This window comes from Phoenix dactylifera, chromosome 5 (genome assembly GCF_051530095.1).
Source record: "Phoenix dactylifera cultivar Ajwa chromosome 5, Ajwa_hap1_PhDact_Kaust_v1.1, whole genome shotgun sequence".
NCBI classification, from domain to species: Eukaryota; Viridiplantae; Streptophyta; class Magnoliopsida; order Arecales; family Arecaceae; genus Phoenix; species Phoenix dactylifera.
Genome location: NC_143194.1, coordinates 34427696 through 34546996, shown reverse-complemented (window position 1 = coordinate 34546996; position 119301 = coordinate 34427696). Strand labels below are relative to the sequence as shown.

At 38.2% G+C, this 119301-nt stretch overlaps 9 protein-coding genes across 24 annotated transcripts; 4 read left to right on the top strand and 5 right to left on the bottom strand.

Moving 5' to 3' along the window:
* Positions 1-13485: 13485 nt before the first annotated feature.
* Positions 13486-26074, bottom strand: LOC148703578 (uncharacterized). 5 transcript variants are annotated; one of them, XM_088722555.1, is made up of 7 exons: positions 21969-26074; positions 21742-21875; positions 21546-21641; positions 20475-21336; positions 19394-19509; positions 17275-17346; positions 13486-17183 (listed from the first exon to the last, which is right to left on the bottom strand). In XM_088722555.1, the coding sequence occupies exons 4-7, from the start codon at positions 20509-20511 to the stop codon at positions 16872-16874; spliced, it is 537 nt and encodes a 178-aa protein (XP_088578681.1). In that variant the 5' UTR covers positions 20512-21336; positions 21546-21641; positions 21742-21875; positions 21969-26074; the 3' UTR covers positions 13486-16871. The 5 variants fall into 5 exon arrangements, with proteins under 5 accessions (XP_088578681.1, XP_088578682.1, XP_088578680.1 ...); XM_088722556.1 differs by having other exon boundaries at positions 20431-20613; XM_088722554.1 differs by having other exon boundaries at positions 20475-20613.
* On the bottom strand, positions 21429-24386 carry LOC120111735 (serine/threonine-protein kinase 12-like). Its single transcript, XM_088723022.1, has 4 exons — positions 24067-24386; positions 21892-21928; positions 21546-21641; positions 21429-21434 (listed from the first exon to the last, which is right to left on the bottom strand). The coding sequence occupies exons 1-4, from the start codon at positions 24384-24386 to the stop codon at positions 21429-21431; spliced, it is 459 nt and encodes a 152-aa protein (XP_088579148.1).
* Positions 26075-26083: 9 nt separating the features above from the next.
* Positions 26084-29406, bottom strand: LOC103708674 (E3 ubiquitin-protein ligase CCNB1IP1 homolog). Of its 3 annotated transcripts, XM_088722553.1 has the most exons (9): positions 29093-29406; positions 28185-28310; positions 27996-28068; positions 27709-27754; positions 27590-27620; positions 27075-27330; positions 26792-26955; positions 26296-26563; positions 26084-26222 (listed from the first exon to the last, which is right to left on the bottom strand). In XM_088722553.1, the coding sequence occupies exons 2-9, from the start codon at positions 28252-28254 to the stop codon at positions 26219-26221; spliced, it is 912 nt and encodes a 303-aa protein (XP_088578679.1). In that variant the 5' UTR covers positions 28255-28310; positions 29093-29406; the 3' UTR covers positions 26084-26218. The 3 variants fall into 3 exon arrangements, with proteins under 3 accessions (XP_088578679.1, XP_088578678.1, XP_017699075.1); XM_088722552.1 differs by lacking the exon at positions 26084-26222 and having other exon boundaries at positions 26292-26563; XM_017843586.4 differs by lacking the exon at positions 26084-26222 and having other exon boundaries at positions 26292-26533.
* A 1747-nt stretch (positions 29407-31153) lies between these two features.
* On the top strand, positions 31154-47459 carry PP5.2 (protein phosphatase 5.2). The gene is made up of 13 exons (XM_008793771.5): positions 31154-31494; positions 33539-33683; positions 34666-34835; positions 34915-34986; positions 35924-36074; positions 37048-37156; positions 37261-37378; positions 39755-39902; positions 41237-41485; positions 42245-42370; positions 42459-42559; positions 46416-46490; positions 47031-47459. The coding sequence occupies exons 2-13, from the start codon at positions 33602-33604 to the stop codon at positions 47088-47090; spliced, it is 1461 nt and encodes a 486-aa protein (XP_008791993.1). The 5' UTR covers positions 31154-31494; positions 33539-33601; the 3' UTR covers positions 47091-47459.
* A 265-nt stretch (positions 47460-47724) lies between these two features.
* LOC103708701 (protein VERNALIZATION 3-like) lies at positions 47725-49552 on the bottom strand. Its single transcript, XM_008793761.5, has 4 exons — positions 49302-49552; positions 49092-49153; positions 48903-48943; positions 47725-48091 (listed from the first exon to the last, which is right to left on the bottom strand). Exons 1-4 carry the CDS (start codon positions 49491-49493, stop codon positions 47865-47867), a joined length of 522 nt encoding a protein of 173 aa, XP_008791983.1. The 5' UTR covers positions 49494-49552; the 3' UTR covers positions 47725-47864.
* A 15169-nt stretch (positions 49553-64721) lies between these two features.
* Positions 64722-70080, top strand: LOC103708722 (ras-related protein RABB1c-like). Its single transcript, XM_008793781.5, has 6 exons — positions 64722-64988; positions 67486-67625; positions 68220-68302; positions 68440-68644; positions 68740-68808; positions 69747-70080. Exons 1-6 carry the CDS (start codon positions 64943-64945, stop codon positions 69837-69839), a joined length of 636 nt encoding a protein of 211 aa, XP_008792003.1. The 5' UTR covers positions 64722-64942; the 3' UTR covers positions 69840-70080.
* A 410-nt stretch (positions 70081-70490) lies between these two features.
* On the top strand, positions 70491-74815 carry UREF (urease accessory protein F). Of its 8 annotated transcripts, none has more exons than XM_039129213.3 (3): positions 70491-70960; positions 72257-72400; positions 72772-73881. In XM_039129213.3, the coding sequence occupies exons 2-3, from the start codon at positions 72345-72347 to the stop codon at positions 73526-73528; spliced, it is 813 nt and encodes a 270-aa protein (XP_038985141.1). In that variant the 5' UTR covers positions 70491-70960; positions 72257-72344; the 3' UTR covers positions 73529-73881. The 8 variants fall into 8 exon arrangements, 6 of the variants coding, with proteins under 6 accessions (XP_038985141.1, XP_038985143.1, XP_038985144.1 ...); XR_015987430.2 differs by lacking the exons at positions 70491-70960; positions 72257-72400 and adding exons at positions 74423-74468; positions 74559-74812 and having other exon boundaries at positions 72407-73540; XR_015987429.2 differs by lacking the exons at positions 70491-70960; positions 72257-72400 and adding exons at positions 74423-74468; positions 74546-74812 and having other exon boundaries at positions 72407-73540.
* Positions 74816-75999: 1184 nt separating this feature from the next.
* On the top strand, positions 76000-99668 carry COQ3 (coenzyme Q 3). Of its 3 annotated transcripts, XR_015987428.2 has the most exons (10): positions 76000-76466; positions 78807-78896; positions 82356-82434; positions 86407-86484; positions 89868-89916; positions 91070-91119; positions 96987-97136; positions 98818-98898; positions 99010-99205; positions 99286-99668. XR_015987428.2 is itself a non-coding variant. In XM_088722550.2 (9 exons), the coding sequence occupies exons 1-9, from the start codon at positions 76189-76191 to the stop codon at positions 99124-99126; spliced, it is 966 nt and encodes a 321-aa protein (XP_088578676.1). In that variant the 5' UTR covers positions 76000-76188; the 3' UTR covers positions 99127-99668. The 3 variants fall into 3 exon arrangements, 2 of the variants coding, with proteins under 2 accessions (XP_088578676.1, XP_038985137.1); XM_088722550.2 differs by having other exon boundaries at positions 99016-99668; XM_039129209.3 differs by having other exon boundaries at positions 99010-99668.
* Positions 99669-106692: 7024 nt separating this feature from the next.
* Positions 106693-109392, bottom strand: LOC103707376 (aquaporin NIP1-1-like). Its single transcript, XM_008791831.6, has 5 exons — positions 108955-109392; positions 108088-108309; positions 107787-107984; positions 107290-107351; positions 106693-107111 (listed from the first exon to the last, which is right to left on the bottom strand). Exons 1-5 carry the CDS (start codon positions 109120-109122, stop codon positions 106892-106894), a joined length of 870 nt encoding a protein of 289 aa, XP_008790053.2. The 5' UTR covers positions 109123-109392; the 3' UTR covers positions 106693-106891.
* Between the last annotated feature and the right edge of the window lie 9909 nt (positions 109393-119301).

The following is a 119301-nucleotide window of genomic DNA, read 5'->3' as shown; positions in this document are numbered from 1 at the left end:
GTGAACGCTTGGCTTCCAAGGACTCGCTGCGCCCCCGATTCAAAAGGGCCGGGCCCCAGCCTTTGATGGCACGTGATTGGGCACCAGATCTCGTACCGTGGACGGCTTGGCCTCCGGATGCCACTTCGGGGGCGACTAAGTAAACGAGTGGACGTGAACGAGTGTCGGTTTTCGGAAAGTCGGCAACGTACTCAACTATAATAGAGAGATAGGACTGAGTCGGGGGTGTTATTAGATTGGATGGGTTTTTACCTCTCATTTTTTCTTTTTTTTTATCTACTTTGTTTTTATGGAAAATGAATGAGAGAGGAGACTGGAGCCATAAATAAAAGTAGGCGATAGGAGCCCCTTGCGTCACCTCGATCACCTCTCCACTATTTTTTCTTATTCTTGATATTAAAATGTTAGAAAGGGACATCTATCAAGTTTCAAGAGAACTAACAAAAATTCTGATATGGAGTCGGGTGGAAACCGTGGTTAGAGCAGCTGGATTTGGAACGCATAATTAAGTTTGAAGTTATCAGCGAAGAAAACTGGAAGGAACCCTTTTTGGCCTTTTTATTTTTTTTTTTGGGCATTGAAAGAAGCCTTGAGAGAACAAAAAGAAACATAGTTTGGGCTGCAGCTCTTTGTGCGAGAGAAGATCGATTGGAGTTACGTGGACTAAACACAGGTTGGTTCAAAGTGAATGAGCGTGCTTGTTGTTGTATGTTTGGGCGTGGAGCAGGGGATCTCTTTCTTTCTACAAGCATGTGAAGTGGACGGGAATAAGTACGTGTTTGAGGGGGTTATCTCGAGATGGCAATGATGCAGCTGCTGTGTGTTGTCATTATGAGCAGAACTGGAACACGCTTGGCTATTCATTACCGGTTTGAGTCACCAGGTTTCACATAGAAAGGGGAAAAAAAGGGCATGTTTTAATAAAGAAAATATTTTTTTATATTTTTTATAAAAAGTCTCCAGCTTGACACCATCTACCACTTCAAAGTATAATTTAGAAGATAAGAAAATTTGAGCTTTGAGGTAAATAATTATGGTTGAGGATCTCTTTGTTGCTTCGACCTATTAGCTTATGCTTTCTAACAGGAGCAGATCTGATGACCTTCTCAATGAGCTTACAGGCATCTCCTTATATTAATACCTCTAGTTCAAATGTTAGTCTCACGCACTGCATCCAAACACAGTTTAAGAAGCTCTTTTTATGTAACATTCTCGTCCATTGATTTCTTTCTGGTGAGTAGGAACGAAGAGAGAAGAATTAATCTATCTGTGTGCATAAGAAAAGAGGAGGGGGAGTACGTACGTAAAGTTTTTTTTTTTGGGTTAAGAAAGTGCGGTTGGAGGAGATTCTCTCTGTTCTCCTGATTCCTCTTGTTGCCCACTAGAGAAAAGGCGTAAAGTTTCAGAAAAGCCTAGATATCCTCGATCGACGGATGCCGTTCCATTCCGTTGGATAAGTTTTACGGAAAGAGCGACCGTTGCTTGCCCAATTTAGCCCCCAGTTTTTGGGGGCAAACAATAATGGCTGCCACAGTGGCCATTTCTAATAGAAAGTGATGAAATAACGAGTGAAAGTAAAAAATAACAGTTTCATTTGAATATAAAAGAACAAAAAGCTTGAAGATTCGGTAATTTAAGTAGATAGAATTTTCTTTTTACACCCTTAGTCTTTGGTACTTAAATTATACGAAAGAAACTTAATTTCTGATTTCTCAATTTCAAAAGTAACCCCAATTAGATTTCTCTTTTTAAAATATCCCTATAAAAATCCTAATTTGATTTCTCTCTTTAAATTGTCAAAACATGCTAGATTCCTATAAGAGAAAGGATTCTAGTATTTCCGCAGACTCATTCGTACTCCTCCAACTCAACAGGAAGAAAATCTAATTTAGTAAGAAATAAAGTTAATTGCAAGTTATTTACTTTCATCTCCTCTTAAAATTTGGTTTTAAGTAAATTATCCCAAATCTAAAATACTTAGTAGGATGTGCACCTGCATATGCATTATAATGACAATGGTGAAAATGCTAGATTTGAGACCATACTAGGATGCTAATTTTTTATTTATTTTTTATTTATTGAACTTTTAATGGTTTTATCCTAAATTAGTATATGATTGAGTAATAATATTTGAGGTAATGATGGGTGTATCATGCTTAACCTAACTAGATCGTCTGGCGCATGTGCTCGTTCTCCTCTCCCTTCCTCTCTCTCTCTCTCTCTCTCTCTCTCTCTCTCTCTCTACTTGTTTGGTTCGCAGAAAAAAAGAAGACAAAGTGGGGTCAACGGAAAAATGGAGAGATACCTCGTGTTTGGTTAGAGTTTTTAAAATAGACAGATGGAAAAGTAGCTCTTCTATGAGAATAAAATTTGCATATTTTGTGAAGAAAAAAAAACCATTTGGGATACAAAAAAAAATCAATTTCCATCGGCTGAGAATTAGAGTATTTTATTCAAAAAGTATCCTTAAGCTTTCATATAGAATGGGGTAAGGTCTTTTCTTTTATTAAGGACATAATAGATATTTTATATATCTTTTTCAGAAAAATAGATACTCAACCAAACATAAGCTACTCTGTAATATATCATTGTCTCATAGTCAATTAAACATGCAAAAACCATCTCTCCAGGCATCAGCTTTTCAGAAAAAATATTAGTGACAAAAATTCTTTCCACAAATCAAACGAGTCCTTTATGTTCTCTCTTATCCCTCTCTCTCCCCCTCTACTCATAGAGCATGCCCCCCACTACTATTTCTTCTTTTTTTATTTTAGAATCAAGCAACTCAATTAGATTGCTCTTGATGCTGTCTAAATCGATCATGGTATCAAAGAGATGGAGCAAAATGTCCTAATTCATTAATGAATTGGTGTTGCGTAGGTGCCTCAAACCCTGGTTTATGGTACTTTAACTGCCTTTCTATATCAAGATCGAAATTCTTGATTTAAAGTGCTTGGTGTTATAGCTAGCTTTTAAAGTGCCATGGACTTTTCAAAATATTCCATTTCACATCAACAATGTTTATCTTAAGTCAATGTATCACCATTTCGGGTAGTTCATTCATTTTTAGGATTTTAAGGAATGATAAACTTATTCTTTCAACAAGTTTATATTAGGTGGTTCTATGAAAACACTCAACTTTCCTAATAAGCCTATACACATAAAAGATAGGAGTGAGGATATAGTTTTTCCTCCTTTTTATTATTTCTCCTACATATTCTTATAGCTTTAGACATATCACATAACCTAGTCTCTTTATTCACTTTTCCGGGTTTTTAAGGAAAGGTGATGTGTCCCAATTCCTCCCCTTCCATGCCAACTCCTTATATTTGCATCTTCACAATAATTCTTTCTCTAGTTTTTAGCTTAGATTTAGTTTAATGAACCCAAAATAATCTGATGTCTTCATTATTTTCTATTAGGCACATTTGAAACCTCTAGGCTATGCATGTCCTTTTCCAACAAAGGTTGATCCTAGATCAAATATTTTCCCTGGAAGTAATCAGGTATCTTAGTAGTCAAACTAAGAGCATTGGGTGATCCCCACAAGAAGTCCGTGCATAGCGGTGGAATCCTGAAAGTAGACTAGCTATATCATACATGCTAACAACCTTTTATTGAGGAGTGAAAAGTGACCCAACTAGATCCTACAGACTAACTTATAAGGAGAGAATGTCAAGAAACCATTTCTCATTGGAACTTTATCTTCATGACCACATTCTTGTGACTCCAAAAATAAATTGAAAACCAAATAAACAAACAAAAAAACAATTTTCTTTATAGACAGTAGATGGATGGATGGATGGATAATCAAATTACATTGATATATGCAAGAATTAAAAGTTAGTTTGGGATTATATATTAGATCTGAATTGTAATTGATGGATGACACTCAATTTTCAGCATGTTTTATATACATAAAATTGTTGGTGAAATTTAGTTACGAATGCTTGTATCTTTGCCCCATCTAAAAAAAAAGGAATGCTTCTATCTTTGAGCCTACATAATATAAGACCAGGAATATAATCTGGTTCACATAAAGTGTACCTAGTACTTGTCTAGTCTACACACCAACAAGATTGGGGTCAATCAATAATTGTTAGTTACCTAGTTGACACCTATCTTTTCATAGCAGGGGTTTAATGTTCGAACCCAAATGGTAGCTTATAACGGCCATATTTCTCACAAAAAAAGAATAAGAGGAAGAAAAAGGATTGGGGTGCATTAGTTGGCAACACCCCTCCCGAGTGATCACACCATGGACATTGGATAGGTTTACATGTTCGAGCCTTAGTGGCATTTCTATTATATTTCTCAAAGTTTAAAAAAATTAGTTATTGTATTGTCAAATAGTTTAACTCAGCATCACACACACACATATGGACACGCACATGCACAAATGTGCGCACACACGCACTACCCAGAAGGATCATCAGACATGCTGTAAATCACTTTCGCTACTACGGATAGGGCTAGATAGGCTCCATGACAGAGATCCACCACATAAAGTTGAATTACGCGGCTATAACTTGATCCTACAACGTCCCATTGAGATTATTTTTCTTAACTCTGTTAACTTTTCGAGATTTTTGATGTGGCGCCACCCTAAAGGCGGGGGCTGCGTAGCTAGAAATCAGGCCCAAAGTCTGTCATACAGAAAAAAAAAAAAAAAAATTATTTGACCGAACGTATCTTCCAATCTGAAAAGAATTAGATGAAGAAACAGAAGGTAAAATTTATGTAGGAATTGATATCTCTCTTATGTAGAATTTTTAGATTTTTTTTATTTATTTCTACTTAACATATCTATTTTCGGAAAACTAGTTCTATTTGAACTAAAAGAGAAATTTGACTCAAATTTTGTAAGAACGGACTTCATTATTATAAATAAGAGCTATGTACCTCAATTTTTGAATAATCAATTAAAAAAAGTGAATCTAAATTCTATATTCATCAATTTTTCACCTTTTTTTCTAAATTTTTTTGAGAGATTCAAGTTGAACTGGTTGAAAAAATTCTTTCTTCTTCCCGATCGGATCACATATTACACACACATATATAGATGGCATTCCTATCATATTTCTCAAATAAATAATATTCTCAGCCCAAATTGAGATTTCATCTACTTAATGAAATCTAGGTACGCTGCTTCCCTCCTTTTTCTGAAAAAACAAATCTTTCCCAGACATGCATACTAGTATCTCTCTCTCTCACACACACACACACACACACACATATTGAACTGATGTAGCAAATGCAGTCAACATGACAAAATTGTGTTGGAAACGTCATATAAAATCAGAAATAGTTGAAACTTTGACCCATATATTTCTAGGTTATGATTGAAATCGAGTGAATTTTTTGGTTATATTAGAATTTCAAACATTGGATATGAACAATTGGCAGCATATAGTTTAAGTTTCTAACCATGAGCAAGGTTTGCATGATTAGAGTATAATTAGATGATGCGAAGAATGCAACCATGATTGAGATCAAAGTTTTATCATCGAAATTTCAACTTACACATTGCATAAGGACTTTAATGTATCAAATTGCAATTAGAAGAATCTCACTAAGTGTCGGAAGTTAAATCTATGATTAGATTAAGTGTTAGATTTGTCTAAAAATTAAAAGATGGCAAATAATAATGATGATGATGATGATGATGATGATGCTGATTGTTTAGAAAAATTATAGCAATATGGTTTTTGACCACGGCTTGTCCTGGATCACAACTATCTTCTGGCAACCAGGAATTCTTAGTTCTATTCTGATTAACCTGGTTGGATGCTCTTTTTATCACCGAACTGCATCGGATCATTTTTGCCTGGTGTGAAGAAGTCTCCTGGTTTGGCTTTAATTAGAGGAGCTGGCATGGAGTCCAAGACAAGCATAAGCAGGAATGATGTCATCATGAGAAATATTATAAGATCAGGGTAATGATAGTAGAAACTCTCACTGGATTATGTCCAAATTACCTCCCAATTATATAACTAATTTAATGTGATAATTATTATGGCTAAGTACACCAAATGATCTACCAGATTATATCTTTTGGACTTTGAAATGATATTCAATAAATTCAGGAGAAGCTTTACGTCATGTAATTCTTTTCTATAGTGTTGTAAAGTCAAATTCCAATATAAATCAACTATGAAACTTGAATTGAAACTTGTATATAATGTAGCAAGAAGATATATATATATATATATGAAGTGCGGTCTTTAAAAAAAAAAAAAAAGAACAAGTTGAGATGATCAGCGAGACTAACACATTCTAATGAGCAATGCGGATACTGCCGTTCTCCGAGGAAGAGAATACCAGTATTGCATATATGTACCATCCAAGATGTGCCGGCACTCATGATAACGTCTAGAGCACAGAAGATAATGGGCTTTGTGTTTCTTCTAAATGAAACCAAATCAAATATAATTTAATTCTGGTCTGTCAAGTAGAAAATTAACCATCACTATTGCTATTCCAAAACTTCTGATATTTGTGTATTGAAATTGTAAAACCTAACTTTTGTTTATTTTTGAAATTCTCAACCAGCATAAGAAGACTTTTCAGCTTATCTCCCTCCTCCATTCAAGTTGTTATCATTTCATCTTTTACTTCTATAGCGAGGAAAGCAACAGCTTGACCATGCCAAGAGCTAACATCAAACTCTAACAAAAACATGGTAAGGGATGCGATGGTAAAGTACTATCTTTGACAAGCCAGAAGCTATGCTCCAATCAAGGCTTGCAGTTTGTTTCTTTGATTAGTAGTATACAGATTGTGCATCAACCTGAATAACTTTTATTGAGGCCTTAAACCTATAAGCACGAATTCACTGAATTTTAAATTAGAACCACAAACTAAAATTTATCTTCTTTTGTTGAAATCACAACTATATTTCAAGGCATGGGATTTTTATCACACTTGTAAAAAAAAAAAAGTGAAGGTGTTTTGGGAAAATGTTTTACTTTGTGGCCCATTCGATAGCTACAGTTGGTCGTTTGGCTGTGTTACTTAATGCAAAAATTGGTGGTTAACCTAGAACAGCCCTAAGGACTGATTTATGTAAGTTTTTTGACTCTATGGAGGTGTCATCTTTGAGGGAGGCTGATTGGATATTGGAAAGTCGGAGCATGGTAGAGGACAAAGTCCACCAAGAGATAGAGCTGCTTTTCTTCCTTTGAAAAAGAGCGATGCGAGATTGACTGGAGTTTAGGGTGACGCAGATAGCTTCCTATGGTAGGAACTGGGAAGCCACTTAAAGAGCGAGCGAGAGAGAGAGAGAGAGAGAATAAAATGATGACGAAGTGGAGGAAGCTGAAGTGGCATTTCATCTTGTGCAGTGAAGAAGAGAACTAGAAAACCAAACGAAAAAGTTAAAACCGTCATGTGGGCCAAACAGTTTGCAGGGGTATCTAGGTCCCTACGACCAAAGAAGGCGCACCAAACGCATTTTTTTTTATTAAATGCTCCGAAAGCTTTAAAATCTTTACGAAAATATAACAGAAAGCCTATAAGAAATTAAAAAATATTAATTTAGAAGAATTACTAAATTTGATATAAATCATTTTAGCTACTATGAAGAAAACTGTACACGGTCTAGGAGCAAAATTTGTTATATTGAAAAGCTCAATCGTATGCCAAATTTCTAAAAGTTCTAACTTGCCCGCACAACATCCAATTAGGATGCTCTCTTCTTTTTTTTTGAAATCGAGAAACTTTTCTAGCTCTATAATGTGGCGCCACCTATTTAGAATGCAATTTACCAAGCGATCAGGACTAAATTTCATCGTATAGGAACAAAAAAAATAGTCAGAAAAAAATACTTTTTAGAAAATACTTTGACTGGATTATTCTCCCAATCTAGGAAGAATTGGGCAAAGCGGATGAAATGTGCATGTAGGAGTTGAAATGTACATCCTGCAAGATTTTAGCTTTTCATAACTATTTCGGAAACCTGCATCTTATTTCAACTACAACAAAAATTCAACCAAAATTGTGCAAGGATGGACCTTACTAGTATGAGTAGAAGCTATGTAACTCAGTTTTAGAATTCATTAATGAAAGAAAAGAGGGGCTTAGATCATACTTGTCCAAATTTTTCCAAATTTTTGTTATTTTTTTTTAAAAAATCGAGTTGAACAGATTGAAGGAAGTAATTCTGATGGGGAAAATATTGAACATCTGAACCTCGGATGGAACCGACCTCTTTGACTTCGGCCATAACCGAGGTAAATAACTTCGAAATAGACCGAGGTGCCATTTTGCTCAAAGCGATAAAGATTAGCAGTTGTGACGACACTGCAATTAATGCATGATCGGCATGATTGTCGTCATATATTGCTCGTGCAAAATGGTTACCATGTTGTTAATATGCGGCCGACCATTACCACATAGTTAAAGTATATCAATCAAGTAATAGATGTGTATTTTACCCTATATAAAGAGGTAACTCGGAGATCCTTATGTAACTCGGAGGCCTCAGTGTGAGCCAGTTTCTATTCACCTCAGTCTCATCTAATCTAACTTCTCTTTGGTTCTCACCGACCTTAGAGTACACCGAGTGACAACAGACCACGGCTCAATATTTAGTAGCAACAAATTCCTTTCTCCTCGACCGGATCAATTGTTCACAAGCAAGTTTGCATGTTTGCGTAATTACAAACTTGAAAATCCTTGAGCAAATGGGTTGATGTCCAGGATAAAGAAAAGACTAAGACAAAGATGATTGATTAAGAAGTTCTCAAGATGAATCTTGGATATTAATGATCAAGTAATCCCACATTCCTCCTCGATTTGTAAATTTATATAACTTCACCATCTTGTAGATTCTTCTTTCCCAGATATCCCTTCAACAAGAATTCAAATGCTTAGATATAAATCTGAAGCGAGTGTTTGGATTAACTATGGATCATTAACAGAAAAGTTGTTAACTAGTTATAACTTTGAAATAATTATTGGATAGGATAGGAAAATGGACGGGAAGGAAGAGGAATTTATTGGTTTTTAAAGATAGAGTATTGTGTATGGTGTGAAATGGTTGACAAGGGAAAATGTTTGGATATGTGAAGGCGAAATGGCATTTGTTACCTACAATAACACTTTGGAAGTTGAGAATGGGAATTGCATAATTAAAACCTTAATATCCTGTAAAACTACCTGTCAATAAATTGAAAGGAAGTCATAACCAAATAAGAACACCAAAGTCTCATCCCGTATAACCATGTTGTAGTTCCTAGTCTTTTTATTTGAGAATAAGGGTGGTAGTTCCAGGTCTAAATCAAGGAAAATGCCAGGTTTTCAACAAGCAACTTTGGTATAAAAGGGGACCTGCCTTAGAAGGTTAGTTGGCAATAAAAAACTAAACTAATACCTTGTTTAATCTCGGGAAGCCATATAGCAACCTTCAAAGATTCTCGTAAACTTACAAAAGTTTTAGCCAAAGAGCAGAAAAATGAAAATATAGAAAAAATTAAAGCATCCAACTCTTCTGTTAGGGTGTCGCAAATTGAAAGTGTCAAATAAAGAGAAGAAGTATGATTTTATAGCTGGATATTTATGATATATACTGAGGAAGACCATTCTATCATAAAGTCATAAAGAAACGTTATTACGAAAGATAAAGAAATGCCGTGGTTCACCATGAGATAAGCCTTCTCTATTTATGGGATAAATCTATAAGTGGTCCAAATTAAATTTGCAATCTAAATATTCAAAAAAAAAAATCTGTTTAATTTGGTAACATTACTAACTTCAGAAAATAATGCACAAAGAAGAGAGAGAGAGAGAGAGAGAGAGAGAGAGAGAGAGAGAGAGAGAGAGAGAGAGAGCAAGAGTGCTGCATATGAAACTTGTCATTCAACCAAGAATTGTGAAAGAAAAATTATGCGAAATAAGAATTTTTTTAATTTTCCTCCTCAAGTCACTATTATGCAATGATCATCAACCTCAACACATCCGCTCATCTTCTAGACTCATTGCATCACATCTTTCATACATCTAAGAGATCCACAAATAAAGGTCTTGGATACATCCCTCCCGTGAGTTAATCACGACACTAAGATCATCATTATACTACTAGTAAGTGATGACTAACAAAGACTTTTCCCAAAAACATTTGTTTGCAACAGCTACATTAAGATACACCATCTTAACAATAAGCAGATCAAATATGATACCTTTGGCTCATATTTGCATTGATGGAATCTTGAAAAGAATTGATAAACATGGTTTGAACATGCAAGGATCGTGTTCAAATTTTCAAAAAGTTGTCATAATTTGTATGAGAGACCTTGGTTCTAGTTCCACCTCTGTTGCTTATTAAAGTGAGTATTTTCCACCAGGTAGTCCAAAATCACTTACCATGCACCAAGAAATAATGTTAGATCGATGATTTTTATTTTTAACTATTTATCTCAAGAGTTTATGATGACGAATATGAATTCCCTGGAAACAATGTATTTGAGGCTCCTGAAAAAGATTCCAAGCCCTAAATGAGATATGCTTGACATTCTCATACTAGATACCAGTAAGAGACATTAGAAAATTGTTGTAATGTTAGGTGCTTTATTACTCGTCTCTCATCTTAGTCATTTGAGCACATAATGCGCTCACCCTCTAATTCTAAGATGAATTTTCCTTTTGTGGAAACACTGAAGTTGGATGAAGCTTCAGCATAGAAGCATCTTATCGCTGCTCCAGTGCAAAGTTAACTAAAGAAATGTTGCTCAAACCTGAGCTTGTAGCCGCAAAAAAAATGGCCATCCGGTTGCAGAAGTAGTTGAAGCAAAGTTGATCAAAGTCAAACCTATTCTTGCCATCTTTAAAATGATCGACTACAAAAGACTGCATCACTCCTTCTTGATCCTAATCTAATTACAGAGAGTGGGGAGGAGAGATGGGAGAAAAGAAAAACATGGAAATGCACCCAGAAGTCCGCATCTACTGTGTTAAAAAACAAAAGAGTGGTCACAGAACCATCCAAAATGCACGGTATGACTCTTCTACCTTTCTTCTCATCCTCTTTCTCTCTCTCTCTCTCTCTCTCTCTCTCTCTCTCTCTCTCTCTCTTCTTTTTTTGCCTTTTTTTGAGAGACTTTTATCTATCTTTCTACCCTATTATGTCCATCCATCAGAGCTGACTCTGACCGGAAAAGGCGATACCAGCCAAGCAAGCGTTTCAATTTCAATTTCATCCACCTCGCCTCCTACCACCCGTTAGAACTTGACGCACACGCAAGAACTCCCTATCCTACTATTTTCCGAGTCAAGTCGGCCGTAGAGCTCCCATCCACAAACTTCTATTTGATAAGGAAATTACATGGAACAAATCCCAATGAAATCATCCGTGACCAGCGGCATCTCACAGTCTGTGATGCTCCCCGAGTCCCAATGAAATCATCCGTGACCTGCATGCAATGTGGCACCGGTTCTTTTGGTAGGGCCCTGCCTAAAGTCTAAAGATCGTACGTAGTAGGGCCACGCCTAAAGTTCGTAATAGAATTAGTCACGACAGCCCAAAGTGGAAGGCGCTTTTCCCATAGCTAAATTTTTTTTGAGACTAGCTGCTAGATGCCATCGCTGGGCGCACTGACAACCAGGGACTAAGAGAAACATGCGAGCCAACTCACTTCTGAGGTATCACCTGACCCGCATTAGCTCGCAGCAGCAGCACCAGAATGGTGCGCCACTGAGGGACATGACACGACTGCAGAGCGAACAAGCGGAGAGTCACAGGCCAAGGAATGATTGAATCCGTTGTACTAAAAGAGAAAAGATTAAAAAAAAAAAAAAAAAACCGAGGAGGATTGAATCCCCCTGCTGCTGCAGCTCTATAGTCACAAAGATCCCCTCAAAATCCAATGACACAAGAGTGATTGCTTCTTGCCAGGCATTGAAATCGGGGCCGCATCTATTACATATTGGCCTGTCCGTGGTTTTAGGACATTTAGCTGTTACTACTAATGGGTCGTATGGTGAAAATTTCGACAGGGGCACTTGATTGGAGCCAGTCTCAAATCATTTGGGCTTACATTCGAATTCGTCAGTTCTTGAAGACATAAATTTATTTTTCTCCATAAAAGCATATTATAGATGCTTATGGGAAAGGAATTTAGGCATACCCACTAAAGTCGATTAGTTGGATTCAAAGAAGATGTGAACAATCACAACCACCAGATATTGCTTTTGAGTCATGGGAAATCATGACAGGTTCTCATTCACAGGATGCTCGAGTATAAAGGCCTTCATGATGCTTTGTGCTGGGTTACAAGGTTACAAGGATGATGTCTCTGGGGCTGAACCTTATACATGGGGCTCTCTTGCTTATACATGGGCTTTTTAAGATTCGGTGCTTCTCAAACAAACAACGTCAAACAAACCTAGTTGACATATAATGATATTGTTCCGAGAGCTTGAATAAAAAGATTTTTCTCATCTGTTTGAAGTACAAATGATATCAAGTTTCTAGGTTCTTGGCATGCAATCCATGCTTGGCAGCACAAATCAGTGGTAACAGCTTGATATAATTGACAAAGATAAATTGAGTTAAAGCATTTAATAAGCAGTTTATAAGTTAAAGGTCAAATTCTGATCAAGTCAATGTATAACCTTGATTAACAAAAACAAATAATGAAGGCTTTATTAATTCTAAGTAAGGGATCATCGAGAGGACTTAATTCATAATTTCAAGAATTGGCATCACTAAATAGCCTTGCCCAGGTTATTAACAAAATTAGTGTAAGACCATATTGAACCAAAGAATTGGGGGGAAAAAAACGTCATTGCTATATCACAAGTACATCTTCAATTAGACAACATAAAAGAACAATTCTCAAGCTACAATCACAATGTCATGATTCTTCTTTCCTTGCTCAGTTCATGAGTCTATTCTCATTAATTTGAAATTATCTAGTTATATAAAACCATTGTGGTTGTTAAAGCTATAATTGTTTTACTAAAGATTTTAAGAGAGATTTGTTTCAATCTTTCCAATGAGTCCCAAAAGGACTCAAATTCAGTAACTCGTGGGTCAAGTTTAGGACTCCTCTATAGAGAGGATCAAGCAAAAGACAATAGTGCTCATTTTCTTGTGAAATGAAGTGAAAGTTGGAGGCCAAAGTTCATGCACCCACCCACTCAAAAAAAAAAAAAAAAAAAAAAACTCTAACTCCGATTCTTTTCTTGTCCGGCATCAACTACTTACCAATTGCCAGGCAAGCATGAACGAAGGATATCTTGGTAATTCAGCCATTAAGACTAATTTCTCTAGTGTGATAAATAAAGTAGATATTCACCTAATTTATGAAGATGAATTCCTATTTCCCTTCATTTTGCTCTTTTACTATCTCAGTTATTTCTCCCTTGTATCCCGGCCCTTTTGTTTTCTGTTTGTTTTTATTCAAATCTCTTCCACTGAAAAAATACTTGACCTGATTTTAGCAACTTAGAGAACACAGAATGGCATATTGAACATCCACCAAGATATCAAAGAGAAGTCAACATTGTATTATAATATGTTACATGTGCTGAAAAAAAATATTATTCAAGAAAATGGACAAACTCTTTAATCAAATAAAAGGAGGCTAATCAAATAAATATGCTTTGGGAACTTCGATGTCTCGTGTAGTGGAACATGGTGGAGACCCTCCAATCATCTGGATAAAACAGTCTACAAAGAATCAAATGTTAATGAACTATATTTCAGCAGCCTTTGCCATGCAGGTCAACATTGATGCTGTTAAGCAAATAAATATATCTCAGCATTGTCTTAAGCAAGTAGTTTAATTCAATAGAAGAACATAACCCCCGAACTTGCTGAAGTTTCTCTCAGGGTAATTGAGCATTTCAACCCCCACAGATCTTACACTCAACTATTGCATCAAAATTTTCAGCCACATGAATCACATTTCCTATTTCTATGGAGGTTTCTTTTCTTTTCCACACACTACTCTTTTAAGAACTTAAGCCTAGGTACAGAGGAAAAGAAGAGGAATTGAAATCAGCGAACGCCACAATTGAAGTACCTTGATGTACATTTCAGATCAAATAACAAGAGAAAAAACACCCTCGATCATTACCATCCAAGTCCTTTCCGACCAAATATGAGGTTGTAGAGGGGAAATTACAGTTCTGTGCTGCATTCTATTTCCTCCACAGATAAAATTTGCAAGAAAAGACTCATACAAAACTTTGAAAATTCAACATAAATTGCCACTGAACTTTTAGCAGCTATTCATATTTACACGATCATTTCAAAGATCCTTCAGTGCCAAGTTTATCAGCCATCACCCTTCCTGGCCTAAAATAATAAAGGAATCATGACATCTACCGCAGATCATCACAATATGTAACTAAAGTATAAAAAGCCCTAGAGGAATATATGTTTAAACAGGTTGCTTTTGCAAGATTTAAACCCCAGACTCAAAAATCTTTACATGCTACACACAAGTAGGTTTGGCACAATCCAAAATGATCCATACTTAAATTGGGTCAAAATTCACTTCCACTCTGATCGGATTTCATCAAGTTTTATGATTTATTTTATTAGTGTATCGGTTTTTCAGATCAGATCAGGTTAATAATAATCCAAACACAATTACAATAAATATATATTGGCAATGTTAACAAATTGTATCCTAAAGATTCTATGCAAGAAAGCAACAATTAAGACAATATGAATGCATTATCAACAAACCATTTAGCATAAAAACAATTAACTACATGTATATTATCATTAACACCAGAAATTGGTGATTTGAGCACAAGCTTGCTGTCAACAAATGAACTCTATGTTAAACAAGAAGTGCCAATTCAACTGTGCGCCACCCAGAACTCTAGTACGATTTTTTTAGATAGACAAGATTATGCACATATTTCATCGTAAATGCAACCATCTCTGCAGAATGCATATATAAACATGTATGGAGGCATATGAACCAACATGAACATGAAAAATGGTAACTCAAGGGCATCAAATTTGAGACTATTGCACCTCATATAACTTGAACCCTTTGATTCACTATGAAGCACCCACCCCCCACACTTAAACATGGATAGGCACTAGGGTAAGGATCCATTAGAGGAAATTCTTAACGAAGGATCGGATGCTAAGACATGCACCCCCTCATGATGCTCATGTCTGAGTTGGTATAACATAGGTTGCCTGTACCTCGCAATATGGCCTAAAACTCCGCAGATACGAAGTATTACATTCAACACATCCATCTTGCTTGTCAATGAGTATTTACTACATGAGTACTGAATAAATCTAATGAATGATGTGCATTTACAGAGGACAACACCAAGGAAAAGCAGAAGAGCAATCAGTAGAGCTCATCTATCTACTTGAAGATGGCATCTTTTCCTGTTGCAATAATATATACCAAATGATATTACAATAACAAAAATGTCTAGTACCTATTTAGGTACAAATTAACACAAGTGCCTGGTATACTTATGCACACTTAACATCTTTATCTGCATTATTTTCTAATTGATTGGTACAAAGAAAAATACACTGGTTGGTTTTGACAACAAGGAAGTTCACATTTGGGAAGTTTTTTCCACTAGTTAATAGCAAAGGGCATCCCAGTCACGAGGCTCCCGCCACTACAGGATCTAAAGAAGGTCAGATATATGCAAGCTTACCCCCTAGTGAACAACAATTTGAATTTTTTATTAAGTTAAAGACATTTCATTCTTATGTTATTATTCATGGGCATGCCCACAAATAAATTAGTTTGTTCTCTTGAGATAAACGAGCAGCTAGAAAGTTGCAGGGCAACCATTCTCCTATATCAGTATTGCTGAAATTACCGTGCTAAATATGTTTATAGACTTGCAAGCTTTTAGAAAGCATACCTCCTGAAAGATAAAAAAAAAATGAAAAGACATCCACTTTTATACCATATTCTCCATTTGGAAGACTTCTGGAGCCACATACCTGCCTGCTCAAAAAGTTTATAGTTTTACATATACATTGCTGAGTTTAGAGGCGAGGGCTTAAAACAGCATGATCAAGCTAGAAGCACAAAGAAAAAAGAATATTGTAGAAATGGGATGAGACATGACAGCTTTTGGTTGGTATATTAGGTTATTCATAAGAGTAACCACACAGATTCATATAACAAAGCATTTGAAAAAACTAATCAATTAATTGCACTACTGAGTACTGACCATGTCGAGTTTCATCCCATCAATCTAAGTAAGCATTGGATATCTTTGTCAACCAGTCCTATTAAGGGTCTCTTTGTAGTAAAGGACTTAATGTCCTTTCTCATCAATTCTATACAGGTGTTCTTAGCACCTATTCTTCTTCGCAAGCCTAGTGCTGCAAGACACATTGAGTGCCACCTTAAGGGGTCTCTCTAACATCTTGGTTGCACATACAATCTTGATCAGTTTCATATCTTATCCACCATAATCTTTGACTATTCCTTTGTAACTCCAAAATACATCAATCTAAACATGATCATAACCCTTGTGCTCGTCAAATGCGCATGCACCCTATGGAAGCACAAAGTCTCTTAAACCACAACATCATATCTTGTTTGTAGAGTCTCTCCACCCATTCCTTCCTTTTTTTAAGTGAACTTGTAAGCGGCCATCACATAGCACTCAATCTAATGTCCACCTTATTAGCCGAGATATAGGGGAAAAAAAAGAAAAGTAAAGAAAACATTTATGGGCATCTTAACCTGGACTGAAGCCCCACCTTCATGTATTACCATCAAGTCTTTATTCAACATAACATAAGCCACACTAGCATAACTAACCTGACCCCCTACAAAATATATTAAGCTAGACTTAGGTATTGGTTCCTTCCAATAATCATCTGAGTCAAGAAATCTGCTAATGTTTTACCAATCAATCTACATTTCTGTTATGACTCTATCCACATTACAAATCTCGGAATCTACAAATTCACAGAAGCAGTGGATCAGCCAACTTGTAGAATTCAATTGTGGGGCCTTCCCATGCTTGATAATCTCAACACCCACTAGGCATCTGCAAGAATCACTGTGGTATCTAACATCTGCTGATGAGTTTCTGGCAATGGGCTCCACCTTTACACTCTCCACACATGGCTCATAAATTCCTGGTCCACGAATGGCTAATAAATTTCTGGCATGTGGACTGCTTCCATTGTCAACAATGATCCAGCTAACCCTCAAAAATTGCTCCTGAAAAGGAATAATCCATCATGAACTATAAAATGTCGCCTTCGTTATTGCACAAAGGGAAAAAGACAAAGAAAATCCATGCAACACTAACCTCCTTCATTTCCTTCGTAATTCTAGAATATTTTTGATGGTCTGACCCAAAAAAAGATGTCTCCCCTTTATCCTGATGCAAGTTTCTCACTTATATGATATGCTGTTATTATAGATGATCTACATGCAATTACCAAAACTGATCAAACAGAATTTAAAATATCTGCTATTCTTTAAGACAATTTTTAACCTAAAGACTTTAACCTCTGGATTTCTTCTAACTCTGATACTTAAAAATGTCTTTCATTTGATGCTTTACTTCATATAGTGAACAAATCAAGTACATGTTGACTAATCTATTTCACTTCATATTGCTTTCAGAAGTTATATAGGTGGGGCAAGTGAAAGCTGAACGATTCTTGTAATCAAGCGGTCTGTCCTCACAGACAGTTTCACTACCTTCAGCAGCTTGCTGACATCAAAATTTGCAACTTACAAATGTTTAGCATTATCTAACAATATGATTCTGTAATCTTACTCATAATAAGCAAAGCAAACACGTCCAAAAAGCTTCAAGCTATTCAAAGAGTACTAGGTAGTAAAATCGAATCCATATACGAGATATAAAGAAATAAGAGCACAAACATAATCATTTATGACACATGCAAAAAATTCATTCCTCTGGCAAAATTTGACCCATAGGTTAATACTTGCATTTGCAATGCTTGAAAATTAAAGATGATGGGAAAACAAAATTCCATAAGTATTTTAGGAAGTGTTAGAAACTCATGTCTAACTTGATTCTCACTAGTAACTACTCATTAGCAGGTTTCTTTGAGAAAATGGAAGGCAAAAACTAACTTAACAACCTTGCTATATCAAGTGCAAATTGAACTGCCATTGATGGATTTATTGCTCCTTTCTGGTATAGATCACCTTGCACCCAAGAATGAAGTAAACTAAGACATCATGCAATATATAGACCAGGCTGCCCTTCCATTTGGTATAGTTTGTTTGACATCACTCTGAAATCTGAACCAGTACAAGAGTCAAACTGGAGATTCAGACCAAAGAATACCAGTTCATTTCTCTTAATCAGCTCTTATTCAATCAAATCACATAGCTAACATGTCGTATTACACAGTCTAAAACCAAAAGAAGTAATACTGACATATATTGGAAATTTTAGACAGACAAATGCTATATTGAATTGATCTTAGAAGATGGATCTCTTTATTGAACATTTTTTCTCGAACCACCATGGCTTATCTTTGACAGTGATGTATAACAATACAAGTAAATAAAACATGTTTATGAAAATTCCAATGGGAACTTAACAATCAGCCTTTGTTTGACCGCCATTTTATGTTTAGCCTTTAAATAGTTGGCATTTTTACATTCTTCTTCTATAGTCAGGCAGTATTTTTCAGTTATGCCTGTTTCTACACAGAGTTCTCTGTTTTATACACACTTATGCATAAGTACATATGGGGACAGGGATTAAACATAAAATGGCCATCAATATCAAGGGTGCAATAAAACTTTTCAGTCAACAGGGACTAAATGTCAGATGGCAGTCAATGCAGGGGGCAGATGCCAATTATCTCAATTTCAAAAGCAAACTTGAGGTTCACCCAGTGGTGAATTGGGGATGTACTGTAATATTCTAAATTGTTGATATCAATTAAAATTTATAGGTTAGGAGTTTGTGCTTTCAATTTTATTAATCTGGTTTCCTTTTAGTGCCTTAATCCCAGAACATAAATACAATTACATACCCAAACAGCTTGATGCCAAAGACATTACAGTTTAAACTTTAAAGTTTTATAAAAGATGATAAATATGCATGACTATTATAAGTTGCAGTTATTAGTCCTAACTCCATTAAAATAACAATTCATATAATAATGGACAATTGGGAAGACCACTTTATAACTATTTACATCTTACATTGTTGTTCATGAAAAAAAAAAATCCTTGCATTACTGAGCTGATATTGGCCCAACCCAGAAGAAAACATGATAAGGCGAGACCTGGTTAGATTGGTTAATATCATGATTGGAAAAAGGAAGGAATATGTAAGATCGGATGAACAACAAATGCCAAAAATACACAGATAGGTTTAGTTTTCACAGCTCAAAAAAAAAGAAAATGGAAGCTCAGAAAATCAGCAAACAAACCTTTGGCAGATATTCCATAACTGCCATCATTCGATTACTTTGTAGCGCCCAAAAATTGGACAATATTTGAATGCTGTATTTGCTGAAGCAATGAAAGCCCGTGTCTAAGTTCCCTTCTGCAAAAAATCAAAGATAAAACAGAATGACTAAGAAGCTGACCAGGTAGAAAAGAGGTGCGACATTATAGAATCAGTTAGAAATTAAAATAATAAGAAACAAACATCAAAATACTATACATCTATATACTGAGATCAACCCACATTTTATCCTTATCAGTAATAACATCTTCATTAAACATTTTAACAGCAACCTCTATTCCTAGCCATGTTGCAAAATGCTCCCTGAAATGGTCTTAAATGAGGGAAAAACAGATTTGACTGTCTGTGAAATATCATGTGCATTGATTTGTTCATAGAATAGTAACTATGCAAATCAAATACAAATGTTGGGGAAATGCCTCATCAAAGTAGACTCCAAATGTTTTCTGCACTAGGCATGTACACTGAAGTCGTTTTTACAAAGAAAGGAAATGCACGTAAAAAAACCTAGAAATCCTGTGATTCAGGAATCCACAATTTAGTATGCCTAACATGAAATAACAAAATTCTTTCAAAATGAGCAAAAGCCAAAGCAATATTATAGCTAGAAAAAGGCACTAAAACTACTTTAATTTTGACAACGAGATGATTTGGCCACTCTAATTCCCCTCTTATAGTTTCTTCTGATCTAACTAAACTCTTTAACCATTGCTCGATTGCTATACTGATTAATTACAATGACTCCTACAAGTCAGATCCATTTCATAAGAAGTGAAAGAAATTTAAGAGGAACAAAAAATTGGATTGAAGATGTTCATGCAGTTCTCATCCCATTGTAACTTTTCCATTCAGAAACTAAAGCTTTGAAACATTGATCAATGGCCACCTCAAAATGCTGTATAATGTTGCAATTGTTTGTCAGATATAAAAATATGAAAACCATAGAATCTGGCAATGCACCAGGGAAGGTTAAGAAAAATGGTGGTAGTCAAATCCTACCTCTCAATGGCAATTTTAGAGACATGTTGGTGTTAGAATCTTGCCTTCACTATTGTGGAGGCCCATCCTCTTCAAATCCATCTTCTAGAAATTTCTTGGAAGTTAATAATGCAATCTCAGCAGCCCTCCTCATCTTTAGCATCAAATTTGTTGGACATGCATATCAAAGATAAGTCACCATGCCTGTGGAGGGTTGAAGGTTTTAGGGATTGACAGGCCATTTCGACTTCTAAAATTCATTTGAAAAATTTACCTGTAAGCTACTATTATTCGGAACATCTTCAAATAAACATCTTCAAAGAGCTTCATCATAGGGTGGGCTGTGGTTCTTGACAAGGGTTTAGAAGAGATGGTATTATAAGCCTCCCTTTCATCTAGATTACTTCAGCAGTTTTTTCATCCTTTAGAAAAAGAATACGGAAGGTTTTTTTTTTTTTTGAAGAAAAAGTCAAATACTATGGTGAAATATTCGAGGTAAAAACTTTTCAAAATTCAAACTTGAAATGGGCAATGTTTGTTCAAAAAAAACCCCAGAACTCTCTGAAAATATGTTCATCTGTTTATGATGTAAAAACAGCTCTCCCATATCAACCACACAATGAAAAGAATAGAAGTTTACAGAATTCTCCAAAATACATCTAGTGGAACAACATATGCAAGAGATCATAATTACTTAACAGACTTCAACATGTATGAATGGTAAAATAAATAATTCTGCCAGACCAATTATGACCATTATATGACTTGACATCCATCAAAGTCACATCTAGGTAGTCATTCTTTTACGGATACATCTCAGTGAAACAAGATTGCAGTGATATAATAACCTATATTCTGGTTTATGAAGTTCTGACCTTGGTTAAAAGTGACTGGAGCTCAAAAGCAATGGTGATTGGTGAACTATATCTGATTCAGCATTTAAACATAGACACTTTATTGCCCATGCGAGTCTGAGCTAAAGCTTATCAAAAGGAATGCTTTAGGAAAAAGTGGCAAAACTATGCCTAAAAATATAAACTTAAAAAATAACAGTTCATCCTATTAAAAACACACCAGGGAAAAAACGATAAACCATAATAATATTGAAGAATACCATCTCATAAGGAATAACTAACCTTGGTTATTTCAACACTGTTTGTGAAATCAAGTTCACTTGGATGAAACCCATAGTCTGGAACTTTACGTGCCATTTTCACATGCATAGAAGCAATCTACATAACATACAGTTCAACGAAAAAATAATTGCAGCAGACTATGAAGGCCAAATAGTCTTATGCAATTCACATTCAAGCATTAACTTGCAAAACATACCTGAGCTTAGCACCAAATTTCTCCAAAAGCTTGATCACATCATGATTCTTGTATTATATTGCATTTCCAAGTGGCTATTCAGACAACAGTAGTAGGAAAATCAGTCTGAAGTTCTGATGATAAAATTTAGTTAACTGCAAATGTACATACGATGTGCTCAACTTCAAATCTTAGCAGGGAAGTGTTCCTAAACATTAAAAAAAACAAAAAACAAAAAAAGTATTAACCATTTGACTAAGAGAATACATATGTCGATGAATTCCTGAAAATTCCTCTTTTCTCTGCAGGTTACTACTACAAGCATCGAATATGGTTGAAAGAATCATTTAAACTGCAGACTCCAAGACCAGATGCAAATAGATCCAGATGAGATTTGAACTTTTGAGGTTCAGCATATCAAGAAGAGACCTGAACCAATAAAATTTCATAGAAGAAAATCTGCAGTCAATAGTTTTTTTTTTTTTTTGAATTCAACAATGTTATGCAATCCTTTGCAACAAAGAAGCAGCAACAGTTAATATGCATGAACAAAGCCTGACAGTAGGTGTTAGAGTATTCCAATGGACATTAAAAAAACTTCAAAGGATATAGTGCAAAGTCAATAAAAAAATGAGGTTTATAAGGTTGCATTGTCCTAAACTTGGTTTTTGAATCATTTTAACAAAGAATAGAAAACAAAAAAACAAAAGGAAAAAAAGAACAAAACATAAGAGAAAACTTTGATGAGATGAGCTTTGACACAATGATTATATGAACTTGTTGGAATGCAAATTAGTTGTAGATTTTCTTCTTTGTCCTTTTCATATTTACTGTATACATACATTCTTGATGACCTCACCATCTTAGTACCACATAAACTGGTTAATACCTAATTAGCGAATAGTATTCATCAAAACCATCTTGAATTGAATTGTGCCATAAACTATTTGATGATTGGGCGGTGTGGGTACAGAGAAGCAAGTAACATATAGTCTTAAGGAAGCTCTCAGGAAATGGGTGCAGGTTCAAGATTCCAAAAGATACCAAATTAAATTTATGGAAAGAACTCTTCTTTCATTAAGTTCGGATCATGGTTCTAAATTAAATATAGAAAAAAGGAGTCTTCCTAAAGTTCAGAACTTTGGGGGTTATGTTTACATGTCAGTTTCTTTTTGCATTGTATAATTGATGACGTATGTGCTTTTCAACATGCTTGTCTTTTAGCTTCGTGAATCACTAATTACTTGATTAAAATATTAAACAAATCATACCAATAGTTCAACTGTGATTATTCTTTTTATATCATTTATCATTTCCCCAGTTCTTATGAAACTAATTTCAGTTTGACTACTTGTCTTATAATATGTACTGCAAGGATAAATGAAATTCCCTGGATGAAACCTTGTCATATCCCTCTTTATCTATCCTCTTTCCAACCCTCCTGAAACATTGGAGGGCTAATCCCTAATTTGATGAGCTTAGAGTATGATCAATAAGGTCAATCCCTGTACCCACATTGCCGAGCCCCTCTCTTGCCTAAAACTGCCTTGAACAAGAACTAAACATCAATTCTTAAATGACCATAATTCATACATTTCTCCAGGATTATAGATAAGAGCCTTCTCAGCTAAAGAGCTTGATTCTACGACTGCTACCATTATGATGCAGAAAGGATTAGATGGTGATGACAATAATCGAGCCCCATCATTCCTTCTATCTTTTTAAACTTCTATTATATTAAACTGTCAGTCTTGTTTTGTTCCAGTGGAACTTTCATGTATCTACGTGAATATTATTTAAACATTTTTTCATGACACCTTTCCCTTTCATGACTAGACGAACATTGTCTAATCATGGGATGTTCATCCATTGCTTGATACTGCAGCAACTGACTTTCTTTAAAATCTGACATGGAAAGAAGAAATCCACCATACATTGCTGATCTATTTCATTGGTGAATGTTTCAGCTCCATGCAAACAACGAAAAGAACTTGGAACAACACAAAGATGCTGAACATTGTCTTTGTTTACAGCTAAGAGAATTACCATCTAACATCATGAAATGAAATGCTACCAACACTCAACTAATCAAACCCAAAAAAATATTAATTAAATATAACAAGATCCACACGCATAGATAACCCCAAGAGCAAACAAAGGATCATCCTTCTCGGCTACATTCTTATTGCTTCAATTCTTGGCTGCATTCAAGAACTTCAAGAAAGCAAACAACCAAGAACAAGAAGAAACCAGAAGAAAAAGAACTACAAGAAACGCTAGAATTAAGAACAAGAAGAAGACCGATAATATTAGCAATCGAGGAAGCAGCGTACCGCGCTGCCTCACCGGTGCCTGGGATCCACCACGGCGCCGCTGAGGAGCAGCAAATCGACGACATCGAGGCGGCCCTGGAACGCGGTGACGTGCAGAGCCGTCCTCCCGTCGATGCCCTTGAAGTTGACGACGATGTCGGACTCCAAGAGGCCTCGGATGCCTCCCCCATCGCCCTTGCCGGCGAGGTACATGAGATCGACCGTAGATTCAATCTCCGTCGGGGAATACTCCGCACGATGGGGTGGTCCGCCGGGCCGCAGCGCGAGGGAGGACTGCTGGAACCCCCCGAAGCTCGAGGGTTCCCTCGTGGAACGCCGACGGGGTTGACGCATTCTAGACGACCACGGGCCCGGGGCCCAGGAAAGGGGGTGCCTCCCCAACCTAGATACAAGGGGTCGGGTCTTCCTGGGGATCGATCGGATCTTGGAACGTAACGGGACGAGTTACAAATTTCAAAAGCAACGCCCAAGATTAGCAAGTTCCTCGCTTAATTAATGCCATAGAACAATGGGATGGGGGTTGTATCTTTTGCGCTTAATGCCACGGAACAAGGATGCACCTTGGATCGTTCAATAATTGCTTTAAAGGCTGTGCAAATGGATGGATAAATAAGTTTGAGATGGTTCGAGATTTGTGCAAAATGCAATCCAATTGTGGATGTGGCGAGACAATATTAATCATTCATTCGTGATCAAGATGCACCGCGAACACGGAACAATGTTTCTTACCAAAATCATTATTTCGTGCTTAAGATGCAACACAAACTCGGAACAATGTGAATTACCAAACGTCAGACTGATGAGACATGCAGTGGAGCCAGGGAACTTCAATCATGCATGCACAAATGAACATTAATAAAAACATCGATACTGAAGAAGCAAAAGCAGCAGGTTGCAAGGGATCATCAAAAAATTTCCAGTCATGATACTCACAGAACCGAGCCCTGCATCAAAGATTTAACTGTTGAATTTGCCTACAGAATTATGGAAGTTAATTAATTGGAATTTTCCATTAAAATGCATTCTAAGTAATTAGGCCTTAACCTGTGAGGCTGTGACTTGTTTAAAACCCACATTCAGAAGGCACCAGGTAACGCCATCATATCCTAACTCTGCTTTTCTACTGCATTGACCTGTGACTGTAAATATCAGTAGTATCGATCAAGTCTCGGATCACTGGAGAGAGTCGTAACCAGATAATATCAGCGAAGAACAAATATTGCTATGTCAAGTCTTGCCAAGGAACTTGGGCAGTTACTCAAAGTTTGCAGGGCAACTAAAAATATTAAACAGCATCAAAGATCCAAGAAAATTTGTGATGGAAAATAAATAATTATTTAGATGTCATAAGATTCCTAGCAAGGTTGGGGGAAAATAGAGATGATGTTTTCGGCTTGAAAGGTTCAAATCATGGCTCTCAAGAACCTGTACCACATAGTATTATGCAATGCACCACACATCAACATCAAACAGCAGAAAAGAGTCTTCAGCTTACCAGCAGAGATAAACAAGAATGTTAGAATAATGGGACAATCCTGGTTGAACTCATGTTCCGGATCTATGCTTCGACATGCATATTAGGTTCAGGAGAGGTATATAAACAATTGCTTGAAGCTTCATGAAAGTACCAAGCTTCATTGGTGCACTAGAACTCCTTTCATGTCTATAATCTGATACACCCTCCCCATCCCCCAATTTGTGATTTTTATACAACTTACGTTAGTGTTGCCAGCACAGACATCATTTTTCAAAGCTTCATCTCATGTACCACAAGGAGAATTCTGTCCCTACATCAATTAAAATGCAAAGCAATAAAAAAAAGAAACACTACGAGTATCCTTGTATCAATTCCCTTTCTGAAACAAAATGATCTCTCTTCTCAAAATTATTGTCGATATCAGCTAGACTCGTTCTATGATGTCACTGAGTCTCAAAGATAGTTACTTTAATTTGCAGGGAGAGAGAAGAGGCTGACGTGGCAATGACTGCACAGCAACATTCTGAGCTCTCTCCTATTTTACAACCTGAAACATCAGCTTGATCGGTCAGGCAAAAAATTTCTAGCAACATTAAAGGGGACCATGTTGATATATTGCTCATTTTCATTGAGATATCAACCAGCTACCGACATCCCTACTGGGACAGTTTCAACCTCAGAGAAGGTATCACCTGCTTGATATGAATGTGTTACTGGAATAGTATCCCAACAGCTTATAAAAACTAGCCAGAGAATGAACCTTACGTGAACAAGTGTGGGTGGGTACGTGATAGCTGAGGCTGCTTCATGGGTGAGATTATTAGATTACGCAAAGTAGCAGCAGGATTGCTCGCACCAGGTCCAAATAAAGCGTGTGGCTGTCTCCTGGTTCCAGCATCTACAGGAACTGGAGCAGTCTGTGCTGGTGAGCCCCCAGAAAGATTATAGGCACCCGAGTTGGAATTTTTCTGTCTGGCTGAAGGCCATATCTCCTCTCTCTGCCCTGGAGTTTCAGGAGTAAGAACAGAAGAATCTGGGACAAATAAATCAACTGGTATTTTTGGGAGAGCCTAAGGAAAGAATTATTTAGCTCTCTGATAGATTGGAAATAGAAATGGGACAACATCATTAAGTTTGATACAAAACTAGTATAGCCAATCATTCAAATTTGAAACTTGAAAAATCTTCTAAACATATTAATTGTGTACATCCATAAATTGAGCTAAAAATGTTTCTTTAGATTAATTTTGTAACTAATTACCTTGTCTGAGGCGGTCTCTGCTATCCATCATGTCACCCATGCCGGAGAACAAGTCTGGTTCAGTTCTTGAAAAGAAGTTGCCTGCAGGTTGGATTGCTGAACGCTTAACAGACTCATACCCACTCCTCAGCTGATCATACATCTCATCTAGCTTCCTCTTCTGCCTGGATCCCAGAGAAGTTTTCAAAATTAGATACGCATATGGACAGAGAAATAAAAGGGGAGGGAGTCAAATATGAATATCATCTCTTTTAATACTTCAAATGAGCAGCAAAAGATCGACCTGGATTTCTCAGCATATTTTTCTTGTAGTTCTTGCTTATCTTTTGATAAGCTTTCAATCTCTTGTTCCATCATCTGGCACCTCTTGGCCATTTTCTGGTATGCAGCATGCACTTGCTCCAATTTTTCCATAATTTTTTCTTGCATGACCTCACATTTCTGCTGGCATTGCCCAGCGATCTTGTTCAATTTGTATTGCATCTCTAATTCCTTTTGTCCAATGTAAAACATCACGCCTCGATATGCAGTCTTCATGACTGATTTTTAGGTGTCAAAGGCAGACAGAGGAGAAATGCTCTTTTATAAACCTTTAGCTTGATGATTGCTAAGATTTTTCTGTTTACTTATCACAATGAGATGGAGTTTGTACTTTTTTATGGGAGAAAACAGTCTGAAGCCCTCAATTACTTACAAAATGGATAAGCTTTAGTTGATTGGAGCTTTTGTTACAAATCTCCAGAGACAAATGCACTTCTAAGGTCTGAGAAATTACTAAAAAAATTGCAAATAGGATACGAATTTGCGGGGGCACTCCAGCCATCGCCATCTGCAATGGATACTATAATGAGAAAAAAAAATTAAAAGGAACTAAAAATACAAACGTTATAGGTTTAGTTTATCTGAGTGCTTCTTACATTTATCCAGTGATCACCAGGATTTATATCAATTGGTCTCATGTGGCTGAAAGGCAAACATTTATGATGTTTCACCAAAATAATAATGAAAAAAAAAAAACAAATGAGGCATCAAAAGAAAGGGATAGTAAGTTACACTATGCTTTCCCCTTGCAGGAAAAGCATCTATTTGGCTCAAGGAGCATTCAAAACATAGATGTGAAAAAAATCGTTTAGAGAATTCCTGGAGATTGATAATAATCATTAAATCTACATTATCCAGACTCTGAAGAATAAAAGATGAAAACCTTTTGGAGAGCGCTTGATCACAAACTGGGCATGCAGAATCGTTGCTGAGTATCTTGCTTGCATCTTCAGTGCCTTTTTCATGTGTTAAAGAGAATCAAACATGCAATATTCACATATACATTTGGTCACATAAATAGAAGCGTGTGGATGGCTGTAATTTCATCATATATAAATGTTTTTTTGGATACACAGGAGGTGGCCACAGGTGGTTGATATGGCTTTCCCATCCAATTCCCGCCAGCAAGCATTGCACCTCATTTCACGTCTTGACTTCTAATTCCATGGCTCCTGATAATTTTCAAGACCTGCCGTGCCTGTAAAATTGTAACTAATTATTAAAAAAGAACAAAAACCTTTCCCCGTCCATTATCGCTGCTCAATAGAGAAAACATAGAGGGATGAAGACAAAAGAGATCCTTTCAATGTTAATCATCCATATGAACTCCAGTAAAAGGCCAAAGTGAGAACTTGAGCAATTAGGGTTTAAGATCATTCATTTCGTAAAGAAAATAGATGATTAATGCTGGAATAACAGGTATCGATCGTGCAATGCTTAGATAGAGGGAACCAACCAGTTAAACAGCATTCTAGGAGCACCACGAATCACCTGATTAGCCCGTTATATTCTTGGCTCGCAAAAATTCACCGAAATCCTTCGGACGAGTGCATCATGTATAAATTCAATGGAATTAAGAAATCTTTAAGAACTTCTTGAATACCCATACAAATATCTGTTGAAAACCTAGGTTAAAAACTCAAAATTTAGGGCAAATATAAAATGGACACCACATGCCTGCATCTGAGATTTTATAAAGACAACAGGGAAAAAGGGGGAAAAATCGGATTTGTTACCGTCAAAAACTATCAAGTACAAAATATTTTTCGAAGTTAAAAGCCCAGAGAAGGATAATAATCCGCCACTCCTTAGAACATCACTAGGAAAACTAGAAATTACTCTTTTATGCTCGGTTCTTGGCGGGAATCACAGGGGGGTAAAAAAAGGAATTTGCGACCTTTTTATCGAGGAAAAGAAATCCGCACTTGGGTTTGAGATTGGAAAGTACTAAGCAAAAAGATAATAGGATCAAGGTAATACCACTGCGAATCGGTAGAGAGATCGGCGAATTTAGATTCCGAGCTTGATTCGTAGAGAACTCGAGGAGAAAGCGTCTCGACGCACTAGGAACTCGTACCAAAAAAAAAAACCTAGATAAGTGACATCGCCTTCTCGAGCTGAGTGGGAGAGGCAATCGGGAGAGAAGCATTTAAAAAACGGAAACGGCAGCATTCGGTCTTTTATAAGCGGACATGGGCGATGCCCGAGATGCCCACGTGACAAGTGGCTACTGGGCTTGGAAGGCGGGCTGGGAATTTCGAATACTTTCTGGCTGTTACTTTCATCTACATTCTACAAGCTCCCGTTCTTCCTGTCCAATCATACACCCTCCATTTCAGGTGGGTCCCCTTGAATTAGAAATGGGTACTGATATCTGATGGAGCCGGACGTACTTGATTTCAGAGCAAATCTCACCTGTACACCCAGTGATCACACCAGCGACACCAACATCAGTGGATGGTGATGGGTGATTTGAGTAGTGTACCTACATTGCTTAGCAAATTTGCAAGAGATAATTTCTTGATCACAATCCTCGTTAGCCCACCACCCAGAATAATTCATTTGGGGCAAGACGGAAGTGCATAAATGCCCAGTCTTTTTATTATATTCTTTTTCTTTTATTTTATTGGTTGTACCATGCCAGACTTGCATAAAAAAAAAAAAAAAAAAAAGGTTACCAGGCATAAATCACACGATATTAAGCCCTAACCAATAATATCCCGTCTATAGAAGATATACTTAGTAGAGGATTTTATACCATGCAAGCTCCCACCAGAAAGTCAAAAAAAGTGGTTATCAGGCATAAATCACACGATATTAAGCCCTGACCAATAATATCCCGTCTATAAAAGATATACTTGTAGGGGATTTTATGCCATGCAAGCTCCCACCAGAAAAGTCATGATCCTCAATGGAATTTTATACCATGCAAGCATACACATTGTGTATCAGAATACGTGGTGTTACCTCTCCTGCTCATATAGTCCATATAGTCACCGCGGACTTGGTGACACTTAGAAGTTCTCATATGCTATCTCGAGGTTTCCAACGCAAATTATACCACCTAAATTTAGTTTGAATGATCCCTAGCTAGGAAAGAAAAGGATTGGCAAATGAGCAAGTTGTTTGCGAGCTAGCTCAAGTTTGGATTGCTTGGTTAAAAAACACGCCAAATTAAAACTATGATTAGCTCATTTTAGCTCGGCTCGTAGTCTCAAATTATCTCAAAATACTAACATATAAATATTATTATTATATATCAATAATTATTTTATAGTTTTGAATTATAGGTTGATATCCAATACGATAGGTTGTATTTTAACCATAAGAATGAAATATGATCAAAATTGTTACTCTAGATTATGTAAATGAAAGTCTTAATTAATCTCAAGCTCTTATTTGATCTTTTAAACAAGTTGTTTGTGTACATCTTGAGTTTGGCTTGAAATTAAATACCTAGCTCTAACTTGACTCGATTATTAAACATGTCTGACTAAGGCTAGGTCTAATTTAGCTAATGTTAGACCCATATACATCAACTCCTATATAAAGCAAAGTATGATGGTTCAATTTTGCATGATGTTAACCATGATTTTGGTCCTTGTCATTCAGCAAAAAAATATCAGGTTTGGGCCTAACCCATCTCTCAAGTTTATTAAAAAAATATCTTTCTATATATACACTATATTATCCAATACTTCATTTTATATTCCATTTATCAGATTTTGTAGCTAGAATTTTTTTAGTTTTTTATTGATAAATATTTAAGAAAATATGATTACCATGCTGTTATTTATTTCACTATCTTTAAACTCTCTATCACCCCAAACTAGTAGGAATTTATTTTTGAGGAAAAAAAATACTCTATCCATCCATTTCTAATCCCTAATTTTTAGCGTATTGAACTTCTCTAAAATTTAATTTTTTAATATAATTTATATATTTTATCATTTTCATCCTTATTTTTTTGAACGTTTTTCGGATTGCACGTATCGGTTACCATTATACGTATATATAAACTCCGTTTCTTAAACATCCTCCATTGCCCGGTTTGGGGGCGGAGTGCGGGTCCGCTGTGTGCCGTCGGATCTTTTTAGATCCAGTCAAGCGGCGACTTGTAAATGTGAGGCAAAGATCGACGCGACCCGCACCACAATTCTTCTGGTTCTCAATCTCCGTGCACCACTCCCTATTCCCCTCTGTCCCCGGAACCCTAAACCCTAAGAATTCCGCTCCACGGTGGTCTCGTCCTCGCCGAAACCCTCGATCCTTCTGGCAAACCAGAAGAACCCTAGACTCCTCTACATCGAAAAATCGTATTGGCGCGCATTCTTTACAGTGCGGGCTAGCTGCCACCGCTGAAGCCCGCACGACTCTGAGAGGTTAATCTTTTTCTCTTCTCCCGCCGCGTGTTTTAGATAAAGGATTGAAACCCTAGATCCTACTTTCTTTGATCGTTTTTCTCGTGTTTCCAATTCTAGCCAATGTTTGATCTTTATTATGTCATGTTTCACTGGGATTTTAGCGCTTACCGAGGTTAGAATTTGTGATCGTAAGGTTCTTGATACCTGTTTCTTTTGGCTTCTTGAGATGTCTGGAGAGAAGGTTAAAAAAAGGAGGGAAGTTGGTGTGCATCTTCATCTTCAATTGATTGAGTTTGTTTTCTTGATTACTGAAGTAACCTTACAATCTGATGTTGAGTAAGCGTCCTCTTTGAGTAAACTTGGTGTGTTCTTACTAGTAATTATCTGATTCTCAATAAGTTGCAGCTTTTTCCTGTTCCCATTGCCTCTCGATGAAATGCTTTATTCCAAGAATAATTAAACAATGCCATCTATTAAGAATCCCTTATATTCCAGTATGCATTTCGACAGCAATGTAATACCATGAATATACAACACCATCTTTTATACTCACCAGCGATCAACACCAGCAGGATCAACTTAAAAAAGTTCGAAGCTTTTATCCTCAACCATAAAAGTGATTCTTTTTCAGAAATTAATGTCAGGTGCTTTGCATGATTATCAAGCCAGCAATATCTAAAATCTTGATACAAGGAATCAGGGACCTTAATCCAGGTCCTCTTTTTTTTTTCTTTCAATTTTTCATCTTCTAGGTATTTATTGTATGCATTAATAGCTACCAAGAGGCAATTAAGGCTAACATTGAGGAACGTGTCTGAAAAAATTTTGAAATTGTTTGCACCATTCAAGCCTTAGCACGGTTGGCCTCAAATTGTTGTAATAAAACTTGCTGGGTAATTGATGAAGAAGCTGTGTCAATCTAATGTTATTTCTTTGGTGCTCAAACAGCTCTAAGATATAAATCTTTTTGATGCATAGCAAGTTTAATGTTTGGTGTCTAAAGGGCAAAACCTAGGATAATCAACTGCTCCAGGATCATGCTCATGCCCTTACACTGCATCTCATATCGAGTAACTTATTACTGCTGTTGTTGTTAGTGTTATCTGAGTTCTTATAGCATTTATCTGGAATGCAGAAATCAAAATAGCATCTCCCTATAAGTTTATAGTATTCTACATTATTGTAGACGAACACTTCCTAGCCTTTCAAAGCCTAATTTTTTTTGAGCTCTCTGTTTCTATGTCTTTCCCAATTCAGCACTGCCAGTAGCTAACCTCTATTATTTGAGCATTCTTTTTTTTTTTGTGTGTTTGTGTGTGTGTGTGTGTGTTTGTGTGTGTGCATGCGCACGCATGCATGCTGAATGCTACTTATTTTTGTGCAGTGCTAATTTCTTTTGCTTTTTGATCGTTTTCTTTCTTTTTCCATTGCCCAGCTGTAATATCTATCCACCAGTACTTTTGCTTCTGTTTGTAGTATTAACCAAGCCCATGATCGGTCGCATTAGCCTTTTGCCTTGCTTTACTGGATTATATAAAATGGCTAATACCAACCCACTTCTTAATTATATTTTCTACTCACAGTCAATACTCCAAGTATCAAGATGAGTTATTCTCAGTTTCGTGGCACATATTATGTCCATTGAGGTGTTGGAATTGTTGCTGGACAGGCTGCTTTCATCTTGTCACCTACCAAACCCTTGCTTATTGCTATTAGTTCTTGATCCTTCAATACTTGTAGTCATTCTAGGGATTGCTTTTAGCATTTTCATATCTGGAACATAATTAGCTGGAAATAAGTAAAGCGACGAGCTTCCTGACCCTGCTATTTAGTGTTATCTTCCTATGGGTTTGAGCATATCAAGATTAACAATGGCTTTGATAATCTTCAATATGATTTTTATGTGGGCTGTTCTGTCTCCTAGGATTATAAATATCCTTCTTCATTGCGTGCTTCTATGTTAAATAATTTACATTTACTTGTGCCTTTTTCCTGCTGTAAGTGTACTTGTTTTTTTTCCTGATTTAGCTCATTAAATGTGATCCCCAATATATTCTAACAGGTGAAGTTGTCTATGAAACTTGTTATTTGATATATTGAAGTCTTAGAAGAAGCATAATTCCAGATGACCAGTATGGTTGAAAATGCAAATCCAAATATTGAACGAGCAGAAGAAATCAAGCTCTTAGCTAACGACGCATTCAAAGGTAATTGTGAGTACTGATGTTGTTGTCATATTATGGGCTTTGTAATGGAGGTTTGGATTTTAGATATCATCAGAGATACATCATTTTCCTGGCAATATCATGAGCATCTTCTAAACTTTGAGCTGTAAATGTGTGCGTGTATGTGTGCAGGTGAGTGGGTGGGTGTTGTGCATGCTTGTGTTGTTTGTGTGCACGATATGTGTGCTTTCTAGTTGTGAGCACTTTTTATCTGGTCTCTATGCTCTAACACTCTAATTGCTAGATTATTTTGCCAATGCATCTCTCCATGTATGTTGGGGGCAAAGATGTGTATCAAACCTTTAGATAAGGTCTACTTTAATATCATTCGTTTGACTATACTCAACTATGTGATTATGTAAAATAATTTAATAAATTGTAATATGGGGTTATTAAGGGTGAGCATTGGCGGAATGGCAATGTTGCTTCATTGTGACCTAGGTATCACGAGTTGGAACCATGGAAACAACTTCTTTGCATGCGGGGATAAGACTGGATACATCCGACCCTCCTAAGACCCCACAATGGTGGGACTCTGTGTACTAGACTGCCTTGGGTATGGGGACATTAATTCGATTATAAATGTTCTAGAATATAAATTGACCATGTTTATGATGTTTTGCAGACATCATTCATTGAGGTAAAACTTTTAGGCCTTTAGCTGGTGGTAATTAAGTGGAAATAAAAAGTTCTTGGTATTAATAAAATATATCAAGATTGAGGGTTGTTGTAATAGTGAAGTAGGGAGCAGTGCATGGAGAAGATCGATGCATGAAGAGGAAAGAAAAACATATATTTTACTAGAGAGTTGTCTTTATTTGTTGCTATCTACATATAATTCTGGATATTGGAAACATCAACATATCCTGTGCATCTTTTTTTTTGGTGTGATAATTGAAAGGTGTTTTACCAGCAATCCCAGCATTATTACCTTATGATCTATCTCCCTTGTTCCTTCATTCAGCCAACAAGTTCTCCCAAGCCATAGAGTTGTATAGTCAAGCTATCGAATTAAATGGTCTCAATGCGGTATATTGGGCAAATCGTGCATTTGCACACACCAAACGTGAGGAATATGGTAGCGCTATCCAGGATGCAACAAAAGCAATTGAGCTTGATCCTAAATATTCAAAGGTAAGGAAATCATAAAGTTCTATATTTTATATACTTATGTATGGACTCTCAAATGGGTAACTTGAAAATTTATTGACAGGGTTATTATAGACGGGGTGCAGCATATCTCGCCATGGGGAAGTTCAAGGAAGCTTTGAAAGATTTTCAACAGGCATGTTTAAGCCTGATTCATTTCATTATAGGATGAATCTGATAACCTTATATGCTTGATGTTTAGAAGTATGGATGGATAGACAAACACACACACATGCAGAACAGACATCTAAGCAATTAAAAATGTTTGGTTTTTTCCACATTGTTCCTATATTGTAGTCTCTGACCTATATTTAAGCTGTCAAATGGACATCTCGTGATGTTGTGTATGCATGAGACTGAAGGTCATTCAATTCACATGTTTGAATAAATCCAGGCCAAGTTCAGAAAATTAATGGTTAGAGAAAAAAAGATTGATGAATGCTCCAATCTTAGCTGGACTGCATATGCTATAAATGTATCTAATGTACTGACAGAAGTGGTCCTTAAATATCCAGTTTGCCTATGCAGAGATATTGGAATTGATTGATGGGGCACTAAAATATCATCTCAAGTAGGTTGCAGTGAGTAGTACATAATTTTAAGTGACAAGAAGTGCAAATTACCTTTTTCCTCTCTCATTTCCCCCTTACCGATCTTATTTATTCTTGTGAATGTGCCAACAAAGGATTCCTATGATTTTTTACGGATTTTGTAATTTAAATAACATTGGAAGTTGGCATATTAGTAACTATACATGCCAATTTCATGTGTTTGTCTTTCATATCTGTTTATTGGTTAAGCTTAGAATCTTCTACTGTTGAAGATCAAGTTTATGTAATTAACTCAGCTATATCCTTAATTGCCCATATGCAACCTCTTGACCGCACATTATCCAGAAGCATCATTATATGTGACACGACTTTTGATTTCTTATGCTAATAAATGCTTGGTCATTTTATGCTATATAAATTTAGATCGTCATTTCTTATTTTTTTAATTGTACAAAGATTTGTATTTCTTCATTTTATTGAATGTACTAGAAGCATTTTTCTTAACATTTCTAGTTGTCTTAGGTGAAAAAAATTTGTCCAAGTGATCCGGATGCTTCAAAGAAGTTGAAAGAATGTGAAAAGGCTGTCCAGAAGCTTCGATTTGAAGAAGCAATTGCTGTCCATGAGTCCGCGAGACGCTCTGTTGCAGAATCTATAGATTTTCGTTGTATAGGTATTATCTGTACTAATCATGTTGTTGTCAGATGCCTGCCTGGCTTTTATATACGAATTTTTGGCTTTGCATATTCCTGCTTACATTCCCTTTCTGTTTTTACATGCCTTTGTTGGAAACCTGTCCACCACTTTTTTTTTTCTCTTTTATAGCGGAAAAATAGGTAAATTATATATGAAATTTTGGAATACTTTGTTTTTAAACTAATATAAATATTCTCAGTTGAAATAGCCTTTTGGAATAGATTCTTTTTAGGAAAAAATCCTTTGTTTGAATGTTTGTAATTTAATCCATAAAAAAGGGCCTTTGGCCTCACTGCTGTGCAGTGAAATCCTTAGACAATACAAATTTGTTTCTTGTTAGAACAGAGTCCAAGATAGTCTTTGCGATTTGATATATCTTTCTCCATCGGCCATAATAAAATTTGGATGGTAAGATGGTGCATTTTGGTATTTATATTACTGCGATCGTAAAGGATGGGAGGCGTTGTGTTAGGAGTGTTTGAAGAAACTTCAAGCAATTGTTTGTGCCTACGCATTTGAGAATTTATATTCCTGGAGAAATCTTATGGGTAAGCTTAGGTAGGCTTATTAGATATACGGCAGGTCTAACATATTGTCATTTTTTTTTGCCAAACTTGTCAATTTGTACTTTTTGATGGAAGAAACTCTAGGTGTTTTGTTAGTTTTATATGGTGCTATCCTTTTGTACTTATCTTGCACAGGCTTGCGTGCTTGTGTGTGGATATGTGTGCTTGTATCGGTATGCATGTCTCTCAGTCAGTTTATTGTTGAAATTGTGTGTTGATTAAGAACTGTGCAGCAGTAGGCACCATAAAACATAATAATCTCTTGCCCAAAATAGTAATAAATGATAACATCAACCTAAAAGCAGTTTTAAAATGGATAATATCTTTTTTAAAGTCATTCTGACATGCTTTCACATGATGTATGGAAATGTTATCTATTAACAGATGTGGAGCCACACTATACTGGAGCAAGAATAGAGGGCGAAGTGGTAACTTTGGATTTTGTGAAGAAGATGATGGAAGATTTTAGGAACCAGAAATGCTTACACAAAAGGTTCTTGCTCATAGTAATAGTACTTATGTACTAAGCTATCAATTTCTTTTCCTTCCATTCTTTAGTTCTTCTATTTAAATCAATTAATTGCATCTATTGTTTAGGTATGCATATCAGATTGTCTTACAAGCCAGGGAGATGTTGGGGGCTATGCCGGCTCTTGTTGATATCACTGTTCCAGATGGTCATCATTTCACAGTTTGTGGTGATGTGCATGGCCAGGTAGCTATGTAACATTTCTCCATTTTAAACAGTTCAACTCAGCCATTTTATTATCTTTTTTTTTTTGGTGAGAAAGGGAAGGAGATCGACCTGTACTATAATAGCCATACCTAAATACTTGGGAATGCACCAGCTAAGGCTGCAACCCACAACCTTTGGTTGCTAAACAAAGGAATGTGACCACCGGGACAAGCTGCCATTCACCAGCTATTTTATGTTCTTATCTGAACAATTTTGGTTCCTTTTATTTGGAAAATCATGCTACTCCATGTAATATGTTGAGCCCTCTTTTCCTCCCCCCGCCCCCAATCAGATTGTTCCAGTATTTCCATTCATGCTTTATGGAGGTATTTGTATTATCAGATATCAGCATTTGTGCCTTTTAAGTAAAAAAAGGGAAAAAATCACTTGCATTCAGAACGGAACAACTACTAATCTGCGAATCTTGAGCTTTTTGCTGTTGTACTCACTTGAGCCCACTGATAGCACATTGGGCTCCAATTATTTGGCTTCTTGTTTCCATCATCAAACCAGATATATTGAATCTTCGAATGCCATAGGCCATACTTTTTCTTTTCTCCAAACACTCAGGTCTGAAATTATCTGTTTAAGCACCTGTAGTTTAAGCATGTTCCTTTTTAATTTTGAGGAGGAGATTATGTTCATACATTTGGACTAGAATATGGGATTAAAACTATGGGAAACTCCAATTGTGAAAAGCACTATTGACTATACCAGTGAATTCCCAAGGATCTTAACTGATGACTTTGAGTTTTAGATCCTAAGTATCTCGTGTAATAGTTGTTGCATTTTTATGAATGCAAGGATGTCCAGTTACTCCAGCGCAGATTAACACATTCTTTACTAGATAGATCACTCACCAACTATTGTAGCTTTGTTGGGGATAACCTTGTAGCATGGAAGATTAAGGAGAGCCTCGTCAGAGGATTTCGTGCAGAAGCTGAATATTGGGTTCTTTCAGATAATTGAATTAGCCTGGTCAAAAGAACTGCTCGTCGAGATGGATTTCACTAGCAAAGGTTCTAGGAATTTGTATTATGATGATAAAGGGGGTATGACACAGCCTTCCATTTTGTGTCATAAAAGTATTAAGCGTGTCAAATCAGGTGGCCATTTTATTTATGAAAAGTTGAGGTTAAGATAGTTGTTCATTTGCCAAACAAAGGAACAAGTCGCTGACATGTTCATTGATACTCCTGGGAAGGCAAGTCTACTTTTGTCATAGTATATACCACTTTACATGCTCCTGCTTGAAAGGTTACCTTAAATTTGTTGATTTCGATCTTTTCTTTATTAAGTATGAAGTAAACGGTCATAAATGCTGCAAGGCATTTGATCAACAAAGCTGCCATGTTGAAAGCCAAGATATGATCACATTCAGATCCCCAAGTCCCTGTATCAAACTATATCCACACGGACCATTTGGTCAACATTTGTTAGCCTAGTTCTCTGCCAAATTTTTAACTCGTTTTATCATGTTTCTTCATTTTGAGAGTTTTCTTAGGTTGATTTATATGCAACTTTGCTGCTGATTGTTATTGTTATTTAATAGTTTCAAACCTAACTTGTAGTACCAACTTATCACATTTCACTATCTGTTGTAGGCTGACCTTTCTAGGGGCATGGTTGCCAGTTTATAATTAGGAGTGTAGCTTTATTAAGTGGTCATGATAGACTGCTCAATTTCTTCATGTTCCCGCTTATGTGACCTTACCTATAGTCTCATACTCTCATTATATTTTGTCAGTTGATAGCAAGGGGGCAATGCTCTAGCTTAAATAATAAAAGGAGGGGCATTCAGGTTGCTCACTAAGTCTGCATGCCTTTCCTCTTATATCTTCATGCTAACTTAATGCTCTCCTCTCTTTTTTTTTAATTGTTATCTCGAATCCTTCACTTATTTTCTTCTCCCTAATCCTTGAGATGCATCACAACATATGCTTGCAATGCAATAAATCAGTTCTGATCATCTCACTGGTTGATTTTGTTGAAAGGCATTGCCACTAAGGCATTCAGACGTGGTTTCAGGAATGGGTATAGGACTCTATAAGCCTGGACACATCCTTTTCCAGGTAGATGCTTCAGCAGCATTGGAGCTAGAGGCATCACCTTTGATCCTTGAGTAGCCTGCACCTATTCAATGATCACTGGACAAAATAATTTGTCTGTATCGTAGCCTCAATTTCTATGGCGAACCTCAAGTTGTGCGCCTGAGTCTTTGTGGATCTCTTCCATTTGCGTAGCTGACTTGACAGTCTTATACTATCAAGAACTTTGCTTGTTTCTTTTATTGTTCGATTTGCAATATTATGCTTGTTTCAAACATCTAAAGTTCTCTATTCTAAATGTTTGCAGTATTTTGATCTCCTAAATATTTTTGAGCTCAATGGACTTCCCTCGGAGGAAAACCCTTACCTTTTCAATGGGGACTTTGTGGACAGAGGATCATTCTCTGTTGAAGTTATTCTCACACTGTTTGCATTCAAGTGCATGTGTCCCACAGGTATTCCTTTCTGTTTTATTAAACAGTTTGTCTTGTTTTTGGTTTTCATGATATGACCCGTACCTGCGAGAATTTTAAGTGCTATTTTATGCAAAAGAAGGTTAGACGGTCATAACGTGCATTCGAATGCAGAAGTTTAAGAAACCAGTGCAGTTGAAGATTACATGCTGATGCTACAAAAGAGTTTTTACATATTGACATGCAAATACTGCATCGTTCTGTTCCTGTTCTATCTGTTGCGTTCCTTATCATATAGTTTGTCTAGATTGTGACCACTTCTTTTCCCACTGGCAATCAGCAGACTGATGAAAAATCATTAGGATGGTGGCTGAGATCTGATGTAAAATGGTTGATGCACAATAAGTATGTATAATTTTGGGTTTATGACTTGATTTAACTCATCGGAGGTTACTCCAAGTAGGCCTGAACTTTCATACCAAGGATTCATGTCCCAGCGTGTCCTGGTGCATCCTGCGGGTACCATACCTTTCCAACTTCGAGTAAGCTTAAGTGAGTTGCATGAACCAATAGCTGAAACAGAGATTCAAATATTGCAGAAACAAGGATTAAGCACCAGGATGTGCACGCTCTCTTGCCACCTTTTGTTCTAACTCCTCCCACTGAATTTTAAGCCTATTTCTATTAAGTGACTAGTTTTTTAAATTCTCAGGTGTGAAACTGGCTGTTCATAATAAAATTACTAAATTTATGAAGGTAGATATCTTGTATGTGTGTTGCATATATTTGAACACAGTTCTGTAAGTTATGTATACTTTTCATGTTTTTTTTCTTTGTAAAAATATGTTACTGTCTATATGTTATGAAACATGGTAGCATAATTTAGTGATTTTGTTTATGTTTTGGTGGTTGTTTGGACACTAGTTGTACTTGGGTAGTTAGATGCCACCGTAGACATAAACCTTTATGTTTAGGTTGCTTCTAATTCTAATACCTAGTTTGATTAGCGGCACTTAAAATTTGTTGTATCATAAAAATTTTATCCTTTTTTGACATTTATGAGATGCAAATTGCTACTGTTGTAAGTCAGTGTTGTTTTCCATAATATGTTTTCATTTCTGAGTCACCATTATGGTGCTGATATTTCTTTATTTAAGGTTATTAGCATCTGAAACTGTAATAGCATTGTTCTCATATGATAATTTTCTGCATCTTTGTTAATCTCCAAGGTTATCATCATTTTTTCTTAATTTGCTTCATGGTAGTTTGGCACTTAACTTTTATTAGATGTTGAACACAACGAGACATTTTTAGTTTCTATATGCAAGTTACCTTTATGGTTAGTCTTCATAATTGGCTTTTTGAAAATTTTACAGCTATGTATCTTTCGAGAGGAAACCATGAAAGTAAGAGTATGAACAAGATTTATGGTTTTGAGGGAGAGGTCAGGTCAAAGTTGAGTGAAACATTTGTTGAACTCTTCGCAGAAGTATTTTGTTGTTTACCTTTGGCTCATGTCATAAATGGCAAGATCTTTGTAGTTCATGGAGGATTATTTAGTGTTGATGGTGTGAAGCTCTCTGATATACGAGCAATTGATCGTTTCTGTGAGCCTCCTGAAGAAGGTATTTTGCAAGTATTTCTTGTTTAAAACATCCAATTCTTAATAATTAATGGGTGAAATACTTACAAGTCTGTACTTTCACTGTTTCATGCTTAACCGGTAAAAAGCTACTATTTTCTTGTTACTCGGTCTTTTTTACATGGTTCGAAAAAAATTCATGTATGTGGTGATTTTTCCACTATATTGTCATATATCAGGCCATTTTTTGGATTTTGTTCCTTTTATGCTCTCCCCTTTGCCTACCATGAAATTGATTTACTTGACAATTGCGTAACAAAAAATCTACAGTTCCTGTTTTTTGTGCTGAGACATACCATATTATTTTAAGACAGAGGTCCTTATGTCCGAAAATGATAATCTTTCAATAGCATGGCTATGTATTTAGCTTTTAGAAATCTTTGGTTGTATTTCGATATTAGACATCACAGTGACCGTAAGTGACAGTCCTTATTATCCACCTCATTTGTGTGGAATGCTTTGTATATGGCCATGCCAAATGCAAGCTTTCTCAAGTTTTCTGTCCACCACCACTTCACTCATCTAGTAGTAAATTGCCTCTAGTTGAGTTTAATTTGATGATACCAAGAAAGAAGATCATTCATGCTGCAATTATGCAGAGTTATGTATTTTGCTACACCACTTCCTTGATTTGACAATGTAGATTCAGCTTCCCTTTCTTAAAGACCTATATGTCATTTTGTATCTGTTAATCATGACTTTTGTTACCGTTTAATGACATTTATGGTGATTTCCTTATCAGGTATTATGTGTGAATTGCTTTGGAGCGACCCGCAGCCTCAACTAGGTAGAGGCCCCAGCAAGCGAGGTGTGGGTCTTTCCTTTGGTGCAGATGTGACAAAGAAATTCATAGAAGAAAATAATCTTGGTAAGTCGCCCTCCAATATTCTTAAAACATCTTTTGGCAGATCTTTTTGATAAACATCTTTTTTATATTCTTAAAACTCTTTTGGCAGATCTTGTTGTTCGATCCCATGAAGTTAAGGATGAGGGTTATGAGATCGAACATGACGGGAAGCTTATAACAGTATTTTCTGCTCCAAATTATTGTGATCAGGTGATTAGAATGTCATCCTTATGCTTACTTTATATCAGCTTCGGGTTTTTATTTGAGATAGATAGTCTGTTTCTAATGTAGGTCTTTAAGATTTCTCGTAATGTGTTAGAATCCTAAGATTTCATATATGAGGTCTTCCCGAAGATAGAAACAATTAGGTGTTGCTTAATTCTCCATAGACAGGAGGATTCTTGCTCATTGATTCTTTGACCTTTTTTTAGGAAAACACTCTTTTATGAAAGAAATGTACATTTTAAGCTGTCAAAGTTAATGGATCTTGGACTTAAGTTTACATCAATTTCCAATGTCTAATAGAAAGGTAGTCCTTTCTATGATTGTTCAAAACCTTAGTTACTGGCCTTGTCTCGACATTGTGGTAACCTTAGTTACGTGCCTTGCCCCAACATTATGGGTTTGAATCTCAAGTTGAAGCTATAAAATGTCAAGTTATTAGAAAGATTTGCAACCGGTTCTCAAAATGGCTGCTGAAAACCTAGCATATTTTGACAATTAAAAAGTTCTTTAGCAAATAGTCATGATTTAACAATTTCATCATGCATAAAGGTTTCAATCTTGATTGCGGCCTATCCCGTTCTGAGGCTGGGTCCTTATGATACCAGTGTGGTCCATGTTTGGTCCTAAACAACCATTGAAAACAAGAACATAGAGGGGGAAAAAATTAAAAATTGGTGTCCTGGAATGCCAGATCGCCCCAAGTGTCTTGATGCAATGATCTTGATCTAGATTGACCAGGGGTCTTAGATGCTTTAGGATTCGGTCTCTCTCTGGTCTGGTACAGTATTGTTAACATGGACTAGGTCCTTACTCCTTGATCATACATGTGCATATTGGTTGAATTTAATTATTCGAGCGTCATTCATCTCATGCCTTAGGGCAAGTCCTTATGAATCATTGTGAAGCATATGACTAAGAGGCTATATGAAGTGACATGTACATATTGTAGATAGAGACCTATTTGGGACATGCAACTTGGGCATTATTTATGCTGTATATTGTTTCATTTTTTAATGTGATTTTGAGTGGGGCTTAGGTATTTCTAGGTATGTTACAGTACACCATAAGCATTACGTGAACATTGTGACATAATGAGTTGTGAATCTGAACAAGCCATTTGTTGAGATGCTTTGAAATTGTGCATACTTGGAATAAGCATACTGAGGGCAGACCTTGACACAATGGTAAGGTTGCTCCATCTTGACCTAGATGTCACAAGTTCGAAACATGGAGACAGCCTCTCCTTGCGCGGATTAAGATTGGGTACATTTGACCCTCCCTAGACCCTGCAATAGGCAAGCATGTTGGATTAGAATTCAATATGGAGGGCCCAAGATAAATTCATACGTCTCGTTCTAATTTCAGTATAATTTTCTTTTTTTTTTATTGTCACCCTTCTAGAAAGATAATATATGAATTCTGCAAGTTATGTATTTCCCTTATACAAATGGATGAGCATGTTTTGACTAAATGTTTGTCTATGGTTACAATTTGCATAACTTAGAACAACCAGCAATTAGCTAACACTAGTGTAACTGCTAAGGGTTGATATTTCTAACCATTTTTTCCTATAAAGAGATGCCATTCTTGCCGATGAATTTTCTACCAATCCTCTTGAGGTAAGCTTGCATTTTTCAAATCCACATTTTTGAATTTTGATGGAAATCGAAGCCTCGGCATTTGTACTGCCGCTTAAAGTGCTTCTTTGCCACTCAAGTAACCTTCTTGCTTCCTTAGCAGACTTGGTTGGCTTTGGCACGCTGTTCATAGCCCATATTATTCTATAACTTTTTTAAGGAGGTAGGCACCAACGCATCTCCCCCACACCTGAAAAAAAAAACAAGAAAAAAAGGAAGAGAGAGAGAGAGAGAGAGAGAGAGAGAGAGAGAGAGAGAGAGAGAGCATGCATACACGCAGTCCCACAGAAGAGATTCTACATTGCATCAAATGTGCTGTATGAATTGATCACCTGATTTTGGTAATGCACCATCAATATGAAACATGCAAGAAGATGGGTGCTTCAGACTGACCAGTGGAGTTAGTTAATGCTGATTGGAGAAGCATTTAATTTGTCTCATTTATAGCAGACTCGAGTAACTAATGGTTATGATGGAGAGTAAACATGTTAGTTGTTAGAAATCAGACTAGTCTTAACTATTTCGATATTTTGAAAGATAAATTCTGTGTGTAATTTTTTGAAATTAACATATAATAGTGGATTAGCATTTTGGAAAGGAACAAGCAGTTCATTTCCAGTTCTTGCGTTTTCATTTCCAAAAAAAATAAAATGCAAAAATACGCAAATTGCATATTGTTGAATCTTTGAACAATATCCATTAGGAAGGGTTTCATTATGATATATACACTGCATAGAATTAAGATCCTAAATGAATCGAGAACCTCGTTCTCTCCCTGAAAATACACTTTCAGCAACCTGTTTGTCTTTCTCATTATCTTTGGCCAGTGTCCAATTAATTTTGTGTCCCTTATTTGATGCTAATCTTCAATTAGCCTCTTGCTTTCTTATCTTAGGGAAGTACATATTTGGAAACTAGGTTGGTAAGGTGTTCAGTAGAGTACTAAAGGGAATTAGGGTGCACTAGTGAGGACAGTGGTGAAGGAATGGATCTAACCATAAGGGATGATGATTAACAATTAAAGAACAAGAGGGGATGAAGCACTTCAAAATTAAAAGTAAATATTTTGATTGGACATACAATTTTGTTCTGTTTGGGGAAAGTTTTGTGGACCATAAGCTGAATAAAAACCGTAGGTTAGCATAATCTTAGTACTTATCCTTAGTGCTTTTGCTTAAAGAAAGAGTACAGAATTAGGAGTCAAGGCACCTTGAATTGAAAACTCAAGTTGCCGTGGCAGTATGTTATTTTATTTTATTTTATTTTTTTAAGAAAGCCATAGCAGGAAGGAAAAGTCATCATCCAACCAGAGTAAGAGGTTGGTTTGTTAGGTTTGGGTATTCAAGCTTGATGCTGAAAGAAACTCTGATATGGATATCATTTGAAAGAGTTCGTCATGGGGGTAAGACCCCCGGAAATTGGTAGAATTGGTACTGCCATGGCAGAAGGTTAAGCTTCTGGATAGAGAGGGATGAAAGAATATTGCTTGAAAAGTGGTGGAAGCTTTTGATATGCTGTGCAAGGACACATACGTCTCAGAAGTTTTTACCATATTGAAACCTCCATGAACTTGATGTTTGGATGGTGTTTTAAATCAAAAAAAAAAAAAAATTATGCTGTACATCGAACATCGCACCCTAAAACAATTCCATTGCATTAATTGTACTTCTCCATGCCTCTCCACAGTCCACTAAAACATTGTTTGCTAGAAATAAGCTTAACATGTTCTCTGATAGAGTGCTATGGATGAATTGATGCTTCCATGAACGTGTTAAAATGACCAGTTCTTGCTAAAGAAGCTTTCATGTGACAGTGAAAAACTGTTCTTCTGTTCTTAAAAAAATTCTTTTTATCGAACTTCCTAACATGCTTAAGACCAACAGCTGGCCAATGTAGTAGTTGCATTTTGCATCTTTTTGTGAGGGTATAATTGATTGTTGTTGTTTGTGTTCATGTCTTAGCTGGTCATCTTCTTTGAGGTTCTATGAATTAAATCATTCAGGAACTTCAGAAACGTCTATGATATCTCCACTTCTTGCAACAAGTGGGCTTCAATGAACTTTGGGTTTTACTACTTCTCTAATCTTTATTTTTGTAGTAATTTTTGTCTAAACTGTTGTCTGTGTTTTGACATCTTAACTTCCCTATCTTGTGACTAGTTATTTTTAATTTAGATATGAAGATCATTTTCTACCTTGATACAGATGGGCAACAAAGGTGCATTCATACGCTTCGCAGCCCCAGAACTGAAGCCAGATATTGTTTCTTTTTCAGCAGTGGTAGGTTTTAACTATATTCTGAAGGCTGTTTCTTTCAACTATAAATTACTAATGCTTGTTGCTTTATGGAGCCAAAAATTTCATTGTTCTATGCCCCTTCTTCGTGCACACTGAAACTATTTCTCTTCAATGCACACACACTGGTACAGTCATATGCAAGCACAGGTAAGTGTGGCTAAAAATTGACACCGTAGACCATGCAAGTTGCAGCACAGGACACATTCATATTTGCAAGTTACATCCAGGCCTTAAACCCTGTTGGGCGCATAGCCTCCATATCTGCCAAAAGGATTTTGTCTGTCGCTGTAGTATCACTGCATGGTCGCATTGCACATGAATTTTAACTCGTTTGAACTAACATGCAGCGTTTGTTTTGTGGCCCATAGCTGATTTTGGTCAGGTGGTGTTTTTACTGTTGTAGCTGTTCAAATGTTTTTCAAACATGTGCATCCGTGCAAGCTGTCTCAATTCTGCTCCTTTTTTTTCCTTTTGTCATATTGCTTACATGTATGCTGATGACCATTTTGTCAAAATTTGCAGCCGCACCCGGATGTGAAGCCAATGGCATATGCAAGCAATTTTCTCCGGTTATTCTCATAATTTATCAGGTGAATGCAACCCTAAAGGTATTCTGGTATTTTCTCACCCTTTTGAACATACACTGCATGTAAACAGCTATTGCAGAGGTCAGAAGCAGATCCCTGCCTTCTCCTTGGTAACTGATGTGCCATTGACAGATGTGATGATAATTCTGCCACACTCAGCCCCAGTAGGGCGTTTTTTTTCTTTGTTCTATGATGACTTTATTTTTCGACCGACAAGTCTAGTTCAAGGAGGTGCTCATTCATTTTGTTGGCAGTGTCATTTGCAATTATGTGTTTATTATGTGAAATTTGCCTTTCGATCCATCGCATCAGACAGCCAAGCTACTTGGCTTGATGGTTTATTGATTGTATATTTTCTGGAATCCATCTTGGATGTTGGTCTGCTAGATTCGCCTCAATTCAGCGTGCCTAATTTATGCTATTAGAGCATGCGTCAGCTAATCTTGTGAATTTTTTTTTGGGTGATTCTGGATATTTCGCCCTATTTCAGCTTATACTTTTTTCGCGGACAACTTTTATGTGCCGCCACAACCAAGTTTTGAATTACTCAGTTTTCATTTCTTTTTTCTTGAATTGGATTTTTTTTTTTTTTTTCCACTTCGATGCAGCATACTCCAGGTTCTGTTTGGGCCTTGACGCTTAAATAAGCAGCCAGATACACTAGCTCGGGATATTTATTTGATGTTTGCTTGATAGGTTGCATCCAATACATAGACGGCAGGATTTTTAGTTAACTAATCTATAACATGGCTCCATGACATCATTATTCTCATCTGAATCTTCTACCGCCGGAGCCAGATTCCCTCTGGCAATTATAGTAGACAGCAGCAACCGGTGGCCCCAGATAGTGTTCCCCTGCAAAGCTCCTGGTGTTGAAGTTTTGCCGCGTCGCGGGAGCAAACACACTTTCTCTGCCTAACTGTTGGAATAGAACGAACACAATCCGGTGGATCCCTGACACCGGTCTTGGGCTTTCATAACCTATGAGCTCCCGGCCTGATAAAATCGAAACACAGAGTCAATTTAGCAACAATTCATCGGCAGCTCTATGGTCGACAAAGATCGAGATTGGTGTTTGGTCTAGGTTGCTTTAGCCTTATCTAGATGTGAATTCTGGGCGCGGGTTTGGCACCAAGTTCTAATGCTAATTTGAGCGGACGTGGCTGGGTTGGAATTGGGTTCTGCTAGTGCTAGCTCATTAAGGGAGCAACAAAACTGAGCTTGGTTTTGGAATTATTTTTTAACCTGGAAATTAAACTCGATTAGCTTACCACTACTTCATTCTTAATCTCCAAGTGAGCCGAACCTGAGCCTTTTCATCTGGCACGGTAATCCCAAGTTGAGTTGAAATCAGTTGCTTGATTGAATCTTTCTTTATAGTTTGAGCTCAAACATGGTTCAAGCCTAAATCAACATTTTAATTGATTTCAAGAATAAATAAAATATATCAATTAAATTAGATCCTTTATCAAATAATATATCATAAAATAGATTATTTTATTTTCTCCCGGCGCCTAGTTCATGTTTCTTCTCGGATTTTCGAGTACAGGAACAGAAAATGAAACTGAAAGCAAAGGCAAAGGGGTACCGTAGATTAAAAACTGATCTCGAGCCGTGTTAGGCGATAGGGAAGAAGCTACCACCCAAACACACCATGTATGAGCATCACTCGAGCATCATATATTTTAGCGTAGTCTCGGTGGTTTTTCCGGAGTCATAAAAGAAAAACTCGTTCGCAGCCCTACTTTCTTTAAAACCAAAGATACGTCCTTAGCCCAAAAAAAACCAAAGAGCCGTACGTACTCACCGAAAGTGGAATCAGTTGTCCCGGGGATGTCCGTAACCATCCTATAAAACCATCAGCTCAGATTAGTTATAGTACCAGAGAATACTGCACGCGTGTGCATAGCCGTTGGGCTTCCCCACGTAATTTTACGTTCAAAGTAAGAACAGTTTGGGCGGCTCATCAGCCAGCATGTAAACGGTCGGAGCTCACCAGTGCAAGTGCTCTCTTGACGTCGGATTGCTTGGATTTGGGGCATCTGGATCCACCATTATCTTGCAACGAAGAAGTTCCAACACAACAACAGCATCAGCAACGACAACAAAAAGAATCATGAGAGAGCGAGCAAGCAAGCGAGAGAGAAATAACATGGTGTCTATATATGAAACATTTAGGTAGGATGGACGCATGGTAAGAACTTACAAGCGTGTAAAATACCCGGAGCTCGTCTCCTCCAACCTCGACCCTGGGTTTGTTAACGACGGCAGAGGGTTTTAGCTCGGCGCCGTTCAGCACCTGCCTGTTGTTGTAGAATATTTTCAGGGACACGGACTTGACGAACGGGTCCAGCACATCCCCCACTACGTGACCCAAAACCAAAGGATCCCCGGACATTGCAATATAGCCTTGGGATTTGGGAAGAGGATGAGGACGGAGGAGAGAGCATGGGGAAGCGGAGGAGATGAGTGGTGTTAATATAGAAGTCTGTCCAGTCGTCAGATTCTCGCCCTTTTGTCTCATGTTAATAAAAAGTAGAGGTCCTGCGGCCGGCAACTCATTTTCTTTTCCCTTCTTATGAAGTGAGAACTACTGTCGAGCCTCACTAACCTGCGGTTAGGAGGCAGCAGAGGTTTTTCGTACTTCTTAGACCTCCCTTCCTCCATGTCCAATTAAGGTCCTTGTCAATGAGACTAATCGAGGTCACTTCCAAACTTTCAGGTGTTTTGATGAATGTTCGATCTTCTTCTTCTTCTTCTTCGTTTTTTTTTTGTGAAAGAAAAACTTACGGTGTTGCATGCATTTTCAGTTTGAGTTGTATGTTAGAATAATTTCAAAATATGGGCTTACACTGATTGCGTATTTTTGTTTTATAAAATGGGTTAGACGTATGGCTCAGAATGGTACTATGATTAAGCCCAATATGATGTGTGATCATTTTGTTTTATGGGCTTTGGTGCACCTTGGATGTATAGGATTGAGTCCTATTTATTGTGGTACTTTTGGTATGTAGGCCAGGAAACCCAATTAGGGTTTTGGAGCCTTTAATGGGAAGGCTCCTCTATGTTTCCTATATATAGGCTAGGTCCCCCTCTCCTCTCCATATGGTTGATAGCTTGCCCCATTGACGGCTATCTTTTGTGAGGAGCAAGGAAGGGAAGATCCAGCCGCTATTATTCCAGGTGATTGAGGAACGTATTCAATATGTCTTCCGCAGGTATATCTCTTAAACTTGAATACGGTATTATTTGTGATTCTAAATCTTAGCATGTTATAATTTATTACTAACAATTGGTATCAGAGCCTCCATGCTAGGATTAGAATCCTTCGTATACAATTATTATTTTATCTGGATTTATGGATTTTATGCATTGCTGAATGGATCTTCTGCATAAATGGATCTTCCATTGATAATCAAGTATCTGGTTTGATTTTAATAATGATTTGAATGAAATATGATTGAATATAATTTTCGGATTAAAAAAAAAAAAAGGAAAAAAAAAAAAAAAAAAAAGGGAAAAGGTTCACTGTTCATCTTTTTCCTTTTTCCTTCCCGTAAGCTTCACTGTTCATCTTCCATGGAAGATGTTCTCAAAAAAAAAAAAAAAAAAAGGGGATGAAGGGGAGGCAAGGCCTCCCTGGACTCGCGTCCGGCGTCCCCGGGAGGCGGACGGCATGGTCCCGCGGCTGTGAAGCCGGGGGCGCGTCCCAAGCCACCCCACGGCCGGCCGCAGGCCGTGGGGGCCTCTCGGCGTCGGGGGGCTTTCTTTCGGCCACCCCACGGCCGGCCGCAGGCCGAGGGGCCTCGCGGCTTCGGGGGCCTTCTCCCGGCTACCCCACAGCCGGCCGCGCAGCGGCCCGGGGAGCCTCGCCGGCCGCTCGCAGTGGCAGGCGTGGGTGGCAGCCATGGGTGGCAGCCGCGGGCTGCCACCATGGGGCAGCCATGGGTAGCAGCCACGGGCTGCTTCCCAAACAAGGGAACAGCGGCGGCCAGGAAGAAGATAGGCCAAAAAAAAAAAAAAAAAAAAAAAAAAAAAAAAAAGGGTTTTAGGGTTTTTGCCCTTTGATTGGGCTTGGGCCTACTAAGCCCAACCTGAATGGGTCCATGGTTGCAGGTTGGGCTCTTTTATATAACCAACCCAATTTTATTTAATGGACCATAATGGGTTTTTAGACCTGGGGCTAAGAGTTAGTAACCTATTTAATTATTATTTAAATATTGAATAAGCTGAATCAAGGCCCTCATGCATATTAATTATTGAGGTGTTAAATTAATAAATTATTAAATTTTGGACATCTCTTGCTGCCATATATGTCTTTTGTAATTAACATTTTTTGTTTAATCAATCACATATGTTGTTTTTGATTATTTTTGTAGCATGTTTAATGGTTATGATTTTGTCACATAACTATCATTTTGTGATTGAAATTGTTGGGCATAAAGACTATCCTTATTTTCCTATTTGAGAATATTTTGAAATTGAAGTGGGTGGTAGCCGCCAAAGTGGCACACTCACTGATATTTATCTGATTTTCTCAAAAAAAAAAAAAAAAAAAAAAAAAAAAGGTAGCATTGCATTTTGCCAGATCATTGAATGCAATATCTTGCCCGAAGGTGTTATTGTGTATAATGATTTGGAAAAATGACATGAAGTGATTAATGGGATTACATTAGCCTAGAATCATTCTTCTGCCCAAAGGTGATGGTGTTTTTGACAGCTGATGTGATTTTGTTAATTGGCTTCATGATATGTCTTAAGAGGACCTTATAGCGTGTTGTATTGTTAGCCCAAAGGTGACTTTACAATGATGCACCAAGGCTCTTACCGTAATTAGACTTATATGTTTTTCAAGTTTGATTACGGACTATCTAATTAATAGCCCAAGTTGATTAGATAGATATGTTATCATCCATTGATTGCATGCATCACTTTTGGATGATATTAAATAAAATATGTTGTTTCCGCTTTTTTTTTTTTTTTTTTTTTTTTTTTTTTTTTTTTTTTTTTTTTTTTGAATGCCTGTTCCCTATCAAGCCAAATGTCTGTCGTTGAAACCTTGACTGGAAATAATATGTGAGATGGAAACGAGGCATAGAAATAGCACTGAGTTTTCTTGGGTTTAGATTTTGCTTTAGAGGAGCAGCACCGAGCTACGACCTCTCTAATGCACTAGTAATTTCAGCACCTCTTCACTAATCTGCAGATCCTCTCAAGTCATGAGCTAGGCTTCGGTTCAATTTTGATAGTCAAGTAATGGTTTAAGTTTTATGTAGGCAAACAGATAGATCCCAAGCTCATCTACTAGGTTTTATTGGGGAATTAAGAATGTGTCGATAAGCATTAGGCTTTTCTAGGCAGAAGTTAATGAGGGTTTTCAAGATAAAAAAAAAAAAAAAATAAATAAATAAATAAATGATGATGGGTTTCTGGAATCAAACAACAGTTGAACTGATATGGACAACAAATCGCCCGCTGATCACAGATCCATACTTAGCAGCAATGGATGGAGTGATGTGAGCAACAGACCAACTTGCTAATCAAAAATCTGCACTTAGTAGTAGACTGGTCACGGTTAGTAGACAATTAAGAGCTGAGTATTGAGACAGCATGTTTGTAGACAATTAAGAGATTGATTTGAGCATCGGAAAGGGACTATAAGGGGCTGCTTTAAGAGCAGACCGAGCTAGTATAATCAAATCTGAGCTAAGTCGGACCAGAAACCCTTATTCAAGCTGGTGGCTACTTCTGATAGTTGAGGTTATATGCATGTAGAACTTGAAGCAGATTTAGGCTGGTTGGGTGCAGAAAAGGGAAAAGAATAGAAAATATTCTGAAGAAAGAAGACTTGCTCCAGACTCCCCATCTTGGTCAAGCCTTTTACTGAAACAATAAAGCCCCTAAGTTGGTTCAAACTTGAAATTAATTTTTAAGGAATCGAAACATTAGAGAAAGTAATATGTGACCTTTTCATAACCAATACAAAGGTCAACTCATCTCAACATTTTTGTCGAGATTCATCCAACATCTTTAATATGTCCTGAAATCATGGCAGACTCCATGAGGACTACTACAGCTAATTGATATGTCCTAAATATGTGGTAGACTCCACAAGTCCTACTACAGTTTATTGGCATGCCCTATCTCCTTTGGCAACCATGACATTCAATATGAACCTGCTAGCATGGTCGTTTTATGGTCCAATTTCATGATATAGTCACCTGCAATAAGGCATGTACTATACCTACTATTAAAGGCAAAATGCAATTTCCCCAATTGCTTGGAACAAAAGATTTGGTCATCGAGCCTCTGTTGGTTTTGATGCAACTGACATATTTTAAGCCATCAATAAACATCCATTTTCTGTGTTGTGGCATAAGCATTTATGCCACATTTCAAAGGAGCGAATGGAAAGATTGATGAAAGCTGACATTCTGCCCTCTCTGAATTTTTCAGATATTTACACTTACGTAGATTGTATTAGGAAAAAGCTGACTAAAACTATAAGGAAGAGATCCACTAGGAGCGATGGTTCTTTTGGATCTTATTCACATCGATATTAGTGGACCGTTACTTTCTACTATATGTGGGAACAAATATTTCATAACCTTCATTGATGATTTCCCGCATTATAGTTATGTTTACTTGAGTAATGATAAATCTCTCGCTCTTGAGAAATTCAAGATATTTAAAATGGAAGTTGAAAAACAATGTGGGAAAAGTATCAAAGTTGTGAGATCTGACCGTGGTGGTGAATACTATGGTAAGTATGACGAGTCTGGTCAGAACATGGGTGATTTTGCAAGATTTTTACAGCAAAGTGGGATAGTCCCTCAATACACAATGCCAGGAACACCTGAGCAAAATGGTGTTTCTGAAAGGCATGATCGGACTCTGAAGGATAAGGTTAGCAGTATGATTAGTAAAACAAATTTGTCAGAATTCTTATGGGGTGAAGCATTGAAATCTATCGTATACATTCTGAAAAATGTTCCTAGTAAAGATGTTGAGAAAACTTCTTTTGAATTGTAGACATGACGTGAACCCAATTTAGCCCATTTTAGAGTTTGGGGCTGCCCAGTTGAGGTTAAGATTTATAATCCTACTGAAAAGAAATTAGACCCCAAATCTACACCAGAATTTATAGATCAAAGGGCTATAAGTTCTATAGTCCTAATCATGGCACCAAAATTATTGAGTTCATTATGGAGAAATTTCTTTCTTGTACTTGGTACTAGTGGGAGTTCTGTATTAAAGAAAACTTTTACAGAACCGAGTCAAGTTGTGGTTTCAATTTTCGTTGTACAAGAAAGAGTTATTTTTCAGCTGATTGCCACAGTTCATGAAGAACGTAAGCATCAAGAAGAGCCTCACGTTCCTCCTCAAACAGTGGTTGAGTTAGTTTTTTGAACCACAGGTTAGGAGACCACAAAAAAAAAAAAAGAAAGAATGTCTGCCCTGCCTAATGACTATATTTTCTATTTACTAGCGAGTGATTTTAATATTGGGCGTAACATTAATTCCGTCCCTTTTAAAGAAGCATTAACAAGACCTGACTCAAATAAATAGCTGAATGCCATAGAAGATGAAATATTTTCTATGAAGAGAAATAGAGTTTGGAAACTTGTTGGGCTTCTACCACATGTTAACACCATAGGTTGCAAATAGGTTTACAAATTCAAGTTAGACTTAAAAGGAAAATTTGGTGTGTAAGTTGAACAAATCTATATATGGGCTCAAGCAAACATTCCGACAATGATATTTGAAATTTGATGAAGTTGTGACTTCTTTTGGTTTTATTGAAAATACAGTGGACCAATGCATTTATCTCAAGATCAGTGGGAGAAAATTCATTTTTTCTCGTTTTGTATGTGGATGATATTTTACTTGCTAGTAGTGACTTAGGGTTACTTCATGAGACAAGGAAAATATCATTGCTAATTTTGAAAAGAAAGATCTTGGGGAAGCTTCTTTTGTACTATAAATTGAGATACATCGTGATAGAGATCATGGCTTGTTGGGACTTTCGCAAAAGATATACATACGACGCATCCTAGAGAGGTTCAATATGCAAAACTGTGCACCTGGTGATGTACCTATAGTAAAAGGGGATAAGTTCAGCAAAGCCCAGTGTCCAAGAAATAAACTTGAAAGAGAATCTTTGAAGAACATACTCTATGCAAGAGCTGTAGGGAGCCTGATGTATGCTCAAGTTTGCACTAGAGCAGACATAGCCTATGCAGTGAGTGTCTTTTGTAGATTTTAATCGAATCCAGGACAAGAGCATTAGAAAGCAACTAAGAAAGTTTTGAGATTATTGAAAACGACTGAAGGTTATATGCTTACCTTTCAGCGTACAGATCATCTTGAGGTGGTAGGCTACTCAGATTTTGATTTTGTAGGATGTCAAGATAATCTGAAGTCAACTTCAGGTTATATTTTTATAATGACTAGTGGTGCTATTTTTGGGAAAGGTATTAAGCAAACTCTAGTGGCTTCTTCTAACATGCAGGCTGAATTTGTGGCATGTTATGGAGCTACAGTCCAAGCCATTTGGTTGAGAAATTTTATTTCAGGACGAAAAGTTGTTGATTCCATCTCGAGACCAATTACCATCTATTGTGATAATAGTGTAGCGGTATTCTTTTCAAAGAATAACAAGAGTTCTGGTGGCTCTAAGCATATAGACATCAAGTACTTGGTGGTCAAAGATAAAGTTAAAGAAGGGCAGACAAAAAAAAATAGAGCATATAAATACAAAAGCAATGATTGCAGATCCATTAACTAAGGGACTCGCAACGAAAGTCTTTAAGACACATATTGCTAATATGGGCATTGTGGAAACCTTTGATGTTTTTGGTTAGTGGGAGTTATTTATGTAAGAGAACTATATTTTGGCTTGATCCTTTTTACAGGGTATGTAGGCAACCCATATGCTTCGGGTACAGCCTCTTCCAATTATAAAAAAAAAAAAAAAATTTATCTTCCTATTTATAATTCTGTATTTTGTGCACAGAAATTATAATTATGTTTGAGCATGCATTGCACATATGTCTTTTATTATGATATCATTTTGATCTCGAGATATAATGCATAAAGACATGATGTGAGTCTCTTTTGAGACATGTGGCTTCTTTTGAAGCATTTATGAGGACCAATATGAATTAGCACACCTTTGATCACATTTTGGTGCTAAGTTCATACTACATACTACCACATTGGTTGGAGGATGGGGATCCATGTCGATAAGGATGTTAGCATTTGTAGCTGTGGAGTGGTCTTACATCGATTAAATGGTGTAACGACTTCCATGTTCAATGTTGATGTTCTTGTTGGACCGGATCATGTATCCAAGGTGATTATCATTTGAGCTATATGTGTGGCCACTTTTGTAGTCTAACCCGAGAGTCGTTTTCAAAACAAAGTTTTTAAATTAATATGACAATCCGTGTTCGCCCAAGTGGGAGAATGTTAGAATAATTTCAAAATATGGGCTTACACTGATTGCGTATTTTTGTTTTATAAAATGGGTTAGACGTATGGCTCAGAATGGTACTATGATTAAGCCCAATATGATGTGTGATCATTTTGTTTTATGGGCTTTGGTGCACCTTGGATGTATAGGATTGAGTCCTATTTATTGTGGTACTTTTGGTATGTAGGCCAGGAAACCCAATTAGGGTTTTGGAGCCTTTAATGGGAAGGCTCCTCTATGTTTCCTATATATAGGCTAGGTCCCCCTCTCCTCTCCATATGGTTGATAGCTTGCCCCATTGACGGCTATCTTTTGTGAGGAGCAAGGAAGGGAAGATCCAGCCGCTATTATTCCAGGTGATTGAGGAACGTATTCAATATGTCTTCCGCAGGTATATCTCTTAAACTTGAATACGGTATTATTTGTGATTCTAAATCTTAGCATGTTATAATTTATTACTAACATTGTAAAGTTGAGGGAGAGAGTAGATGTATGCATGCATGCATGCAGAGGCGTACAGAATTATATGCACTACCATATGTAAACCTATTTAATTAGTGATGGCTTTCATTGTCCTCCCGCGTTATCTTGGATAATCAAATCTATATCCATTTTAAATTATATAGTACAGTGCAAATCCGAGGCAAACTAGTTTCGTATTTAATTCGGAACACCTCTTATTTTTTTCTCCTTGGTGCAAACCAGTAGTGGCACTAAATGCTGCAATATGATCAACCGGGGCCTTCTCGTCTCCAAATGAGCGCAATTCACAAGAGTGTGTTAATACAATTCTAGTTCAATTGCATATATGACCAAAAAGAAAACATAGAAAGGTTCACGAGCGTAGGGTAATTTCGCGGAAAGCTTTACATATTCTAAAACAGTTTCAATTCATAGACATGACTGCTTTTTTTTTCAAAAAAAAGTAAAAATAAAAAAGTAAGAAAAGAAAAATGAAGCCTCTGAAAGGAATATATATCTAACTTACCACATCCGGAGTAAGGTACTTAAGAAACAAGAGCATGGACTCAAGTTTAGTGCAATGGTGTTTGCTTTCTTGGTTAATTTGCATCAGTCCATGAAAGATTGGTTGCATGCATGACATGCTGGGGGTCACAATTTGAGACTTTTTCAAATAAGTTAACCAAAGCACACTTTGTAGCTGGGAGTAGTAGAAACTGGGCAATGAAAGAAAAGTAGAGGTGGGACATAAGAGTCTGTGATTTGTTTGCTCCAGGAGAGCAGAGGTGGCATGAGACCCTCGTTAGGCGGATGTTTGGGGAGTAGCTCGCTGAGCGGATCCTATCTTTGCAGATCCCTGTAGGAGAGATAGTGGACAGGAGAGTCTGGAGTATGACCGGAAGGTCTGTGGTACGAGCCCGAGATTTATGTCAAGGACCTCCGCAAGCGGCGCCGCCAGGACGCCAAGCCGTGAGAGGACCATGCGCCAATCGGAGGCCAAAGTGCCAATTGATGTGCCTTGTGGCCGGCTGACCCTTAGCCGACCAAGAGGATCATCGACGACATCAGCATCGCGTGCGATCAGCCCGCACGCCAGACCTCCCCAACCCAACAGGCGCTCGACCGAGAGGATCAAGCCGCACGGATAGCCGCGCACATAGGACCGCGCGCATGGCACTGCCAAGGCGGGTGCAACACCAGCGCACCCGCCCAGCAGCATGCCCACACACGCGCGGGCTGCAGGCGGGCGGCCTGCGTGCCCACACACGCGCGGGCTGCAGGCGGGCGGCCTGCGTGCCCACACACACCCGCGCGCGCAGGGCCGTGTGTGCCCGGCGGACCGCGCACGCCCATGCGCACAGGCAACTGGCGGGCACCCGCGCCCAGCCCAGTCCCACCCGGATTGGGACTCTTCCAGCCAGGTCGCACGACCCGATCAACCGGGACACGCATCCCGTGCATTCGGGATGCGCGTCCTATGCAGACGCGAGAGGAAGACTTGGAGGTATTCTAGGACTCCTCCAAGCCGTTGATCTCATACAAATCAAGGGTGGAGAAGCCTTGCACACGGCTACATCAACAAGGATCTATGGGGAGGTTTTTTTTCATGTTTATCTTAGCCTTTTGTTTAGGAATTCAAGTTTATCTTGGTCTTTCATTGTAACTAGAAGTCCTAGGGTTTTGAGTCTATAAAAGGGGTTGTAGGGAGCCATTGTGGGCATCCCAGATTTGAGTTGATTTTAGTTCTCTTGTGAAGGAGTCGACCGAAAGGCTTGGCAGTATTGTGCCGATTTTGGTTCTTAGATCTTGTATTCTAGGACTTGGGCTAGTGGTTGATATATCAATCTTCACTAGATTGGGCTAGGAAGAAATTCTCTCGATCCTTTGCTAGATTTCTTTTGTTTGCTTATGATTATTCTTGTTTGTTCTTCAATTAGAGTGGAATAAAATTCAGTTTAGTTTTATTGTTGATCTTTATATTAAGTTGTTCTACCGGCGTTACCTACAATCGGTCTATAATCAACGGCTTCTTCAAGGGCGCATGCTAAGGAGCAAGGCTAAGGGGCTTGGTGCAGGGCTTTGGACCGTGAGCCCCCATCACGGTCCTATCTTTGCAGCTCGCTGAGCGGGTCCCGTCTTTGCAGATCCCCGTAGGAGAGACAATGGATATGAGAGTTTGGAGTATGATCAGGAGGTCTGTGGTGCAAGCCTGGAACTTATCTGTGATGGTCGGAAGGCCTCTGGCTTGGCAAATTAATGGAGGATGGATTTGGAGGATGCACATCCATCCCCGTGTAGCCCTGTTCCTCTGAAAGGTGGCTTTGGGGTGTTTGCTTACTAGAAGTGTATTGGTGCGGCGGGGAGTGAGGATCCCTTTAGTCTGTGCAGTCTACACGGATGTGGAGGAGTCTATCTACCATGTTCTCATCGAGTGTCCGTGGGTCAGTCAAATTTGGAGGTGTGCCTTGGCCCACCTCGACCCGCGGCAGGAGTGGACGTCCATTGAGGACTCCTTGTGCTTCCTGGGGACCTCGGTGTGGGAGCTCGGGCTTGAGAAGGGGGGGACACATACTGCCTACCTGGCCTACCACTGTTGGTTGGATAGGAATGCCCAGGTCTTCGAAGATGGTAGCTCTCATCTGAGGTGTGGTGGCGGATAGTGCTTTACTGCATGCAACGAAGATTCTCGGTATTACTGAGACATCGCTTGTTGGGTTGGTTAGAAAAATCTAGGGCTCTCATTCTGCTCTTGCAGCGTTCAAAATTGTGCTTGTTTCCTAGGTGCCCCCACCTCCTGGCTTTCTCAAGGTGAACTTTGACGATAGTGTGGGCGAGGGAGAGAACTGCGGAGGTGTGAGATTCGTTATCAAAGACCACGACACCAAACTGATGGCGGTGGGGGGTCGGTAGATCTTCGACACGTCTATTGTTTGCGCTGAGCTTAGAGCTACATAGAAGGGTATTATCTATGTGAGGCTAGTGCTGGGCGCGGATCGCATCCTCCTCGAAGGGGACTCGGCCATGGTGATCAAGTGAATTCGGAATTGGGGATACGCTGCTGGGGGAGGCTACTGCTCCACGACATTCGCAGACTTCTGAAAGAGTGCGGCTCTCATCAGGCTACATATATATACAGGAAGGTAAACGGTGCCATAGACGGGTTGCCTCCTTTGTAGCTCACCACTTTGGAGGTTTTATTTGGGCAAACCACACATCATTGCCTAAGCCTTTATGTAGTCTTTTGTTCTTTGATTGCATGTAAGCCGTTGTACCAAAAAAAATTTTTAAAGAAAACAACAAGAGAAATAAGGGAAAAAAGTATAGGATTAGACGAAAAGGAATCTCTCAAGGAGATGACGAGGAATAAAGAAAGAAAGTATACTTTCCACATTCCTCAAAAAAAAAAAAAAGGTATACCTTCCACATATGTTATATTCCTGACTTCTAGCCAGTTCACTAATTTTAGCTTCGTACCTGCTCCTTTCTAGCCATACCTCCATATATTCTTCTAAGAGAAAGTTGGGCAACGTCGACATGGTGCATAGTAAAATACCTAGAAATATACCCCTCGATCGTCATTGGTCATGTCCGGGATAAAAATCATATGGCCGGTGGATTTCAGAATTTTTGCACAGGATTTCACGAGCATGTTTCCACAACTTGAAGAATCATTTTTCACTCACATTTCTTTTTTAAAAGGAATGAAATGGTCCCACGACCGTGGTGTATGGAGAACATACTAAATCTCATCCACCATCTCAATTCATCAGAGTAGGGGAAGAGAGTGAGAGTGAGAGTGAGAAGGAGAGGGACAAGGAGGGAGGGGGTGTTCTACTTGTACAGAATTCTCCGGTCACCATCCGAATACATGTCAATGTCAGGTATTAATGAATTTCATTACTGATATATTCTCCAAAAATAACCTAAAAAACCTAATAGCTAATATATGTAGTTTTTACCGACTTATGGTGGAGAGTGCCCATGTGCAGGCGACAGAGCTCAGTCACATCTTATCTGTCGAAGAGACCTTGATAGCTAAGGACGTCTAGGGTTCTCATTCTGCTTCGACAGCATCCCGTATGGTATTTTTCACCTGAGAGTCCCCTCCTCCGAATTTCCTTAAAGTCAACTTTGATGAGTCTGTCTGGAACGGAGGTATGAAAGGCGGCGCGAATTTTGTTATTGGGGACCTGTCGGCCAAGGTCGTGGCTGCAGGAGGCAGTCAACTCTTCGACATATCGGTTCCGGAAGCAGAGCTGAGGGCCGCTTGGGCGGGCCTTTGTCATGCCCGGTATGTTTTACGGGCCAGTTCCATTATCCTGGAAGGGGATTCGGCCACGATTATCAGTTGGGTCCGTGGAAGCCTAAGAGGTAATGGTTGCGTCCATCCTTTGCTCCGAGATATCTGGACAATGGTGGGGGCTGGAGGGGCCTTCCAGGCCAAGCATGTTTTCCGTGAAGCTAATGGGGCTGCGGACTGGGTGACTGCTTATGTAGCCAGTCACTCTGGTAGTACCCTATGGGCTGAAGATGGGGAGTTGCCTCTGGCACTTCTAGTATTTTGTTTTTCGATTTTATTAGATGTATCCGTATTTGTCAGATACGATCCATCCGCCTTAAAAAAAAAAAGAAAAAACATATGTAGTTTTTTTGTTATTTATATCTACATCAGTTTTGTTGCGCATGAGTAAAAAATAGCAATCGAGTTTCCTAAGGATTATGTAGAAAATGATCTAATGATGGATTGTAGTTAGCATAAAATTTTTTATAGGAGGCTAGGAGTGGCAATCGACTAGACATAGCCATTCAAGGCATTGACATAGCCATTCAAGGAATCGACTCGTCCATATTAGATAAAGGATTAAGAATAGGGTAGTATGTTCACATAGGGTGAGTGTTATCTTTTCTTGTATACTCAATCGGATGGTTTGGACTCGAGGATTAAAAAAGTTGTACCCCAGGCATCACGTAGGTTATAAGCTTGTTATTGTCTGAAACACATGTACTAGCCCATGCCCATGCAAGGGATGCAAGTAATTACGACTTTAATTTTTTCTTTTCTTTTTCAAAATAATTTCTTAATGCCAATACTAACCAAGATCCAAGATGAAAACCTTGCTTTGGAAGTAGGATATTTATTCTAACAAGTAGTTACATTGTCTAAGTAATGCTAGCAAGGAGTATCGATTATACATTAGTTCATATTGTTTTTCTTATCAAAGTTATAATTGTAATACAAAAATAAATTTCTTGCTTAGTTTTAATATAATATACATGGGCAAGGGGTGAAACATGTAAAAATCAGGGGAAAGAGCAGGGAAGCTAAAAAATCTTGGGCAAATCTTGCAGTATAACTTACCACCCTTAAATTAATGGATCTAATTGCCAAATCAGCTACAAATATTTTGAATTAATGACTTTTAATGTAAGATTTTTTTTTTTTATCTAAATTGAATTTAAGCATTGACAGGAGAGTACACTAGCATTTCACAAGTGGAGATGAATTTTGGGAAAGCCAAGCAATTATGAATTTTGGGAAAGCCAAGCAATTAAAGAGTCATATTCCTTCTTTCTAACATATCTTTGTTTGATAATCCTGAATTAGGATGGAGATAAGATTTAACTATTTATTCTTGTTATTCCTTCTTTCTAATAAATACCTTCTAATTACTTTGTTGAATTGTGGATTTAATCAGACTTCAGAATTCTAGGATCGACTGATATTTAAAAGTATAGTCTTGTAAGCTTATAAAGAGTAACTTTTATTCAATATCACTAAAATACACATAAAAAATTCATATAATATATGGTAAAATATTTTCTTCAATGTGACAAAGTAATAAGACTAGATTTTTCATCATTTCAATTTAGATAGTTATATTTATTATACATATTATGCCCTCCTCCCTCCTCCATCCCAACAAAATATCTTTGCTCCACCCCAGTGGATGGGCTTCATAAATTAGAAGAAATTATTTTGTTACTAAAAAATATTTGTAACATCATCACCTACCTACGTGACATCTGTTCTACTACATAACACGACTTTCATGGTGTACATGGAGCATGTCTGTTCTTCTACATTTCTTTTTCATGCTTTTTCTTGCCTCATACATTCCCTCGCCTCTTCCCTACTTTACATTCTATCCACAAGAATAAAGAAAAGAATCCTTCATCTAATATTTATTTATGTATTTTTTATTAAAAACAAAATTTTAAAAAAATCAATGTTTCAAAATCCTTGTTTTAGTATTTATTTAATTATTCATTTGTATCAAATTTATTTTAATCAAAAATAAAATAATAACTGCATATGCCATATTCTAGTAATAATACTCAAACTCCAAAGGGCTCCTTGCAGCATGGGTTGACGAGAGGGATACTGATCTTGGTGCTCTATCCAAGCTATTTATACAAATTCAAACATGAAGGTCTAGAACTATCTTGGTAAATTAGTAAGATAATTGAATAAAAAGTCAATTTTTCCTAATCCTAAGGCCAAAAGCAGATGAGATACCAATATATCCATATATGTACTTATTTTATTTGATGAATACAAATATAGATATAGATGTTAATCAGATACAAAATTTATATTGATATTTATTTTAAACGAATATGGATACATATCTGATCCTAGAAGTATTGACAAAAATATAGATATAAGTTGTATAATTAAACTTTGTGATCACATAATCAAAAAAATTACTAAATAGCAGATAAATCATGCTAATAGCATGTTCATATGATCATTTATTGTTCTTGAAAATTTATGAGTGCTATATAAAATTAAATAGGATTATAAATAAAATCGGATATTCGAATATGTAGTTGTCTATCGTTATCCATATCTATATTTTTTTGCTGAATATGGATACAAATATGGATATTAATCGAATACTTAAAGTTTTATCCATATCCGGATAGATTCGAATGCAAAAATAGATTTTAATGGATATTATCTGGTCCATTTTCATTCTTACTGGATACCCTGCTATGCATAGAAGATATGAAGGTATAAAGTGTAGAAGACAAAATATTGTCCTTCTCAAATAAAGTCTGATAGATAAGCAAGACGCGATAATATGCAAATCCTTAGAACATGTTTGGATAGCGTGAACAGAAGAGGAAAGTGTGGTTAATAGAAAAATGAATAAATGTCACGTGAATAAAGAAGAAAGATGAGAAAGTAACTTTTTTATAGGAATAAGATCTGATAAGGAAAAAATCAATTGCCACCCACTAGGAGTAACTTTTTTTTAAAAATATTCTTAAGCTTTTAGATAGAATATATTTTTTATTATTAAGAACATAATAAATATTTTATATATTTTTTTAAAAAATAAATACCTAATCAAATATAAACTAAAATGTGCCTCTCTTTTTTTCAATCAACCATGCAAAAATTATTATTTTATATATCATGTTTTCAAATATCAATTTTATATATATATATATATATATATATATATATATATATATATATAAATAAAAAAAATTCACAAACCAAAGGAGCCCTCGTTCTTTGTATTGATAATTTGAAAACCTATCCATATGCCCTAAAAAAGTTCTGAACCATCTGCTGTGACCTTCTCTTGGGTAAAGACAATAGTTTAATAGTAATACAATATCTTTAGCTACGGAAGAAGCCTCCTTTTAAGGCCGGCAACTAATTAATAAGGATAGCCAAAGGTTAAGCAGTAAACAAATAATAAAAAATTAAGGAAGCAGCGCCTTCCCCAAACCTCGGCTACGATCTTGTAGTCTCCGTGGCGACGACGCACGCCTTCTCCACCGTCTTCATCTCGTTGGAGGTCTTGGTTCTCTGAGAGACTGAGAGCGAGCCCAGCTCTTCGAGATCCGAGGAGAAGGAAGAGGAGGCGGAGGAGAGCCTCGAGATCTGAGGAAGGATGTCGTACGCTTACCTCTTTAAGTACATCATAATCGGAGATACGGGTATTCTTTTGATTCTGATCTCTAGGTTTCGCTTTGCGATTTGACGGGTTGTGGGTGTTGGGCACCGAATTATGATTAAATTGAATGGAATGGAGGTTTCTAGGGTTGATCTGTTTGGAGTTTGGGAAAGGGGATTGGATTTTAAGTAGGGATTGATTGCTCTGATTTATTTATATGTTGAATTATTTGCAGTTTACTCATCTTTTTGATTTTTAGGGAATTGCTTTGTCACGTTTCTTTATGAGTTAATTGGAAAACGATGAGAATCTGGATGTGTTGGATGATTTTTTTTTTTATTTGTTTCTTTTGATTCTTAATGAAACTTGGAATGCATCTGATTTCCATTAATCACTTGTTAACTCGAAAAAAGATTTCTATTAATCATATGACCTTGGACCCGTTTTCTTGGGGAGATCTTGATTGGATTCCTGGGTTTGGGCTTTTACGAGAATAATCAGTGTTTGTTCTTTTGCTGCATTGGTGATTACTGATATAGCGTGGATAATAAAAAAATTATTATTATTTGGATCTGTACAAGTTCTTGTTCTGGTTCATGTTCCTGTTGCTTCTCCGTCTGATGTTCTTTGCTTCTCCCTCTGATGTTATTTTATTCTCCTTCTTGTCCTTTCCATTTTATTCTCCTTCTTGTCCTTTCCGTCTGTTTTCTTTTGATTTCTAAGTAATTAAACACGCTGTTTTGTATTTTCTTTGTCTTTTTGCACTTCAAATTTTGGTGATTGATGTGCTAAATATGGTCTTCATTTACAAATCTTTAAGTAATGCCATGTTTTTCTTACTTTCTTCTTGTCTTCTTTTGGAATTTGGCAAGTTTAATTTGGAAGTAATTAGTTAGGCATCGTTATTAACAGCATGATAACAATAAAAGGACCTGGAGGCAATTAAAAGAAACAGAAAAGAAGTAAAAGGGTGTCTGAAATAGTATGCCACCACAGACAAGACCCGGATTGATGTGTCTGCACCCATTCTTCATCCAGTTGCCTTTTGTTGAAGATGTTTCTCTTTTCCTAAATTTCCCACCCATTGGCAATGCCTGGGTCCCAGGATATTGTCACTGAACCTACACCATAAAATTCAAAAGATAGCACATTGGAGCAGCAGATGTGGGACTCTTCCTCCACACAGCACAAAGCGGCTTTTCTATAGAACTTGCAACCCCTATGGGGATGGTTCTCCCTAGTTGGACCGGACAGTAGACAATTATCCCAAAAAAAGCTTCTTTGTCCATAAAGAATTACATTAAATATATTAAGCTCTTTCAGATTATGAAATACTTAAATATTAATTGGACTTATATACAAGAACCCGATTGCTTTAAGTTGCCTGAAAATAGAAGCCTTCTTCCATCTGTTCTTATCCATGCCAAAGAGTTCGTACAAAAATTTACCTTTAACCATAATATATTTTCAAAACAGATAAGGGGGAAATTGGATTTCACTAGTTATAATAACTGTGACAAACTAGGACGAATTGTCATAAATTTGATGTGGATCTGATTTCACATCTCTGAAATCCTTCAACTCATTCTCTTCCTCTTCTTAGACCTTTTTGTCTGAAAATCTCTAGCAATTAAAAAGAAGGGGTGAACTGGGGCATCTTCACTGAAAATCTTTGGAATTTAAAAATATTTAAGAGTTCCATTATCTCACGATGAAAAACCTCGTTATCAATGTCAGTTAGAGACTCAAAGATAAAGGAGAAGAAATTTAATTTACCAGATTACAAAGATTATTTTCAGAAAACAGCAAAATACCATTGAACATTTTGCAGAAGTATTTTATTGATTCCTGATTTACATAAGATCTGAATCTTCATTTGAGCCTCCCTCATTTCTTGTCTTAACATGGCGAATATCTTCACCCTAAGTAAACATAAGGCTGATATGGGGTTTGCTTGGAGAAGACTTTGGATGAATCAGAAGTCATTTATTAGGTCAATGGACTAAGACGAAGAAATTCACTATCTTGATACGGCAGTTTTGTATCAAAATAATCCTTTTTTTTGCACTATATATTATAGAAGATGTAGTTCAAATTGCTCCATCCTTTGCCTCTTCAATGTCTGCTTCATACAAGTTACAAGTACTTCCTGTACCATTTATGATTCTTACTCTGGCACCTTCACACCTTATGTTGTTTTTGTAACATTGGGATCTCCTTGATAGAAAAGTCTTGGATTGAGGCGATGATCTGCACTATTGAGGTTGTTTGATTGCCTGGACTTTATGAATGGTTTCAAGTTTTACTAAAAGGCAGGATTCTATATTTCACAGACTTTTCCAAATTGATTATATGGAACCACTTTGTAGTATTCTTGTGAATCCTATTTATTGTTATGTTTTGCCATTTGCTATATTAATTTCTTGTCCTATAACATTGAGTTCTCTAGAGTATTCTTTTTGTTATTTTTTATAGCAAATTTATGTTTATTGATCTTTATGATGTGCTTTTGCTATGTTTGCACTTTGCTTTTCATGCAGGGGTTGGAAAATCATGCCTGCTATTGCAGTTCACTGACAAGCGCTTCCAACCTGTGCACGACTTGACGATTGGTGTTGAGTTTGGAGCCAGGATGATTACAATTGACAACAAGCCCATAAAGTTGCAGATATGGGATACGGTTGGTTTTTATGTTCTTGCTGTGCTCAAGTGCCTTTATTAGGGATATGGATTAAATTTTTTTATAGTATTAACTGTTTTAGTATAGTTATTGTTTATGAATGACTGTTTATTTAATTGTCTTTTCTTGATATGTTTGATAGGAAATTTTTAGTAGAAATGCTGTTTATTTCAGAAAAATTATTTAAAGCAACCTTTTTTTTCTTTCCCGCATGTTACCCAACTTATGCTGACTTGCCATGGACTCTGGTGCTTTATTATGCTTCTGTGCTTCCATCGTTTTAATATAATAGTACAATAACTTAAATAACCTAAATGATATGTAGAATTGGTGAAACTAATATCTTAGCTTTCAAGATGTGCGAAATATCAAATATAGTCTGATAACAGCCAAGATCAAATGGAATATGATGTTTAAATAAAAGACTAGGTTTATATAACTAGGCTTGCAATAGCTTCAATTTCAGTTATGTATTCTATAATCCTCTTCTCTTTCTTCATCTTCTTCTCCTTGTATGTTGTTACACTATTGTTTCAAATACTCAATTTCAACCATTGCTCATGAATCTCATAACAAAAATCTATCATGTTACAGGCAGGCCAAGAATCCTTCAGATCAATTACAAGGTCCTACTATAGGGGGGCTGCTGGTGCACTGCTAGTTTATGACATTACCAGGTGTTTCTGCTGTTCAAGTTTCTCTAAAATGGGTGACTTTGGTGCAAATCGAATATTTCTTTCTTGTTCTTTTTTTTTTCTTTCCTGATTTAAGGAGTTCAAGTAGGTCCTTAACTTTTTCCCAATATTAATTTCAGGAGGGAAACATTTAATCATCTTGCAAACTGGCTGGAAGATGCAAGGCAACATGCAAATGCTAATATGACAATAATGCTTATTGGGAACAAATGTGATCTGTCTCACAGAAGAGCTGTCAGCACGGAGGAAGGGGAGCAGTTTGCCAAGGAGCATGGATTGGTCTTTATGGAAGCCTCTGCAAAAACTGCACAAAATGTTGAGGAGGTTTGGCACATTGTTACAAATTTTATGCCAAATCATGTGCAGTATTATTATCTTGTTTTGACTTTCTAACCCTTCTGATACCTAAAACCATCCAGGCATTTATTAGCACAGCAGCAACAATCTACAAGAAAATCCAGGATGGGGTCTTTGATGTATCAAATGAGGTTGGCTTTCTTCCTTCTATCTTTTGAATTTTCTGCTTGAACTGGATCATCATATCATAAGTCATGACAACAATTTTTTGAACTTATATGAACGAGAAAGGAAATAAACTTATTTTACAGACAGTTTTGTTTTTTGAAATGTTATACATATGGTAGTATTACCACGTGAAACTAACTGGATCCAAGAAAAGAAATGATTGCACGTATTGCCAACAAAAAGACCTTGTCTTCCTATGTGGTCATTGGCTTGAGAATCGCCAAACATCGACATTTTTCCTAAGTACATGGTTAATGAAAGTTGGACCACCTAAAACAACACGGTGAATCCTTAAAAAATGGAGCCTAGCCTTTTGCAGACCAAGTTTCCAAGGAGGCGTTCAACATTTCTTGTCGCATGTTTGTTGTGGACCTTAGGAGTTCGGCATTCAATTGTCAGCCACATCCTCTATCAGAATAATTACCCAAGTCCTCTTTTAACCATGATATTTATTCAGCCTCCATGTTACAGAGTCAAAAAAAAAAAAAGAGTTTCATGTTATAAGCTATACACAATCATATAGATTAACTAAATATATGGTTCCCAGTTCCAATATTATTATGCTTATAAAGCATTGACTTCATATGTATTTTATCTTACTTTAAATATATTTCTTTTTTCAATTTTAATAAAGATCTGTATGCCCCTCCTCCAAAAAAAAAACAAAAAACAAAAAACAAACTAACTCCCCAATAGTTTTGTTGGTATGTCAGAGAAGACATCCTTGGTACAATGTCATTTATTTTCCATTAATTTTTTGAGAAATTTTGCATGTACCTGATGGTCATGGTTTTCTGTGGTTTATACATCTAGAATTTTACATTTCTCCTCCGTGAAGCATGTTCATTTAATTTACTGCTTCTTTGTGTAACCATTGACCTTTTTGTCATACTTATTCCAGTCCTATGGTATCAAAGTTGGATATGGTGGAATTCCTGGCCCATCAGGAGGGAGAGATGGCACCTCTTCTCAAGCTGGTGGCTGCTGCAGTTGAACACCTGCCCCAGAATAAGATCCCATTACTAAAAAGGATCCTCTTCTGTGGCTGTCTGGATTCAGTCTCTTTGTGGTCTCCTGCTGTTCCATTTACATTTGTAACCTGGACTTCTGTAATGTGCATGAGCAAAATGAAAAATGTTGTATAGTCTCCTCTCTCCTATCACTTTTGTACATCCATTTGCAACTGTTCAAATATCATTCAGTCATCCATATGTAATTGAGAGGCATTTTGATTAGATTTGACCGGCATAGCTTGTGTTTTGTCTACCGTTCTCTTTCTCCTATCTTCAAGACAGATGTCTGCTTCGGATGATCGATTAATTTTTCATGGCAGATTGTAGGAAGGCGACTTACGACACTAGCATGCTATAATATGCATGGAAAGTGGAATTGCCAAGGGTCCTCCTGAAAGTCTTGCAGAAGAACAGGTTTGGCAGAAGAATGGAGTTTGTAGCTCGATCAACGCCACCTATATTTTTAGCGGGTTGACCCTAGCAGCAAAGGAACGAGATTGGGACCTAAAGTCTCTTCCTCACCAGAATAGAGATTGGGATCTAAAATATTTGGCTCAGATTAAAACTGGGTGTAGTTTGGGCCGGTGCTTCGTGACCCCTTTTGCTCGATATTCTTTACTACGTATGCATATCAGATATTTGTATTTCCTTACATTTCTATTCTATCTGCATTTTAGTATTCATTATTGTCCTCCTTAAAAACTTGTCATCGCGCTTTGCAGGATTTAGGTCGTCATCATTAGAAAAAATTTACGTTGTTGTCTCTAAAATTTTTGCATCATTGGCTATCAAATTGATAAGAGAAAGCACATTATAATCTCTCAAATGGAAGAGAGAGACAGCAAATCCTATTCCATTGCTCCTAACCTGAAGCCATTCCAATCTCGGGCCATCCAGAAGGGTTTCTCATATAACTTTCTTCCCTTTTTATCCCAAATCTTTCCCTTAAAGTCGTTCTGGAGGGATTCTTTGTTTTCTCCGGTTGGAAATTGGTTGCCTGTTGATTTCGTGCGACCAATGACCAACTTCGGAATGGCTGCAACAGAAAGTTCAGAGAGGGAGAGAGAGAGAGAGGGAGCGAGGGAACACAGAAAAATTAAAGGTTTATTCTCTTATCCTACGTCTCCTTGTCGATTCCGTGCAAGATCTTGCTCCATAACCAACAGATTTACGCATTTCATATTGTCAAACTAAATCATATCATGCCATATAGCACAAAATTTCTCAACATGCCCCCCCCCCTTTTTTTTTGGAACAGCATGATCAGAAAGTAATTCAGAGATGAGTATATCATATGCTTTTGATGTTCTGTTAACTGTAATATCCGCATAGATGGGGTCTGAATAATTTGCTCCGCTGCATACTTTTGATGTTCTGTTAACTGTATCCTCTCGTCGCCAAGTAGCTGATTGATTTTAGGCCTTTCTAAGCTGTTTTATTTCGGGGGTGTGTGCTGATCTATCTTGGAATTCATTATGTCATTTAGTAGATTATTTGGAATTCATTATGTCATTTGGTAGATTATTTGGTAAGAAGCTGCCATCTTCGTATTGAATATTACGATGACCTCGGTTTCGATCTTGTGGTCTCCGTGGCGACGACGCACGTCTTCTCCACCGTCTTCGTCTTGTTGGAGGTCTGGGTCTCTGAGAGCGAGCCCAGCTCTTCGAGATCCGAGCACGAGGGAGAGGAGGTGGAGGAGAGCCACGAGATCTGAAGAAGGATGTCGTACGCTTACCTCTTTAAGTACATCATAATCGGAGATACGGGTTTTCTTTTGATTCTGCTCTCTAGGTTTCTCTTTACGATTTGACTGGTTGTGGGTGTTGGGCACCGAAATTATGATTGAATTGAAGGGAATGAAGGTTTCTAGGGTCGATCTGTTTGGAGTTTGGGAAAGGGGGTAGGATTTTAAGTAGGGATTGATTGCTCTGATTTATTTATATGCTGAATTATTTGCAGTTTACTCATCTTTTTGATTTTTAGGGAATTGCTTTGTCATGCTTTTTTATGTGTTAATTGGAAAAAGATGAGAATCTGGATGAGAACTGGTAGCTACTTTTTTTCTCATGAATTCATTGGATTTGGGGTTTGACATAATCTCAATGGATGCCTATACTTCTAATGGTAATGCGAAAAACGAACACTTCTTACATTTTTTTCTATAAAAAAAAACAGAAGAAGGTATATAATTGGACTTTGTTTCAAGACCTTGGTTCTATTTATCAGAAGGCATTTCCTTCACGACCCAAGCAGACTGTACGCATGCTTGTATGGTCCAAGTACAAGTACATTGACATTTTCTTGTTTTGATTCATTGATGTGATCGTGCAAATGTTTTTTGTTGTTTGATATGCTGCATCTTTTTCTTTTTTCTTGTTTTTTTATGGTCCGGAAGTGAACTTATAATGCTGATCATGGTGGGCAAGATGATATTTCTCAAAAATTGTGGTTAAGATGATGGTAGAGCATCGTTGGCAACAATCATGAGTGAATTGTTTACAAAGAACTGTGAAAGTGATCAAGCCGTTCCCTTCACGAGGTTCATTTAATATGCTCTTATCATGGATTCTTAAGTCTGCCTATTTTATATTCAAATATATCTTTTTTGAAGATTTTGTTTGGGTTTGATGTAAAATGTCAAGTGAGCTATGGCCTCCGAGCCCTGACAATGATCCTATGCGAGTTTCTTACCACCTTAACTCTATTTTCTTCTTTTTTTTTTCAATAAAGATCTTGCTGTCAGATATGTCGAGTCCTCCATGTTATGCACCCCACAAAAATATAGCAAAATTCATTTAAACATGATATGCCCAGCTCATTCAGTAAACTTGTCACGATCTCACAAGAATATTGTGCTTGCATGTCTATTTTGCTTATAAATCTGATGCTTCATTTATATGTTTTTAATAGTGAACAAACCCAGAATTGTCTAATGGACTGCGATATGGAGGAAATGAGTGCAGATAATGTGAAAACTTCACCTGCAGACCACCTCCAACAATGGAGCCAGTGGCAACTACTAGATTCCATTCTTCCTACAGGCGGTTTTGCTCATTCTTCTGGTCTTGAGGCTGCTGTCCAAGCTCGCTTTGTAGTGGGCCCTGAAGATTTGAAGTTCTACATTATCCAAGTCTTGGAGAACACCGGCAGCCTACTTCTTCCATATGTATATTGTGCAAGCAAGTTTCCTGACGTTGAATCCTGGTTTAAACTAGATAGATTGCTTGAGGCAACACTGACTAATGAAGTTAGTAGAAAAGCATCAGCATCTCAAGGATCAGCACTTTTGAGAGTGGCTGCATCTATATATGTGGAGATTCCATCTCTTAAACAGATGCGGGATACTTACCTGGGTTCAGGGGCGGCTTCTTTCCACCATGCACCGATTTTTGGGCTCATATGTGGTCTTCTTGGTTTTGATAGCAGTACTTCGCAGCGGGCCTACATGTTCATAACAATGAGAGATGTTGTTTCTGCTGCAACAAGGTTGAATCTGATAGGGCCCCTTGGTGCATCAGTATTGCAGCACCAAATTGCTCATGTTGCGGAACAGATGACGAAGAAATGGATGGATCGCCCGGTTGAGGAAGCAAGCCAGACTTCTCCTTTGGTTGATATTGTGCAGGGCTGCCATGGATACCTGTTTTCAAGATTATTCTGCTCTTGATAAGTTGGCACGGTTGTCTATTTGTGTTTTGTTCATTCATAAAGGCTTTCCCTGCTTTCTTTTTATTACCTTACTTTTCTTCTAAGGTGGGAAGTTTTCATGTAAGCCCAGCTAGGGTTGTGTGTTTTCTGGAACATGGTAAATTTTATTAGTTTCCATGAGGCATATTAAGATGCATTCATCTTGCTGAGGGAGCAAATCTGATACTTGGCTCCATCCAAATGTTCTAGGCTAAACAAAGATGACTTGATTCATATGCTTATCATATTTGAATACCTTAAAGTGGGTCAATGCAAAACCACATATAATTCTAAAGACAATGATTTAGTTAATGCATTTATTTCTCATCAAAATTTGGCCTCCTAAGTTGCACTTATTGCATTATTTTGCTTGTTCCGTATCATGCAATGACAGATGATTCTTTTCCTTGGAAAATTAATAGAATTTATTTGCAAATGCTGACAATGAGAGTTATTTGCTAACTTTTAAGTACGAGGACACAGGCTTTAGTACCATATCAATGCATATGAAGTCTTGAGATAAACTTGTCCTATGATAGATATGGATGAATTTGCTAGATATGGAAGAAAACAACACACGTCTGTTGAGGCATTCCTAGATATTTCGGTTGGTTCAGTGTCTATTCATCTTGCGTCTACGGTCCTCTTGAATTCTATGATGACTTTCGGGCCAGAAATCTCTTTAATGACTGTTAAAAAGCTGACTTGCTGTGAAATTTCCTAACTGCTGCACTTTGTGTTTTATCAAGAATACATTATAATCTAATGGTGACATGAATTTTTGTTATGTTTGTCCTAGCTATGGTTTAAAGTTCGTGTCTGCCGATATAACTAATGCACAAACACATTGTTTTTGAAGCTCTCTCCTTTGCAGGTTACTAAGCATCATGGAGTATTTGGTCAAGAAGAGAGATGATTTGGTAAGTTGTTTCACATTTAAGTGCAATGCTAAACAGCTCTACCAACAGATTGTAATTGTACATTTTATCCCTTTTAGTACTTACTTTCAGATGCTGGAAGGGTCACTTTGCTGCCTGTTACACATTGGCTTCTTTGAAGCCCAAAAGAAATGTTTTACTATGCTGTTGGAAATAGTAATTGAAATTTGGATTCGGATGTTTAAGTGTTAGTTTTGTGTTTGTTTGAGTTCAGCGAGTAATGGACGGTAGACTCTTGTAATGGGTACCGGATAAGCAGCATAAGAATGAAGTATAGCTAGTATATTGGTCCACTTGGAAGTCTTTAGAAGAGCTCGAATTTGAGAGGGGGAAAAAAAGAACTCAGCTGTAAGGCAGCGACGTTGATACCTGTGGTAGAGACTGGTGAGAGGTTGTATCTCTGGCCACTACAGTAGAGACCGATGGGAGGTTGTATATCTTATCCACTGCAACATTATGAGAAATAGGGTTGGTATGATTATAAGTATGAACGAGCCCAGGCTCGGTATCAGTGGCGCCGAAAGAATATAGGCTAATTTTTTTTAGGTAGAAGTACCGTCCAAGACTCGTGAAAATGCCATTGTATACACCTAGCTGTCAAGTGTCATGAGAATAGAAAATTAAGGTTGTAAACATATAGATTTTTAAAAAATATGATGCAGATGTTGCCCACATCAAAGTTTGATTTCTCCAATGCAGAAAAAAATGCCAATAAATTGATCTTAGGTTGGTTGATCAGATTTCAAATATACAGCTTCAATATTCTAGGCAACACATTTATTGTCTAATATATATCAAAAATATGCGATGGCTGTTTAAATGCCTAGATTTCTTATCTCCAGATAACATGTGCATGCACATCAAACAAACCTGAAATATTAGGATTCTCTATCACTTCTAAAATATGATTTTTACTATCTTCCTTTAGGTAAGTGCTCTTGAGCCCTCTTATATTCTTATGCTGCCATTTGATACTTTCATAATATCTCCGTTGTTTTTTGGGAGTATGTCTGATCTAGATATTGAAGGATCTTTTGTTGAATCCTCTTCGACAAGAGACTTTCTTATCTTTATTATTTCAAGTCGGATTGTGAGCACATCTCTTCTTTTTAGCATCATCTTAAGAGCAACTAAAATTGGAGCCATCGCCACCCGAGCATAGTGACTACCATATCATCAGCCCAGTCTTAGCAATCGATTGTTCGAGCATTTTAATAGCTAGGTGAACTCAACATTTTGATTTGGGCTAATTCCCAAAGGTAACATAAATGATTTTTAAAATATAGCAATTTGAGAGATGGAAGGTCTCCCAATCAAGAAAAAAACACTCTCAACCCTGCTTAACTATTGTATCTAATACATGCAAAAGGCCTATTTGGAAGTGCGGATAAATTACTCAAAATAAACGTCTCATGAAGGGCAGCGCCAAATGAGAAAAGTCTTAAATAACCAAGGGAGAAGCATTCCATTATGGTTAAAATATATCTTATTGACCGATAATATTCTCCGGCATCCGAACAGAGGGCTTGGCATGCTTTATGCATGACTTGTGAGTCCAGCTCATTTACGGCATGGAAGCGTATTCCGGAGTCGAGGTTTAAAACCCGCGCCCACGGATCCAAGGTCAAGCCCTTATTCTTGCCCTATCTTTCGTCGGAATCGTTCGCCTTCTCGTCTTTCTTAGCCTGTTTCTTGGGAAGAGATGGCCTGGAGATCGCTCCATCTCTTTCGAGATCTTTATAGGAGCCGTGATGCCTTCCCTAAACCCTTCCTCCAAAGCCCTATCGCTACCCTTCTCCACCCAGCGCTCTCTTCAGCTCTTCTTCAGAGGAGATCTCACGCGGATGCGGCTCCTCCACCGTCTGCGGTTCAAAACCCCAAGGCGAGCAACGCCAGTGGAGACGAAAACAAATCGCCTCCCTTCCGTTCCTCCTTGAATGAAGCCGAGGTTGCTAAGTTTGCCGCCATTGCTGAAACCTGGTCATCTCTCTTTCTCTCTCTCGTCTTTCAGTTGGAAAATACATGTGGTTTTCGATTAGTTTGAGAAATTTGAAGATTTCTTGAAACATGTAATTTGAAATCGGATCAAGATTGTCTCTGTCATGCCTTTGGCTAAGTTTGCAGCACGTTTTCTTGATTAAAGATTGATTTCAGTTCCAGTAATGCCAAAAAGAAGACTTATAATGAAAAAACAAAGACAGTCAGGCTGCTGGATGTGGAGATTACAAGAATTCGTTAAAAGAAACTCCAAATCACATCTTTACTTTCCTTTTTCTTCCAAGAATCTCCCTTGATAAAGTATACGATGCAAAGGGAGATTTTTAATTCTTTTTTAGGCTAGTTCTGCGTCATCTCATGTTTATATTAGTGTAACAAATGAAATTAAGCGTAGGCAAGTTTACAGGTTTTTATGTTGGAACCATCCTATTGAACTATGAAGGAAATTTGACGTATTTGCACTCATTAATGAAGGACATTGTAGATTCCATGAAGCTGTATTGGATGATTATTGTAGAAAAACTAATTAATTCTATGAAAGTACCAAAAGAACATTGCTAGTTCAACTGGGTTTTGCCAGTGTAGGAAAGGAAGGTGGATAATACTCTACGAGAGATGAGAAAACCATGATTACCACTTGGTCAAAGGACTGAAAGGCCATTTCAAAGAAAAAAAATGTTAAGAGGTTTCTTTAAGTAAATACCTCTTTTATCTTCACTGCTGCTACCTTTTTTTTTAAAAAAAAAATCTTTCTGTGCTACTTAATTACACGGTCCTACTCTCCTGCCTGTACAAGATGGAGAACTATTTCTATAGCATTACCATCTTTTAAGTTGCAAATAGACAGACAGTTCCTTTTGTTGTTTCAGAATGATTGTCACATATGCATGCTACTCAAAAGGTACCTATTAAATTTCACTGAATATTGAATAATCATTTACAACTTGCTAATAGAATAAAGAAATAAACACTCTTTTCATCTAGACATAGTACAGTGATTGTATGACATTTTATTGTTTTGTGTATGCAATTGCACAATGACTTATGTGTTGTTATTGTAACTGCTATTCAAATTTGTTAAGTTCATGTGCCTAGTTTTTCAATAAAAGGTTCTTTGATGAAATTTCTTCAACTTTGGCCTGGGTTTTTAAATTGTAATTCCATTGCCCAATGAACCCTCTTCTTTATTTTGTATTGCTGACTTTCATTCTGGACATTAGTATACTCCAAATCTGAATCTGCTTTAAATTCTCACTGTCAAACATTTCAGTTTTAAATATCAAGAAGCACTAGACATTTGAGGAAGTCACAGGAAGTCATTGTCACTAGGATTTGATAATAAGAGAATTTAGAGTGGGCATGCTACATGCATGCACAATACATGATCATAGATACAATTACTGCGTGCATTTTACAATATCACTTGCCTCACACTCTCTAAATTTTGTGCATGATAAGAATTCTTTGTCTATATAAAAATGTGCATGTGTACGTACATTTGTGCATATGTGCATGTCTGTGCATATACACTCATTTATAATTAGAAAGTTAAACATCTCATGTTTTACTGAATGTTGTTTGTCACTCTTGCATATTATTTTTCTAAATGATTCTTATTTACATCTTAAGCATCCTTTTGTCTATAAGATCATGTTATATTGACCTCCCTTTTCTCAATGATTTTGTGCAAATGGATAACTCAAACATCTTTTTCTTGCTTTTTATTCATTTTTAACTGCTTTCTTGCTTCCACATTTGAAATTGCTACCACTTATATACCTAGTTGTGCAGCTGAGCTTTGTGATCCATACCAGCTAATTAGCTTATGGTTAAATCTTCTTTCAGTCATTATCTTGTCTTCTTTTTTTCTCTGGATTTTTTTTCTTTGTAGTCATACTTATAGTAATCAGAGAACCAACTAAATGGTTCTCTGATAACATAGAATTTAACTATAGGGTTGGGGTCAGGTTTCAGAGCATAGCATGTGAGTATTTCAATGCGCTCATAGCATGTGTATATTTCAATGCACTACCTCTCTACTGTATGCTAATGAAAGATCAGTCACTCGCAACTTTGTGATGTTTTTCTTAATCTGCTTTTCTTTAATATGCATGTTGAAACCTGTCTTAGAGATGTCTGACATTGTTAATTTAAATGTAAGCAAGCCTAGTTGTGTTGCTGACTCAGACTATTTTGTGTTATATGTTATAGGAAACTTGATTTTTTGGTGATGGATATTAGATTCAAGAGTTTATGATAAAGCTTCATATATCATGCTTTTAGATGCATACTGACTGGAATTTATGCACATGGAATATGCAGGTGGGACTTTGAAGGTCCCTTCAAACCATTGCATTTGATGAATCCTACTCGAGTATCATTCATTCGCTCCACACTTTGCCGACATTTTAAGTATGTTGCATACATACTTTTATTTCCAAATGTTACTATATAAGTTTTAGCATTTGAAAATGCTTATGCCTTGGATAAGATCTTTATTACTTCTTGTCTAAACAAATTACCTATGATGTGTTTTATGAATTTTAACTAGAGTTTCATACTTTGGTAATATCTGTCAATTAGAAACCTGTGTTATTGAAAGAGTCTTTACTTCTTATTGTTGTGAATGCTAATGGAGAATTTATATCTTAATTCATAGGCAAAATAACCGTGTAACATTATTAACTATGATGAATTAGAATAAAACTTATTTCTAATTCTACTAACATTTTACCTCTTTTCTCATAGCTGTGACTCCATGCTACTTCATTGGGTCTGTCATCTGTGTCACCATCTTTGTCATGGATTATTGAGTGTTATTGTTGGAGATGTGAAAAGGGATTTAAGCTATGTGATGCTGCTGACTAAAGAACTCATGCTATCAGACATTATAATTTTATCGAGTTTAACATGCGGCCTTTCATTGTAAATCACATTAGAAAATATTAATTCAAATAGGATATGGGGACTGGGATGATACTGTGACTCAACTCAACTAAGACTTAATCCCAAACTAGTTGGGTTTGGCGTGGGGGAGATGGAGGCAATAAATAAATTCGATTATTTGCTATTTGCTATCATATAGGATGAGTTTAATATAATTGTGGTCTACATCAATGAACTCGGGATGTGTTATCATTGCAAAGTAAGCAGATGATTTTGGAGCACCAGCTTACATGGTGTTTTTTCTTACACTAAATTGAGTATACCAGGATTCTGTAGGTACTAAACTAAATTTGGGGCTTGCTCAAATTTATTTTGAGTTCTAAAGAATTTATAGTTTCTTGTTGACAATTTTTATAAATGTGATTAGTCTCCTTTTGCTCTCCAACTATCTTAGCTAGTAACTCTTCTGTACATCAAATGTCTTAGTTTAGTTTTTTTAGCTCAAGCTTCTCATTGGTATATATTGCTTGTATAACACTCTATTGCATCTCTACCTTATCAGCCATATTAAATGACACCAGATTTCTTAACTTTTCGATATTTGTGGTCTAACTGTTCTCTTGTTTTCTTTGGTACTTACTGATCATCTAGCAGTGCATATGATATTTACATATTTAGCTCTGCAAAGGCATTTAATGGCATTATAAATCTCTCTGCTTCTTCTATAGTAACAGTTCCAATATCTGAAAACAAAGATGGAGGTTGATATTTGACCAACAACTAATTGTAGAAAAGAGGTCAAATCCTAAAATTAATTTCAATTCATTTTTTGGACATGAAGAAAACCAATGAAAAAAAATGTAACTAATATTTAGAGCTAAAAGTTGAATTACTATAGACCAGAAACTATACTAATTAAAAGATTTTGCTCCTACATTTGTCTCATACAATATCTTTTTTGAGTTTGTGCTTCATTGTGTTGATTGTCCATGCTTGCCAACTTCAGCAATATTTTAAATCTCAATACATGTCTATGATATATGAGTGATGAATGGATGTATGTGTGCATGTGTGCATGTGTGCGGAATCTCAGAGAGAACACAATAGGCTTCTTAGTTTTGCATACTAGGACCAAATCTAGGGACTTCAAATGTGGCATTCAAGAATGTGGCATGTAGGCCTGGTCGGGCCTGACCAACACCTTTCCTGAGCCTAGCCCAAAATCGTTTTCATGGAGTCCAGCCTGAAGCCCAAATGGACCCAAATCCATCCTAGCCTGATCTAGCCTGAATGGATTAAGGGCTTTCCTTTTCATTTTTGATGGCCAAAGCCCCTTAGGTCAGCCCAAGCTCATTTCCAGCCCTAGCAGTAGGTAAATATATGACTTCAGTTCTAGTAGATACTAGTTTCACTAACTGGGAAGAATTCATGTAGATGGCTTATTGCATGCACGGTGCAAGAAACAAACCTTTTCTTGTAAGACTCTTTATAGCTAGGCACAGCTCTAAAGCCACAAATATCAACTGCATTAGAGGAGCCTCATTGAAGTAGTCACTTACGAGATCAGCAGGTGAAAAGGCAAAAAGCCCCTAGGCTCCATGAATGCACACATTGGATTAACTTATACTCCCTAGGAGGAGAAAAGGCAAAAAAATTATTGTGGCATGTTCATAGATTGTTGGCTAAAGCCTAGACACATTGAGGAGCATATGAATGCAGCTTCGGCAAAAAGAAAAACTCGAAGAAAAAGAGAATGTGCTTATTGGGTAGATCTAGGTATTTGCTGTGAGAGATAGGGAAAAGTAGGCAAAGGAGAAGGATGGGGGTGTATGCTAGTCTTTATCGTGAAAACTGAAAGTAATAGTGCCTTATGCTTGGACATCTTTTAAACAAACCAACAACCTTCTCAACCTTGTTCATTATTTGCTTCTTGTTTTGGTAAGGATGTGTATCCCTCGACTCAGATGAAGAATTTACCAAGTTGCAAAGAGTGCTGGTCCACTTAGACCTTGTTGCTTGCTTAAGAGCAAAAACCCCTGCATTGCTTGATGGATCTAGTTCTTCGAAAACATTTTAGTGCTTAGACTTTACAGGATACATCAACAATTTCAGTTCGTAAGTCTGGATCCAATTTCAAATACATACAGCCAGTGTTAGTCAGTCACTTATTATATAGCTATCAAATTGTCTATTTACTGACTTTGCCTGCAAAATGTGTCTGGTGGGGGCTGTCGAAAATTCCTCAGATGCAGAAGGATCATGCTTAAAGATAATTACCTTATATTTATGTCGTGCAGAACAGTTCCGATCCATATTGTTGGCAAAAGCTGTAGTTTGATAGTGTTTCTCTTCCAAAATTGCAGAAATGCAGACAATATTGTGGACCTTAGTTTTTTGGAATCATGTGCTGCATGTCTTTCCTTCTGTCTGCTCTTTACGTACTTTGCCTTTTGTGTTTCTTTTCCTTTTCTTTTCCCTTCCGTAGATGTTGCATAATGCTCCTACTCACCTCACACCACGCTTTTCCGCCCCACCCGACCTCACCTCAAAGAATGGTAAATATTTATCAGTGTGGGAGAATAAGGGTGCTGAAGGTCCAAGATTACAGGAGCATGTTTATCAGATGGATGTGATGAAAAACAAAGGGATAGTTCTGTTGAAGATCCCATCAATTTGGGCAATCAATAGGAAAGCATGATAGTCAAAGATCCTCAAATGGAAATTCCTTGGTTTTGGACTGTTGAGGGGCATTTAACTTTATCATTCAAGTTGGCCTTTCTTGCTTGGAGTTGCATAAACAACTTTTTTGAGGATAGTTGCATAAACAACTTTACTTTCTGATTTATGCAATTAGAATTTCATAAGCATGCATGTTATTCAGGTGATGATAATTTACTGTTATTTGAGATTAGGGGTTGGTTGGTCAAAGCTATTGACATGCTCATGATGTTGTTTTTATTTTTTGCATGCTACCATTCTTTGTAGGAAAGATCCATATTGCGCTAGGCCTTTTCAAGGATTACAAATTATTGACGTTGGATGTGGAGGTGGCATTCTCTCGGAGGTATTATCTGATTGAAACAGGACAAACTTCTTAATTTTTATTTGTGAAGTAAAACCCTATCTTTCTTTGCTGCATAGTGTCGAAAATTTCTTTGTCATATTTGATAGAAGGTACAAACAGCTGGAGTCATTTAATTCAACAGGGTCATGGACCTCTGAAGTGTCTTCTAGTTTCTTGCAATGATGTTCCTTTTTAGATGCGCTTTCTTGTCATTTTATTTATTTATATTTGTAGTTTCTTCTACTAATTAGGTCTCTTTTCTAGAAGTGTTTCCATGTCACTTGACTTAGATCACCTCTAACTTGCATTGTCTTAGGATCATGGAGTGCCTCTTCACTATAGAGTGGATCAACTTGTTGTATGAATGGTTATGCATTACTTAAAAAAAAGTTATCGGTGCCAGCCAAACAAAAAAAAGTTAAGCACTTCATGAAGATTGATGGTTTCCTTAGGGGCAGTAAAGAGCAGCCACGAGCATTCACAAATAAAATAGTATTATTGATTTAAGCCAATGTGAACTTTTAATCATATTGCTGCATGTCATGTTGGACAATCAATTTTCCTTCTGTTAGAAAGAGGCCTAGGCAGCAGGCTAAAACATGGGTAGCCTTACCCAGATACTCCTGACCTCAAAAACCCTAGTGAAGGCGGAATCTAACTACAGCTCTTTGTACAACCACAAGAGACTTTAACAGCAAAGTTAGTTGGCAACCTGTGTCCTATTAGAAAATTCTGTTAGGTCACCAATTGAGAGTTAGGTAACAACAGTCAGGAACATCCTCGTCCTAAGAGGCTTGCCTTTTGACATGATATTCAGAATGAGAATATTTGTGTAATAATTTCAACCAAGGTATGCCGGACTAGTATTGGGCTCATACCGGCTGGTGACTGATTCGGTATTATACGGGTTCGTGTCATGCTATGCAGGGGTGTACTAAAACAGGGAGAGGGAGGGGGAGAGGGAGGGGGAGAGGGAAGGCGGGAGGGAGTGGGAGAGAGAGAGAGAGAGAGGGAGGGGGAGAGAAAGGGGGAGGTTTATTGGTGACAACGTCATGATGCTGAAGGGGGGGCAGTGTGCGGCATTCGGTGGAGAGAGAAAGTGGGATGGGGAGAGAGGGGGGAGGCTTAGTGGTGACGGCTTCGTGGCGACGGCTTCGCAACATCGAAGAGGGGGGAGAGAGTGAGCATTTGACGGAGAGAGAGAGGGGGGAGGCTTACTGGCGATGACCTTACAACATTGAAGAGAGGGAGTGAGCAATGTCCCACAGAGTGGGAGAGTGGAGGAGAGAGCCCCCGAAGGCTCTTGAATCATCAAACTAGGAAGGAGGAGGGATTTTATAACTGAACTAACCTGATCTACCGAATTGTCTCAATTTGGCATTGATTCGATTCAATACGGGCCGAATTGGCAGTTCAGATGGATTGGGCAATCGTTGATTTCAACTACCTCTATTATTCTGAAGTTGCTTCTTAAAAATGCTTAAATCAACTTACTATTCCCCTCAAATCCCAGGTGAAAAATAAAGCTTTTTCTAGCTAGTTATGCAAAAGCACTTTCTATCAGACAAAAATTTCACCAATATCTAAACATAATAAAAAAAGACTGACATGGATGTAGAGATGGGCCGTTCCCTACCATTTCCGGTGTCGTGAAAGGCAAAAGGATATGTGCGTGTGGGAATGGTAGGGAGTATACTATGGTGCCTTTTGATTTCTAGAGTTCTTGCGCATATACAGGAATTGTTTCCAAGTACAAGCTTAGAAGTCAAGGCTAGAACTATGTAGGGATTTACTAAGAGGACTTACCATTTGGTTGATATCCAAAGTCAGTTGTTTTTCTAAAAAATTTCTTAACCTAGGAGGAAGCACCAATATGCTTTCTTGATTTATCCTTCTATGATTCAAATGATGAAACTTAACACTAGCATATCATCTTTAATCCAACTTTTAAACAACCTCATACTCATACTTTAAAATAATATTGTGTTTTCTATGGACAAAATCTTCTTATCCATTGTATAGTCATTATGTGGTATTTTTTTTCCATTCTGCATCTTCAAGTTTTATATATTGATGATGTTGTTGGTGATGAATTTTTATTTCTTGTTGATCAATTTGTTTGATAACAAGCTGCTGTTATAGTGAGGAAGCATGTACCCTGCATTTTCTTGAGTCTCATGTGGAGCCTGCATTTTCTTGAGTCTCATGTGACTGTCTATCTTCAAATTCTCTCCAAGAAGCCCATAATATAGAGGAAAAGTGTATTGGCTATATTGTAAGTATTGCTAATGGGTTTTGTTGCTGGAAATTGGACCCGGGGGCCACCGTGAAGCCGGGGAAGGAGGAGCTCCGCTGCTGCAGGGGGCGGACGGCGGTGCGCCGGCTGGCTGCGTCCTCCGCTGCGGGGGGGTGTGCAAGTCCTGCAAAGAAAACCGGTGGCCGGACTCCCCGGCGCCGGCCCTCCGATGCCTAAGTCAGAGGGGGCAAGTATGTGGAGAGAGCAGGGGAGAGAGTATGTGGAGAAGACAAAGAGAATCTCGTGTTCAATTGTGTCTGTGCTGTTTTCTTCCTTTTTTCCCCGGTCTAGGAGGGTTCTCTCCAGCTCCGGATTTTTTCTCTGGTTTTTGGTCCTCTCTCCCTTTTCCCTCCAGGTTTCCTTTTATAGGAGGATTTTTGTTACCTGGGAGGTGACAGGAGGTTTGTCCTGTTTTGTAATAATTGGGCACGATTCGGCCCATTAATGGCGTAATGGAGAACGGGACCGGATCAGACCGGAATCAGGGAGTTGTCACGGTCGATCGGACCTGTTGGAGTGGTTGAACCGCCGGCTGTGGTGGGCCTGGGGTCCGTGGATGGTAAGTGCATTTATTACCGAATGAACCGGCGGTCAGGGAGAGCCATACGTTCTGATGGTTCAGTGATCCGGAGATCGTCTTGGGCCGTGTTCATTAAATGCCTGAGTGCATCGGAGACTTGAGGGAGTCTCATGCATTAATGGCAGGTCGTGCCGAACGCCTGAGGAGATCTTATGCCTTGATGGCTTGGAGATAGTGGCAGGTCGCAAGCCGTAGGAGTTGTCAAGTCCCTTGGACTTTAGGCGGAGGTTGAACATTTGGTTAAGGCATCGGCTCGGCAAGGGTGCCGAGCCGAGCTAATCGCCCAATGGGGCGCCCTGTGGCGGGGCTGCTTTGAGTACTCCTGGTCGGCGCCCTTTAGGCGAGCACCTTCTAACAGAGCGCCTCGGCGCTGTCTTTGGTCGGCACTTTCTAACCGAGCAGCTTATTTTGGTTGGGCACCTCTTGGCGCGCACTCTGGTCGGCGCCTTCTAGTCGAGCGCCTTCCTGGTCGGCGCCTTCTAGCCGAGCAGCTTTCTGGTCGGCGATCTTTGGCCGAGCAGCTCTCCGTTCGACACTCTTTGGCCGAGCAACTTTCCGGCTGGCGCTCTTCGGCCGAGCAGCTCTCTGGTCGGCACTCTCTGACCGAGCAGCTTTCCGGTCGGCGCTCTTTGGCTGAGCGCCTCCGTGGATGTATGACTTGGGGTTTTTCCCCCAACAGGTTTAAACTTGGGAAGGAAAGACTGTGCATGTAGATTGCCAACTTGCACTCTTTCATGTTATCATTGGCTGATGAGAAAGGACATATTCTGGCACAGACCCTTTGGTCAACGGGAAAAATCTGAGGTATTACATATAAAATTATGAAGAAACTTGTCTGCTGTAAATGAAACAATTAGGTGTGTTTTTCTTTTGATGACTCCTGAGATTTAAATGAATTATCGATAGGTTTCTGATTAGGTCTTTTTGATTCATTGATGCAAGTGTAGTATTTCATTTTATGGTAGAATACAGTGATTCATGTCAGTTCATGTCTCTTATTATAAGAGATTTTACTTGAGCAGAAAATTTTTATGCATCATTTCTTATATACCATGTGCAATGCATCATGCTCATGTTTTCTTTTCTTTATCAACAGCCGCTTGCTCGGATGGGAGCTACTGTTACAGGCATTGATGCTGTGGAAAAGAATATCAAGATTGCTCGCATTCATGCTGTATGGTCAATCTCGCCTTACAACAAAAATGTATTTTGTATTTATAAATCAACCATTCAAGCCATATCTTTAGTCAAATTATCATTTGTGACATCTTCTGTTGGTAATAAGTTCAAGGAATTTCTATCAAGCATTTGAAAATTTTGTGCCTGTATACATTTTTTGTATGGGCATTATTCAAACTTTATACACATTATACTTTCTGATTTCTACTTATGTGAATCATAATAATAAATATTCATGTTTAGCGAACTCAGAACAAACATGAGATGCAACAAATAATGTTTGCAAAACTTTTGCAATCCTGTATCTGCTGCATACACTAGGGCTTGGACAAATCCAAGGTTGTGTGAACCTGATTTCTTGACATCATAGCCAGCCTGTCAGTTTGAGTAACATAGTCCTGTAAAATATCAAGACATCACATACTTTTGATGTCCAAATTGGAAAATAAGCACAGATATATTTCTCAACCCCAGGTTTAGTAAAGCAATCAGCTAGTTGATCCTTGTCTAACCTTGTGAGGTTATGAGAGCAGTGTAAAGAATTGTGTAAACAAGATAGAGACAGTAGTGGCCTTGTAAAAGAGATTTATAAATTGACACCATGGTTCTCATAGGCAGCCACCTAAGCACCTAGGGCGACCTTCCTTGGTGCTTGGACAACCCAAATGCCTAGGCACTTGGAACTTTCAAGCCTTTAGGCGAGGAGGCCATCAATCACCTAGGTAGGCACTTGGCTGCCCAGGAGCTGCCTTTGTCTTAGGTAGGCACCTAGTTTGTTGATTTATTGAAGGTTTTTTTTTTTTAACTAATCCTTTCTTCAACTAAAAAATATTTACTTCAAGAGAAAACTCTATGTTTAGTCCATTTATGATTTCTCTTAGAAATTAATTGATGCTTGAACATCAAAACATCTTATGTTTCTTAGAAGCTTTAATCAATCAATTAATTAATTAATAAATAAAAAATATGAAATAAAACTAAAATAATTAAATCAAAGATTTTAATATTGCATAACTTATGTAGTTGGCAACCTTATTGTTTATCAGTATGATGGCCTTTGATGTGCTTTTTATGAACTGTAATGATTCCATATATGAAAACATACAATTTCGTTGTTTTCTAGGATGGGAGAGTCTCTTTAGGGCTTGCTGATTTCTTTTAGGTATATGGTCAAATTGAGGGTTGGATACATGCTGTAGAAGAGATAAAGGATGAGGAAGTAAAAAAAATAGAAAAATGTACTGCGTCCAAGATCAGAACGAGCTTGCCGGCGGACCACTGCCGTCCCATTCTTTAGTGAGCTGGAGCGCAGCCATCTCCCTTCGCATGCTTCTAAGGCCCATCTCTTCGATTGCTTTCTAGCTTGCTTGACTCTCCATCCCCTCTTTGCTTTCTGGCATATTCTACTGAGCTACCCCTTTCCACTCTGGATAAGGAAAGGCTTTCGGGTCAGCACATTTAGTGTACTTAGTCTTTCACCTCACGGAATTTCATCAAGCTATTCGCCTACCCCTCTGACTTCTGGTGCCGTCAGCAGATACAGACCTAGCCTATAGCGGACACCAACGCCTTCTAGCTCGTAGCAGCAATAATGCTCCTATTTATTCCTCTTCTGCTTTAGAAAGAGGGTTAGCCCTGGCTAAAGCTTAGCGGAATTGACTTCTCACTGAAAAAAAAGGATAATCATCAACTTCTAATACCCCAAGAAAATGAAAGAGGCAGATAGAAAGGAAAAAGAAGAGGAGAGATAGTAAGAACAGATAGAGGGAAGGACAAAAGGTTTGTATTAAACTTATATTTATCTTCCAACTGAGCTTTTGTGTTCCAATAACCACCGACCTTTCCCATTAATTCTTAGAAGAAAGTCATAATTTCAATGCTGGATTCCCAATAATAATTCTAAAGACATTTCAGAAGAAAGACTTCTGTTGGAAGTATGCCCGTATTTTGAACTTGCAGCATTCTTATTATCTACAAAGAGAGAAGTTTCAGTGGCCAGCTAGTGGTTGTTGCTATATAATCTCATTAAACTAACCCAATCCACATCATGTGACATTGTTCCTTGTAGTCACAAATGATATGAACCTTGTAGTCACAAACATGTCCAAGACTGATCAAATGAATCCCGTCTTATTGTAAACTTTTGCACTAGTTGCATCATTTGCTTCTGTTTTGCATAGCTGATACCTGAATTGAATAACACGATCGTTCTGTTTTCACTCATCCTTGATATGGTCCTGTAATTTCTTCTTGATGGGAATTTGTCTTCATGAAAGTCAAAGATGAAGATTAAAATACTAGGTGCTGCACTTATATCAATCATGCGCTAGCATGGTATGGAACTGTACCATGCCATGTTATGCCTGTCATGTGCATGGTCTTGTGCCAAGGCACATAGTGCAAAAAAAGGAGATATGTGCAGGTTCACATCGACAGATCGAGACGTGTGATATTAGGGCAGATGCCTCATACTCATACATTACAAGCACTCTACAATCTACATACTATTCCATATCGCAGCATGGACCAGCATGTTGTAGCACTAAGTCATCAGATGAAAGTAGCTGAAGGAGTACAAGTTTTAAATCAAAAGTTTGCACTTGGCATGCTTGAGTTGACTTCTCTCTATGCTTCATCAGATGAATCATATGATCTCTGACTTACATGGTGTGTCTCTTTCTTGAATTTATTCTATTGCTTTATGATTGCGTATCCTTCTAAATAAACTAATTGCAACCTGGGGTAGCATCACATTCTAACAAGCACCTTTGTGTGAGCCTTGCATTGCTGTCTTATCTAGCCATTTGACTAAATATTTGGTTCATATTTTATCTAAAGTAAATTTCGATGAGATGATATTTAGTGAACTATTACATCGAAATAATGATATTCCTCTGCATGGGTAACAGTGGCATTGATTATGTTCAGGAACTCAATCGATTACATTTGAAAATTCAGTGTTTCTCCCTTTGTAACACTCTGTAACAATGTTTTTGATTTTTTGATCTTTTCAAATATGCGACTGTTTTATGCAATATTGATATTGTCATCCTCATAAGGCATTCTAGTAAAGCAGGCATTGACATATAGCTACATGTTCTTATTTTGGGGCTTTCTTCTATTTTTTTTTGTATATGTTGAGTTATCTTGCTCCCCTATTATCACCCATGTATCATCAAAACAGGAGTAACTAGAAAATACCTTTTATGTATAAGTTTTGTATTATTTGATCAGATAAAGGATTCTAAATATTATGTTTGTTGTTTGTTTTCATCAATATTTTTGTGGAACACTTGATAAGCTAAGAAGTCGTCTAAAGTGTAAAGGATACATGATTTGTTTTGACTTATTTCATTGATTGCATTTTTGCTTGCACAGGCATCGGATCCTGTAACTTCATCTATTGAATATTGTTGCACGACAGCTGGTAAATTCTCTTTCTTTGATCATACTCATTAACTATATTATCAGTCATAATGTGCCATTTCAAGAGTCTTTTCTGAGCCATGTTTGAGTTGTCACATCTATCCACTGTGGATATTGTCAATCCCTCTTGTTCACTTCACTGTAAAATTATGATGTTTGTGGAGGTGGTAAAGAAATTTTGCTGCACTATATTTTATAAGATTGACATTTTCTGTTGCTGATTGAAGATCTGTGATTTGGGAAACTTGTTGGCTTATTACTTATCATTTCCCTTAATCTTATCTAGGGTAAATCATGTTCTATGCTTACTTCTAGAATTGATTGTGTTGATGTCTCAATCCATGTCATGTCAAGCAAGTATTATCATTCTTGCTTTGAATTGCTAGTCTGTGTTCCATAAATTTCATGCTAGCTAGATCCCTGTGTATAAAGGGCATTATGCAGGCTGTCAAGTCTCTGCCTGATTCATTTTTGTATAATTATATTCCTACCATAGCTGGATACCAACAAGTACATGGTCAGGGTACATAGCTGGATACCAGCAAGTACATGCTCTCTAATATTATATAGATAAAAAATATCCACTCCCCAAAAAAGTACTTTGTTATAGTTGTATTATGAATCATGTTGAATCTTATTATTTTGCACTCATAAATTACAAAAAGTATGTAAAATTTAAGAACTTCCTGATATTAAATTTCTAACTTCACATGCCTTAGACTTTTACCTGCAGCCTCAATCAACCTATTAGTCTCCTTACAATATATTTTACACATTTCTGAAAGTGGTGTTGACAAAAATAGAAAATAGAAGTTATGCTTTTTTTTGGGTCAAACCATTGAGAATTTAGTATTTTGTCCATTTTTTGTTTTCTAATTTGAGTCTATCTGATTACATACTGAATTTCATCATCCAATCTCAGCCCATTGTTTATTCAAGATCATATTTTTTTCAATATAATTTACACTAAATTCTATCATTCCAATATGAGCTTAGTTTGATGTTTTCATGAGTAGATTTGCTTAGCTTTGATCAAACCGCATTGTTTTAATAATTATTGAACTATTTCATTTTCAAGATGTAGATTGCTGCAATTTTTGTTGTATTTCATGCATATGATACAAAAGGTTACATGAATACTTAATGTGTCTCAGAGGAACTGGTTAAAGTGAATAAGAAGTTTGATGCTGTGATTGCCCTTGAGGTATGTTGTTGGTAGGGTAAGCAACTTATCTTGAGTCTTTAAGTTCATAAGCAAGACCTTAACTTTGATCAATTTCCATAAAGTCTGTACATCTTTTGTTTCTGTTAAAGCATATCGAGTAAATATGTTGTCACTGTACGAGTAATTAGTGAGTGTAACTTGAAGAGCAAGTGCTGGAAAGCTACAGTAGTCTAATGAAATTACTATACCACTTACAGTAATGCAGCTTTTTTTCCTAAATCAAACTGTTGAATCAGGTCAGCATGATACCAATGGGGGAAGGTAGGGTGCACCAGATGTCAGAGTACAAGCGATCTGGTCATAGTTTAGTTAAAAATACTAATCTGTTCATTAGGAAAACTATTTCTTTAGGAAGGTTTAGTATCAGCAATCTTTTTTTTTTTGGTTTGAAGGTTCCCAGGGGTAATTTTTTTTGGTTCTTTCCTACAATTTCTCTTTTTCCATTTTTATAATGTCATGTGAAGTGGAAACAGGGAAGCATGCAAACCTAGCTGGTTGGTGCATGTTGTCCTTTTCAAACTAGAAGTCATTCCAGTGAACTTTTAGTTAATAGACATTTTGGGGGCTTCTCCTAAAATAATTTAGGAGTCCTGCTCAATAGGTGTTTTATGTTTTATCAATGACTAGAGTCCCATTTTAATCAAATCGATGTTAAAATTCCAGACCTTTTCATATTTGGGGCTGTATAGGTTAGGCTGAGTCATTGACCTATACAGGTTAGTCATAAAAATAAAAGATAAAAAATCAAAAAAATCCCTATGCCTCGGTCCTTTTTTTCCCCATCTCTCCTTTATGTCTTGCTTGCTTAGGGAAGATATTATTTGCCATCTGCAAGACACGTAAGTTTTGATGAATCTCGGACAAGCTGTCATAGGAGGTGACTTGTAGCCAAAAGAGGTGATTCATGGGTGAGCCTATAAGGGAGGCAATCTAAAAGATTCCACAGGAGGTATGATGGCGAGTCCTTTGGTGGATGCAATCCACAAGGTTTGATAGAGACTGGAGGCTGCTGTCGTTACATAAGGAGATCCTCATGTTTGGCAAGGTGAAGCAAGGTTAATGGTGAAAAGGAAGTCATACTGCTACCAATGGAGAGAAAAAGCAAAATCGAGGTTGTTGAACATGGGATGGTAAAACTTGAGTCGTACTCAAGGCAAATAAGTTGTATCACAACCATCAAGGATTTAAATCACGTGGGATGGGGCCATCCTGATTTTTCCGTGGAACAGGATGTGCTGTCATCCTGCTCATACTGAACTAAGCCCCTCTCGATATGAGGGTACACAATGATATTAGACAATTGAGACCCCATTGATTAATGTAAATTGATTTTATATAGTAGAATAGCTAGAACAATTTTAAAATGAACACAACAAGCCATCTTTAATAGTTGCATCATTATCAATAATAAGATAATAGTCTATCATTTGCCACTGATTATTGTAAATTACAAAGTTTCTCTCTTTGTTCATTGTTCAAATGATTAGTGCTATTTCTAGACTTCTGTCAGATACATTAATCCACTAGTATTAATTGTTGGTAGCGCTTCGTATACTGAATCTATGATTTTTAGAAACCTAATTGCTTTTCAAATGGTGATCTTAACATCTGTATGTTTTACATGCATTTTAAAGTCGAAGTTCTATGACTTAGGTTAAATATGTATGTTTCTTATTGCAGCATGCACAAGAAACTATGGCTATACTTGCACTTGCGAAAGCATAACACTAAGGAAAAAACATGATCAAGGATATGAAACCAGAATTTGGAAGCCCCAAAATGACGTTCTAGGGTGTTCGCGGTGTATTTATGCATACATATTGATACCTTTGTCAACACAATTATTGATATGCCATGTGCTATGTCCACAGTCTCTATAGGGGTTCGATCTCTGGTATTTTGAACTTTGCCATCAAGCCATGACCGTAGCACCGTAGTAAGTTTCAAGAAATTACAGCAAAGAGATTTAAATTATGTTTAAGTTTATTGACTATCCAAATTTTGGGTTTAAGTCTATTTATATGCCTATCTTTTAGTTTGTTAATTGTTGGTTATTTCCAAAGTTTGAAATATTGAGGATCAAACCCGTATTGGCCAATGGTGGGTATGACACATGTCGTATCCAGAATCATGCCCTGACACCCATTCGTAAGGCATTTTTGGGTTTCCAAATTTCGGTTTTACATGGTTTATCATGTTTTTTTGCTATGCTTTTGCAAGAGAGAAGATAGGTATATTGAGTAACTCCCCTAGTCATGGTTTCCTATGCATGTTGAAATTAGAAATATGCATATTCAATATAAATCACAACTTGGAATCTAATATGCATGTAAAGTATGTAGATGTTAAGATTAGCTTATAAAAAGCAGTCAGGTTACTGAAATTCATAGATTAAGTATACAAGGGGCTAAGACATTTACAACTAGTGGATTGATATATTTTAAAGAAGTCTATAAGTAGCACAAATCATTTGACTAGCACGAACAAAGAAAGAAACGGATTAACTTACAATAAGCAGTGGTAAAGGATATGACTTTTTGACATTGTTGCTGATGTTGGTGTTACTGTTAAGGTGATAACTTTATTCAGTTTAAAGTTCTAGTTGTTCCACTATAAAGAATCAGTTTACAATTATTAATGGGGTCTCAATTGTCTAGTATCATTTTGCTATTTAAAATACCAACATTGACAAGGTTTTAGGACAATACTATCATTACTAAATTTTTGCTTCTTGACTAACAAGAATATACAAACTATTGTTACTTATATTTTGCTTTTATCCAATCATGGAAGATGTTACTTGTATCATGCTTTAGTCAAATGATTGGAGATGTCTATCTTGTTTCAATGTGTGAATAAATTCTTTTATTCTGAAATTATACTAGGAACTGAAACTTTAACACATCACTTGTTTAAGGGTTTTTTATCTTTTTACATGTGCTGAACTCATTGTTGGAATATGCGAACCTTACTGATTTGTGACATTCTTTACCAGTCTCATTCTCTGTGATATTGAATCTTGCCTTCTAGGTCTTGGTTTTATCTCTCTCTCCCCCCAACTCTTGGCAACAAATTGATTTCAAGATTTTTTATAATATTAATTTAATTTCTAGATTTTTTCCTTTTTCTTAATCTTCAAGAAAACTTGTATCTATTACTACAATATCATTCAACTAACAGTAATAATATCTTTGATTTGATTCTTCGTTTTAAATGTTTGACTAATTGAGCATTTCAATGGATTTAAGACCGTTTCGAAGTCTTTATAATCAATGTATTGACATTTACCTTCCTCCTCTTGTTTCCACCTTCAAATAGTGGACAATGAGTAAGAAACATGGTAAAAAGGGCAAATCCTAAATGGCACCTAAGTGTGCTGCTCTACTTGAGAGCAATTTGAGTATAATCAAGGAAAAATTATGCACCTGAACCACTCAATCCAGGTCGGTTTGAGTGGTTTAGGTGTGGTTCAGGTGGTTGATGCCTGTATCAAGCCTCATTGTACTAAGAGGGGCTTGGTTATGTATGAACCAAGGGGTACGCTGTAACGAACTGAGCAGTTCGTTAATCCTTGGTTATTTCTTTCAAATACGCATGTACCATGTATCCCATTACATATAATGCTTTGCCTATATCAAGCTTGTCCAACGTGTCTTGTCTATGTTAGGTCAGCTTAGTGGATCAAGGTTTGATCCATAAAGTTTGAGAATGTTCCATTGTGAGCTATGAACCTAACATGAAACCCTAAACTGTTGCCATGATCCTGATTAATGAAACTTTGGCAACAGGTGGGCCTATTATAAACTTAGAAGACCAACCGGTGAGTTGGATGCTTGCTGTACTAGTTACATAATATATGTTTATTCAACTAGGGAGCCACTCTTCAAGCTTCTCTAGGCTTGGAAAGTCTCTAAGGTAGGAAAGAAGGAAAGTTAGATAGAAGGAATTGCTTTAGTCTAGAGGACACACATTATAAGTCAGGGCATAGGATTGAAATCCGTTAATAGAACTTTCTTGTAAACACACCTTAATGGTATATAAATGCACAAAAAATTATAGGAAGTCAAAACAAGAAACCTTTATATGCAATCTTATATTGATACCTTGGGGTACCATGCTTCTGAAACAAATTTCATTTTCATATTTATTGCAAATCAATAATGTTTATGGAACTTAATTATTATTGTTTGCTCAAATTTGAGTCAAAAAAATGTTTGCTGGTGTATGGTTGTGTCATGAGGGGGCATAGATAAGCAACATAATTGTCTTCATTGTTTTGCCTATATTGAAAATGGATTCAGATTAGTACTGAGGAAGAGCAAATAAGCTCCGGAATTTTTTAGTTTTGCCCTCAATTCTGATTTTTGGCACTGCAAAAATTATATAAGGCAATGACAAGGTGGTAGATAAATTTGCCTTGAATGACCTCACTGCATGTTGATGTTGAAATCAGAATCTCACCACTCACACTTTATTAATCGAGTCTCAGCTTCCACCAAAGTTTGGGCATCCGATCCGACATCGTTATACTTATGCAGAAACACCTGCCTTATCATTAAAATTCTGTAAGAAGCTTTTTAGAATACTTGCAGACAAACGTTTATGATCTCCGAAGTTGGTACAAAGTACTAACCTATATAGAGTCTTTTCTAGTATTGCAGCATGAATTTTGTGTGTGTGTGTGTGTGTGTGTGTGAGAGAGAGAGAGAGAGAGAGCCTAATGCAAACCTTTCTTAGTTTATAGATGAGAAATAACTAGCAGAGAGGTCACTTACAGGAGCCTCGTACTATGTGTCAAAACTTATTTCCAAAGGAAAGCTGATCTAATGCATTGATTATAGAATATACCATTGTCCAATCCCATGGACGCCCACACTGACCTGATTGAGGTGACACATATTGGCTCATGTTTAAGTGTTATTAGCAAGATCTGGAAAACAGACAGGATAAATATTTTCTAGGTGTCCCCCTAATTGAGGGATGAGAAGAAAATAACAGGGTGATCTACATGCTTGGTAGGTGGCACACCTATGTAGCAGAACCTCTTAAAGGAAATAAAGTATCATGCAGGACAGTGGGTGTGGGGGATGGGAGGCATTGGTTGGATTCAGAGAGACAGCTGATAAGTTGAGACCTCTTGTGCCACCTCATCCTTTATCTCTTTTGACGATGCTCTAGTACTCTTTGGGCTGAAAATGTAGTTCGTCACCGATAGAATTCTGGTGCTCCAGGGTGATCCTGAAGCACTGTAAGATACAAAATAGGGCCTTATGCCCCCCTTTAACTATTATACATCTCTTTAGTAAACCCCTTCTTGCAAATTCTTTCATTTAGTCACTTCAGTGCGAGAGCATTGAAGATGAAGTGGGTCCAAGGGTGAGATTCCAAAGTATGGGCATCCCAGGTAGATAATTCCAGCTTCTACAATGTTGTGCTCCAGCCACGAATGTTCTTGTACGGTCAGCTTTCTTGGCTTTACCAATAGTTTCTAGGAAGTCCCTTTGTGTGCTCACTGACAAACCACTGATTCGAACTAGGTACAGCTATGCATTCTAGTATGGTTTGATAGGAGAGCAGACTTCAATGAGTGAGGGGTTCTTCCAAATGATGGTGCCACATGCTGGCTTGCCTGGTTGATTCTTTCATCTTCGGATCAGAGTTGATATCAATTCATTATGAAGTTACTTTCTGTTTTTCTTCTGATATCTTCTGTGAAATATCATTTTTTTGATAGGTCATCTACTGTGATTCAGAAATAAGGATAATATTTTAGAGAAATAACTGAACTGCATGCTTGATGAATCTATAATATATAGGTTGTTTTACACGTAAGTTTTGATTAACAGGTAATCGAGCATGTTGCAGATCCCTTGGAGTTCTGCAAATCCCTGGCAGCATTAACGGCTCCTGCTGGTGCTACTGTGATCTCTACCATTAACCGCTCTGTGAGATCATATGCTACTGCCATAATTGCTGCCGAATACCTTCTCAACTGGGTATGTTGCTACTGTGACAATGTTGCTAAATTTTACTAAACTTTTCTTAAACAACAAATTTGAGAGATAAATGACATTTTCCCCCAATTTTATATATCTGTTGTGAAGATTTGTTGTGCACATTATTTCCACTCGTGTTATCCTGAGGAGCTCATGTTATTCACGCATTAGTTTTTCGAATGAAGTGCAGATGTTGTGAACATAATGTTGGAAAATGTTTGAATTTTAAAGTCTGGATTAATTATAGTGTGCTGGATATATTTTTGCACAAACAGAAGCATGCAAAAAGTTCTCTCCACACTTTGCATGTGGTCTGTGTCGTTCAAATGAATGATCACATGTTTGACATTCAAAAAGGGCTTTTATGACTTTTAAAGCAAGAAAACACTTTCTAAAAAAGATTAGTGCTAGGTAACATCATCTGAAAAGTGCTTCTACAGGCAGAAAAGTCAAAAAAGTGCTTTTAGGAGAAGCTACAAAACCTAGCTTCTGCCTTTTTCTTCTTATAAAGCAGAAGTAACAGCAAATATGCACTAGAAATCTTTCCACAAACAGAAGCATGCAAAAAGTTCTCTCCACACTTGCATCTGGTCTGTGTCGTTCAAATGAATGATCACATGTTTGACATTAAAAAAGGGCTTTTATGACTTTTAAAGAAAACACTTTCTAAAAAAGATTAGTGCTTGGTAACATCATCTGAAAAGTGCTTCTACAGGCAGAAAAGTTAGAAAAGTGCTTTTAGGAGAAGCTACAAAACCTAGCTTCTGCCTTTTTCTTCTTATAAGGCAGAAGTAACAGCAAATATGCACTAGAAATCTTTCAGAATAAACCGTCTAGAAATTTATTGTGCAGTAGTCCATGAAGTACACGCTGTAGAACGAAGGTGCTCCACATGCGGTACAAAGAAAGGTGCAATAATTTATTAAGTTATATTGAAGAAAGCTAAGGTTCATAATACTGTCAGAATTTATCCTTCTGAAAATTATGTGCATGTGCTAGTATATGTATATTTTTAGAAGGGACTAATTAGGATCTCGCCCCTTTTAGTCGCACCATGCTTGGAGCATGCATTAGAAAGGAATGGAATAGGGTCAGCAATTTCTGTTAACCTGCATGATTTCTGGTGTATAAAGTTTGGATAGTTTCTGAACATGTTTATGTAGTGGAGAGCCATGAGAGAGTCCATTTTGGTGAGGATTTGTTTTATATAATTGTACAGATTTAAGCATCTTGTTATAATTCTGATCCACTGAATATCTGAGGGGCTCCTGCACAAAGGGGTAATTTAATCTTTGTGGAACAGTTTGGGAAGAGGTTGACCAAAAAAAAAAGAAAAAGAAAGAGGGCTATTGGATAAGGGGGGGAAGGATTTATTAGTACACTTGAAAGATAACCTAGAAAATAGAAAGAACAGTTTGATAATTGGTTTATATGGATCCTGTACGGTTGAGACCAAAAGTGAAAATAATATTGCCAAAAATTGACAAGGTAACATTTCCAAGCTAACATGTATGGAATGTGAGAAAAGACAAGAAAGCTTGAAGTAGCAGACTAAATAAGAAGGCACATAGCTGGTAGTAAGCTTGATAATTATGATTATGGTTATGGTAGCTTCATTCAAAGTGGAAAATCATTCCATATTCCATTGATTGTACGACATACTCTGCCTTGTATTTTGCAGCTACCAAAAGGTACCCATCAGTGGTCAAGATTTCTCACTTCCGAGGAACTAGTGTTGATCTTGCAAAGGGCTTCGATCTCTGTAATTTTTTACTCCCCTTCATCAGCCAGGAATGCACCAATATTTTATTGCATGTATTATACTCCAGGTGGGCCTGAAGCTTGTTAATTTTATGGACTTTTTTATGGTCAGGTACAGGAAATGGCAGGGTTTGTTTACAATCCATTGACCGGAGAGTGGTCTCTATCAGATGATACAAGTGTAAACTTCATTGCATTTGGTACCAAGGGGAGTGAGTGTGACTCGTGAAGTATGTATCTCTTCAAATTACAGCCAACCGCTGGTCCATCTCCACTAGTCCTGCTAGAGAGCATGGGTTTTGTTCAATGTTTGTCAAAGGAGCATTACTGAACAGCAGCTGGTTTAGATTTTTTTTCCCCCGTCTAATCTGGTATGTCATTCCTGCAGAATTGAAGTAACAAGGGTCTATCAGCCTCAGGATGGCTGCTTCATCTGATCAATGGAACAAAGCAGCTTACAGATAAACCCTTGTAGTATGAACTTCATGGTCTCTTGACTCAAGGCATCTAGGGATCTTCTTCTTTTATTTTGTTTTCCAAATATTTATAGCTTTTTCTCACCTGTAGGCAATTGGTGTAGATGGTTGATTCATTTAAAAAAGTATTTTAAAAGCTACAACTTTTGTCAAGATTTACGCTAGGAGGGTCAATTTCAGATAATAAATGATACTGTATATTTCTTAATCAGTATCAAGACATGATTGGTTATATGTGTACCTTTTATATTGAGAAGTAACATTGTTACATGAGAACTAGTGGTTTATTTTTTCAGGAATGCCTTGATATGAATACGTTGTGGGCAACTTAGCAGGGACATAAAATTCAGTTGTAAAGAACCCTAAAAAATGCTACAAGCTGCTTGCATCTCTAGGACAGAGCGCGTTCAAGTCACCTCAGCTATACGCACGTCAGTGAGAGGTGGAATATGTGGTACTACTGTTGCTTATTTAAGAGCGTTCTTGCAAGTGGCTTGTGAGGTGAGCAGTCAATGTTCCAGCCATGCTTCTCAACTGGTTCATTATTGGATGCGAGTGCCGATTCGTGACAAGATTTAAGTTGCATTTACCATCAGTTTCACCCTTTTCCTATTTATAAAAATAAAAAATAAAAAAAATATTTTTTCTTTGACATTTCAAAGGTTTTTTTTTAAAAAAACAAAAAACAAAGAAAGCCGACCTCTTATCTGATCTCTACGGCTGCGGCAACGGTGCTGAGCGCCGCTGCCAAGAATCGTGGTGAAGTTGGTTTGATATATATATATATATATTGAGGGTATGCCGTGCTATATAGTAGCAGCATCACATTTTTCTTGGATTTTATTTTTTTAAAAAAAATATAACGGCGAAAAGAAAATATGATGCCGATTATACAATGATGATTACAATGAATGGCACATGTCCTCCAAAGCATATACTGATAATTATTAATTAATTTTTATGAATCTAGATGGATGCATGTCGACAACTGAATTTAGGATAGCATCCTCAAAACACGACCTGGATGGCGTGGAACGCATGCCCATGGTTCTCTTACGCTAGAGCAATTCAACATAAAAAAAGTTTATCCTTCACCCTTAAAATCATCAATATGTTCGGTGAACACTCGTGACATCGCGGAGCGACCGTTGCGATGCACGTGCATAAGCCATCTCAACAGAGCAGACCCTCAATCAGCAGTTACTTGCATCACATTCTTGCATTCTATTATTAAACAATCACCCGAGGACATTTCACGCGTTCATACAACTCAGAACAAAACCGAGCAGATCTTCAAGCAGTAGTTATATCGCATCCTGGCATTCCACTATGAAACAAGCACCAGAGAACAATTCACTCATTCATACAGCTGCAATATCCTTGCACTCGTACTTTCAAGAGCCACAAAAAACGAGTTGCAAGTTTTTGATTAAAATGTTCCAGGAATATCAGATGCTATGGTCAGAGTAGCTTTTACCCACTTCACTCACCCATTTCATATTCGCTAACTAGGCAGCATCATCTTCAAGGTTGTTGACACGTTCGCATTCATCTATCCATTCACTATATCTGTGACAGAGATTTTTTTTAGTCAGAAGAATCCCCTTTCATAGCCATTAAACAACTATCAGAAGAACTAATATATCACAGGATAATCAGTTTACATGTCAATTGGCTAGTCAGTGCCGCGAAGAGGAAAGAGGGGAAAATAAAGAAAAAAAGAATTAGTGGCCATATTCCGCTAACCATCTCTAGCATCGAATAACCTTTTGAGATTGAATTTGTTCCATCTAAATAGTCTTGGGCTTGTTCAATACTGAATATATATGGTTAACAAAGTGATGGCACCAGTTTTATATCCATCAAAGTTACCAACTACTTTTGCTCCTCGTTTCTTCTTTTAATGAGGAGAAAATGATTTTTTGGTTCCCCCACGCGGAGAGGCGGAGGAGGAAACAAGTCCCGGAGTGTAACAACTCAAATTTTGGGCTCGTAGGCAGGCTTAGAGTGGCCAGGCCTAGCTCGACCCATAGCAGCTCAGTCCCGTGGGCTTGTGGGCCGATTCGAAAAGGCCAGGCTCAAGCCCGACCGTTCCTTGTAGCACGATGCAAGTAGAGAAGAAGACTCCTATGCCCTGTGGCACGATGCAGGTGGAAATCGGAGTTATTTGGGGCAATCTGAGTTCGATTCGAACTCTAGGATTACACCTATTTAACTCTCCTCCTCTAATTTCCACCACCAGAATCACCGAGAATTGCTTCTTCAAATCTCCTCCTTTGATTCCTTGCCAGAACGTCGCCGAATTTTTGCTGGACCGAGGTAAGAGTCCTTTTTCTTCTTCTAACCATGTTTTGGTATTCATTTGCTTCGATTTGAGCCGGCATTCGCCAAAGTTGCATCCGAAATAGAGTACCCCGGTTTCGGTCTTCTTTCACTGAACTTTGCCACCACCGGTCACTGGTTCGGCCAGAGCTGCATGGCCCTGCCACCCCTTGGCCCTGCACGGGAAGGGGGGAAGGAAAAAGAAACAGAGAGGACGAGCCTCCTCATTCGTGAAGAGAGGAGAGAGAGGGGGTTTCTCTCTCTTCTCTCCCTCTTTCTCTCACCTCTCTTTAGTTTCTCTTGCTTTCTTCTTTTTCTTTCTCTCTTGGTGTCTTTCTCTCTCTAGTTGAACCGGGTAGGTGGTGACGGGGACTCTCGAGACCAGGTGATGGACCCTTGGTAGATGCCAATAGGCGGTTCAGGATACTAGTCTGCTGTTTGATTTTCTTTTGATAATTGAGTTTGATTATGTAGAGGAAGAATCATTTGCGCAAAAAGGTGCTGATCGGAGTACTCTGTACTTCAGCTCGTAGGCTGTGAAGCAGGATAGCTATCATTGTGTTTAGTCAATCTTCGGTAGAGATAAGAATATTTGTATTTGAATCACCATATATATATATATATATATATATATATATATATATATATATATATATATATATATATATATATATATATATATATATATGTTTATTGGTTTGTATCGCTGAATTTGCATCATGAGATTTATATCGATTTGGCATGTGACGATATGCTTTTATATAGTTTTCGGTACAAATATATTTATATGGTTATTATACATATCAGATGCTGAGAATATGATCATGTAAATAAAGATACCTTGAAGTTGAGAGAAATTCATTGTATATGTAATAATTGATTTGACAATAATAACAGATAAATCAAACGAATATGATATGATTTGGACTGACCTTGTTATAGCGCCCATAGGGCGGACACATGAAAAGCCTCCATGAGCTTATGTGTGGGAAGCCCCCACGGCTATAACGTGGGCCGAAGAACCGCCACGGGTTTCATTGGTGGAAGTCTGTTAAGAAAGGGGGTCATCTTAACTACTGATGGATTTGTGCATAATAGAAGGTGTACAATGCTTTTAAGATAATTTTTTTTTGTGACTCAGAAATAGAACCTTTTGAAACTTATAGAATAGTACCTGCTGATAGATGTATAAGATGTGGTCATAGAAGTAAAATAATGAAATTTTATGACTGTTATGTATTTCAGATGACACCAAGGGAAGGAAGTTCTGGAGCTGTGGCATGATGCTTTCAACAGAGGGACCATAATCAAAATGAAGCTTGATGTTCATAAGAATAGCTACTATTGATCACAAATTAGATAGATTTCTCATTTTCTGATTTAAAATGAAAATAGATAGGTGCGAAATTAGTGTTGCTTGGGAAATTTGTGCTGCACATCATTTGACGTAGCCTTCTACATTTGTTTTGTAGACAAATATTTGATAGAAAATCTAGAATCAAATTAAGATAGGTGGCTTTTTATTCTTTAAGACTGGGTACTTTATAGAGAGATGCATTAATTCATACTGGTGGAAAATGCATTTGTTTATGGTTCAGTCGGAGGACTAATCTTGACCACCTTTTCGAAGGGAAAACTGATATTTTGGTGGTGCAGTTAATAAAATGGAAACATTTTAGCATGCTATCATGTTAAAAAGTTGCTTACTGTCTGCAATAAGATAGTAGTGCTGGCAATTATTGACTTAAAGCACAATATGATAGTTGCTGGAATGATAATGTGAAACCATATTGTTTCTTTTAAGGTTCTCAACTCTAAGTCCCTTTTCATCTCATGTCACCTCACCTCATCTCCCTCCCTCGGTGGGGGTGGGTTTTTATTTTATTTTATTTTATTTTTTGGGAGGGTGGGGTCTTGATGTTATATTTTGTTAACCATTCCTGATTAGTTCTAATCATAGACCACATAACACGAAAACCACTAAATTAAATGCACCAACAACATATTGCTATATGAAAATGAAACTATCTGATGGTGGTTGTTTCTGCTTTTATTGCAGTCATATTGCACATATGATGACTTTCATATCGTTATAGTGACCATGCTATTTGGTTGTATACATGTTATAGCAATAGCAACTGTTGTAACAATCAAAAAGACCATGGATGCAGCATGCACCAGTTTCATGTCTTCCACCTTCATCTTGAATTTTCAGAAATTTTCAATTAAATTCGTTATGTAACTACGGACCTCCTCTCTCAAAAAACACCTGTCAGTGAAACCATCTTGAATATCATGACAAATTTATGCATAGTTATTAGGACATTCAAGATGCTTCACTGATTTTTTGACTGGAAACATGTTATAACATAGAGACCATTATAATGGCCATTATGATGTTATACTGGTTGTTATAAAAAAAAGCATTGGTTGCCCTGCTGAAGTGATGGGGACCAGCTAAGCTTCAATTTTCAGTGCCTATCTCGAATATGAGAGAAGCCCAAAGCTCATGCTTGTCATTATCCGTTTGCATCTCTCCCCGGATGTTTTCATCTTCTTCTTTGGTGGGAACCCTGTAAACAGATAAGCACTTGTTCTTTGGTAAATGAATTACTTTGATATATCAAATGAATGCACTTTGTCTCTAATATCTTGCCTCTTCGCACCTTGGTTTTTACTGGTGTATGGATCCGGCATTATACACCGGCCTGTCAGAGAGCGATTGGCGTCAAATGAGGCTGACAGGCCCGGTCAGGTGGCAGTTTCAAATGCAACAAGGCGGCAGTTGGCAGGATCTGGTGTCTAACTTGGCCTAGACCGATTGCAAATGCTTTAATGAGGCGAACAAGCAACCTTCTCGCTGTAGTAGCTTAATAATGCCAGGACTGAAGCTCAAAAATGTTTTAGCCTGAATAACCGAGCAATTATTGTTCTTGGTCACCAGGAGGCCAGGATAATGTGAGCAAAATGAATATTAATAAAAATTTAGAGTTTTTGCAATGTTACAGATGCAAACTGTTCTCTCTTCCTCAACCCTTTTCGAATTCCTTTTTCTGACGTGCATTTGTTACATACATGCATACATATATACATACATACATACGTGCATGCATACTGACATACATACATAGATATTAATTCAACATGTGGTATGATGTGTGATGTATCATACGGTGTTTGGAATTTGATAGATATATACAGCATTTGCATACCTTCTGTGGCGTGGTGTCAGGCATGCTGCTGCCATTGGCCTCTTGAGTGGAGGGTGCTCGTGTTAACCCGTGTGCTATGCATGGCTGCTTGCAACCCCATGCAAAGCCCCTCTAGGCCAATGGCTGCGTGCGCAGAGAGCGGACTCATGCTTGAAGATGGCAATCTTTTTTCGTGGCTAGGGTTGAAATCGGATATTAATATTTCATATCGATATTTATTTTGTTTGATGAATATAGATACATATGTTAGTCCGATGAAAAAATTTATATATTTATTTGTTTTAAATGGATATGAATATAAATCGGATGCTAAAAGTATGAATATAAATATGAATATAAATTAGATAATAAATTTTATAGTCATAGATATTAGTAAGTTGATGACAAATCAAGCTAATACCAAATTAATATGGTCATTTATTTTTTACAAAAAATATAAGTGCCATATAAAATTAAATATAGTTATAAATGAAATCGAATACTCAGATAGCAGACCCAACGGATCATTTGGATCGGGTTGGATCCCTCGCCTCAGTCCTTTTTCCTTGCCACCCTCTCCAAAGCCCGGTCCGACCGCCGCTGCCGCCGGGGCTAGAGTCGGGAAGGGTTGACGATGCTGTACTTGCCGATGGCCATAGCGTGGAGCTTGATGTCCTCGAAGATACACTTGGGTTTGTCCGATTGGAGGTCGAAGCAGAGGGATCGGGTAGGCGAGGCGAAAAGAGAGGCCAACGCCAAGTGGATACCCACCGATCCTCCTCCTCTAATTTCTGGCCCTATCTCATCCTGATTCACAGAAGGACAAAAAGAAAAAGAGTGGACGCTTTCCTTTTTTTTCTTTTCTCATTCTCCACTCCTATGGTCGGATGGGATAAGGAGGTGGTGGGTATTGGGGCAGAGGAGATCGGAGAGGAGATGTGAAAACCGGTTGAAGATTGCGACGCCGCTGAAAACGTGAGCTCTGGACGCCAGCGGAAAATAAATATGCCGCTGGCTCCTACGACGCGAACCCATAGCCATAAATGCTCTGGCTGATCTACCTGATGAAATGAAATGGGCATTTAATGTAATATTATGTGGCTGGTTGATCTACCTCACTAGTCAAATGGGCATTTAATGTAACATTACGTGTGGAAAACCAGCATAGAGTCTCAAACGGATTTTTGGCCAAATTATTTATTATTTATGTTAATTTTTAATTATTTTATATATGGGTCGCTCGGGTCTGAATTTGGTAAATAGAACGGTCCAATTTTAAGACCCGATCCGACTCCGCAGGTCTTCCGATTCAGATCCGAGTTGGGTCTAACCGGGGCGGGGCGGGTTGGGTCATGGGTAAACCCGACCCATTTGCAGCCTTAGATACAATTGAGAATCAGACATCAAAGCAATGGTCGACAATTTCAACTCACTATGGGACTCATCAGTAATTTTTCTCATATAATGACCTCACATGGTTCTACACCTCTACGGCTGTGATTGGAGAACTTTTGCGTAATCAAGGATTTTGTAAGAATCTTAAAAGCAATTTAGCTTCAACTTTATTATTATATTGAATAAAGTTGGCTCCTCCGTCCTTGATTTACCTTTCGTTGAAACCAACCCAACCCTCTGGTTTGCCAACCCAACCCTTTTCCCCCTCCCTATTCTTATTTTCACTTGTTTTAAACAGGATTCCTCCCATCTTTATAGATAAAAAAACTGTTTAAGTTGAGCAAGACCTTTCCTTGATTTGAAATATTCCCTGATACTTCATAACAATATGGGTCGCAAGGTATCTGAGAATTGTTCCAAATTCCACTACCAGAGCTCTATTCATAGAAAGCGAGAGACATTTAAGAAAGCATATAGTTACAAATAGTCTCCTTCCATGGGGAAACTTGCATCACACGCTATTGCAGAGAGAGTCTCTTTCTGTATACATTGATAGGAGGAGGAAAAGGAAATGGCTACAATAGTGTTTCTTTGCCTAGAACTAGACGTTTTAGTTGGAGTTGCTCCTGCCGAAGCTTTTAAGGAATGAGGTGCTCTTGGTGATCTCGCGCAGGGGCTTGTTGGTGAAGCGGATGAGGTTGTAGGCCCATGCTCCTGCAACTGCGCCACAGATAGGCCCAACTATGTACACCCAAATACCCCGGTACCGGTTACCCACAATTGCTGGGCCTAGGCTCCTCGCTGGGTTCATCGATGCTCCTGATATAGGGCTGTCACCCAAAAAAAAAAATAAGGGAAACTAGATTCGTGCAACTTTCGAACAAGAGAAAAGGTTTCCAAACAAGAATTGTGACCCAAACATGCTACATCATGCACCAAAAAACCTTAAAAAAGAAAAAGAATAAGTTTTTTCATTATAGATTTGAATGGCTGGTTATGTTTGAATACCCGGCAATTAGCACATTTAGTAGGACGGTAGCTCCAACTGCTATCCCTGCCAATTCTCCAATCTGGACAATAGAAACGGGTAAATAAAATAAGATCGCCATTATGAACAAGAGAAAGCTAAGAAGTTTAATCAACTCTCGTGCAACCCAAAATGGAACCAGAGTACATTTCGAGCATATAAAAATTTGGATGAAACTTCTCCAAGAAAGTAGTTTTGCATTTCATCCTTATCCTGCAACTCATCCTCATCCCACAATTGATGTATATATATAGCCTTGTAACATATGGTGTAATATACAAAAAAAAAAAAAAAAATCTTTCTTTTCTTTCTCAAATATTCTACTTGTTTGATATGTTATCAGAGCAGAGGTCTTGAGTTCGAACCTACACTCTTTAACTTTATTATTAAAAATTTTACATGTTGGATTCACTTATTAAAAAAAATAATATAAAATATATAAATAAATTTATCTCATCCTACCGGCTTTAACGCTTACCGCTCTGTTGTCGGTGGCCACACCAGATATCACAAACATGAGTAAGAAGGAGATGATGAACTCGAGCACCAGGGACTGCACATCCGAGCCAGTCGGAATTGTTCCTGCAAAGAGCTCACGTTTCCCTCCAAACAGCAGCCGCAGCGTACCACTTGCAAGGATGGCTCCCAACAACTGAGCTGATACGTATACCGGCACCTGCGCGTAGGCAATATATATAGGTGGAAACAAGAACTTGAGATAACAATGGTCGTATCGAAAGCATAGAATTCTCGAACATGGAAGCAATGAAGCTCCGAACCTGCTTCCATGGAAACCTCCGGCATGTAGCGAAGGCAATGGTGACGGCAGGATTGAAATGAGCTCCGGAGATGTGACCGACGGAGTACACCATGACCATGACCACCAGCCCCCACACAATGCATACGCCAGGGAATGTAACACTGCCCTTGCTTAGATTCACCGTCACTGAGCCACAGCCGGCGAATATCACGAAGTAGGTCGAAAACACTTCAGCCATGATCTAAAGATAAATTGGGGTGGGGGAGGAGAAAAACAGTCATCATCTCTATTGAGTAATCAGGGTGTTGGCCAACTACTTACAGCCACAGCTTTAAAAGGCCAACCCCTTGCATCAGAAAAGGAACTGGATTTTATCTATATGTTTGGAAACCCCCTTATTTACTTCTTTTTGAGAGAACATGCCAGTAAAAGTCGTACCTAACAAATTGGTAACAATTTATATATGTATATATATAAAGAATATTGATCTTGGTGGGTCTTGCTTTCTTTTACGTTTAATAAAAATGATGTTGGGGTTTAGAATCAAATCCAATTAACTGATCAAAGATTGAAAGTAAGAATGGTCGAACTGCCCAACGCCCTCCAAGCACGATGTATTTTTATTGAAACAAAGACAGAAATCGCAACAATATATATAGATGTATTGGAGAACTGCAACTAAATTTGATTCTTTCTCGGAGAAAAACGAAAAATTCCGAACACAGACTTCGATCCATTGGAAATAGGAATCTCGAACAAACACAGGCTAAGATAGAAAAACTATATTGAAGTATTCGTTTAATCCACCTCCGAAAAATGCGGACAGGAGAATAAGAAAGAAAGAACAAGGAATGGGATTATAAGATATGGGAGGAGGAAGTTTGACCTTTTGGAAGAAAGGAACAGAGAGACCAAAGGCACAGCCTTCGTCAGAATTTCCACAGCCAGGGTGTGGAATAGAACGCTCCTCGTCTCTCGGAAACCCAGTGTTTCCCTCCTCCATAGATCTCCCCTGCATCCCATCAGCAGTCGAATTCTCTCCACTCCCTCCCATCTCTCTCTCTCTCTCTCTCTCTCTCTCTCTCTCTCTCTCTCTCTCTCTCCAACCCCAAGAGAGGCACTGAGAGCAACTCCAAGGACAAGGGAGAAACCTTCGACTTGGGCTCCTATTTATCGTCAGTTGGAGGCCCGGAAAGGGGGGAGTAGGAGAATACCTAGTTGACCGGTAGAACTCGTATTCTTGGCCGAAGTCACGGGTATGAGCGGTGGAGTGAAGGAATGATGGGAAAGAGGTCTAACCGGGGAATGGTTTGGAAGGTGTGAAGGCCTGACTCTGGCTTCGGACACAGGCGGAAAAAACCAGGATGGGGAAGGGTGAGAGCATTAAAAGCTGCCCCATCGACCCGCCCCCCTTCAATGCGTTTAAACAAAATGTCAAATTTCTACAAGGTGATTTTTATTTACCTTGCTTTCCTGCAAACAGTGTTTGGGAGGAGGTGGGGACACTCATGAAAGCTACAAACACAAAATACAATAAATTATAAGCCCTAGTATTGTTTCTGCCTAAAATCTGATCAGACCGAGTTAGGTAATTTGGCAATAGGTGATTGATCGGCTCAGAGGGAATTGGTCCAAGTAGTTTAGGATCCGACCTGTAAATAAAAAAAATCAATCAGGGATTGCCGGAACATATTCAATTGGGATCCTTCTGCTTAGGTCAAGTGGAGTTTTAGTCAAAGAGTAGAGATTTGAGAGTACGAGCAATGAGCTAAAAGCAAGATGAAAGTCCTCTTACTTAGGGTTCTTTGGTCTAATTTATAGAGAGAAGAGGGTGAAAGTCCGTTGTGATTTGATTGCATGATTCTCACTCTTTTCCTTATCTATTGCCTTAGGCGTTGATGCCTTTTTTAATCCGATACCCTAATTTTGCACTAAATTGTAACTGCCCCACTATCCCTCCGGAGATTCGCTCGACCGTTGATTGCGTGCGCCATATGTTGCTCAGCCATTGATTAGCCAAGCTGGCAGCCGTAATTTTAGTGGACATCGAGTCCAGGCCGTATCAAGAATGTTATATAATGATAGTGGATATTTAAATCTGTTAATATGATTATCTGAAAATGGTGGTTAATCTCAATTTTATTATCTTGGCTTAGACTTCGAATATATTGATGATAATATAGTGACAAATGTTTTGTGATATTTCAATACTTCTAGATTCCTCTATCCCTCAATCTTGACATATAATTTCATCTCAATAGCAGTCTTTCAATTAATATAGTAGATTGGGGTTTTTCTCACTATTGCAGGCCTCTACTTAGCATTGGGAGGTTTGAATCACCCTTTAGATGGTTCATCTCCAACAATTTTGATAGCTCTATCATCATTCAGAAAAAAAATGCATATGTCTTAATATATATATATATAGATATAGATATATATACCTCTTAATTTTTTTCTTGAACTTTATATATTTAGTTTGTTTGTAATACTTAAAAATGCTTTAGGGTCCAAACCTGATACCAAATAAAAGTTGTGCTACCATGTCCCACAAGAAGATTTTATGCTTCATACAACAATCCGGCGAACTAATCTCCTTATACCACATGGCATTCTACAAGAGTATTGCCTTTCTTGATACGAAGTTTGGCCCCTGTGGCATCATAGTTAATTTTTAAGCAAAAGAATGTCTATGTAATTAAAAACAAATATTTTTAAGTTGAGAGTAGATCAATTCATAAAAAAATGGTAAATTGCTAGGATCTTACACAAACTCTAGACCAAATACATGCAGCAATCCAAGCACTAGTGTTGCTAATGATAAGAATCTTGATATATATATTTATATATATATTCACTCTCTGGCCTCTAGTTATTTGTAGCAATTCATACTTATTTGTATCATTGTCTTCAGTTCATACTGTGTTGTGTAGGATTCTACACATCTGGAGTCCATCTGCCTAATCCATCATCTAGATGGTTACAAAAACTAAATTCCATCATCTCTTCTTTATTGCTAACTTTTCAATGACTTCTCCTCCTCTTCTCTCTCCTATACACTTGTTTTTGTACATAAACTTCTCATCAATAATTTTGGGGGAATTATTTCATTTCCTACATTACAAGTTTTTTTTTTTAAAAAAAAAGGCAATGCATTGTGTTGGGGGGAAAAATAGACCACCCCACACGTACAATTAAAGCACCCAAATCTGACAACAAGCCTGAGCTCACCATACAGGCCGAGCTCATCATGCAGGCCGAGCTCAGAGAGCCGAGCCGAGCTCATGCAAGCCGAGCTCATCCATGTTGCCGAGCACAGAAGGCCGAACCAGAAGGCTGCCGAGCACAGAAGGCCGCCGAGCACAGAAGGCTGCCGAGCTCATCCAGGCTGCCGAGCTCAGAAGGCTAAGGCCCAGAAGGCCGAGCACAGAAGCTGCCGAGCTCATCCAGGCCGAGCTCATCCAGGCCGCCGAGCACAGAAGGCTGCCGAGCTCATCCAGGCCGCCGAGCACAGAAGGCTGCCGAGCTCATCCAGAAGGCTGCCAAGCACAGAAGGCTAATCATAGAAGGCCGAGCACAGCAGGCCGAGACCAAAAGGCTGAGCTGACCTCAGAAGGCCGACCTCGTCGTCTATATGCTGCGGCCATCCCCTGCAGCAGCCTCACCGCACCATACTTTACTTGCCGGCCACGCCACGACATATTAATCAGGGACCATACCCTGCTACGACTGTCAACACCTCACCATTCCCTAGAATGTACTGCACTGCGCGCCACAAGCAAGCTCTGGCTACACGCCATCTCCTCCCATGATGGAAACGGGCCATCCACGGCAACTCATTACTTCACACGCCCACGTCCAATCGTGACGGTAACCCATTAATTCGTCTAGTCACATCACAGGTAACCCTGCCACTCTCCCTATAAAAGGGGAGCTTCTCCCTCTAAAAAGGGGGCTGGAGGCTTCTTCCTCCCAAGGGAGGCTTCGGACTTGGAAATACAGTCCCTCTCCTTCTCCAAAATTAAGCCCCCCTCTGACTTAAGCATCGGAGGGCCGGCGCCGGAAACTCCGGCCACCGGCTTTTTGCAGGCCCCCCACGGAGGACGCCGCTCGCCGACGGATCGCCGCCCGCCAGTATTCGCCGGAGCTCCTCCTCCTCCCCGGTTCGCGGCCGCCCCCGGGTCCAATTTCCAGCAACAGTTGGCGCTAGAGGAAGGGCCCGAGTTGTGGCCATGAAACTAAGGAGCAGAGGAGTCTCTGATACCTCCCGGCATCATGCTCCAAGCCCCGGGCGCTCAGTCCAGAATCCATCACCAAGACCTCCGGCAGATCAAGCTCCACAAGTCCAACCCGAGCACTTCGACGCGCTAGTGCAGCAAGTCCAAGCGCTAGCCATTGCAGCCCAAAGCCTGCAACAAGTGGAGGCTCCTCCTGTGCCGCCTCCACGGGTTCATGTTAAGCAGAGGAAGAAACTTTCTCCCGAGCCATCTCGAATCAGGCATGGCTCCCGCTACAACGACGTACGTGGGGGCAACTAGTGAGAAGTAGTAGCCCAAGTCTCACATCAACGAGTTGGAGGGAAAGAGAAATAAAAGCTGAGGTCTGAAGAAGGAGAGTTATGTACTCCCTCCTCATGGGTGTAAGTCCTTACGACGGCGCTCGTGACGTTGCTCTCCTTCAGAGCGTCGCCATCACCGAAGCCCCGGCCGTGCACAGACGGCTGCCGAGCTCATCCAGGCCGAGCTCGTGCAGGCCGAGCCGAGCTCAGAAGGCCGAGCTCGTCATCCACATGCTGCAGCCACGACCTGCAGCAGTCTCATCCAGGCCGAGCTCATGCAGGCCGAGCTCAGAAGGCCGAGACCAGAAGGCTGCTGAGCTCATAAGCCCGAGTGCAGAACACCCCTCCCAGAAAATCGAGCCAAAGAAGGCCGGTGCTGAGCCAAGTCCTGAGGGACTTCGAAGCTCGAGAGCCATCAAAATATCTCCAAAAGGTACAGGATGCCACTTTGGCTTCAAATAATTTCAATATTTCATCTATTTTCAGGTCGGAGAATCCAAAAAACGACCTACGGGTATCCCTATCTCCAACGTCGCCCCGCTCCGAATAAGGGCGCACGATCGCCAACGAAATCCATCTCCTGTATGTATCTCCAATGATGCCCCGACTAAGTTCGGGATGCCCCGAGTGTCGACAGTGCGTGCCCAGACCCCTCGACACTTCGGGAAGACGGGATAGTACCTTCGCGGCCCTCCGTGGCGCTCAACACCAACAAAGGGGTAGTACCTTCGCGGCCCCCCGTAGCGCCTCCTCGACTAAGGTCGAGATGCCCCGAGTGTCGACAGTGCGTGTCCAGACCCCTCGACACTTCGGAAAGACGGGGTAGTACCTTCGCGGCCCTCCGTGGCGCTCAACACCAACAACGGGGTAGTACCTTCGCGGCCCCCCGTAGCGCCTCCTCGACTAAGGTCGAGATGCCCCGAGTGTCGACAGTGCGTGCCCAGATTCCTCGACACTTCGGGAAGACGGGGTAGTACCTTCGCGGCCCTCCGTGGCGCTCAACACCAACAACGGGGTAGTACCTTCGCGGCCCCCCGTAGCGCCTCCTCGACTAAAGTCGAGATGCCCCGAGTGTCGACAGTGCGTGCCCAGACCCCTCGACACTTCGGAAAGACGGGGTAGTACCTTCGCGGCCCTCCGTGGCGCTCAACACCAACAACGGGGTAGTACCTTCGCGGCCCCCCGTAGCGCCTCCTCGACTAAGGTCGAGATGCCCCGAGTGTCGACAGTGCGTGCCCAGACCCCTCGACACTTCGGGAAGACGGGGTAGTACCTTCGCGGCCCTCCATGGCGCTCAACACCAACAACGGGATAGTACCTTCGCGGCCTCCCGTAGCGCCTCCTCGACTAAGGTCGAGATGCCCCGACGAGTCGACAGTGAGCCCGAGCTCCCTCGACCTCGGGATGACGGGGTAGTACCTTCGCGGCCCTCCGAAACGTTCGTGATTGACAACAAAGCACCCTCAAAATGTTCGTGGATAACAACAAAGCAACGCCCACACAGATCTCCAATGCTGGGAGAAGTGCGACGTGGAAGATCTGCCGCGTCGTCTCGACGTTCTCGAGAGCTGAGTCGACCACAAGCCAAAGAAGGCTGCTGAGTCGACCTGAAGCACTTGACTCCAACTGCATGAGAGGTACACCCTACTTGGCACGCACATCTCCATATATATTTGGCTATATCACAGGATGATCAACGACTGGACTACTTCCTTCGTCCGAGCCAAAAAGCAGCTCGAACTCGGAAGTCAGGGGGTAGTGTTGGGGGGAAAAATAGACCACCCCACACGTACAATTAAAGCACCCAAATCTGACAACAAGCCTGAGCTCACCATACAGGCCGAGCTCATCATGCAGGCCGAGCTCAGAGAGCCGAGCCGAGCTCATGCAAGCCGAGCTCATCCATGTTGCCGAGCACAGAAGGCCGAACCAGAAGGCTGCCGAGCACAGAAGGCCGCCGAGCACAGAAGGCTGCCGAGCTCATCCAGGCTGCCGAGCTCAGAAGGCTAAGGCCCAGAAGGCCGAGCACAGAAGCTGCCGAGCTCATCCAGGCCGCCGAGCACAGAAGGCTGCCGAGCTCATCCAGGCCGCCGAGCACAGAAGGCTGCCGAGCTCATCCAGAAGGCTGCCAAGCACAGAAGGCTAATCATAGAAGGCCGAGCACAGCAAGCCGAGACCAAAAGGCTGAGCTGACCTCAGAAGGCCGACCTCGTCGTCTATATGCTGCGGCCATCCCCTGCAGCAGCCTCACCGCACCATGCTTTACTTGCCGGCCACGCCACGACATATTAATCAGGGACCATACCCTGCTACGACTGTCAACACCTCACCATTCCCAAGAATGTACTGCACTGCGCGCCACAAGCAAGCTCTGGCTACACGCCATCTCCTCCCATGATGGAAACGGGCCATCCACGGCAACTCATTACTTCACACGCCCACGTCCAATCGTGACGGTAACCCATTAATTCGTCTAGTCACATCACAGGTAACCCTGCCACTCTCCCTATAAAAGGGGAGCTTCTCCCTCTAAAAAGGGGGCTGGAGGCTTCTTCCTCCCAAGGGAGGCTTCGGACTTGGAAATACAGTCCCTCTCCTTCTCCAAAATTAAGCCCCCCTCTGACTTAAGCATCGGAGGGCCGGCGCCGGAAACCCCGGCCACCGGCTTTTTGCAGGCCCCCCACGGAGGACGCCGCTCGCCGACGGATCGCCGCCCGCCAGTGTTCGCCGGAGCTCCTCCTCCTCCCCGGTTCGCGGCCGCCCCCGGGTCCAATTTCCAGCAACACATTGTTTGTCATGCCATAAAAAGGTGAAAATATAAAATATTAATTATACTGATTGTGGTCCATTGTAATAAATTGTTTTTAAATTTTTTAAAGAATGGTAGCTGGGCAAGCTAGGATTAATTTCTCTATTTATTCGAAATCACGGCATGCTTACGAACTGATGATATAATAAAAAAAGAGAAGGGAAAGTGCATATAATACACGGTCCCATGCCCTCACTTGCATACTTTTTAGCAATCAACGGACTTCCGTCCCATGGAGAATTAATTTTCGCAACCTAACAATACGACATCTTAATGATGCGACGCATTTCCCGTTGGGCAGCTAACTAAATTATAGGCTTTAAATTGTGACCGCGGGGCAGTTGCACTTGATGGTAAACGTACATGAATCATGGACAAGCAACAAAAGCAATACGTATGTCTTAAATTCATTTTGAGATTATTTATATTTTTATAATTTCTAGAATGGTAATTTATTCTACCCTATTCTGTATCCATCTGACCATTCAAGCCTTATGAGACTGATTTTATCTGACCAATGTGGATCCAAAGTGGATCGAGATAATGGTAAAACCCATCCAAATTGAATCTGAATATATATAAATTTCCATCATATTCTTTATCTTAACGGCCCCATTCGTGATAAAATTAAATATATTAAAAGTTAAATGCCATGATACCTAATTATTTATTTTTTTAGTTGATTGTTTTCTAGTTTAAAAAATATTTGGCTAAAAATATTTCTACTTTTGTTGAAAATTTAATTTTTTATATTTTATATTTTTGACTCTTATTTTATTTAATATTTTATAAATAATTTTTTTTATTTTTATTTGTTTGATTTGTATATGAATTATAGTTTTATTTGATCTAACCTAAGACGGATATGAAGTTGGTATGAGTTGGGTACGGATAACAGTCTTGCATAACTGACTCATTAACATTCCTATCTTTTCCATCGCCAAATGGTTTTCGAATTTGGACAGGTACATTGAGTTAAACCTTTGGTTCAGCTTACTTTTCGGCACTTAAACATATATATATTTATATAAGGTATGAAGTGACAACGTGATGTGTTGCTTCATATAATCGCATCACAAAAAAACCAATCAATGCAGCTTATTCCGGCCGGAAGCAATCCAGGTTTGAAGTTAAAAACAAGCCTGTCTTATCAAATTGAAAACTAATCCTAACTCACCTCTTGAATGATGATGCTGAAGTTCCTGCAGTGACATCGTCAAAGCTTCGGCCCTAGTCGTAGATGGACCTGGCGGGATGTTAGATCATGCCATGCCACACTTTATATCGTATAATTTACTGTAGAAATGGGTTAGTTGATGTCATCAAGTCACATTTTTTACCATCTCGTTTACCTTGGAGGTTGATGGGTCTAGTCTTCTAATTTGGTTTATCCTCCTCCTTTGTTTCATGCCATGCTTAACCCCAGATTCAAATGCATGATAAAGCCCAAACTTGATTGAATCCCCCCCACTCTAATCCACCAGCCTCCACTATGCAGTGAAAGTATTGTCTGTCCTAATTATTATATGTAGCACAAGAATCTCATTGGCAAGTCCACCAACATGCATGTATCTTAACATAATTTTGGTGTCGGACACGGCGAGCAGAATCAAACCTACATTCCTAATGCCTCGCAAAGCCAATAAATTTCCACATCGAGTAATTGTTGTACATGGACTTTTAAACCATCAATTGTATATGTCAAACTTTGGCCTAGTCAATTGTAATTGACAACCTTGTCTTGCATCTGATTACGGAGCATTATTCTTGCGTAATTAACTCATAGCACCAACTTTTCTCCTAGCATTCACACCATATATTTCTCATCGTGCTCTCCTACTTAATTATTGAATAGCTAACCATGAGACTTAGCCAATTGGAGGACCCCCACTATTTGAGATGGTTGACGAATTCTCTCCCACCATTCACGCTCGCCACCCTCCTTTGTCTCGTCGCACCCCTTTTTATCTCCTCTTTTGGACTGTTCTCTCCTCTTTTACTCACTTTGTGATAGGTTTCAAAGACGGAACCTCCCACGTGTCTTCACGGGATTCTGATGCAGTCTTTTGTTCCTTATCTCTCACTCACATGTTGCTACTGAGGCTGACGCAAGGATTACGTTGCCTTCTGCATCACTCATATATATACCGTGAACTATTTGATTGTTTTAGTATTTTTTTTTTTAAAAAAAGCTATAATGTTATTTTTTTCTTTCTTATATCATTTTTTACTTTTTAAAAAATATTTGTGTTAGAACTAAATATAATGTCTTTTTTTCCTTATCTCTCACTCACATGTTGCTACTGAGGCTGACGAAAGGATTACGTTGCCTTATGAATCACTCATATATACCGTGAACTAGTTGATTGTTTTAGTATTTTTTTTTTTATAGAAAAGCTATAATGTTATTTTTTTTCTTTCTTATATTATTTTTATTTTTTAAAATATATTTGTGTTAAAACTATATATAATGTGAGGATCCGTGCGGTTGTGTGTTTATTCTCATATCAGTTATTCGTTGAGTAGATCTTGGGTACTTATACAGAATCAAAAAACTCAAATAATATCTTCCGACTCGTCATTTTAGGTAAGGTCGTAGGTTGTTACAAATGATATCAGAGCGGATCCAGCCCATAATCTATTAAAATTGGAGGACACTGCAGCATGGATCCATTAGGGCTAACCACGGACCGATCGTGGTGTTTGTGATTAGATTTGAATCCTTAGCCTAACGAGGATGTTAGAGCTTGAATGGAAAGAGTATGTAAGGATTCGTGCGGGCGTGTGTTTAGTCCCACATCGATTATTCGTTGGATATATCTTGGGTACTTATATAAGATAAACGAACCCAAATAATACCTTTCGGTTAGTTATTTTGGATGAGATCCTGAGTTATTACATATAAACTATCTACTTTATAAAATAAATAAAAAAACTTTTACTTTTACCTCCCACACGGGCAGTAAATGGAGCACTTCAATCACATGATATTTTTATTCACAGCAAAAAAAAGTCACCTCTTTTCTAGAAGGGGAATGTTCAGCGGTTTACCATGGGGACATGGATTAGTCAAAGCATGAGCTTTCCGATTCTTGTGACCCCTCGGCGTGACAAATCTATGCTTTAGACAACGTCATGGTGTGAAATGGATAAAATTGTCAGCTCGATCTGGATAAAGAGAATTGCAATAAAGAAGAATTAGATCTTTTACCAAAAAAAAAAAAAGGTAGATTTAGATCCAAAACCTTTTCTTTAAAAAATAAGAATAATAAAAGAGCATTGACAAAAATGAAAGTTGAGACGACGTAATCTTGGTCATACGCGGCCGAAATTAAGCCAAAGAACGTGCAATTTTTTAAACTTTGTCATACCACATAATATGTTGATTGTGTCAAACTGTGTATGCCTGTGTATTGCATGGGACCGAGTGTGAACCATAATAAACCATGTTGCTTGAACCAAATTATTAGCTTCAACACTTGGCTTGCTTGGGCCGATTTGCCATGCTAATCCATACTAGCCTAATCCATCCCCCGAAGGAACCGGACATGATTATTTTTCATCATCCGGCTCGAGTGGCAGTCTAGTCTGGAACTGAACCCGCTAAAAAATAAGATCCACCGCGTAACCTGTACAAACACATCAAATTGGCTCGCAGCTCCGAAAACAGTAAAGTTTCTCTATAGCCTCTTCGTTTTGAGACATTATGGCTTTGGGACTTCTTGGCATTGCGCAAACAAAACTGCCAACCGATAACGGCGCTGACTCGCGCGCTTTCAAATTCTTTTAGACCCACTATTTAAATAACTAGAAAAAAAACTTTCTGCGACTTTTAAATATGAGTAGGCGACTTGCTTGCGTTAAAC

What these genes read in the sequence shown, in the direction of transcription:
- LOC148703578 (XM_088722555.1), bottom strand. Translation starts at nt 20,511, where the DNA reads ATGGATTTGAAGAGGATGGGCCTCCACAATAGTGAAG. An exon ending in GGGCCTCCACAATAGTGAAG is followed by an intron (nt 19,510 to 20,474) that starts GCAAGATTCTAA and finishes GATTTTTTGCAG; the next exon opens with AAGGGAACTTAGACACGGGC. An exon ending in TTATGGAATATCTGCCAAAG is followed by an intron (nt 17,347 to 19,393) that starts GTTTGTTTGCTG and finishes AACTTGCATCAG; the next exon opens with GATAAAGGGGAGACATCTTT.
- LOC120111735 (XM_088723022.1), bottom strand. Translation starts at nt 24,386, where the DNA reads ATGCGTCAACCCCGTCGGCGTTCCACGAGGGAACCCTCGAGCTTCGGG. An exon ending in GTGGTGGATCCCAGGCACCG is followed by an intron (nt 21,929 to 24,066) that starts GTGAGGCAGCGC and finishes TTTAATGTTTAG; the next exon opens with GAACACTTCCCTGCTAAGAT. An exon ending in GATTTGAAGTTGAGCACATC is followed by an intron (nt 21,642 to 21,891) that starts GTATGTACATTT and finishes TATGTTATGTAG; the next exon opens with ATTGCTTCTATGCATGTGAA.
- LOC103708674 (XM_088722553.1), bottom strand. Translation starts at nt 28,254, where the DNA reads ATGAGGTGCAATGCTTGCTGGCGGGAATTGGATGGGAAAGCCATATCA. An exon ending in GATCAAGCGCTCTCCAAAAG is followed by an intron (nt 27,755 to 27,995) that starts GTTTTCATCTTT and finishes TTTGCCTTTCAG; the next exon opens with CCACATGAGACCAATTGATA. An exon ending in AAATATGCTGAGAAATCCAG is followed by an intron (nt 26,956 to 27,074) that starts GTCGATCTTTTG and finishes TCTGGGATCCAG; the next exon opens with GCAGAAGAGGAAGCTAGATG.
- PP5.2 (XM_008793771.5), top strand. Translation starts at nt 33,602, where the DNA reads ATGACCAGTATGGTTGAAAATGCAAATCCAAATATTGAACGAGCAGAA. An exon ending in CTTTGAAAGATTTTCAACAG is followed by an intron (nt 34,987 to 35,923) that starts GCATGTTTAAGC and finishes TAGTTGTCTTAG; the next exon opens with GTGAAAAAAATTTGTCCAAG. An exon ending in CTGTGAGCCTCCTGAAGAAG is followed by an intron (nt 41,486 to 42,244) that starts GTATTTTGCAAG and finishes TTTCCTTATCAG; the next exon opens with GTATTATGTGTGAATTGCTT.
- LOC103708701 (XM_008793761.5), bottom strand. Translation starts at nt 49,493, where the DNA reads ATGTCCGGGGATCCTTTGGTTTTGGGTCACGTAGTGGGGGATGTGCTG. An exon ending in TCAAGAGAGCACTTGCACTG is followed by an intron (nt 48,944 to 49,091) that starts GTGAGCTCCGAC and finishes ATGGTTTTATAG; the next exon opens with GATGGTTACGGACATCCCCG. An exon ending in GACAACTGATTCCACTTTCG is followed by an intron (nt 48,092 to 48,902) that starts GTGAGTACGTAC and finishes CGATTTTATCAG; the next exon opens with GCCGGGAGCTCATAGGTTAT.
- LOC103708722 (XM_008793781.5), top strand. Translation starts at nt 64,943, where the DNA reads ATGTCGTACGCTTACCTCTTTAAGTACATCATAATCGGAGATACGG. An exon ending in CATCATAATCGGAGATACGG is followed by an intron (nt 64,989 to 67,485) that starts GTATTCTTTTGA and finishes CTTTTCATGCAG; the next exon opens with GGGTTGGAAAATCATGCCTG. An exon ending in AGTTGCAGATATGGGATACG is followed by an intron (nt 67,626 to 68,219) that starts GTTGGTTTTTAT and finishes ATCATGTTACAG; the next exon opens with GCAGGCCAAGAATCCTTCAG.
- UREF (XM_088722551.2), top strand. Translation starts at nt 72,668, where the DNA reads ATGCCCAGCTCATTCAGTAAACTTGTCACGATCTCACAAGAATATTGT.
- COQ3 (XM_039129209.3), top strand. Translation starts at nt 76,189, where the DNA reads ATGGCCTGGAGATCGCTCCATCTCTTTCGAGATCTTTATAGGAGCCGT. An exon ending in ATGCTGTGATTGCCCTTGAG is followed by an intron (nt 91,120 to 96,986) that starts GTATGTTGTTGG and finishes TTTGATTAACAG; the next exon opens with GTAATCGAGCATGTTGCAGA. An exon ending in TGCAAAGGGCTTCGATCTCT is followed by an intron (nt 98,899 to 99,009) that starts GTAATTTTTTAC and finishes TTTTATGGTCAG; the next exon opens with GTACAGGAAATGGCAGGGTT.
- LOC103707376 (XM_008791831.6), bottom strand. Translation starts at nt 109,122, where the DNA reads ATGGGAGGGAGTGGAGAGAATTCGACTGCTGATGGGATGCAGGGGAGA. An exon ending in GGAGGTTTCCATGGAAGCAG is followed by an intron (nt 107,985 to 108,087) that starts GTTCGGAGCTTC and finishes GCCTACGCGCAG; the next exon opens with GTGCCGGTATACGTATCAGC. An exon ending in CTAAATGTGCTAATTGCCGG is followed by an intron (nt 107,112 to 107,289) that starts GTATTCAAACAT and finishes TTTGGGTGACAG; the next exon opens with CCCTATATCAGGAGCATCGA.